Source organism: Cuculus canorus, chromosome W (assembly GCF_017976375.1).
Source record: "Cuculus canorus isolate bCucCan1 chromosome W, bCucCan1.pri, whole genome shotgun sequence".
Lineage (NCBI taxonomy): Eukaryota > Metazoa > Chordata > Aves > Cuculiformes > Cuculidae > Cuculus > Cuculus canorus.
In genome coordinates this window covers 7,701,748-7,839,778 of record NC_071440.1, presented here as the reverse complement: position 1 = coordinate 7,839,778, position 138,031 = coordinate 7,701,748, and the positions used below count along the sequence as shown (strand labels likewise).

General features: G+C 42.7%; 1 protein-coding gene and 1 long non-coding RNA gene across 3 annotated transcripts; both read right to left on the bottom strand.

The window, feature by feature from the left end:
- Positions 1-39,397: 39,397 nt before the first annotated feature.
- LOC128850207 (DDB1- and CUL4-associated factor 12-like) lies at positions 39,398-89,844 on the bottom strand. Its single transcript, XM_054053191.1, has 7 exons — positions 89,393-89,844; positions 86,891-86,978; positions 85,932-86,186; positions 64,926-65,132; positions 63,610-63,659; positions 53,784-53,794; positions 39,398-39,627 (listed from the first exon to the last, which is right to left on the bottom strand). Exons 1-7 carry the CDS (start codon positions 89,842-89,844, stop codon positions 39,398-39,400), a joined length of 1,293 nt encoding a protein of 430 aa, XP_053909166.1.
- On the bottom strand, positions 39,968-44,003 carry LOC128850252 (uncharacterized). 2 transcript variants are annotated; one of them, XR_008447599.1, is made up of 2 exons: positions 43,444-44,003; positions 39,968-40,685 (listed from the first exon to the last, which is right to left on the bottom strand). It is a non-coding gene; the product is annotated as an uncharacterized LOC128850252 (long non-coding RNA). The 2 variants fall into 2 exon arrangements; XR_008447600.1 differs by having other exon boundaries at positions 39,968-40,664.
- Positions 89,845-138,031: the final 48,187 nt, after the last annotated feature.

The following is a 138,031-nucleotide window of genomic DNA, read 5'->3' as shown; positions in this document are numbered from 1 at the left end:
CCTTTCGCGTACTTGAGAGCATTTAACCAATTATGTAACAGCACAAGGCACGTGAACAGTAGGACATAACCAATTATGATTTGTTATCTTAGCGCGTGCCTTATTAGGATAAGTATATAAGGAGTGTTAAGTGTGTGAATAAACGAGAACGATCATACTCATATTGAGACTCCGTCGTTACTCCGGGTCCGTCTCCCACTCCGACATGCCATTCTCAAAGACAAAAAAGGAATTAAGAAAGTTTTTAGGTCTGACTGGATATAGTCACCTATGGATTGAAGGCTATGCACAAAAGACTAAAGGATTGTACTTTAAATTATTAGATTAGGAGCCTGAAGTTCTCACCTGGACAGAGGACAAAGAAAAACTGGTCAAAGAATTGAACCAAAGTTTAATAACGCACCAGTCCTGGACCTACCGTCCTTAGATAAACCCTTTTGTTTATTCACCACAGTAGATAAGGGAGCAGCCTTAGGAGATTTGACTCAAGAGTGAGGGGGGAAGCAACAACCCACAGCATACTTATCTAAGCTTTTAGACCCAGTATCTCGGGGCTGGCCAGAATGCATATAGGCTGTAGCAGCAACTGCTTTGCTGGTAGAAGAAAGCAGAAAATTAACCTTTGGAGGAATGTTAGTTGTAAGTACCCCATACCAAGTAAAAGCAATTTTAACCCAAAAGGCTGGGAGATGGTTAACAGACTCCAGAATTTTGAATTATGAAGCTGTGTTAATTGAGAAAGACGACCTGATCTTAACAACAGAGCCATGTTTGAACTCTGCTGCCTTCTTATGGAAGGGGGATAGTGGAAATCAAGTTTTAGAACATAATTGTTTAGAGTTAGTTGAATATCAGAAAAACATATGACTTGATTTAAAAGATATACCCCTGCATGCAGGATTGAGTCTATTTATAGATGGGTCTTCCAGGGTCATTCAAGGGAAAAGGCATAATGGATATGCTGCCATCGAGGGACTGAGTAAGGAAAATAAGAGAAATAGGCTGGTTGCCTAATAATTGGTCAGCTCAAACATGCAAGTTGTACGCACTCAATCAAGCATTGCAGATGTTAAAAGATACAGAAGGAACTATTTACACCGATTCTACATCGATTCTATTTACACCCATTGGGGTGGTGCACACATTTGGAAAAGATTGTGAAGAACGGGAGTTAATTAACAGTAAAGGGAAAGAATTAGTTCATGGAGAACTTATTAAACAAGTACTGCACAACCTAATGTTGCCCGCAGAAGTGGCGGTGGTACATATTAATGGACACCAGAAAGGAAATGCTTTTTGAACCAAGGGAAACCAACTAGCAGATGAAGTAGCCTGAGAGGCAGCTTTGCAACCAGAAATAACTACTATGAATTATCTCACACCTGAGGTACTGGTCCCAAGGGAAAGCCCAGTCTTTGAGGAAAAAGAGAAATGGGCCCTTAAAGAACTAGGGGCCAAAGAACAGAATGGAAAATGGAAAATGGTTACTCCCAGATGGTAGGGAAATGCTGAATAAACCAACTATGAGGGAAATATTAGCTATCTTGCATCAAGGAAGTAATTGGGGAACACAAGCCATGTGTGACCTAGTGTTACAAAAATGTGGGTGTACTGGCATCTATAGTATAGCCAAGAAAATTTGTGAGAGGTGTGCAGTTTGTCAAAAAATAAACAAAGGAGCACTAAAAATACAACCAGCAGAGGGGTGAAACCCAGGTCTAAGGCCCTTTCAGAGCATTCAAGTTGATTTTACAGAATTACCTAGAGTAGGTCAAATTAAATATTTACTAGTGTTAGAAGATCATCTCACAAGACGGGTCAAAGCCTTTCCCCCAGGCACAGCCACAGCAGTTATAGTAGCAAAACCAATTTTAGGACAAATTATCCCTCAATATGGGATAGTAGAAAACAGATTCAGATCAAGGAAGTCATTTCACCTCTAAGATGCTACAGAATTTGATGGGCAACCTAGATATATCTTGGGACCTCCATACCCTGTGGCACCCTCACTCATCTGGAAGGGTAGAGAGGATGAATCAGATGTTGAAGAAGCAGTTATCAAAACTAGTGTTAAAAACCAAATTACCTCAGACCAAATGTCTGCCCATAGCCTTGTTAAGAATTAGGACTGCTCCTCACAAAGATGTAGGAGTCTCGCCTTATAAGATGCTTTTTGGTCTACCATATCAGCAGGAACAATGGACCTCCACAATTCGAAACTAAGAATGTGTTTTTCAAAAACTATATACTCGGGTTGTCCTCTTCCTTATCTTCCCTTCCCTCAGGCGCCAAGGACTACTAGCACAGACTCTACCACTAGAGTTCACAGTCCACAAGTTTCAGCCTGGAGACTGGGTCCTGGTCAAATCCTGGAAAGAAACCAAACTACAGCCACATTGGGAAGGACCCTTTCAAGTCCTACTGACCACAGAAACGGCTGTACGAATGGCTGAGAAAGGGTGGACGCATTATACACAACTCAAAGGGCCAATGGATCCCCCTTCATGACTGAACAGTGGAACACACATCCTACTGATAAGCCATTACGTTTCACATTGAAAAGAGCATTGGAATCCAAATGATAAATCCAAATGATCAAAGGACCTTTAGGAGTTGGAGTGGTAACCATTGCTATTTGTGTGGGATTAATATTAATCTGCTGTTTTGAAAAATGTAGGTTTTGGGGAAATTATAAGGTTAGTTATGATGATAATGACAATGTTCCTTTATCACTCAGTGATAGGTCAGCAGAATTACCCAGTAAATTTAGTGAATGAAGATAAGCTATATCGACAAGTTGGATATCCAACCAAAATATGGATAAATGTCACCGAAGAAAATACCCCTCAGACTATACAGATCAATGCATTCCAAATATTAGATTGTGGAGATGTAGAGGATCAGAGGCAGTTGAGTAGCGCAGATAAGCATCTATGTCCCAAAAACGGTTCATCACCAATTAGAGGAGGACCTCCATATTTTGGATGGAGTAATGTATGCTTTACAACTGCTTTCCAGGGATGGATGGCCCCTTATAGTCGCAATCAACCTTTAAAAAGTAAGCTTAGTATATTTAAGGGAACTCACCAATCAGATTGTCAACGTTTGCAGTGTAATCCCATAGTGTTGGAGAATGGATGCATGAATGGCTAACTGAACAAGGCCATGGATCTATGGAGAAACTGTGCGAGACACAGTTATCATGAGGCTTTTGTTTAGCATGAGTATCTCAGTGGAAACTTATCAGCTGCAATGAAGATGTACCAGAGGTATGTTAAAACATACTGATAAGGAAGTGAGTAAAGGTCAGGCGGACCTAGAAGATATGCCGAACAAACAACTTCAAGGAAGCAGGAGAGTATCGTGGGCCCCCCGCTGTATCCGCAAGTTAGAGAGAATAAGATTAAATGAATGTAGTAGTAGCCAATGATTGTTTGACAAATGTGTAACCAAACCAATCAAGTTTAGGGAATGACTAAGCAAAATGTAGTAAAAGGTATATAAACTGCAACTGTAATCAATAAAGTTGAAGTTTGCTTTATCACTCACATTGAGTCGTCTGCTTGCTTCCCTCGCCCGTCGCAAGTGGCGCCCGAACAGGGACACCCAATCCCTGTTTCCACCGGACAGCGAGCTCGGCAAAGCACTGGTAGCAGCGACCAGAGGGCGGAAGATCGGCAACACTGAATCAGTACTTACGATCTGCGCCTGAACCCGGATAAGAAAAGAAGGGGTTCGCCGGCCGAGTAAGAAGACTACCCAGACACACAGAGTGAAAGGCTGCATCTTATATGACCGGATAACGAAAGAGGGTCACGGAGAAGTGCACAATGGAAAGAGAGGTAGCATTTGAAATTTTACAACGCTTTTTAGAAAAGCGGGGAGTAGGTCCGATTAAGGACTTAATAGATGAGTAGAGAAATTATGGAGATTGTTTGTAAGAGTCGGGAAAAGCGCCGGGATGCAGCGACCGGAGGGCGAAGATTAAGAGCTTATGATTTCATTAGGGATCGTCGCGCTCTAGTCCCAACGCCAGGATCGTCCAAAAGGGATCCGCCACCCGACATCATAAGGCTTTGGAGAGAAAAGACGGAACAGGGCTGCACGTAAGACTTTATAAATTTATAAGGGTTTTTTTCTCTGACCAGAAATGGATAAAGAAGTGGCTTATGAAATATTACAAAGCTTTTTAGAGAAGCGAGGACTTGACTCACAATATCTCAAACAACTTGCGGGCCTCATTGCCTTAGGAAAAACTAAGGGATGTTTTAAGGATCCGGATGAGATATTTGAGGAAAGTGAATGGTGCAAATTTGGGAACATCCCGTGGGAGGCACTTATAGATGATGATAAAACTGCAAAGAAACTAACGAAAGCTTGGAGAGAGATTACAAATTGTATAAAATGTTACAAGGTAGAAAAACAGTTAGATGTTGAAATCCAACACCAGAAAAAAGCGAGGAAACAGAGGAGGAAGAAGATGCCACGAAAATGCTGTAACAACCAAGGACTGTTACCTGTTAAACAATTGATACAAACCTTATCTTATAATATATGAGCATATTGTAAGTGTTGTATGTGTTCGGTACCATGTATAGTTTAAATATTCATACCATCGTGCTATTCTTATTGGTCGTAAACAATGTTGTATAGGTATACTAATCCAGTTCTCAAAAGAGTGGTTCTGCGTGTGTGTATGCGTGTGTGTGTTTAAAGCGCTTTAAACGTTTGTAAGACTTGCAAATTGGGTTTTGGTTATATTGAGCCTCTGTTTTGATTAATCTTTAAAATGCAACTCTGAAACCTTTCAATCTCAAACGTCCATTAAGCCGGCAAACAGGTAGATTTACCTGGGACCTTTGAAGTGAAAGGCTGCAGAGGACAAGATTTTAAAATAAATAGAAAAAAAAAATAGAAAAAAGAAAGAAAATATGAAATACAGAAAGAAAAACAGAAAAGAAAACGGAAAAAGAAAAAAAATAGAAAAAAAACCCATAGAAAATAGAAGAAGAAAATGAAAAAAAAAAAAAACAACCAAAAAAAACCAGCCCTGTGGCTGTGTGTGAGTTGTTCCCCCCCCCCCATCTCCCCCCTCTTACTCCTGTAAGGTTTTTTGTTTTGTTTCAGCTTGGGAGTCCTTATCTCTCTAAGGGATTAACAATTTATGAAGAACACTCTGCATTCCAGTGCCCCTTATCAGATCAGCAACTGCTGGGTCCTAGTGCAGACAATTGTAAAGGGAATTTTAGCCAGATACTAATGAAGACATGATTTAAGAGTCCAAAAGGAGTATCCTCTGAGAGTAAAAAACTGCAAAGGAATAGAAAAGTTAATGCATTTGCACCCTTGAGAACTCCCATACAGGTAAAAACAGACAAAAGAAGCCAGGGGTAAACCGTTAACATTAAAGAACCAAGGAAACCAGCGCTCCAAGCTTTTGGTCCTATTGGTAAAGGTTTAAGTGTTTTGGTTAGTAGGTCATTCGAGTGTCACTTTGCAAAGTCTTTTTGTGTAACCTGGTGTTATTAATTCTGATTTTACTGGACAAATACAAGCTATGGTTTATATTCCTTTCCCACCTGTGTATATCACCCAAAGCAGTTGTGTTACTCAATTAATACCATTTCAAAGATTGTATTAGAGAAAATAGGCCTTCAAGTCGCACCTGGAAAAAATTCAAACCTGGAAATATTTTGAGTGGAAAATTTTGAACGCCACAATTGAACCCCAGCAAGCCAAATTGCAAATAGTAGTTAAAACAATTTACAAAAGCTCCTAGGAACAATCAGTCGAGTTAAACCTTATTTGGGTATAACTAATGCAGAACTAAGTCCATTATTTGATCTTCTTAAGGGAGGACGTGGCTTTAACAGCACCTCCTACTTTTAGGAGTGATGCACAACAAACTTTGGGCAAAATTGAAAAAGCCATTACTCAGAGAAAAGCCCATAGACGACTTGATGATCATCCAATATGTATGTTTTTGTTATTCTGTGTCAAGCATTTGGTCTAATAGCACAATTAGTACCTTTTAAAAGTAAAGCTCCTCAAACTGAAAAAAAAAAAAAAAAAAAAAAAAAAAAAAAAAAAAGGGAGAAATGTTACCTCCTAGTGAAAGAATTGCAAAGGCGACTTATGTGTTGAACTTTTGAACTTTTTACATTTAACTGCAAGTAGAACTAGTCCTCCTACTGCAATCCATCACAGTTGAATCATTAAAATCGCCTGTATTGAAATGGATAAGCAATAATAATTGGGTGGAACACCCGAAACGTAGCAAACGACCCTTGGAACATGCAATTACTGTTTATACTGATGCAGGAAAGAAGTCAGGATGAGCTGCAATCACTTGGTATGAGGGAAAGACATGGAAGCATAAAATATTGACTGCAGTTCCAGAGGATTCCTTACAGACGCTTGAATTGACAGCTGTTGTCTGGACCTTTTCTCAGTGGATGCATCATGATCTGAATGTAGTAACGGACTCCATGTATGTTGCCAATATAGTAAATCATGTAGAAGATGCTCGGATAAAAGAAATACACAACCAACCGCTGTTTGATTTAATTCGACAACTACAATCAGCTATTCGACAATGAACGTGCCCTTTTTGCATAGTACATACTAGAAGTCATATGTAGGCAGAAGGACTTGGAGAAGGAAATTATAGAGCAGATCAACTTGTATCTTTGCCCGCACCACTGAGCGATTTTGTGAAGGCACGAGAAGTGCATAATGCTTTTCACCAAAATGCACGAGGACTACATCGACAATTCAACATTACAATGGAGGAAGCAAAAGGAATTGTCCGCGCTTGCCCCACATGCAGTCATCATGGACCTGGTTTAGGGTTAGGTATAAATCCAAGAGGTCTCAGATCTCAAGAATTATGGCAAATGGACGTGACCATTTTGCTGCATTCGGCAGATGGAAATATGTACATGTCACCATAGACACTTATAGCAAATATATATGGGCCTCTGCGCGAACAGGTGAAAAGGCACTCCATGTTATAAGACATTTAACACAATGTTTTGCCATTATGGGAGTGCCTCCGGTGATAAAAACGGATAATGGCCCAGCATATACTAGCATGAGGGTTCGACGATTTTTACAAACATGGGGAGTACGGCATACTACTGGTATTCCACACTCCCCCACAGGTCAAGCTATTATTGAAAGGGCTCATCAAACCCTAAAGCAATATCTTCAAAAATTTATGGATCTATCTGATGTTCAAGAACAATTAGCAAAGACTCTCTTTGTTTTAAACCATTTATGTATATTTGGAGATCAGAAAGAACCAGCAGCATGGATCCATAGTCATGATAGTGATGAGCAAAAGAATCCACCAATGTTTGTTATGTACAGAGATCTAACAACGGGAACCTGGATGGGGCCAGCAGAAGTTAGATATATGGGAAGGGGTTATATGTGTGTGCTTACCCCCACAGGACCAAAATGGATTCCCAGTTGTTGGACTAAAGCTTCTATAACTCCTGATACCCCATCTGGCCCCGGCATTGATAATACTGTTGATCAGCAGGAAACCGCTCGAGAGTAAGCAGAAATTTGAATAAATATCTATGCAACGGTTGCACAACATCCTGACAGAGGAAGACAAGAGAAGAATAGAAGAAAAGCTGCCGCTGATTCTGCGACCGTTGCTGGCACAATTGAAAGGATACTCAAAAGTTATCGACAGGACGTTAAAGCACTGCCAGACTTCTGAGGGACTAACATCCTGACAAAGAATTGGATCAGTGTTTAAGCAAATTGCAGGAGTTAAAACTGCAACGATTAGGAACAGTAAGATTTAAAAGAAATAAGAGAAGAAAGAGAGGGGAAGAAAAATGAGGTTTAGTTGTATTATATTGCTTGGTGCTGTGATAGCCAGCACAGTAGGAATCACACACTTTAATCAGCCAAGAGATAACATCTGGGTAACATTAGCAAGCCAAACTAATCAATCGTTGCTTTGCCTTAGCTTAGGAGGGGTTACTAATCCTTTTCGAACTTGTTTGGTAGGTTTGCCTGTTTGGTCTCCAGGGGAATTTTGTAGTCTTATAAGTAATAGTACCCTATGTGGACAGTGAATAAGTTGTAACATGTCAATGTATGGAAGCACACCATCACAGGACGATGGCTGCCACCAATGTAATATCATATTGTCCTTGAATACCACTCTGAATTCTCCCCCAGAGGAATTAGATCTCTTTGGAAGTGCAAATGCCAGTTTATCCAATGCCAGACAGGGGGGTTGGCTCAGTTTTGAGCCACTGAACCTAAATGACTTTAACAAGAATCGCAAATATTGGGCCACCCTAGACTCATCCCTGGAATCAGGAACAGTGTATCGCCAGCTTTACTCCAAATGTAACGGTGCCAACATTACGGCCCCAAAGAAATTGCCCCCTGGTATATTTTTAATTTGCGGGGATAGAGCTTGGAATGGTATACCGGCAAAACCACAGGGAGGACCTTGTTATTTGGGAAAGTTATCATTATTTCACCCCAATATATCCCTACTGATGCAATGGAGTCAAAATGAAAATGCAAGCAGAGTAAAACACAGTGTACATGAACTAGACTGCGATCAGATAGGAGACCCTACATTTTGGAGTAAATTCAAACAGGTAGCAATTGCGACCGTCCTCCCTGGAGCTGCAGCTAATAAGGCAATGAATTTAGCAAAACAATTGGGGTGTTGGGCAAAGGACGAATTAAATAAGACATCAGATATTTTAGATATGCTTACTACAGATGTGCAAAGTGTTCATCACGCGGATGCTTCAAAATAGAGCTGCTATAGACTTTTTGCTCTTAGCGCAAGGACAGGGGTGTGAGGAATTTGAAGGTATGTGTTGCATGAACTTTTCCGATCATTCTACATCCATCCATGCTAAAATAAAAGAATTGCAACGAGGCCTTCACCGCCTTACGCAAGAAGAAGGATGGGGAATCGATCGCTGGCTGCAATCAATCTTTGGATCCCTATCCCCTTGGCTCCTATCGATAATTAAGGAAGCATTGCGCTGGTTTGGGGTGATATTATTGCTCGTAGTTGTATGTAAGATAGGTTACAATTGTATTATGCACAATATAATGAAAAATCAAAATGCTTTGCTTGCTCAAAAAGAAAAAGGGGGAACTGTTGGAGAATGGATGCATGAATGGCTAACTGAACAAGGCCATGGATCTATGGAGAAACTGTGCGAGACACAGTTATCATGAGGCTTTTGTTTAGCATGAGTATCTCAGTGGAAACTTATCAGCTGCAATGAAGATGTACCAGAGGTATGTTAAAACATACTGATAAGGAAGTGAGTAAAGGTCAGGCGGACCTAGAAGATATGCCGAACAAACAACTTCAAGGAAGCAGGAGAGTATCGTGGGCCCCCCACTGTATCCGCAAGTTAGAGAGAATAAGATTAAATGAATGTAGTAGTAGCCAATGATTGTTTGACAAATGTGTAACCAAACCAATCAAGTTTAGGGAATGACTAAGCAAAATGTAGTAAAAGGTATATAAACTGCAACTGTAATCAATAAAGTTGAAGTTTGCTTTATCACTCACATTGAGTCGTCTGCTTGCTTCCCTCGCCCGTCGCACCATAGTAATCACTATCAAGAAAGCAGACAATGAAGTTAACCGTACTGCAGAAAGAAAATTCTCTGTTCCACTCTACCTCCCAAATGGGAAGGTATCTGTGTATATATATATATATAATTTGGCTATATATGTTAGTTAAAGTATTGCACACTCGAATCTTAAAGCAGTGAATTAGCTTAAGCAACAATTCTTAGCCAGCTTGCGGTGAGAAAGTATGTGACCATTTGTACTTAACTAGACAGACAGCAGGCAGGGAATTGGATAAGAAAGTAGAAAAGTGGTTGGAACTGCCTGGTATTTACAAGACCTTGAAGCAGAGGCCAAGGAGCACAAGTAGCCAGGAAAGGTGCCATGAGAACAGGACCTGGTGTCAAAATCGCTGTTAGCGTGGGACAAATAACAAGTTGGCACTCAGCCCACTCACATGCTGGCCACACAAGGGGCGGGTGATGCTGCTAACCCTTTTTGCAGTCCCCGAGAGGAGGATAAAAGGAGCTGGGCTGGACGGGTCCGGTCGAGAAGGAATCGTGCACATCTTATTACCAAGGAGACGCCCTGGCAGGTGCAGTACCTATCGACTCTGACCGTCCGAGCACAGTACTCCACCTCCATCTGGCAGGTCAGTAAGTTTATAAGCTTTAATGTAGGTGTAATAGGTTGAGGTATAATAGCGTGTTTGAATAATAAAGCATTTTTGATTTAACCATGATTTAGTGATCCTGTCTTTGCACACTGGTATCTATAAACAAGCCTAATACATAATTGGCGACAAGGATGAAGCGCCAGGAGTGCAGAGCAACACCACCCATGTAAACAGAAGGAAGGGATAGGGGCTTGATCAGTCGAGCACGTAGCTGAATCAAGAGATGCTGTCCGGTGTGTGAGTAGTCCGAGCAGAATCAGAGCGTTCTCCGCGGCTGGAAGCCTCCGTGTTGTTGTGTTTTAGTATTCTTTGTGCTGTTGGTGTTATATATATATGTTTGTCATCGATGAGCGTGGAAGGAACCTGCTCCCACACGATATTTATTTGTCATAGACGTTTAGCTGGTTGTTACAGCTGTAAAGAGGTCTGGTAGTAGGTAGTTAATATGTTTAAAAAAAAAGAAAAGGCTGTTGCTCCCCCCGTGGAGCAGCCAGGCTGGACTACTGAGCCATGGAACACTTTATGGGACAAGCTGGAAATGCGTGCAGGTATTGGTCCCGAACCATGGGGGGCTCAGGAGCCCACAGAAGTATTGCAGTATTGGGGGGAATTTATACAGAACCCACCCCTCACCTGCTTGTGAGAGTGCTTGGGGCACACAGGGAGGACGGCTGGCTGCCTGCTGTTCACTTGTAAGATTATGGTGGACAGAAACACAGAATGGCAGTGAAAATATGATGATGTTTTGAGGGTGGAAAATGAGGGGTTGCAGGTTTATCTCCTGCGGCAATGACAGGCTTGTCTGACCCCTGTAAAGGAGGGGGAGCAGTGGGGAAAGAAATGTGCACCGCTGGCAGAGAAGAATGTAGTGTGGTTGGCCAGGAAATGTGGCAAGAAGCAGAGAGAAGAAAGATCTGAAGTTAATTCCTTTATTCCGTGTTCCCCCACCCTTCGGAGACACTCAGAGCCTGGGGTTTAGCCCAAATGGGACCCTAGAAATAACATCTCTGAAACCTTTCAGCTCAAATGTCCACTAAGCCAGCAAACTGGTGAATTCACCTGGGACCTTTGGACTGAAAGGCTGCAGAAAGGAAGAAAAAAAAAAAAACCAAACAAAAAAAAAAACCCAAACGAGCATAAAGGGGATGCCCTTTAGCTGAGGTACTGGAAAATTTACAAAGTGTGCAGTTAAATTATGTTAAGAAGTTTGGCTAATTCTGACCCAAAAGACCGTGGCCACCACAAAAAGTTTTAATATCGATAACAACTGGCAAATGCAAAAGCCTCAAGGAAAAAAACCCACGGGGTGTGTGGGGGGGGGTGTTAGAAATAAAAGGTATGCTAAGTGCATACCAGTGTGTGCCTACTTGGTGGAACACCCATTCCTGCATGAATGTGAATAAAGTGTGCTTCACTAAGGAATCTAGCTGAGCCTGTTTCCCTTCGTTTTGCAAACTTTCAAAGGGGAAAGTAGGAAAAATCCAGACAGGCTTGTTGAGGGTTCAATGACTTGCAAGTTCTTCAGAAGGCTCCCTCCTCGAGGAAAAAAAAAAAAAACCACAAAAACAAGACAAAGCCCTTGTAGACTATAATAATTTGCACAAAGAAAAAAAAAGAATATTTAAGTACTTAAAGCGTTTTTTGAGAAGACTGAAGTACACCACTAAAGCTGAACAAGACTTATGATCTACCTGTATTAAACTGTGAACAACTTGACTGAAAACCACTATTCCCCATAGCTTTAGTGACAATGTCAGCAGGACACTTTCAAAACAGTTTAAGCTTATCATATGTACTGACATAGCCCATGAGCTACAAGCATACATCAAGGACATTTAAGACACTCCAGGCTTCAACATCCTTCTTGGAGCGAGGGGCCAGAACTGAACACAGTATTTGAAACGCGGTCTCACCAGTGCCGAGTACAGAGGGAAAATAACCTCCCTGGACCTGCTGGTCATGCTGTTTCTGATACAAGCCAAGATGCCATTGGCTTTCTTGGCCACCTGGGCATACTGCTGGCTCATGTTCAGACGGCTGTCAACCAAGACCCCCCAGGTCTTTCTCCTCCATGCAGCTTTCTAGCCTCTCTTCCCCTAGTCTGTAGCACTCCACAGAGTTGTTGTGCCCCAAGTGCAGGACCTGGCATTTGGCCTTGTTAAACCTCATGCCATTGGCCTCAGCCCAGCAGTCCAGCCTGTTCAGGTCCCTTTGCAGAGCCTCCCTACCCTCCAGCAGATCCACACTTCCTCCCAGCTTAGTGTCATCTGCAAACTTGCTGAGGGTGCACTCAATGACTTCATCCAGGTCATTGATAAAGACATTGAACAGGGCTGGACCCAGCACTGAACCCTGGGGGACACCACTTATGACTGGCCTCCAGCTGGAGTTAACTCCATTGACCACCACTCTCTGGGCCCGGCCATCCAACCAGTTTTCCACCCAAGAGAGCGTGCGCCTGTCCAGGCCAGAGGCAGACAGTTTCCTAAGCAGAATGCTATGAGAAACTGTGTCAAAGGCTTTACTAAAGTCCAAGAAGACTACATCCACAGTCTTTCCCTCATCCAGTAGTCGAGTCACTTTGTCATAGAAGGTGATCAGGTTAGTTTGGCAAGATCTGCCTTTTGTGAACCCATGTTGACTGGGCCTGATCACCCAGTTATCTTGCATGTGCTTCATGATAGCACTCAAGATCACCTGTTCCATGGCTTTCCCCAGCACTGAGGTCAGACTGACAGGCCTGGAGTTTCCTGGATCCTCCCTCTGATCCTTCTTGTAAATGGGTGTAACATCAGCCAGCCTCCAGTCCAGTGGAACTTCCCCATCAGCCAGGACTGCTGGAAGATGATGGAGAGGGGTTTGGCAAGCACATCCGCCAGCTCCCTCAATACGCTTGGGTGGATCCCATCCGGCCCCATAGACTTGTGAGCGTCTAATTGGGCAAGTAAGTCTCTAACCACTTCCTCTTGGAACATAGGAGCTTTGTTCTGCTCCTCTAGCTCCTAGGGATGTACACACCAACTTTCCTTACTACTAAAGACTGAGGCAAAGAAGGCATTAAGTACCTCAGCCTTGTCCTCATCCTTTGTCACAGTTGTTCCCTTTGCATCCAATAAGGAATGAATATTCTTCCTGGTCCTCCTTTTATTGCTAATGTATTTATAGAAAGATTTTTTGTTATCTTTCACCGACTTGGCCAATCTGAGCTCTAGTTGGTCTTTAGCCCTCCTGATTTTCCCTCTGCACAATCTCACTTGCTCCCTGTAGTCTACTCAAGACTCCTGTCCCTTCTTCCAAAGTTCATAGACATTCCTCTTCTTTTTGATGTCCACCCAGATCTTCCTGCTCAACCAAGCTGGTTTTTTTCCCCACCGGCTCATTTTCCGGAACATGGGGACAGCTTGCTCCTGAGCTGCTAGGATTTCCTTCTTGAAGAGTACCCAGCCCTTGTGGGGTCCCCTGCCCTTAAGGACTGTCTCCCATGTGACTTTATCAACTAGCCTTCTGAACAGTCTAAAGTCTGACCTCTGGAAGTTCAATGTGGCTGTTCTGCTACCCCTGCTCCTCACCTCATCTAGAACTGAGAATTCTATCATCTCATGATCACTTTGCCCCAGGCATCCTCCAACCATCACATCCCCTACAAGGCCTTCTCTGTTTACAAACAGTAGGTCCAGGAGGGCGCCTTCCCTTGTCCCCAACAAAAAGAAATAGCTACCACAAACTTGGGAGCGAAGCCAGGGCAATACCCAGAAAGGGGAATTCGGTTTGAACGGAGTTCTTGTAAACACGGTGGCACACATGAAGCAGCACTCGCTCTCGGACATCTCAGACATCTCGCAGACAGCACTTGTGCTCTCCCTGCCCCCTCCCACATCCCTGAATTGGGCTCTCCTCCTGGAACAGCTTCTAAAGGAATTCTTTGAATAACAATGGATACAAGAAACGGGACTAAAAATAGCCAAGCAAGAACAGAGACATTTGTGCCGTTTTCACATTGGTGGAAACAGACTCAACTGTATTACAAAAAAGGGCGCCTAGTTAATTCACATTGGAATTGCCAACAAGGAACAAAGTGTCACCATAAAAAAAGGTTTGAAAGGGAGGATTAATTCAGACTTGCAACACTCATCAGGTCACATTACAACACTCACAACAGAAAACAACGATTAAATTATAAGCCACAAGTGACATAAAAGCAAATGCACTAAGTAATCAGTAAGGCTACATCTATAAAATGTGCTAAAAACCTCATGATACCAGATTTTTTTATTCTAGCTTCAGAGATTTGATAGCAACACCAAAGAGCTCAAGTATCATTCCTGCACCTGTACAGAGCCCTACTCCTTGAATTAGATACAGGGGGAAGAAGACCAGTACAGATCACTGCTTGTGATATACTCACATACTCCGAAAATCAAAGAAAAACAGGAGTCTTGCTGAAAAACACTTTTAAATAAAGCAAGATATTCTAGAGTATCTTTCTGTAATCTTACCCCAGATGATAATACTTCTCAAGGTTCCTCTTAGGCAAAAGGAGAAGCTACCAAAACTAAAACCTTTTTTTTTCTCACAGTGACATATACAACTGTGAATATAAAGGTCCAGAAGAAGGAAAAGAAGGAGGAAAAGGCAGTACTAAAGGTTTCCTTCCTTCACAATCCTATGCTTTTAACTGTGCATAAAATCCTGATGAAAACTCACCGCCATTTGGGTCCACTTAGCTTTCCAAAGTGAAACAGATGTGGGAGCAACACCAAGTATATGGAAGATTAAGGATCGTACTGCAATGGGACAAACACTTTCACAAGATATATTTGAAAGTACTCCAACAAGTATTGCATACTACTGGCTATAGAGAAGCTGAAAAACATTTAACACAATTATCACTACTGGTAAAATACCTTGTTCTGTTTTTGTGATATGGTGATTCTTATACTCTGCATTAGCACAGCTCAAATCATCAGAGGCTATTGTTAAAAAAGATAGAGATGAAAGCCAAAATATACACGACCAGTTTAAAAAAAGCTCCAAATAGCTCAGAGACTGAAGACCCTTTTAGTCCTGGGCCAGTTAATTCACAGAATGACTCAGACTTATACTGTTTATTATCCCCTTCTGCTTTGTCGAAAACCTAGCCTCCACAGCCGTTAACTCCTACACTGACCACAGCTCCTACTAATCCCTTTACAGAGGAGTCGACAGAGATAAAATCAGTAATGCAAAAGTGTAAAGAAGAAGCTATTAAACAGGGTGATTTTAGTTTTGCCTTCCCTGTTATACATGATCCAAACCGGCCTCAAATTTATGAACTTTGCCCTACCAAGTTTTCAAAGAGCTTAAAAAATCAATTACGGACAATGGAGTACAAAATGCATTCACGGTAGGAATAATAGAGGCAATAGCTACAGCACGTATAATGACACTATGGGATTGGAAAATATTAATGAAAACAGTATTATCCTCAACACAATATGTCGATTAGCAATTAGAATATAATGATTTAGTAACAGAGCAAGCGATGGACAATTTGATTGTGGGAATACCAATTCATCAGGGTATGCTGGCAGGTACAGGACAATACATAACTATACAAGCACAAATAGACCTTGATAGATGAGTTTTTGAACAAGTCTCACGTATTGCTGTAGCTGCATGGAAACGAGTGCCTGACTCTCAACAACCTACAGGATCTTTTGCAACAATAAGACAAGGTTCTCAGGAGCCCTATATGACCTTTATAGATAGATTGCAAGGGGCAATTACAAGTCAAGTAGATAACCCTGAAGTCACTAAAACCTTGTTATTTCAATTAGCTTTTGAAAACGCAAACACTAACTGTCAAACAGCACTATTACCGCTGAAAGAAAAAGTGACTGACCTGGGAGAATATATTAAAGTATGTCAACATGTTGGAACTGAAACTCACAGAGCATCAGTTCTCACTGCTGCATTAGTGTGGGGGCAGTTGGCGATTTGTTAACCGAAAACAGTAAAGACATTATTGCCTTAGTGGGCAAGAAACCGTGGGATCAATGAGCAGAAGCAAGGACACAAAAGGGAGGAAACCACGGGATGAAGATTGTTGCTAAGAATTGTAGATATTTGTGCTAAAACCAGACTATGCAAGGTTGGGAAACAAGAAAGCATAACTGAGCTATTTGAGCAAGTAGAAAAGTACTGCCTTGATGAGGCAGGGATATAAACAGGATTGCTTTTGCTTAATAAAGGTCTTCAATCATCACTCTGAGCCCGTGCCTCAATATGCCACAAATGGCATCCTGAATCAGGGACTTGAAGTGGCTTAGTTGGCCGACCAGTGGTGTAGCTCCGCTGAACTTCAAACTGCTGAAAGGAAGTAGAAGCTGTGCAGCGACAATCACCTTCTCCAGAGCAAGGGAAGGTGAGCAGCAGGGAATGATGGGAAGTGGTATTTCCCAGGAACAAAGAACAGTACTGAATTTGATGACCAAAATCCTGGCAAGAAATAACGCCAAGATCAAAACAGACAATTTAAAGCGTCTTTTGATTTGGGCATCTAAAGAATGCCCTACAATGACATCTATCATGGTCTATGACCCTGGAAAGTGGGATGATGTGGGCGTTACATCGTGGGATGCTGCCACTCATTACCATGAACTCACGGCTGGTCTTTTGGGACCGTGGTGAACGCTGTTTAAGACTTTGAAAATCCACACAGGTAGTAAAAGAGCGACTGCCGACAACCCCTGTGATCTGGGTCCGATAGACTCCGAGAAGGAGCCTTATTTATTTCCACCCTGTTCCTCAGACAGATGGGCACAAGTCAGGAGGGAAGCGCAGCGGCAGGGGGACCTTGAACTGTTACAAATTTTTCCCGTGATTTATTCACGGGACACCGGTCCCTGCTGGGAATCAATTAGTTACGAAGCAATAAAGGAGATTCGAAAAGCTGTAAAAGAGAAGGTACTAACTGCTCCGCGGCCAAGCCGCCTGCCCCGGGCCGCCAGGCAGACAGGGAGCCGCCACCACAGCTCTCAGGAAGCCGCCGGCCCTGCCCGGAGCGCAGCTATAGCAGCCCTGGATCATTTACAACGCTCACAGGAAAGGGCTGCAACAACTAAAGACTATTGTATTGAAGGCATTTAGAAATGTCCCTGACGCTGGGGCTCATGTACTGCCTCTTTCGTTAGTATTCGATAAGGAGCTAAAGAACCACATGTAAGTTTTTTAGACAAACTGCAAGAAGCCTTAAATATGCAGGTAGACAATATTGCCACTAGAGAAGCTTTGCTTAAACAATTAGCCTTAGAGAAGGCAAATACAGACTGTCAGAAAGTTTTACTGCCTTTAAAGAATAGAAACCTGTCACACTGCAGTTCAGCTCATCCCTTCGGCAGTTAAGGGCCTCTTAGGAAATGGACTTAATGCACTGTTAATTGGACTGGGATGGGATTGATTGCTGCAGAACAAAGGGAAACATGAGAAGGAACACGAGGGGGGCACGATGACACAAAACACCCCCTCAGTGGCCCCAGCGATGCCACGAAACTTTACGGCTGAACAAGTGGCAGTGCCCGAGTAGATCAGGTCACCTCCAAATCAGTAACGTTGGACTCAATTGCTGTAAAAGCAGTGGCCACCGGTATTTTCGGGCCACTGGGGGGTGGGATGAGCGCTTTACTCTTGGGGCGCTCATTGACTACTTTACAAGGAGTTTCGTACTCCCTGGAGTGATAGATGCGGACTATCAGGGAGAAATCAAAATCATTGTGTGGACTCCTTCGCCTCCCTGCTATGTCCCATCTGGCTCATCTAAAGACATTTGACAGAGGTATTATGTAGAACACTGACTTAGTGGAGACCCTTGAACTACAAACCCTGATGCTTTGTGCTCTATAATGCGTGCGGCCATTTATGTCATCATTGGAGGGATCCAGATAGCTGTGGACAACGCTGTCTGGATTCCGTCACAACCAAAAACCAATGTCTGGATCACGTTGGCAAATATGATGGGCCTGGACTCCTTTTATCTCGCAACTGCATCACTGGAGAACCTGTTTTCAACCTGCCTGGTCGGCCTCCCATTGGAAGATTATGCACCTGTTTATAATACTGTCAACAAAACACTAGCGTCCGGCCACTGAGTAATGAATGGCTCACAGACAATGGCCCTTTGGGTCACCGCATTACCAGAGACAGAGCTGGAACCTCAAGAGTTGAATTTATTTGGATCAGTATCTATGGACTATTGTATACTTTTTGTAAATGCAAACCCCATAAATGGTTGGATTAGACTACAGACATACATCTAAGCTTGCATTTAATATACAAATGGCACAGAATGGTGTAACAAATCTAGAAAAGTATTGATAGGAGTTGTAAATAATATAGGTGTTAGACCATGAATATTACCTTATGGTGTTTTTTTAATATGATCGATAAATCACTTAAAATAATCATTGTTGTAAACAAAGAAGGGGGAGATGTGGGGCCAGTTGGCGATTTGTTAACCAAAAACAGTAAAGACATTATTGCTTTAGTGGGCAAGAAACCGTGGGATCAGTGAGCAGAAGCAAGGACACAAAAGGGAGGAAACCACGGGCTGAAGATTATTGCTAAGAATTGTAGATATTTGTGCTAAAAACAGACTATGCAAGGCTGAGAAACAAGAAAGTGTAACTGAGCTATTTGGGCAGGTCAAAAGTACTGCCTTAATGAGGCAGGGGTATAAAAGGGATGGCTTTTGCTTAATAAAGGTCTTCGATCCTGACTTGGAGCCCGTACCTCAATACATCACACATTAGCTCAATTGCAAATTAATCAGGACACTATTAAGTGTTTTAATTGTGGAACACAAGGACACATAAGCAGAGTCCTGAAAAATGGCAGATGCCTAAATACAGAAAACCTAAACAGATATGTCCCCGATGTCAGAAAGGATATCATTGGGCTAATCAATGCAAATCTATATGTGACAAAAATGGGCACCCTCTCTCAGGAAACAGGAAGAGGGGCCCACCGCTGGGTGCCCTCAAACCAACAGGGTATGGAATGCTTCTGAACAATAGACCCATGCCCCACCTCTAATAGATGCTTAATCTCCAACCTTTCACCCGCTACAACAGGCGGTGCCAATTGGATCTGGCAACTGTCTCAGAAGAAATTATTTTACAACCACATAAATTTCAAACTGTAGGAACTAATATGTGTGGACCTTTACCAACAGGATATGTAGGACTGATTGTAGGATGTTCAAGTATTTCAAATCAACCTCCATATGTATTATGGAGAATAATTGACTCATACTATATAGGTCAGATTCAGATAATGCTAGCTGCCTTCCAAACCCTGTGCTGCATACCAATAAATCAGAAGGTTTACACAAATTATTTTGTTACCCTCTTCCATTCCTCAAAGTCCCCCTCAGATTCAAGAGCAGGGATGATTTGACAGTACTAATTCTGCCCAGGTATCTTGGGCTCAGCAAGTCACAACAAAACAACCTACACTTACAATTAACATACAGGGGACAACATTTACAGGATTGTCGGATACTGGAGCTGATGTTTCTATAATTTCTCAAACTGAATAGACCATTCAGTGGACTCCTGATGTAGCATTCACTACCGTTACAGGCATAGGTGGGATACAAATTCCTATGAAGAGTGCCAAACTATTACCAGTGACAGGTCCAGAAAATTCACGAGCATGGATTCAACCATATGTAATGCCAACACCAATAAATTTATGGGGAAGAGACTTACTATAGCAATGGAATGTATCTGTCACTACTACAGAAACAAATTTATCCTTAAAGGTCACTGATCTAAAGCCCCTGCTCAAACTCTCTTGGTTAACAGAGAAACCTGTTTGGGTTGATCAGTGGCCTCTTAAAGGGGAAAAACTTGTTCAACTGCAACGTTTAGTAGCAGAACAATTAGAAGGTGGATGTATCGTTCAATCTAATAGTCCATAGAATACTCCCATATTCGTCATTCCTAAAAAGCCTGGGAAATGTTGATTACTGCATGATTTAAGAGCTATAAATGCAGTAATGCAGCCGATGGGTGCCTTACAGCCCTGACTACTGAATCCAACTACGTTACCTGCCGATTGGTGCCTTTTTATAATAGATCTAAAAGACTGTTTCTTTACAATCCCCCTACATGCAGATGACTGTAAGTATTTTGCTTTCTCAGTACTTGCTGTAAATAATCTGGAACCCATGGAAAGATATCACTGGACAATATTACCACAGGGCATGATGAACAGACTATTTGTCAAATTGTGGTCACAGCTGCTCTGCAATCTACAAGACAATATTTTTCATCCAGTATATTATTATATGGATGACTTCTCCATCTACTTCTCTTTTTTGCAACAATGGGGCATTGAACACATTACAGGTATACCCCACAACCCTACTGGTCAAGCCATTCTTGAGCGTAGCAATTCAACTTTGAAAAATATGTTATTAAAACAAATAAGGGGGAATATGCCTCCCCAGGAGCAATTGGACAATGCTATCTATACCCTCAATTTTTTAAATGCCAATTTGGTTTCTGGTAGAAATATGACTGCTGTAGAAAGGCATTTTTCAGTTTTTGAGAAATTATCACATCGTCCAAGGGTTATGTACAGGGACCCTGTGGCAAACAATCATTGGAATGAACCTGCTGAACTAATAATGTGGGGGAGAGGGTATGCCTGTGTTCTTCTTCCCTCAGGACCTCAATGGTTTCTGGCACGATATATTAAGCCCCGCCATGAGCTGGAAAAACATGACCCAGAAACAGATGCCTCAGATGGAGAAGTTGAACCTGAATGATGATAAAAGACCATGGAAACAAAAGAGAACAACACAAGATGATCCTATCACTTGGGGAAAACCGAAACAATTATAACAAAGCACAAGTACCATGATGGTAGCTGCAGGTGTGCCAGCAAACACCTTTCTGGCATACTTAGCTATTGTCATCAACTACAGTACAGTAAGAATGTTAAAATGCTAAGGCAGAAGCTAAAAAGATCTTAATAACTGTACATTATGACAGAAAAGTTATAAAATGGGTAATGGAATGAATTAAGAGAGTGGGAGAACACCACTGGTGGGAAACTTTCTTTAGTTGGTGCCCCACAGCCAATGACATCTTAAGTGCGTTTCTGCACCCTGTGGTAGTTGTTCTGCTAATGCCGATCTGCTTGTGCTTTGCCATGGTAGCGATTTGTTACAGGATGAGGCAAGCAAAATGCTGCATTGACAGCCAGGTGAAAGGACTGGGGGGCTGGCCAAGCACCTCCTACCATAGTCAAGGGCAAGACTGGGTTGGCCTCTGTGTTTGCCACCAAGAAGAACTTTTAGCTCCGCTACTGGCTGCAACCCAGTAGGTGTTGAGCAGTGGAGACATATGCCATACCAGACCCTGATGTGAGGGATAGCCTTCTCTGTTATAAGAGGGGAGGGCAGGTCAAGCAGCCTGTGGTTCACAATAAAAAAGAGCAAGAGTTAGCATAAGTAACCTGTCTTTGAACCTCCCATCCCCAAATGCTGTGTGAAGAAACTGATTTCGTATGATTTAAACCTCCTTAAGCAGAGGAGAATAGGACAAAGAAAGCCAAGGACGGTGTCTCTGAAGAAAAGAGATGAGAACACAATGCCTGAGTGTTGAAAAGCACCCACTGAATATTGCAGACATGTTACCAGCCTCAAAGACTTTGGAAAGATGATAAAAGATGAGCCCTGCAAGGACAATTAGCAGTGCTGTAAAAAAAAAAAAAAAAAAAAGTCCTGTAAACCAGATTAAATTTATGAATTTGGACATTTGATGGTCTCTGTTGCACTTGTGTTGATTTCATATTTGCAGTGCTCAGAATCGTCTGTGAAATCAAACAAGATCTCAAATAACAGAACTCAAGATCCTCTCTACCCTTGCTGTGAATTCAATCTTCTAAAAGAGAAAAGGGGGAGATGGGGGAGCAATGCCCAGTATATGGAAGGTTAATTGGGACTAAGATAAAGCATGAAGCTGTTATCAAGCATATCAGAATAAACATGATTAAAGAGACCAGGTGCTCTGAGCTAGACACACAGGATGACGAATCTTGAATGTGAGAGAGGGCCAGGCTGGAAAAAAAACACCTAGGAATAAGTGGATTGGAGATATGACTGAGAACAGTCACAAGAGTGTGGAATAGACAAAACCAAAACCATCCTGTTTTGTTTGAATGTCAGAAAACCAATGAGTTGTATAAAGATCTGCCTGAATGAGAGATGCCAGAGTAGTAGTGGCAGTAGTAGTACTTTCCTAATGTGACTTCTGTATGCCGTGCTGATTAAAAGAGTATAAAGAAATCTGCGAGGTCTGCATCTCCTTCATTGCAGCAAAACACTGCAAAAAGCTGAGTCCTTTTCCAAACTTACTGTCAGGCACTCAGATATGAGTAGCCACAGAAACAGCACCAAGAACTGAAAGCCATAAGAAATAATTTTTATTTCTCTGGCACCTTTGGATTGCTCCTTCTACGGTCACCACCACTGTCAGCATTTTGTCTAGCTTTAAACAAGGTGAGGTGTATTAATTTCCTTTGATTCTAATTCTCATCTTGGCCTCCTTCAGCCAGAAAACTTAGTTTTACCCCAAGCTTTCCCACTTGATTTTGAGCATTATTCTCCTCACTATCACAACTTCTCAAATTGGTGTCAGGTGTAAATTCATTTACTCTTGTTTTGTCATTCTAGAAGTTTATGTGAGGTCAAGTCTATCTGATCTGCACCAAAATGATACCAAACTGCCCAAAGAGATGAAGGATTAAGAATCTTTACAATTTCAAATGTACGAGTATACGCTAGAAAAAAAACAGGTAAATTAAGTGTCTTCCACACAGAACTCAAATCTAGAAGCAGTAATAAAGTCATCCAGCCTGTTCTTGTGTGTTTAATATTAAAGAAGCAAAATCTCCCACTTCTTAGTGAGTTTGTTAACCTTTTTAAAGAAGATACACCAAAAAGACAAACTGCTCACGTATAATGTCAAATTGCCCAAAATTTTATTGCACTTAATTCAGTATTTATTTTCTCTTCAACATAAGTGGGGGGAACCACTCAAAGGCTTCTTCTGAGACCCAAAGTCACTGCCCCACCCCCCTCATCTTTACCTTTTTCTGCAAGTCTGGAGTGACTTAAATGTGCCGCCATGTGTTTTCTCTCTCTGGTAGGATCCAAGCCAGATTAGCTTATATTAAAACTGAATTGCAAAGCATGACTTTTTTTTTTTTTTTTATATTTTAAGTTCACAAAATCTGAACGACCCTTTTAAACATTTTTGTATTCTGCTTGGTTATTCATTACTATGCTGCACTAAACTAACAGCCCCTGATTCCACAGAAGCATGCCAGGTTTATATACTGCGTAAGGCAATATCAAAATGTCTACGCAGAAAAATATGTTTTCTAAAACATCCCAAGAAGATATTACTCACCCATCTATTTTACCATCAATTTAAAATACTAAGTACTCTGCTGCAAGATGAAGAGACTGACACTCTCATATCTTAGTTATTAAACAGTTTATTTATATTATTTGCAGCACCTCACAGTACGCTTGTGAATTCTATGATTGCACCTGGAATTCACATTTTGCTAACTGCAGCATTCAACTCTAGCAACAGTATTATCTGGTGGAGTTCAAGGTCCAGAGGGATATGGGACAGGCAAGGAGTATAGTCAGGACACTAAATTTCAGGAAAGCAGACTTCCAGATCATCAGGGAGTTACTCAGTAGAACCTCCTGAGACATGGCCCTCGGAGACACGGGAGGAGAACAGAGCCAGCAAATATTTAAGGATGCTTTCTATAAAGCACAAGAGTGCTCAGTCCCCGTATGTAGAAAATCAGGCAGGAAAGGGAAGAGACCAGTATTGCTGAGTCGAGACCTGCTGGTCAAACTCAAGAGCAAGAGGGAACTGCACAGGCAGTGCAAGCAGGGACAGGGAGTCTGGGAAGTGTATAGAGAAGCTGCCCGGTTGTGTAGGGATGAAGTCAGGAAGGCCAAGGCACAGCTGGAGCTGAACTTGGCAAGGGAAGTGAAGACCAACAAGAAGGGCTTCTACAAGTATGTCAATCAGAAGAGGAAGGTTAAAGATAATGTACCCCCACTGATGGTTGGGAATGGTGACCTCATATCAACAGACAAGGAGAAGGCTGAGGTACTTAACAACTTTTTTGCCTCAGTCCTCACTGATAACCTCTCTCCTCACCCCTCCTGGGTCATGGAGGGGTGAACATATACAAGTCTATGGGACCTGATGAGATGCATCCCAGAGTCCTGAGGGAATTAGCTGATGTGGTGGCCAAGCCACTCTCCATGATATCTGAAAAGACATGGCAGTCAGGAGAAGTCCCTGGTGACTGGAAGAAGGGTAACGTTGTGCCCATTATTAAAAAGGGTAGAAAAGATGACCCTGGGAACTACTGACCCGTCAGCCTCACCTCTGTGCCTGGGAAGATCATGGAACAGATCCTCCTAGAAGCTATGCTAAAGCACATGGAGGGCAGGGAGGTGATTAATGGCAGCCAGCATGGCTTCACCAGGGGCAAGCCCTGTCTGACCAACTTGGTGGCTTTCTATGATGGAGTAACTGCAGAAGTGGACACGGGCAAACCGGCAGATGTGATCTATCTAGACTTCTGTAAAGCCTTTGACATGGTCCCACACAACATCTTTCTCTCTAAATTGAAGAGATATGGATTTGATGGGTGGACAGTACGGTGGATAAGAAACTGGTTGGATGGTCATATTCAGAGAGTAGTGGTCAATGGCTCAAAGTCCAGATGGAGATCCATGATGAGTGGTGTCCCTCAGGGGTCCTTACTGGGACCGGTGCTGTTTAATATCTTCATCAATTATATTGACAGCGAGATTGAGTGCATCCTCAGCAAGTTTGCAGATGACACCAAGCTGAGTGGTGCAGTTGCCACACTGGAAGGACGGGATGTCATCCACAGGGACCTGGACAAGCTGGAGAAGTGGGCATGTGAGAACCTCATGACATTCAACAAGGCCAAGTGCAAGGTCCTACACCTGGGTCTGGGCTATCCGCAGTTTCAGTACAGACTGGGGGATGACATGGTTGAGAGCAGCCCTGCAGAGAAAGACTTGGGGGTGCTGGTCGATGAGAAGCTTGACACAAGCTGGCATTGTGTGCCCGCAGCCCAGAAGGCCAACCATATCCTGGGCTGCATCAAAAGAAGCGCAGTCAGCAGGGCAAGGGAGGTGATTCTACCCCTCTGCTCTTCTCTTGTGAGACCTCATCTCGAGTATTGTGTCCAGTTCTGGAATCCTCAACATAAGAAGGATATGGAGCTGTTGGAACAGGTCCAGAGGAGGGCCATGAAGATGATCAGAGGGCTGGAGCACCTCTGCTATGAGGACAGGCTGAGAGAATTGGGGGTTGTTCAGCCTGGAGAAGAGAAGGCTCTGAGGAGATCTTATAGCAACCTTCCTGTACCTGTAGGGGGCCTACAATAAAGCTGGGGAGGGACTGTTCACAAAGGCTTGTAGTGATAGGATGAGGTGGAATGACTAAATTGGAGGGGGGTAGATTCAGACTAGATGTTAGGAAGAATTTCTTCACCCCGAGAGTGGTGAGGCACTGGCACAGGTTGCCCGGGGAAGTTGTGGCTGCCCTATCCCTGGAGGTGTTCAAGGCCAGGTTGGATGGGGCCTTGGGCACCCTGATCTAGTGGGAGACGTCCCTGCCTATAGCAGAGGGGTTGGAACTAGATGATCTTTAAGGTCGCTTCCAACCCAAACTATTCTATGATTGTATTATTATAGCTATAAGCTTTATATAAAAAAAATGCATTGATAAAAACTTCACTGAACAAATGGTTTGGCAATGACAATCTTTAAAAGCATTTCAGCAGAAGACGTGTTGTAAATATTAATTTTCTCAAAGCAAACCAGAAAGCTGTATGTACATAGAAGCCAAGCAAAGGATGAGCAAGGGATAACCAAGATAAAACATTACAATTTTAAAAAATTGCATTACAAACTTAAGCAACAGCTTTTTAATCACAATAATAATTTTCAGTCATTTATAGAACGTTATGCAAAAATTCTAGTACAACAGGGGATCATTAAGCACACTTGCTGTAAAAGTCAAGATGACACTGTAATATATTGAGAAACAAATGGTAGGAAAGTTTAAAATTGAGAATGGTATAATGTACATTTTAACGTGCTCCTAATTTAACACATGAAGACTGTTTTCAAGGTCAATCAGTATACTGCCCGAAACATGGCTTTTTCAGAACTAGTAAGAAGGATCTGATTCACTAGAATAAAGTAAAAATAAAAACTTTAAAAGGAGAAACGACACTTGTCATTCTGCATGCCTCCTCTAACAAGAGAAAAAAAGTCCAAGGCGCACACATGGTGAAGAGGGCAGTATTTAGCCAAAGCCGTAATCAGTAGAAAGCGCTAAAAGGCTGCTCACTGTCTCACCTTCAGGACACTGAAACTTGTAGTTCTGCAGGGGTTTAGAGTGTTCGTTTGTTTTTTTTTTGGAAGTGTAAGAGTCTCATCTAAGTAGGTTTTGTCCTTTTGATCTCTCCATTTTCTCATGTCTAAAATTTGAAAAGCAATACTCGCCACCCCCGTTGCTGTGCTCTAAAACTCTAAGGCAGAAGGCATTAGCATGACCTTAGTTTTGATATTCCAAAAGAACCTTGCCACAAAGTCCGAGTTTGAGATTTGTTATCATTGAAGAATTTACAGTGAGATCACAACTACATCACAGGAATTTCTTTGCTGGATCAAATTCAAGATACTGATAAGAATGGAATAAAACAAGTCTCAATACACCGCATTTAAACATCGCTGAGTATACATGCAACTGCTGACAACAGCAAATTTAAGGAGTAGAATTTTTATTTCTACTTAATTAATGAAAGCCCATTTGAAGAGTTTTGATCTCTTTTCAGATTTTTTTTTGCCAGAAGAAGAAAGGGAAGGCAAATAAATAGAAGGAAATTAAATAGATTATCTAGCTCCCAAAGCCAGAGACATAACTTCCCTTAAAACCATTCTAAGTTCTCAAACGTTATATACACAATGACTAAAACTCAGAAAATTCTCAGAACACAAAGCACTAAGGCCTTCCATATCAGATATCAGCTAGACCTTTGTATATTCTAATATACGAGCACATTTGAGAACAAAATCTTTGTTCAACAGAATTATCACAATTCCCATCAAATTAAAAAAAAAAAAAAAAAGGAATAAAACAGAGTCCAAGGAATGCAATGACATTAAGTGAGAAGGAAAAACTAGGATTAAATCTGGTGAGTCAAAAAAAACCCAAAAAACCCAAAAACTTATCAACCTTATCCACTAATGTAAATCCATAATAGGCTGTTATTTTTATGTGCCTCTGAAGCAACATATGTTTATCTGGAACTCACTTGTTAGCAGAGATTTTTAACATGACTGAAATGCAAGTTGTTCAAGAGTTAGAAGTACACTAATGTCAATGTAAAATTCTTAGTCTGTAAACAAGTACTTCTTTGTCTCAACTCTTCCAGAGCTTTAGTTAGATATCCAATTGCTGTAAAAGACTTGAAAGTTCCAGAAACATATGATAATGTTTTCGTTAATCTTAATACTCTTGGAGCTATGATGGTTTGGATTTAAATACAATTGGAAAATATTCGAAGTATCTTCTTTAAGATGGACTTCTGGGGAGCTTTTTTTTTTTTTTTAACTTATCTGAAGCCTAATAAAGTCTTAATTTTATACAGTTTTTGGAAAAGTAAATTGAGGCCATCTTCCCACTTCTGAAAAACGGGCATGGAAGCTAAATACTGTAGGTCAGGATTTCAAGCTTTGATACATCCTAGAAGCTGAACTGCTGGGAAAGCCAATTCACAAGTCCTGGAAGAGCTAAGCATACCACTTCTTCCAAGCTGGCCTTTAAGATTTCAAGAAAGCAGAGCTCCACACCTCTCTAGCCATAAATATCATACTAGTATAAAATACGATAGTCATAATACCCATTAATTATCCAATACATTTGGATAACCCAAGCTAGTGTGAAGCTCTATTTTCAGTCTCTTGCATGCTGTCTTCAGATGAATGCTTTTAGGCTTTAACTATAATAAGTAGAGTTTAGATATACATTTTAGCAATGTTCAGCACAGTGTTTGAGCTATGCCTATGTGAGGTCACTTCACCTGGCAGAGAAATTGAGTCTCATTTTATTCAACAGAAGGACTAAGTGAATCTCTAAACAGAGCTAACTTTCTCCCCAGTAGAGTGCCAGAAGAGACAGCTTATCCCCCTCGCTCTTCAACATTTCTCCCTTAAGGAAAAAAAAAAAAAAAAGATTATCTTAAAAATTTTCACGGTATAAATGAACAGGCATGCTGTGAAATAAACTTCGGGGAAAAAAAAGGCAACTCATCAGTGCTGCACTACTCATACCCATAAATGCAGAACAAAAAAAAGTTTATAGGAATACCAGAGAAGCAAAACAATCTCACAACTTGCCAGTTCACACTACTGAAGAGCCAGCTGCTATACACTTACAAAGCAACACTGTTTTAAAAGACAAACACAGTGGCCAAGAAGGCCAATAGTATCCTTAAGTGCATCAAGAAGAGTGTGGCTAGCAGGTTGAGGGAGGTTATCCTCCTCCTCTACTCTGCCCTAGCGAGGCTGCATCTGGAGTCCTGCATCCAGTTCTGAGCTCTCCAGCTCAAGAAAGACAAGGAACTACCGGAGAGAGTCCGCTGGAAAGCCATGAAGATGATTAGGGGACTGAAGCATCTCTTTTATGAAGAAAGGCTGAGAGACCTGGGTCCGTTTAGCCTGGAGAAGAGAAGACTGAGAAGGAACCTTATATCAATGCTTATAAATATCTAAGGAGCAGGTGTCAAGAGGATGGAACCAGACTCTTTTCAATGTTGCCCAGCAACAGGACAAGGAGCAACGGGTACAAACTGGAGCACAGGAAGTTCCACCTGAACACGAGGAAAAATTTCTTCACTGTGAGGGTGATGGAGCACTGGAATAGGCTGCCCAGAGAATCTCCTTCTCTGGAAATATTCAAAATGCACCTGGATGTGTTCCTGTGCAGCCTATTGTAGATAAACCTGCTTTAGCAGAGGGGTTGGACTCGACCTCCAGAGGTCCCTTCCAACCCCTAGTATTCTGTGATTCTGTGACTCCAGTTGCTGAACTCTTTCATTTGTTCTCTCCTACATTCACATTTGGCTCCAATCCCAAAGAACTACTTGGGTTTTTTTTCCACTAGGTAGAAAAGGTTTTAGTTACTACAGTCTGACTCAATGCTCAAAACCTGCTTGTTCTGGCCTGCAAAGTAAGATGCACCACTCAATGTTTTTGCACTCAATTTTTGCTTAAATATTAAAATCAACTGAAAAGGGATGGGTCTGCAGTTTCTTGCCCTATGTTTTATCATATTTTATAATATGATAGGTGTCACAGTTTATTCCCGGCCTAGTCTGATCAGCAGCTAAATGCAAGCAGTTGTGATCCCAATCCACCCCTTCCACAGGGAAAGGGAAATTAGTGAGACTTGCGGGTTGGAAACTAAAACAGCTTTAATGAAACAATAATAATAAAAGGAAAACAATATTAATAAGAAAATAATGTAATATATACAAAATTGAACTCCCCGATGGCTATAAGTCACCACTGATGCTGCAGAGCAGGCACAGGAAAAGGTCCAGGACCAGACTCGGCAGCACGTGGCTGCTAGATTCAGAATCACATGGATCTTGGATCAGGGGGCAGAAAGAAAGACTGAGTTCTTACTGGATGTTGGCCATCAAAAAAAAGGAGCTTGACCCTCATGATCCCTCAGTTTTATACCAAATATGATGTATATGGGATGGAATACTCTGTTGGTCAGTTTAGGGTCACCTGTCCTGTCCGCTCCTCCCTGCAGTTGCAACCCTTTTTTGCCCCTTTCACTTACAGTATTCCACCAACTTGAGGATGACCTTTGCCTCCATAGGGTTTGATGCAATCACTGGCCCTTCTGCATACCAATGCCCTGTTACTTCGGTGATAATCATAAATTAGGCATTATCACTTCTAGAGACAGACACTGTCTGAAAAACATGCAGTTAACTTTCAGAAAATGAAGTTACTTAGATGAGACTTAGCTGAAATTAGAAAACCGATTCCACTTTTGCTCAAACCAGAATAGTAGGACATTTCATAACTAGAGAAATACTTAAGATGCCTTCTATTGATCAGTTATTTTAATGGATTTGTTTATTGAGAAGAAATATGTGTTATACATTTTTACTTCCCTGTCTCCCATGACTCAAGTACTCAAAAGCAACCCCTATAAATCAACAGAATCAGCAAGGAAGACAAGTCATAAACATTTGAGGTAGATTTCCTAGCAGAAACTAAATCTCACTCATGTTTCTTTTCAGAGGACTGCACTAAAAGAGGTGTCCCAGCACCTCTCAGATTCAATATACCTAACTATGAAGTAAATTTAACCATCTAACTTTATTTTAACCTTTGTCTACAGTTGTGGGGTTACCACGGATTATAGGGGAAGAGAACTGGATTTGCAAGAATAGGAAAAATGGGCCGATCCAGGTAATTTCTCATTTACCAATACTCATGTAATTCTGCAAAAGTTTTGGCTTTATTCTCATTTAAAAAGTACTTTTAAAAACTATTTTTATGCGCATAGCTTCAGAAAATGTACTGCTCAATACGCAGAAGTACAATAAGAACTCAGCCTAACCTCTCCTAAACACTGTATGTACTTTAAACCACCCTTTAAAATCCACACAACTCCTAGAGAGAACATATACAGGACTTGGGCAATTTTATCAGTATCAGACAAACATTTGACCTGTTTCATAGAACTGCTGAATTATAGTCTTCAGTTCAGACAGAGCAGAGACAGCCAATTAGTCAGTATTTGCAAGCACAGAAATTTGGATTTGCAATATGCATCTCATCGCATTTCCACAACACTTTACCTACATATCCCAAACCCACCCACCTATCCACCTATCAAGAGTCATGAATTACTGTCACCACCACCCCTACTAAATTCAGTCCTTAATATGCCTCCTTCTCAAAGGTATGTAAGAAGGTATGGCCCTGAGTGTGCCTGAAGGACTACAGATTTGACTATGTCAAGTAGTTTAACCTAGAGAAGAAGGTAGCTTTGGGGAGGATGTCTCATCAACATATACAAATACCTGAATGGAAGGTACAAAGTCAGGCTCTTTCCAGTTGTGCCCAGTGACAGGACCAAAGGCAATGTGCACAAAGTGAAACATAGGAGGTTCTATCTGAACATCAGGAAACAATTTTTTTACTGTGAGAGTGACCTAGCACTGGCACAGGTTGTCCATTGAGATGGCGTGAGTCTCCATCCTTGGAGATATTCAAAAAACGTCCACAGTCCTGGGCTACCAGTTCTAGGTGACTGTGCTTGAGCAGGGGGAGACAAGATGACCTCCAGAGGTCCCTGTCAACCTCAGCCAGTCTGCGATTCAGTGAAGTAAAAAGAGAAGGAAGTCCTATACCAGAAAAGCCGTTATTAAAAACGCCCCACAAGCTTCATTAGAGACAACTCTTAAGCTCTAGCATTTCTGCTCAGTCAAATGAATATCTACCTTAAATTAAATCAGGTAGGGCAAAAGTCACTGGGACTTTAAATCCAACAACATACACTATTACATCATCAGATAAAATGGTAAACAATGAAAACTGGAGTATGTGTATAAAGTTGCAAGGAGTTTTATGCTTGCAGTCATAACAGAGAATATTCAAGAAAGGCAATAAGTGTCTTTTCCCAAGACATGGCTGCTATCTGGACATCAAGAAGCAGCAGAGAAACCAAACAGGTTGAGGACATATCAAAAGACACAAGGTTTTCTCAAACACTGAAAACCCCACATTTGCATACTCATTAACTTGCCTTCACCAAGCTCATAACACTATTTCAATCCTTCTCTAAACTGAGTTTCAGATAGCTAACACTTGGCACTTAATCCATGTTCAGAATACTCAGGAATTCATTCAGTGACTAATAAAAGAAAGTGAAGCACAAGATCAGGAAGTGCAGTACTGCTCCCCCTCATCACATTTAGTCACTTAAAGTTAACATCAGTATCTTAGGTCAGTCTCAAAACGGATCACAATTCAGTGATCTGAAGAACATGTGACTGAAAGCTGAAATAAAAGCCCAATAACAGAAGACATCTGTCCCTTGGGATATAAACCATCAAAAGCATGGACCAGAATTTCTCAACTACAGTATATTATGTACAGCTTGACAGCAGAGCAGAGCTTGGCACCAGGATTCCTTTCAGATTCATGTTATTCATCCAAGATAGCATGCAAGTTTGATAAATCAAGGAAGAACTTAAATGCCAAAAGAAGGGAAAAAAAGAAAGTCAGCAATAGCCTTCAAACACAGGGAAACATGGACAATCACAGAATCACAAGGTTGGAAAGGACCCATTGGATCATCAAGTCCAACCATTCCTAACACTCCCTAAACCATGTCCCTAAGCACTTCATCCACCCGTTCCTTAAACACCTCCAGGGAAGGCGACTCGACCACCTCCCTGGGCAGCCTGTTCCAGTACCCAATGACTCTTACTGTGAAGAATTTTTTTCTGATATCCAACCTGAACCTCCCCTGATGGAGCTTCAGGCCATTCCCTCTTGTCCTGTCCCCTGTCACTTGGGAGAAGAGGCCAGCTCTCTCCTCTCCACAACCTCCTTTCAGGTAGTTGTAGAGAGTAATAAGGTCTCCCCTCAGCCTCCTCTTCTCCAGGCTAAACAACCCCAGCTCTCTCAGCCGCTCCTCGTACGACTTGTTCTCCAGCCCCTTCGTTGCTCTTCTCTGGACACGCTCCAGAGCCTCAACATCCTTCTTGTGGTGAGGGGTCCAGAACTGAACACAGTACTCGAGGTGCGGTCTCACCAGTGCCGAGTACAGAGGGAGAATAACCTCCCTGGACCTGCTGGTGACAATGTGATAATAGAAGATATCAGTCAAGTATTTACCATTAAATAGCCATGATTCAGTTAACATTTAAAACCAAACAGAAAGAGGAAACAACAAAAAAAAAAGCTTTCAGGAGCCATAGGCTTCATTCTATATTATATCCACCATCCTCAAAACACCTAACAAAACAAATACAGTAGATAAAAATATTAATTTGCTTTGCTCAAAAGCAATCTCAACATGGTCTCTAAAGCATCATCCTACTTCCAGGAATAGTATTTAGGTCATAAGAAATATAACTGAAGTGTTCTAGATAAAACCCATGTCACACAGTAAAACTGCAAGAAGACTTCAGCTAATCATTAAAAATACTTAGGAATATCATCACAGCTACTGAATTCAAATTTTACACCTTCAACCACAGGGCTGCCTAACAGACTTTTTTTTCCTCCCATTAAACTATGCTAAAAAAGTGCAACCTGATGATTCAAATCTGGAAGTTGAGAAAGAATTTGCATTTTGTTCATTTAACTTTGGATTCAAATACTAAATGATTATGTAACACAAATTCCATTGAACATGCATCCTCTGAAGATATGGAATAAACTGTGTTTCCTGAATGACAAGGCAAAAATACCCAAACCCATGAAGTTCACCATAGGAGTACTAGTTCAGGCAAACTAAGTCTTGAGAAAGATCAAAGCTCTCTCAATATGGGAAACATGTCATTGTTTTTAATGCAAAATGCTACACTCAGCCAGGTTAAGGTCTCCAAGCTCATCTGTTTGAAGACTGATTTAAGAAGCTGGGGAAGGAGAGGAACAAAGCTTGACAAGTTTACCTTCAAAAGAAGCCACAGTATATTGCAGCTTTCACAAAGACAGATAGACACAAAAAAAGAAGATAATTTCAAGAGAACAGAGTAGAAACAACTCCATCCAAGGGAAATGCAGAGTTATTCGCATAACCTATAAATTTTACAATCTAGAGAGAATATAAATAAAACAATATACTCTGCAAAATAGTTATGTTGTAACAAATGCAAGCTGAGCAAACCACAAGACCTTCTTAGGCATCAGACTGCATCACATCTAATCTATCTGCCTTTAGTTACTATTTACTCTTTGCAGCATTGAGAAGTAGTGAAGGGAAATGGACTGCAGGAGCCCCAGGTGGGCAGGGAGTTCCAACAAACCGCCTGTTTAGACAGCCAAAATTAAAGAGCTTGGACTTTTATGTTAGAGCAAAATGAAAAAACCCTTTGTACAAATTTTGCAAAATATGAACCTTAAAGTAATTGCAAAGGAACTACTTCACAACCTTTCATGCTGGCTCTCACTTAAATGAGCTTAACCTGTTTAGGGAAGTTATATGAAAAACAGTACAAGTCCAAACTAGGTCTTATCTGAAAATCAGAGGACACGATGGGTCAATTGTTACTTACATGAGGCCAATTGGTGCCTGGTAGCTAGAAACAAAGCGGCCTGGCCCTCCTGAGCTTCCTTTTACATAGCTCCACACCAAACTCAAAGTTTCTGTTCCACACAACTGTGTGTTCCTTTGAACACAACTCTGCACACCCATGCTCCTGATGTTAATAGACCTACAAGAGAGAAGCTTCAAACCAAGTTCACCCTGAGTGGCTCCCAAGCAGCACTCAACAGCATTGCAGACATTTCAGCACATATTTTTAAATTTATTTCACATCATAGAGTTCAGATCCTTGCCATCAAGCTCAAAGGTGCACCAGATCCCTTTCTACATCCAGTTTCTTGCAGAAGGGTTTCTAGCAGTTCACTTTCCTGCTGTAATTTTCTTCAGCAACAGTAGCAAACACAGAAGAGCCTTTTCTTTTTTTGTTTTTAAGTGCAACATAAACCAGCCCAATAACAAAGCCCTGCTTTGACTTCCAATTCTCAGCGAGAACACATAATTGGAGGCGAGGAAGGACTAGGTAGAGAAGGTTAACAGATAGAACAGTTCATTCATCACCATATCCTCAAGTAACCTACTATTGCTGCCAAGATGTTACTATCAGTGAATTCTGTAGCTCTGACCATGACACAGGTGCCCTACCCCCCCAGCGATAATACACCCAAGAAGGAGAAGGGGAAAGATAACATGGAAGTAAAGCCCTACACGAAGCACAAATCAATAGTTATTCACCCACTTGTTACCTTCACTTCCTACCAGCCCTCCTTGGCCCGACTTGAAATTAGGAAGGGGCCCAAAGGCACGCACTCCTGCACCAGCCCTGCTTCTCCTCTGAGGGGTTCAGCTGCACCCCCATTTCCTCTCAGCCCCCAGAACCAGAAAAAACAGGAACCCGTTAGAAGGGAAACTCCCAGCTGTAAGGAGATGAGAAACAAGGGGGATCGGGCACAGGATCCCCTTCCCCAAAGTAAGAGGCTGGAAAGCCAACCCACCTCTCCCGGCACCCACCAGAAGTCGGGTGGGCTCTCCCCTCCCCACACAACCTCAGGCTGGAGCAGGGTGGGAGCTGCCCACATCTGCAGTCTATTCAGCGGCCCCTACCCGCACCCCCTGGGGAAGGGAGGCGACAATCTAGGGCAGGGTGAAGCTTCCCCCAGGCAGCCGCCAGGGCAAATAGAGCAGAGCCGCTTCTCCTCACACGCCGCCACCCCCACCACCACCCCCCCTCCACGACCGGGAAGGGGCAGCTCTGGCAGACACTCGCCACCGGACAAAAGCTCCCATCGAGACGGATCTGTCCCGGGGCCTGAGACCGCTAAGGAAGCAACGGCCACCCCTAGACCGTTGGGTGGGGGAGGGGCACCAGGCCTCTCCCAGGCGCGCGGGCCCAACACCCCCCACCATAGCCGCGCACGCGAGGCTGATCTTGAAGGAGGAGGACGCGCTCCCCTACTCCCTTTACAACCCACACGTTACTTGCCCAATGCGCTCACGCGGCGGCGGCGTCCACCACCGTCACGTGACCGCCTCGCTTGCTCGACGTTGCTCTCGCTGTTCTTCTTCTTGTTCTTCTTGTTCTCCTCCTCCTCCACGCGCAACACCGCTCCCCCGTGACGTGACACAGCGCAGCGCGCTCGCCTACCGTCCTCTTCTAACTCACGTGACCAGGACCCCACCCAACGCGCGCGCGCGTGACGGAAAAGGAGGACTGGTCCCGCCCATAGCGGTGCTAAGGGGAGGTGGCACGGGGAGTGTTTCTATGAGGGACTGTGGGGCTATCCCGCCCCTGGTGGGTATTAGGCTTGGCTTGTTACCGCGGGAGGCTCCGGGAGAAGGCCGCAGTCTTACCTGGGGTCGTTTCGTCGGGGTTTGACGCGCTGGCAGAGCCCGACTGGGAGAGCACGGCCCTACCTCAGTGCCTCTGTCAGGCCTGGGCCCTGGTGGAGTGGGATTAGGGACAGAGTGAACGTTCAGAATCATGCCTCAGTTCCTCTCTCGTTGGCTGAAGGAGTGGTTTGGACTAGGAACTCTGTTCTTTTAGATTTTACTTCTTATTTTAGGTTGGCTTTTCTGCCCTACAGGATTTTGTCAAATTAAAGTCTGTTCAGGCTGCCAGGTTATGTTCATTACGTTTGGTGCCTTGGTCCCAGACAACGCTTAAATTGAGCTGGGTTCTGCACTTTTTAGAACTCTCTTGTTCCTTCTCAAGTTACTGTTCTCCTGAGGGCTTCATTCCAGACCTATTTGATATCCCAAACAATCTGCATGACTAGAGAATCAAAAGGCTTCTTCATGTTTTCTCTCCACAGTTGCTGAGAACAATGCCTGAGTAGTCAAGAAACTGGAACAATTCTATGCTTAATTTCTTCTAAGTGTTACAGACTCTTGCCAGGCTGGACACAGGGAGACACCTCATTGACATGGAGGAATCCCAAGGTAAAGGATAGCTGTACCCCAGGAGGAAAATGGCAAGGAGAGTGTGCAAGGGACAGAGAACAGCACAGCAGGGGTATATCAGAGCACTCTGTGCAGCTTCTGACAACCCAAACTGAAGAGCGACAGGACAGATGAAAAGAAAGGAAGGTTGCTTGGCTCCCCAAAAAGAGGTGTTTCAGGTTGTAAGCCAGGAAAGAAAAAATAACTTTTTCCTTTTAGGCTTTTTCCTCACTGTGCATTTTTACCATTCTGTACAGCACCTCTGTTTGCCCACAATGTAGCAGTTGTACCCTTCTGGCATCCTTCTTTGTAAAGCCTGGCATTTTAAGGCAGGGCTCGCTTAACCTATGTGGAAATTGATTTCTGCTTGGCGCTCTGCTGAGCAGGCAGAATTGGTGAAGGTGACGGGGGCATCAGGTACCACTATTCAGCCCCTGGTGCCTCCGGTGCTACATCCCATGTTTTTTTTACCTTTTCTGTGGTCTTATTTCCTTTACTGCTGTTTGCTTGTCCTCTGTCCCTTGACCCCATACTCTCCACGTAAGTAGAGAGGGCATTAAATCTCATTTTACCCTAAGCAATATCTGAAAATTAATAAGTACTGTTCATGCTTTCCCGCGATTGAGAGACGGGACACAGCCTGATGCAAGCAAGATGTCGATTTTATTGTATTCTTAACATATATTTATACTAGTTATAAGTGACTTACAAGCGACGCATTTCACGCTGATTGGTTATAGTCCATTGCTGTATGAGCTAATATTTGGCATTGCTGCATAGCTACAGATATCTACTCTTTTTGCAGGTCATTAGCTTCTTTAGACAGTAACAATGTTTCCTCCTGTCTAGATGGTTGCTATGCCATTTGCACATAGCCCACGTAGCTGTTACTCCTTGCTCTTCTTTTCTTGAGGGGAGTTCTTGTTTTTAGCTTATCCAAGGTCTGTGGCCGAGTTTATCCAACACATCCCCCTTAAACAATCGTTCTGTACTTTGGGTTTTTCCACTGCCTGTCAGACCTTGTCCTACACCCCACAATCTTTCATTGCCGTCAACAATTTACAGTTCAATGCATATATTCATCCACTTACATTTCTTACGAGACTCATAATCATTTCTTAAAGCAAAGAACAACTCAACATACATCACCTCATCTCCTTTTTCCTGTCTTTGACAGAACAACATCAATTTCAAAATAGTATTATATTTTAAAAACCCAAACTCAGGCCATTTTTCTTCATCATTTAATTTATATATTGGCCACCAGTGAGTACAGTACTCTTAATTTTCTTTTAATGAGAGGATCCCCCTCAATTTTATCCCAGTACTCAAGACTGAACTCATCAATAACCCCATGTACATGCTTATCAAGATCAATTTCCATTTTATATTGATCTTGATAGAACGCAATACAACACAAAGGTGCCAGGTAGAATGAGAATTAATAAAGCCGTAAACAACCAAAACAAAACTTTCTAAAGCATAGATCTTGTTAGACAACCAAATAATTAATTATTAGACAGTACAAGCTAGAGTTGGCAATTCTTTTCAGCAGCTCTCACTCTGATTCTGTCCCTGAAGCAAACTTGTCTCCAGGCACTACTCTACTGAAAAAGCTATTTAAAGTCTCCATCACAAAGGAGTAATTAACAGCTATAGTGAAAAATAAAGCCCACAGGAGAACTGTGCTTCTGAGAGTACACTTACCTTTGCTTCAGATACAGATTCTCTGTTCTTTGAGGGCAGAATGAGAACTAGTAGAGGATGAATTCCTAGTCCCACTAGTAATAACAAGAGATCCATATAGGAGAGGTTAACATTTACTGTTTGTCAAACACCAACAAAATAACACCAAAGCAAGCACTGATGTCTGTCCAGTGTGTCAGTCACCTCAGTTGCTGAGCAATCCAGTAACTGCCTGAATGTTAGTTGGTCTTCATGAAAGGGGAACGAAAGCAGCAAGAGCACTCAAGAGTGGGATTCAAGCTGCAAGAGGTGTTTTGGTGCTCTGCTTCTTGTAAACTACCCCCTCCTCCTCCTTAGGGTGCAAGTCCAAAATCAAACCCAAAGGAAAATTGTTCCTTCTGAAAACATGATTTTTTTTCTACTGGACATCTCCATTCACTTGGAACAGAAGAGGACATAGCAGATGAAGATGACCATCCCATATGAGAAGGATGCAAAAGGATGAGGGAAAAAATATTAGGTTGCTTCTCCAATATTTCTCATTTAATTATTTTTTTCTTTTTCTAATACATATGGACACTTTTAGGACTTCTCAACTGTCTTGCTTATTTTACCGACCTTGTTCTTATTGTTGAAAGCCAGTACTCGGACTTTACAGTTGTCAGGATTGGTGTTCTCCTTGGGAATATCCTTCAAAGCCCTGTGTGTTATGTGGGCATAGACAGGAACTTGAGAGAGATTATGCCTGGCATTGCTTTTGGACAACACATCCTCTGTAACTTCCCAGAGACCCATCGAACCATCCCGGGAACCTGAATAAACAGTCCATAAATAAATAGTCCATTTTACATATACGTAACTCCTCTTTTAGAAAAAGGAATAAACAACAGTGTCTGAAAGAAAGGAAGGATACTATTAATCTAACTGAACACACTGTTGGTGGTTCTATATTGATTATTATTAACAAAACCAAGATTTTACTGAGGTGTAAAGTTCACAGCCTTGCGAACTCACTGTTAACTGGTTTGTCCACATGGTTTCCAAGCAGCTAGATCAACTCATCTGTTTTCAAACTGATCAGGATGAATCAAAAACTACAATCCTGTACAGCAATCAGCATTAAAGATTCACATGTAGAATAAACTCAAGAGGCTGTCACTGTTGAGTCACGACACGGTGATGTGGAAGCAAGTTTCTTTATCGAAGTTACAGGGCTGGCCGGCCGGTGCTTGATCTTACGCGCGCTTCTTATACCCTTGATTAACACACGCGTCTCCGCATGATTGGATTAGCTTATACACAAACAATCTGTGAATGGATAGTGCTACTTTCATGCATGGTCCTATATTGTCTGCCCACTTCCCGTCCCATGATCTCCTTCTGGGTGCATTAATCAGGGGTCCTCAGCCTGCTGTGGACCCCACAATTCCCCCTTTTTGTATTTGTGCTGAAGAAAATTGCCCGTTAAAGATTGCCTGTGTCGGCTGCTGCGGGGCCCTTCGCAGCAGACACACAATGCAGGGCAACATCGACAGCACAACTACAAACATACCCATTCTTGAAACAGGGAAGCAAAGCAGCATCAATATTTGACCACGCTGAGTAATATCGTAGGTGCATCTGAAAAGTATACAAACAGTGACTTATACTCCGTCTCTACTGATCCTAACAGCTCTAGTCTGTGGTTCCGATATACGACTTATACTCCAGTTGTTATGGCAGTTCTTTGATGTTAGCAAGGGCTATCCATCACACTCGTCTCCAGCTGTTTGATTCTCCACACGTGGCCTCCGTGGCTTATCCACAGCAGGGCGAACACAACGAGCAGGGTACCACCAAGGTCCTTCATCTGTGGAAACACAAGCATACCCTTGACCCCAAGTTAATAGCTTGCATGGGCCTGACCACTGACCACTTTGAAGATCCTTCACTTGAACCTTCACTCCATCAGAGATAGCTGTGGTAGACTTCAAGGATTCAAAATGTCGAATCATTGGGGGATTCTGATGTTCCTCATTGATAGTTAAGAAATTTAATACATACATCACCTTGTTCAGCCGTGCTTCAGGTGATTCCCCAGACATTCCCGCCTTTTGTTTTTGTAAAAGGCACTTAAGTGTACCATGGGCACGTTCTACAAGTGCCTGACTGGTGGGGGAATGAGGAATACCTGTAACATGGCTGACACCCCAAGATTGTAAAAATGATTTCACTCGCCCAGAAACATACCATTGTCAGTTTTAATAGGGTAGGCTGCGTTCTTGTACAGTTTCCCACAGGAGCTTCATAACTCCAAACAACAGGTGGTTTGTCACTTGTCCAAGACTGCTCGTAATTCCACCACTTGTGGGGAGCCTTGTTGATGGTCAATTAAATATTGCCGATTTTGTCCATCAGACCATGTAACAGCAGCTTTCCCTGTTTTCCCAGACCCATCTGTGAAAACTGTGGGCCCATCAACAGGTGCTGTTTGGCTTAACAATTTCTGTGCGATAGAAATTTGAGTTCCCAGTTTACAAAGTGGATGGGAAGGAAAATGATACGATATCTGGCCTGTAAAATTAAGTAGCGCTGCTTGAAGTGCAGAACTATTGGCAAGACACCATTCAAAATATTGAACTTGTAAAGGAATAACAATACATTCCGGATCTCGTGCCAATAGTTCCACACATCGTGTTCGAATTTTTATAATGAGTTGAGCTAACAGCTCATCTAATCCTGGAGCAGCCTTTTTTGTTCGAAATGGTAAGAAGATCCACTCCAATATATGGAGGGGGTCTTCCCACCCCTGATCCCACTGCACGAGCGCAGCATAGGGCATCAAGTCTTCCACAAAGACCAATGCCTGCACAATTACAGTCAGGTCAATGCGCCAGACATGCTTTTCCTGAATGGCTTTGCTCTACAAGTGTCAGAACATTTCTGGCTTCCTTATTTAGAACCCTGGGTGCTGCAATATCTGTGTCCCCTTTTAACAGATCAATAGGGGTTGTATTTGTGATGATGTAAGGCCCAGATAGGGTCTCAGCCAATTTATAATTCCAACTATTTTCTGAACATCATTTAAAGTCCTGATTTCAGTTACTATTTTAATTGCCTGAGGTTCCACTGTTTTGGCCAGTACTTTCATGCCCAAATACAACCACGGTTTAACACGTTGTACCTTTTCGGGGGCAATGATAACATTCCAACATTTGTCTAGTGTCCCTTTCCAATTCTCCTAATTGTTCTGACATTGCAGCAGCCAGTAAGATGTCATCCATATAATGATAGCAATAGCATTCAGGATATTTCTGCCGTACAACACTCAGTGCCTGGGCTACAAAACCCTTTTCTCTTTTATTTTTTTTTTTTGGCTGAAAACCTTCCAATGATATCTTGCATGATTAGTCGGAGGAACTGCAAAAGTAAATTTTTCGGCAATATTTCAAAAAACTGTGCACTGAACAGGCTGAAACATAATTTGTGCAATTTGGGCAAAGTCATATGGTGTCATTTCTTCCATAGTTAATAGTCGAAGCAATTGCATTGTTGCAGGGGAGCTGGGACTATACTGTGTAACAGTTTTTTGAAGTTCCTGTACTACTTTCCAGGTGTATGGTCTGTGCTCATCCATAATTCCCTGTCCTGGATCCCCCCGGACCACCGGGAATGCCATAGCTGTCATAGGACTCGGGTCACGTTCCTTTAAGGGTGTAGTTATTGCCTCAGACAATGTCCACTGTCCTTCTAGCACAGCCTGTTGTTTTACCTTTTGCCAAAATACACATGGATCATACGGTCTCACAGTAACCTGTGCCGAGGGTGGATCCCACGCCTGAGGGGTTTTAGGTTTACCGGAGGAACCCCTAAAGGGTGGCTCGACGCTAGCCTTGGTCTTTCTGTTTTTTAATGCAGCCGCCTCAGTGCCCCCCACCGCCACCGCGGGATTGTCCCAATCATCCGGCTCATCTGGCAAAGGCAGGAGTACCAGTGGATTGTATGGTTCGGGTGCCTCTCGCTCTTCAGGGGGCAGTGGAGGGGCGGATGGCATTACGGGGTTAACCCGCCGTCGACTTTGTTTATATATCGGACAAACCGAGTCTGTTTCATTGTCTGACTCATCAACAAGAAAACGTTTTCGCGCTAACCGAGATGGTTTATTCTCTTGGTGCGTTACCGGATTTCTTGAATTTAGATGTTGAGACTCAGATAGAGATGCAGAGTCTGGGTCGGCAGTTAATGTAGAAAATTCCTCTTGCTCCGTTAACAGATCCTCAGCAGATGGAGGCTCGTTTCGGGAGGCAAGGGGTGAAAGATCTTGCTCTGCCTGATCCCTCTGGTTTTTTTTTAAAGTCTTTCAAAGTATCAAACAAAAGGCACCATGTGGTTAACAAAGATACTGACTCTTTGTCTCCACGTGAAGCACTATCAAACAGCCTGTCCCCTATTTCTTTCCAATTCGAAACAGTAAATGATGTCATTATATCTGGTGTATAACCCTGTCTCTTACTCCATAAAAGCATCTTTTGTAACATGAATCCCTCTAGCTTTTACCCCCTTCTTTTCTAGTATTTGCTTCCACATGCTTATAATCATTTCCTCCTCTTTTGTTAGTGAGGCTCCCATCTTTTTCCCCAGCAGCTCACCTGCACTCGGTGGCTTCTTAAAAGTCCCGGATCCGGAATTAAGCAGCTTCTCTCGCCGCTCCTCTTGGCTACTTTTGCCGAAAACTCTTTGAGCAGCTTCTCTCGCCGCTCCTCTTGGCTATTTTTGCCGAAAACTCTTTGAGCAGCTTCTCTCGCCGCTCCTCTTGGCTATTTTTGCCGAAAACTCTTTGAGCAGCTTCTCTCGCCGCTCCTCTTGGCTATTTTTGCCGAAAACTCTTTTATAGTGGCTATGCCACCTCGGGGAACCCCAAAATTAAAACTCTCATAAAATCGCTCGCTATATCACGTCGCGGTCACCAGATGTCGCTGTTGAGTCACGACACGGTGATGTGGAAGCAAGTTTCTTTATTGAAGTTACAGGGCTGGCCGGCCGGTGCTTGATCTTACGCGCGCTTCTTATACCCTTGATTAACACACGCGTCTCCGCATGATTGGATTAGCTTATACACAAACAATCTGTGAATGGATAGTGCTACTTTCATGCATGGTCCTATATTGTCTGCCCACTTCCCGTCCCATGATCTCCTTCCGGGTGCATTAATCAGGGGTCCTCAGCCTGCTGTGGACCCCACAAGAGGCGACTGAATAGCCTACATGTTCAGCCTGGCTTACCAAGGCTGAGATTGACAGTCTGTTAAGCCAATAAAAAAAACTCCAAGAAAACTCAGTTGTGTTTATGACAGTTTGGGTTCACTTGATTTCTGCCAGTATGCTTACGGATACATACACATACATTTGTGAACTGAACAGAACTATTTCAAACCACAATTTGTACCAACTCATATCAAATCTATTTTAAAAATTATTTTTCTTAAACCCATGCAACCTTTCATTTAAAGAATGTAACACAGGAACAGAGGCTGAAAAAGCAAGAACTCATTTTTTTCTACTGAATTTGAAGATATTAATCCAAAATATGAATCTATAGGAGTAACAATAATGGATGAAGAAAACTGAATGTCTATGATTTGTAGATAGACACAGGTTTAATCCAAGGCCCTATACCCATCTCTTCTGTTGTTTAGGAAACTCACTTCCATCTAAGCCAGCTCTGACAGATTTGACACGTACCTCAATTTCTTCCCTACAAAATGTGATACATACATCCCTCCTTCTCTCACAGGGAACGCATAAGAAATATTTAATATCTTGAAGATGCCATAAAAAAACTAAATGACTACATCAGTCTATTAAATTTATAGGCTTTGGTACACCATAGGGAACAAGCTGCAAAGACAGTCAAGCAAAACATCTCACAATACAGGTGGTCCAGCACAGCAGAGATAGCTTTGCTCCCTCACAGAGGGATTCAGCGATTTGCCACTATTACCTACTACAGTCAAATGCAAAAGGAGCTTCCTAATGGCAGTGCATAAAAGACATCACATTACACTAAATCCTGCCAGTCAATTCACATTTGTTTTTTAATGGCACCTAATCTTGCCTGTTATGGAGGCTGAATACTCAGCAGCAGAATTTCTAAACATCTGGACATACTTCAGGAGGAAGCTCCCCCTTTTAATCATATAATCATAGAATCATATAATCATAGAATCATTAAGGTTGGAAAAGACCTCTAAGATCACCCAGTACAACTCAGACCAACACCACCATGCCTACTAAGCCATGTCACAAAGTGCCACATCTACACACTTTCTGAACAACTCCAGGGATGGAGACTCCATCACTTCCCCAGGCAGCCTGTTCCAATGCTTCACCACTCTTTCAGGAAAGAAATTTTTCCTTATATCCCAACAAAATCTCCCCTGGTGCAACTTGAGGCCATTTCTTCTCATCCTATCACTTGTTACTTGGGAGAAGAGACCAGCAATCACCTCACTAGAACCTCTTTTCAGTTAGTTGTGAAGAGCAACGAAGTCTCCCCTCAGCCTCCTCTTCTCCAGGCCAAACAACCCCAGTTCCCTCAGCCACTCCTCATAAGACTTGTGCTTCAGCCCCTTCACCAGATTTGTTGCCCTCCTCTGGACACGCTCCAGCAACTCTAGAGCTTCTGGTACTTCTGATACTGAGGGGCCCAAAACTGAATGCAGAATTCAAGGTGCAGCCTCACTAGCACTGAGTACAGGGGACAATCCCTTCCCTGCTCCTGCTGGCCACACCATTTTTTATACAAGCCAGGATGCTATTGGCTTTCTTGGCCACTTGGGCACACTGCTGCTGGCTCATGTTCAGCCGGCTGTTGACCAACACCCCCAGGAATTAGCTTAAGCAACAATTCTTAGCCAGCTTACAGTGAGAAAGTATGTGACTGTTCTTAACTAGGCAGACAGCAGGCAGGGAATCGGATAAGAAAGTAGAAAAGCGGTTGGAACTGCCTGGTATTTACAAGACCCTGAAGCAGAGGCCAAGGAGCACGAGTAGCCAGGAAAGGTGTTATGAGAATAGGGCCTGGTGTTGTAATTGCTATTAGTGTGGGACAAACAGCAAGTTGGCACTCAGCCTGCTCACACGCTGGCCACACGAGGGGCAGGTGATTTTGCTAACCCTTTTTGCGGTCCCTGAGAGGAGGATAAAAGGAGCCGGGCTGGACGGGTAGGAGTGGAGAAGGTGCAGTACCTATCAACTCTGACCATCTGAGCACCATGTTCCATCTCCTTCTTCTGCTCAGTGGGATGACACCAATCCATGGGTTGGTAAGCTGATGAGTTTTTATGTAGCCAGATGTAATAGGTTATTTGAACAGTAAAACATATTTGACTGAACTTTGATTTGGTGGTCTTGTCTTTGCACACTGGGATCTATAGATGAACCTAATACACCTGTCTAAACCACGAGCCGCTGGCTTCTCTAGGAGAATGCTGTGGGAGACAGTGTCAAAGGCTTTCCTGAAGTCCAGGTAGATAACATCTGCAGCCTTTCCCTCATCCACCAGGCGGGTCACCTGGTAATAGAAGCAGATCAGATTGGTGTTTTACCACAAAGGGGGCTTTTAGCAAAATTATCATAAAAGCCCCCAAACTCTCAAATACTCAAATACATGTGAAATCATGAAATCTTAAAAACATATACCAAAGCATAAACCATCTCGGTTAGCACGAAAAAGTTTTCTTGTTGATGAGTCAGACGATGAAACAGACTCGGCTTGTCCAATATATAAACAAAGCCAACGGCGGGTTAACCCCGTAACGCCGTCTGCTCCTCCACTGCCCCCTGAAGAGCGAGGGGCACCCGAAGTGTACAATCCCTTGGTGCTCCTGTCTTTGCCAGATGAGCCAGGTGATTGGGACAATTCCGTGGCGGAAGGGGGGGGCACTGAGGTGGCTGCTTCAAAAAACAGAAAGATCGAGGCTAAAGCCAAGCCAACCTTTGGGGGTTCCTCCGGTAAACCTCAAGCCCCTCAGGCGTGGGATTTACCCTCGGCACAGGTTACTGTGAGACCGTATGATCCCTGTTTATTTTGGCAAAAGGTAAAACAACAGGCTATGCTAGAAGGACGTTGGACATTGTCCGAGGCAATAACTACACCCTTAAAGGAACGTGACCCAAGTCCTGTGACAGCTATGGCATTCCCGGTGGTCCGGGGGGATCCAGGACAGGGAATTATGGATGAGCACAGACCGTACACCTGGAAAGTAATACAGGAACTTCAGAAAACTGTTACGCAGTATGGTCCCAGCTCCCCTGCAACAATGCAATTGCTTCGATTATTAACTATGGAAGAAATGACACCATATGACTTTGCCCAAACTGCACAAATTATGTTTCAGCCTGTTCAGTGCACAGTTTTTCGAAATATTTGGACTCAAAGGGCAGAAGCACAGGCAATACGGAACCTGCAGCTCGCCGAGTCAGACCTCTGATATGGGAACGGTGTAGATGTTTTAACAGGAACTGGGCAGTTTAGTAATCCGCAGCATCAAGCTCAGTGGCACCCTTTAGTGCTTGAACAGGTAAAAGCAGTAGGGCTTGAAGCACTGATGAGAACAGCCGTGATCACTGAACCGAAGGATAAATATACAACAATTAGGGAGTTCGAGAGCCATTTTTACAATTACATTTTTACAATTACATTTTTACAATATTTACAAAACACTGTTGATCACACAGCTGGCGTGAGATAATGCTAATGCAGATTGTCAAAAAATAATACGTGCCTTGCCAGGTGAACCGACTCTTGAAACTATGATCGTGGCTTGTGCCCAGATGGGGTCAGCTGACCAAAAAATGGCTGCTCTCGCTGCTGCTATGGCAGCCATGGGAACACCTGACAAAGGATGTTGTAAATGTAACCAGACTGGACATCTCAAAACTGCCTGTTCAAATAGACGAAAAAAGAATAATGGCACTGCTAGATCAGTGATTACATCAGCTGTTAGCAGATGTCTCAGGTGTGGGAAAGCTGGACACTTTGCTAAGCAATGCCAGTCCAAATATCACATAAATGGAGAGTTGCTACAGCCGGGAAACAGGAGACAGAGCGGGGGGGGAGGGCGGGCACGCCCAGACACAAATACTCGTGCCCATGAAGAACGCTTGGTCTCCTGCAATGCGGCCCCAGGCCTTTGCGACCTCTTATCAGGAAAAAACAGCAGAGCAGCAGGGATGGATGTATCCACCGCCCACACAGTAACTATAAATACACAGGGAGTACACAAGGTCCCTCTGAAAGCGTGGGGGCCCATCGGTTATGGACTCAGTGCCTTACTTATCGGACGTTCCAGTGCTATCTTACAAAACATTCTAGTTCATGTGGGAGTAATTGACGAGGATTTGTGCAATGGTTTCTACTATCACCCCCCCGCCCCGTTACAATACAAGAGGGAACTTGCATTGCGCAATTGGTGCCTTTCAAAAGCAGTGTTCTTAAAAAAGAACAAGTCATCCGTGGATATGGGGGATTTGGATCCACTGGACCACCTCAAATTTGTTGGTCACAACCTCTCTCAGACACAAGGCCACAAATGAAATGTATCCTTGTTATGAACACTCCTTTTCCACATTCCATTCAAATATCTGGACTGCTTGACACAGGGGCTGACGTTACTATCATTGCTCGAAGGGACTGGCCTGATTCCTGGCCCGTGGTACCTGCAACTTCAGGAGTAATTGGACTAGGAGGTATGGCTACTAGTCTCATTGCAGCAAAACCTGTAATTATTACGAACCCTGAAGGGCAAAATGCCACTATACGACCTTATATTACTCCAGCCCCCTTAAACCTCTGGGGAAGAGACTGTTTGGGACAATGGGGAGTCCGTATCACAACGGATTTTCCATAGGGGTCACTATCCTGCAGGGCACTAAAAAACCCACTTTAAGGTTGTGATGGCTCACAGATAAGCCAGTGTGGGTGGATCAGTGGCCCCTTAACAAAGAGAAACTCACAGCCCTGCACGCATTAGTGGTAGAACAGTTAGCTGCAGGCCATACTGAGGAGTCACACAGTCCTTGGAACACACCGGTTTTTGTGATCAAAAAGAAATCAGGAAAATGGCAATTATTACATGACCTGCAAAAAATCAATGAAGTGCTTGCAACCATGGGGGCACTTACAGCTGGGACTACCTTCCCCAACAATGATTCCGATGCAATGGGACATATTGGTCATGGACTTAAAAGATTGTTTCTTTACAATTCCTTTAGATGAAAATGATGTTGAAAAATTTGCTTTTACAGTTCCTTTGACTAATCATGCGGAACCCACAAACAGATATCATTGGAAGGTTTTACCCCAAGGGATGAAAAACTCACCTACCATCTGTCAATGGTTTGTAGCCCAGGCACTGAGTGTTGTGTGGCAGAAATATCCTGAATGCTATTGCTATCATTATATGGATGACATCTTATTGGCTGCTGCAATGTCAGAACAATTAGGAGAATTGGAAAGGGACACTAGACAAATGTTGGAAGGTTATGGCCTGGTCATTGCCCCTGAAAAGGTACAATGTGTTCAACTGTGGTTGTATTTGGGCATGAAAGTGCTGGCCAAAACAGTCCAACCTCAGGCAATTGAGATGATAGTAACTGAAATCAAGACTATAAATGATGTTCAAAAAATAGTTGGAATTATAAATTGGCTGAGACCCTATTTGGGCCTTACATCATCACAAATACAACCCCTAGTTGATCTGTTAAAAGGTGACACAGATATTGCAGCACCCAGGATTCTAAATAAGGAAGCCAGAAATGTTCTGACACTTGTAGAGCAAGCCATTCAGGAAAAGCATGTCTGGCACATTGACCTGACTGTAATTGTGCAGACATTGGTCTTTGTAGAAGGCACAATGCCCTATGCTGCACTCGTGCAGTGGGATCAGGGGTGGGAAGACCCCCTCCATATATTGGAGTGGATATTCTTACCATTTCGAACAAAAAAGGCTGCTCCAGGATTATATGAGCTGTTAGCTCAACTCATTATAAAAATTTGAACACGATGTGTGGAACTATTGGCACGAGATCCAGAATGTATTGTTATTCCTCTACAAGTTCAATATTTTGAATGGTGTCTTGCCAATAGTTCTGCACTTCAAGCTGCGCTCCTCAATTTTACAGGCCGGATATCGTATCATTTTCCTTCCCATCCACTTTGTAAACTGGGAACTCAAATCTCTATCGCACAGAAATTGTTAAGGCAAAACAGCACCTGTTGATGGACCCACAGTTTTCACAGATGGGTCTGGGAAAACAGGAAAAGCTGCTGTTACATGGTTTGATGGACAAAATTGGCAACATTTAATTGAGCATCAACAAGGCTCCCCACAAGTGGTGGAATTACGAGCAGTCACATTGGCATTTCAACAGTTCCCACAAGCCATAAATGTGGTAACCGACTCTGCTTATGTTGCAGGCCTAGTGCAGAGATTGGATAAAACAGTTCTTGGACAAGTGATAAATCACCTGTTGTTTGGAGTTATGAAGCTCCTGTGGGAAACTGTACAAAAACGCAGCCTACCCTATTATATTCTACACATAAAAAGCCATACTGACTTACCTGGTTTTATAGCAGAAGGAAATGCCCGGGCTGACCAATTAGTATCTGCGGTAGCATTAGGACCAGTACCAAACATTATGCAACAAGCAATTGCTTCTCATCAATTTTTTCACCAAGGTCACAGAGCACTCAAGAGACAGTTTCAACTTTCTACTACTGAAGCTCGATCTATCGTTGCCTCATGTCCCGATTGTCAAGGCCAACATTTTCCAACAGTCTATGGAGTAAATCCTAGAGGCTTACAGGCCCTACAAATTTGGCAAACTGATATAACTCACATTACGGAATTTGGCCGACAAAAGTATGTACTCGTATCAATTGATACCTTTTCTTCTGTCATTATTGCTACTGCACATACTGGAGAAACAGCAAAAGATGTTATTAGGCATTGGCAAAAAGCCTTCACCACTTGTGGTGTTCCTAAACAAATTAAAACTGACAATGGTCCCACTTATGTTTCTGGGCGAGTGAAAGCATTTTTACAGTCTTGGGGTGTCAGCCATGCTACATGTATTCCTTACTCCCCCACTAGTCAGGCACTTGTAGAAAGTGCCCATGGTACACTTAAGTGCCTTTTACAAAAACAAAAGGCGGGAATGTCTGGGGAATCACCTGAAGCAAGGCTGTACATGGTGATGTATGTATTAAATTTCTTAACTATCAATGAGGAACATCAGAATCCCCCAATGATTCGACATTTTGAATCCTTGAAGGCTACCACAGCTATCTCTGATGGAGTGAAGGTTCAAGTGAAGGACCTTCAAAGTGGTCAGTGGTCAGGCCCATGCAAGCTATCAACTTGGGGTCAAGGGTATGCTTGTGTTTCCACAGATGAAGGACCTCGGTGGTACCCTGCTCATTGTGTTCGCCCTGCTGTGGATAAGCCACGGAGGCCACGTGTGGAGAATCAAACAGCTGGAGATGAGTGTGGTGGATAGCCCTTGCTAACATCAAAGAACTGCCATAACAACTGGAGTATAAATCATATACCAGAACCACAAGTTAGAGGTTTTAGGATCAGTAGAAATAGAGTATAAGTCATGTACTGGAACTACAAGTTAGAGCTGTTAGGATCAGTAGAAATGGAGTATAAATCAATGTTTGTATACTTCTCAGATGCACCTACGATATTACTCAGTGAGGTCAAGTGTTGATGCTGCTTTACTTGCCTGTTTCAAGAGTGGGTATGTTTGTAGTTGTGCTGTCGATGTTGCCCTGCATTGTGTGTCTGCTGCGAAGGGCCCTGCAGTGGACGACACAGGCAATCTTTAACAGGCAATTTTCTTTAGCACAAATACAAAAAGGGGGAATTGTGGGGGTCCACAGTGGGCTGGGGACCCCTGCTTACTGCACCCAGAAGGAGATCATGGGACGGGAAGTGGGCAGATAATGTAGGACCGTGCACAAAAGTAGTACCATCCATTCACAGATTGTTTATGTATAAGCTAATCCGATCATGCGGAGACGCGTGTGTTAATAAAGGGTGTAAGAGGCACATGTAAGATCAAGCGCGCGCTGGCCAGCCATGTAACTTCAATAAAGAAACTTGCTTCCACATCACCGTGTCGTGTCTCAACAGCGACAGACAAATATTTAGGTAGTGATTGATCACAAGTTAACAGTAACAGCTTGTAAAGGCAATGCATCTAATCATTACCATAAGAGAATAAGTACAGTGATTAAGAAAGATACATCATCAATTGCTTTATCATCATCCAAATCCGCAGTCACTGGGGGGCTTAGCCTTTATACTACAAAAAGCGGAGTCTGGCTCTAGCTGCTTACCTCCCCCTCCCAAATGTGGCCAAGAGGAGAGGAGAGAGCAGCCGGATACTTCTTATCTTTACGCTAAGGGGCTGTAGAAATACAACATTCCTGCCCAGCTCCTCTCTCACACAGCACAATTCTACTGATAATGAAACACTTTCTCACACTCATTTGTATTAGAAATAGCACAGTACAACTCTATTGATGATAGCAATGGGGAAAGTTACTAACTGAACAGTACAAATAGCAATGTAATATGAATCATCCATGGGTCATCCATATCATTTCAGGCTTGTCAGTCGGGCCCTGCTACTTCAGATGGTCAAGCTCCTTGGGTCTTTTTGTTCTTGATGTACTTGTAGAAACATTTTTTGTTGTCTCTTACAACAGTGGCCAGATTGAGCTCCAGCTGGTCTCTTGCCTTTCTAATTCTCCCTCTGCATGACCTAATGAAATGCCTGTATTCTTTTTGAGTTACCTGTCCTTTCTTTCAAAGATGATAAACTCTCTTTCTTCTTGAGTCCCAGCAAAAGCTCCCTGATCAGCCAGGCCAGTTGTCTTCCCGGATGGTTTGTCTTGCAGCGCATGGGGACAGCCTGCTCCTGCACCTTTAAGATTTCCTTCTTGAAGAATGTCCAGCCTTCCTGGACCCCTTTGCCCTTCAGGACTGTTTCCCAAGGGACTCTCTCAACCAGTGACCTGGACAGGCCAAAGTCTGCCCTTCAGAAGTCCATGGTAGTGGTTTTGCTGACCCCCCTCCTCACTTCATCAAGGACTGAAAACTTTATCATTTCCCACATCTCCCACCAGTCCTTCCCTGTTTGTAAACAGCAGGCCAAGTGGTGCACTTCCCCTGGTAGGCTTGCTTACCAGCTGTGTCAGGAAGTTATCATCTTCCACGCACTCCAGGAACCTCCTAGACTGTTTCCTCTCTGCTGTGTTGTATTTCCAGCAGATGTCCAGTAAGTTGAAGTCTCCCATGAGAACAAGGGGTAGCGATTGCAAGACTTTTGCGAGCCACTTCCCCCTTCCCCCTCATCCTTACCCATAGGCACTCAACCTTATCATCACTATCATTGAGCTCTGTACAATCGAACCCCTCCCTAACATACAAAGCCATACCACCACCTGTCCTTCATTTCCTATCCCTTCTGAAGAGCTTATAGCCATCCATTGCAGTATTCCAGTCATGAGAGTCATGTTTATGTAATGATGTCTAAGTCATAGCTATCCTGCTGCACAATGGCTTCCAGCTCCTCCTGTTTGTTGCCCACGCTGTGTGCATTGGTGTAGATGCACTTGAGCCGGGCTGTGGGTTCCACCTCCAACACTGGCATGATACCTCTAGACTCATCTCTAGTGTCCTGTCCCCTTCCCCCTTCAGACCTAGTTTAAAGCCCTCTCAATGAGCCCCACCAACTCAGGAGTGAGAATCCTTTCCCCCCTTTGAGACAGCTGAACTCTATCTGTTACCAGCAGGCCTGATGCCGTGTAAACCTCCCTATGATCAAAAAAACCAAAATTCCACCAGTGACACCAGCCTCTGAGCAATGTGTTAAATCACATGAGTTTTCCTGTTCCTTTTGGTGTTCTTCCCTGCCACTAATAGCCCTAACAGGGGAAAAAGTCAATGTATGTTGTACAACTGGTTAGCCCTGAAGCCAAGTACAGTATCATTTGTACCCTAGACTCATGCCATCCTGGAAATTATTTATTCCATCTGAAGCTTTTGCCATAGAAAGCTCTTTGTCCAGCCAGTATAACTGGTACAGTACAATGACTGATGCATTTTGCCTCAGCTAAGGCTGCTCAATCAGGAGCTTAATTTTATGCTTATGGAACACTGAAATACATTGCTGAAGTTTTTACAAGGCGAGCCCTGCCTTGTCCTTGTTGAAGTTAACACAGGCAAGAGGAATAATCAAGCCCCTGGTCCTCTTTGTATTCTGCCAGTTTTGACAGCAGTGATAAAATATACTGCCAAATCTCAATTCTAATGCTGTGATTGGCCATGGGGCCAAATGCTCTGTTTTCATCCTGAAGCATTTAACCTGTCCCAAGAAAGTCACAAAAAATTTGCATTTAGTTTCTTACTTCAGATAAAGATATCTTCTATATCCCCGGTGTTTGGAGTTCTAATATTTTTGCTTTGCACTTTCAGGTACACATGCAATTGATAACTGTAAGATTAAAACAATGTCAGGATGTGTGTCCAGAGAAGGGCAATGAAGCTGGTGAGGGGTCTGGAGCAGAAGTTTTACGAGGAGCGGCTGAGGGAACTAGGATTGCTTAATCTGGAGAAGAGGAGGCTCAGGAGAGATCTTATTGCCCTCTAGAACTACCTGAAAGGAGGTTGTAGCAAGGTGAGTGTTGGTCTCCTCTCCCAGGAGGAAGACAAAGTTCTCAGGAAAGTGGTGGAGTCACCAGCCCTGGAGGTATTTAAAAGACTGGTGGACGTGGTGCTTAGGGATGTGGTTTGGTGGTGGACTTGGCAATGTTAGGTTAAGGGTTGGACTTGATGATCTTAAAGTTCTTTTCCAACCTAAACAATTCTATGAGTCGATGATTCTAATTTAGTTGTCTTTGTTTTTTCCTGATTAGGATCATCAGCAACATTCTGAAGAAGTCAGTTTTGTAATCAGACTTGCCAATTGCTTTAAACAAGTTTTCCCTGGTGTCTCAGGTCTGGAGACTAGAACCTATATCCTGCTGTAAGCATCATACAGCAGAGGACATGGCAGTCTTCTACTCACACTTCCACTCTTAAGTGCACAGAAAACATTGACAGCAACGCAGTTCAACCTCACATGCCATGCCTCTCTATTCCATTGGGTACTTACCTTTACCTTAGATATCTAATCAACTCTGGTGTTCTCTTGAAACTTGCTAGCTGACAATGTTTTTTAATGCAGATATTTGGGCTGGAGACCTGCAAGGATCAAGTTTTATATTAAGTTCAAAATCAATTTCCAGAATAAGGACTTTCTTTTTTGAAAAAAAAAAAAAAAAAAAAAAAAAAGTCTTACTGACCTAACAACTCAAGTATTTGATGTTAATGAGACTGTTACAATTTTGTCACCTGCAGTTTGACACCTTCCTGTACAGAACACTAGATCCTGTCAACACAGAAAGGCAGTAAACTACTAAATGCAACAGCATATTAGTATTGCTGCCTTTACCTATGGAATACTTTATGAAGTTACACTGATGATCCAACTAGTTACTAAAACATCGATAACTGATCTTTTCTATTACAGACTTCTGTAATAGAATAGCCTATACTACACCATAGTATATGTGCATTTACATATATATATGCTTTAAACTAGACTTGAAAGGGGAGGAGGATAATACCAGGCTTGCCCATGACAAGATGTGCTAGGTACACTGCAGCACATGAAATCTTATGGAGATGAGACAGGGGCTCGTGGGGTAATCGCTAGCCAAAAGAGAAACACCAGTGAAATACCTCAAAAGAAAACACCAGTGAAATACCTCAAAGGAATTGAGGAGTGCTCCTTTAAGAAGGTGACACGGCCGACAGCCCAGCTGATGTCTCTATACCAATGCACGCAGCCTGGGCAGCAAACAGTTGGAAGCCACCATGCTGCTGGAAAGCTATGATCTGATTGCTATTACTGACACTTGGTGAGATGAATCCCATGACTGGACTGTGGCTATCGATGGCTACAGGTTGTTCAGAAGAGAGAGGCGAGGAAGGAGGAGCAGAGGGGTTTCCCTCTATATCAAGAAAGGGATAGAATGTGAAGAACTGTCCTGTCTCTGAAGAACAACCACAAACAGGTTGAAAGCTTGTGGGTGAGAATCAGAGACCAAAGCAACAAAGAGAACTTTCTGACTGGTGTTTACCACAGGTCACCTGATCAAGGGGAGCCTATTGACAAAGCCTTTTTCCTCCAGCTACAGGAGGCATTGCACTCATAGGCTCTGGTCCTGCTGGGGGACTTCAACTACCCCAACATCTGCTGGAAAAGTAGCACAGTGAGCTGTAGGCAATCCAGGAGACTCCTGGAGGGCATTGAAGACAATTTCTTGACCCAGATAACAGACAGCTCTATCAGAGGGTATGTGATACTGCACCCGATGGTCACCAACACGAGTGAGCTCATCAGTGATGTCAAGATCAGGTCCTGAGGGATGTGGGACAGGTGAGGAGTATAGTCAGGACCCTAAATTTCAGGAAAGCAAACTTCCAGCTCTTCAAGGAGTCAGTCAATAGGACATCCTGGGATATGGTCCTCGGGGTCAAGGGAGCGAAACAGAGCTGGCAAATATTTAAGGATGCTTTCCATAGAGCGCAAGAGCGCTCAGTCCCCAGATATAGGAAATCAGGCAGGGAAGGGAAGAGACCAGTGTGGCTGAGTCGAGACCTGATGGTCAAACCCAAGAACAAGCGGGAACTGCACAGGCAGTGCAAGCAGGGAGAGGGAGCCTGGGAAGAGTATAGGGACACTGCCTGGTTGTGTAGGGGTGGAGTCAGGAAGGCCAAAGTGCAGCTGGAGCTGAACTTGGCAAGGGATGTAAGAATAACAGGAAGAGCTTTTACAGATATGTCAGCCGGAAGATAAAGGTTAAAGAAAACATACACTCCCACCCCCCCAATGAACACAACTGGCAAACTGGTAACAACAGGCAAAGAGAAGGCTGAGTTACTCAACTTTTTTGCCTCAGTCTTCACTGGCAACCGCTCTGACCATGCTTCTTGTGTGGATGGACCTCAAGGCAGGGACTGTGGGAACAAAGTCCCTCCCAGTGTAGGAGAAGATCACATTCCTGAACACCTGAGGAGCCTGAACATATACAAGTCTATGGGACCTGACAAGATGCATCCCAGAGTCCTGAGGGAATCGACAGATGTGGTTGCCAAGCCCCTCTCCATGATATTTGAAAAGTCATGGCAGTCAGAAGTCCCCGGTGACTGGAAGAAGGATAACATTGTCCCCATTTTAAAAAAGGGTGGAAAGGAGGACTCTGGGAACTACTGACCTGTCAGCCTCACTTCTGTGCTTGGGAAGATCATGGAACAGATCCTCCTAGAAGCTATGCTAAAGCACATGGAGGACATGGAGGTGACTAATGGCAGCCAGCATGGCTTCACCAGGGGCAAGTCCTGCCTGACCAACCTAGTGGCTTTCTATGATGGGGTGACCACATCAGTGGACCTGGGAAAACCAACAGATATGATCTATCTGGAGTTCGGTAAAGCCTTTGACACAGTGTGTCTGCCCCCAACTCAGTCCAAAGAACAAGGTGGCAGCAAAGGTAAGTTCTGTGGCTGATCGCTAAACTTAGTCTGAGAGGGGATTCCCAGTGCCAGGGGAACCTGAGCATGAGCAGAGAGACCGAGCAGGAGCCGGCAGGTTTCACGTACAGGGCTGAGAGGCTGACATGGCTGGGGGATTGTTGGGGCAACCAAGAGAGATTTAAATGTGGCAAAACCGGAAGCTCCACTCAGTCTGAAGAACGAGGCAGCCAGCCTTTCTGCAGGGAAGCGCACAGCTCCACAGCACAGAGAAGCGCACCAGAGAGCTGCAGGGAGGGTGTACACGTAGGGCATAGAGACCCTGCCAGCTTGAGAGGTGAGTCCACTTGATAGTCATTGCCATCTCAGAAGCAGCCCAGCTATGGTATCTACTCTAAGGAAAGCTTTGCCCTCTGTACTTGCCAGAATAGACATGGCAGCCCAGACAGAGGTCCCACGTAAACATGCAGCCATCCAAGTCTCAGGCTGCAGAGAGTTTCTGAACCCCTCACTGATACCAGAGCAGACAGCAGGCTGTAATGAGTGCCCAGCCCCTTCTCCCGGGGAAAAGGTAAGTACCTGTACAAGATGTGCATGGGTGGATGACCTGTTGCATCAGGTAGCTGAGTTACAGGAAACAGTAACCAGGCTGCGCAACATTAGAGAAGTCGAGGTAAAGATTGACAGGTTGCTTCAGAACAATGTTCCAGTAACAGACAATACTGAGGATAAAGCACCCTGGATCCTGGTGTCCCACAAACGCAATCTCCGCCATAGTCCCCACCCTCCAGCATCACAACTAAAATCAGATTTGACATTTTAACAACAGTAGACAGCCATGAGCAAGACCCACAAGTTGCAAATGAACCAACAGCAGATGGCAAATATCGCAAAAAGGAACAATGTGTGCTCATTATGGGGGACTCAGGCTGGACATCAGAAAAAAAAAATTCACAGAAAGGGTCATTGGGCACTGGAACAGGCTGCCCAGGGAGGTGGTGGAGTCACCATCCCTGGAGGTATTTAAAAGACAGGTGGATGAGATGCTCAGGGGCATGGTTTAGTGGTTTATAGGAATGGTTGGACTCAATGATCCTGGAGGTCTTTTCCAACCTGGTGATTCTGTGAAAGGGCACTGAGGCACCCATCTGCTGACCCGACAGGGAGTCACATGAGGCACGCTGCCTTCCTGGAGCTAAGATCTGGGATATTACCGAGAAGGCGCCACAACTTGTCAAGAGCACGGACTACTATCCACTAATACTCTTTCACGTGGGCATGAATGACACTGTAAGCCCTAACCTAGGCAGAATCAAGAAAGACTACAAAGGCCCTAGGGGAGAAAGTGAAGAACCTTGATGCCCAAGTCATCTTTTCTTCCATACTGTTAGTTCAAGGAATGGGGGCAGACAGGAATAGATGCATAATACAGATCAACTTCCGGATACGTGGCTGGTGTTGCCGCAAGGGTTTTGGCTTTTATGACAATGGAACCTTCTACGAGAACTACAACCTGCTAAGATGGGATGAGATCCACCTGTCTAGAAGAGGCAGGGGAATCTTTCACAGTAGGCTGGCCGACTTGGTAAGTCAGGCTTTAAACTGAAGGAGTTGGGTGGAGGGACTCAGTATGGCAATGCCCATACCACCATCACCACCACAACCAATTGGGGAAAAAAAAACAGGCCAACCGGAGCAATGTATAATGTGCCTTACCTGTCTCCCTAAATGAGAATCAAAAGATCAACTGCCTGAAGTGCATGTATACTAATGCATGCAGTCTGGGAAACAAATAGGAGGAACTAGAGCTCTGTGCCCAATCAGAAAGCTATGATATCATAGGAATAAATGAAACATGGTGGGACCACTCACATGACTGGAAGATCGTGATGGATGGTTATAGGCTGTTTTGTAAAGACAGGCAAGGAAGAAGAGATGGAGGAATCGCACTGTATATTAAGGAGAACTGAGGAGAACCATTATACATTCTGAGGGCCTGAAAGGGTCAAAAGCAGAATGATGAAGCCAGAGGCCTTGAGAGCAGTGTTCTGTGGGGCCTGAAAGGGTCGATAACAGAAAACTGTGCTGATATTAAAAGCCGCTCCTCCTGGAAGGGAGGATGCGGACACAGAGGTTCTTGGCAGTATAATGTGTTTCTCCCCATTCCAGGGCCCAAGCTAAATGTATACACTCCAGGAACACCTGCAGATTTAGTTAAGGATGTTATGTGAACTCTGGACAGACACGTAGACCCTTGTTTTGTAGAACTTGTAGAGCCTGCTTTCTCACGACAAGAATAGTAATAAAGTATGTAAACAGTGCATACAAGTACGATGTTATCTCAACCAGAAGAGTATAAAAACTCCGTTTGGAGAATAAAATGTTGCTACTTGCCACCAGAGCGGTAGTCCGTCTGTCGATTTAGGCGTCCCTGTGAGCTGGTCTCCGTCAGAGAACCTTGAATGTATGGAAGTCAACAGTGGTATTTGTGGAAGCCCTATCAAATACCTCTGGGTCAAAATCAGAGAGGTCGTCTCCAAGGGAGACCTTACAGTAGGCATCTGCTACCAACCCCCAAACCAAGATGACAAGGCCAACGAAGCAATACTCAAGTCACCTAAGCAAGCTTCTGGTCAACAAAACCTGGTTCTCATAGGTGACTTTAACTACCCAGACATTTGATGGAAGAACAACACAGCAGTTCATGTATCATCCATTAAGTTCCTGGAATAAGTTCCTTGGGCAGCCTGATCTAGTGGGACGTATCCCTGCCCATGGTAGAGGGATTGGAACTAGATGATCTTTAAGGTCCCTTCCAACCCAAACTATTCTATGATAATGGATAGAGGACTGCTTTCTCATACAAATGGCAGATGTGCCAACCAGGAATGTGGCACTGCTGGACTTGCTACCCACAAACCAAGAAAACCTGCTTTATAATATCTCGGTTAGTGACAGCCTTGGCTGCAGTGATCACAATGTTGTGGAGTTTGAAATACTGCTGAGCACGCTGAAGGTCAGTTCCAAGACCAAGGCTTTAGATTTTAGAAGAGCAGACTTCAGCTCACTCAGGGCTCGGTTGGAAGGGATCCCGTAGGAAGCTTCCATGAAGGAAAACGGAGCTAGTGTGTGCTGGGAGTTTTTCAAGAACACTCTCCTAGATACACAAAACAGTTTAGATCCCCTCTAAAGGCAAGGGAAGTAGGCGTTAGCAAGAGACCCCCGTGGCTTAGCTGCAAGCTTCTGGGTCTGCTCAGAACCAAAAGGGAAATGTACCAGAGATGGAAAAGTGGAACATTACCCCTTGAAAATTACAAGGGCATTAGCAAGGTATGCAGAGATGCAGTTAGGAAAGCAAAAGTTCAGCTTGAACTACGATTGGCCAGAGATGCCACAAAATTCAAGAAAGGGTTCTTCAATTATGTTAATAACAAGCAGAAACAGGAGAATATTGTGCCACTGTTAAACAGGGGAGATGAACTAGTCACCAACAGTGCCGAAAAGGCAGAGGTTCTCAATATCCTCTTCACCACTGTCTTTACCAATGCTGTTAGCCCCCAGGTCACAGGAACAAACACCCAGGCTGATGCAGACACAGACCCACCATCAGTGAATGAAGAGGTGGTGCGTGAACTATTACAGGAGCTTGACCCATACAGCCATGGGACCCAGGGACATTGAGAGAGCTGGCTGATGTCATTGCGAGGTCATAATCTTTGAGAATTCATGGAGATAAGGAGACATCCCCAAAGACTGGAAGAAGGCTAATGTCGCCCCCATCCACGAGAAATGCTCCAAGGAGGACACGGCTAATTATAGACCCATCAGCCCCACTTAAATCCCAGGGAAAGTTACAGAGAGAATACTCCTGGCGACTGTCACAAGTCAACTGAAGCATGTGATTGGGAAAAGCCAACATGGATTCTAGGGGGCAGATTGTGCTTGACAAACCTGATAGCCTTCTACAACAAAATGACTCAGTCAGTTGATGCTGGGTGAGTGGTGGACATTGTCTACCTGGACTTCTCCAAAGATTTTGACATAGTTCCACAGCCTCCTCCCAGAGAAACTGAAGTGCTACAGCCTAGACAAATGGTCTGTGTGGTGGGTGAGGAACTACACCACTCAGCTTGGTGTCATCTGCAAACTTGCTGAGGGTGCACTCAATCTCGCTGTCAATATCATTATTAAGATATTAAACAGCACCAGTCCCAGTAAGGACCCCTGAGGGACACCACTCATCATGGATCTCCATCTGGACTTTGAGCCATTGACCACTACTCTCTGAATATGACCATCCAACCAGTTTCTTATCCACCGTATTGTCCGCCCATCAAATCCATATCTCTACAATTTAGAGAGAAAGATGTTGCGAGGGAACTGTGTCAAAGGCTTTACAGAAGTCTAGATAGATCACATCCGCCAGATTATCCATGTCCACTTCTGCGGTTACCCCATCATAGAAAGCCACCAAGTTGGTCAGACAGGATTTGCCCCTGGTGAAGCCATGCTGGCTGCCATTAATCACCTCCCTGCCCTCCATGTGCTTTAGCATAGCTTCTAGGAGGATCTGTTCCATGATCTTCCCAGGCACAGAGTGAGGCTGACAGGTCGGTAGTTCTCAGGGTCGTCTTTTCTACCCTTTTTAAAAATGAGGACAATGTTACCCTTCTTCCAGTCACCAGGGACTTCTCCTGACTGCCATGACTTCTCAAATATCATGGAGAGGGGCTTGGCAACCACATCTGCCGATTCCCTCAGGACTCCGGGATGCATCTCATCAGGTCCCATAGACTTATATATGTTCAGGTTCCTCAGGTGTTTGCGAACCTGATCCTCCTCTACTGTGGGAGGGGGTCTACCCCCCTCGTCACCATCTTGCTGTCCCATGACCCAGGAGTGGCAAGGAGAGCAGTTATTGGTGAAGACTGAGGCAAAAAATTTGGTGAGTACCTCAGCCTTCTCCTCATCTGTTGATACGTGATCCCCATTTCCAGTCATCGGTGGGGGTATGTTCTCTTTGATCTTCCTCTTTTGATTGATGTACCTGTAAAAGCCCTTCTTGTTGGTCTTTACCTCCCTTGCCAAGTTCAGCTCCAGCTGCGCCTTGGCCTTCCTGACTTCATCCCTACACAACCGGGCAGCGTCTCCATACACGTCTCAGGTTCCCTGTCCCTGCTTGCACTGCCTGTGCAGTTCCTTCTTCTTTTTTAGTTTAACCAGCAGGTCTCAACTCAGCCATGCTGGTCTCTTCTGTTTCTTCCCTGTAATACATTGTACTTCGAGATTCTCTGAGGGGGAACACCTACTGGACAGACAGTAATATTCTATCTGATACTAGAAAAATCAAATCTAGACCAGGGCCCTACAAAGAAAAAGTGAAGCACTGTATTAAGACCAAGAAGGTTTTAAATAGCCAAAGTAGTTCCAAGTGGTTTCAAATGTTTCAAATGTCCTGATAAAGGACTTCCCTGTCCTGTACTTCCCTGTCCCAGTTTAGCAGCAGCACCCCACACACCTCCAACCCCACCCACCCATCCCAGGTCAGTAGCTAAACTGGGCAGCTTTTAGTCCCAGCCCCATCCCGCCACAGGAAAGGGAAAAGGGAAATGAGAGACTTGCAGGTTGGAAACTAACACTAAAACAGTTTTAATGCAACAATAGTTAAAGGAAGATAATAATATAAATAGGAAAATAATACAAGTATACAAAACCCAATTAAAACTTCCTGGATAACCATATGTCACCACTGACACTGCAGGACAGGCATGGGGAAGGTCCCAGACTGGACTCAGCAGCAGACAGGAGCTGGACTCAGGAACACATGGATGAGTTCAGGGGCAGACAGAGGTCCTTCATGAATGTCAGTCATCAAAGAATGTCAGCCATCCCAGGTTCCCTGTCCCTGCTTGCACTGCCTGTGCAGTTTTCTCTTCTTCTTTAGTTTAACCAGCTCGTCTCGACTCAGCCACGCAGTTCTCTTCCCTTTCCTGCCCGATTTTCTACATATGGGGCCTGAGCGCTTTATGGAAAGCACATGAATAAGAATATGTTCTGCTTTAGCCCAGACCAGAACATTCCCCAAGACCCATAAAGTACTGTACATCAGTATAAAATTCTGGAAAGGCAAAAAAAAAAGATGAAAAATTATTTTACCAGAAACATAGTATCACTGATCCATGCAATTGAAAATATCCAATCTTTATGTCCATCCTAAAAGAAAAAAAAAACAAAAAAAAGACAGATTTTTCTGTGTCATTTACTCTATATTAGTCTGAAAGCAGAGGCAAGTATTCTTCATTGATTTTAGTACAAAGTCAGAAGGACAGACCTACATTAAAACATACAGATAAGATTCCAGTATCAAGCTGGAGCAGTTTAAGTACATAACAGTAACTTTTTTATTATTATTATTTTGAAGTGTATAATTATTAGAGAGCAATTATGTGATAAGAAAAACAGGTCCCTGACCAAGGACAATATGATCTCAATTCTAAGAATTTAGATCTGCCATTTTGAAAGCAGCAGTCTACTTCTGTGAAGTAGCTACATGCTTTTATTTCCTCAAATGCACATACTTACTATAAAAAGAGCAATGAAAACCTTATGTTTACAATATATGACCTACAGATTAATTTTTCAGGACTGTTACTTCAAGAATCTTTTCTTTAGCACGAGAAACATGTGGGGTAAAAAAAAGACCATAAGGCTCTAGGCTCCAGGTCTGTTTGAAAAGCTGCAAAGTCACAGCATGATGCAAATCAATAGCAAGTCATACAAATCTTCAGAGTGGAGTCTTTCTGCAGCTGATTATCTGCTACTGCAGAAACTCTGACCTGACCTCTGCTGTTATAGTTAATGTCTATGTAAGTCCTAAATAAAAAGGAGAAATGAGAGAGAAGTGCTTATAGGACATCATTATACTCATTTCAGCCTTCTTCCTTTAAGACTGGCTATTTTAAAAAGGTCTCATGTTGTTTCAGAAACATAAACAGTACCAGAGTCTATCAAACAGCCATAAGCCACTGGGTTAGAACTAATGCTCAAAGCCAAGTTCCACCTCTGGAATAAAACATACATAAACTGCACTGGAGAAGGGGAAAATGTGAACAACTTGTATCATCTTTTGAATTTCTGAAGAGAGCTTTTTCACTAAAACTAGTTTCAGGGGTCATCATCACAGTTAGACTTTAAGATTTTGTTATATTTTCAACGCCTGAAAGTAATCTGAAGTAGACCTGAATGAGGGTGTGGAAGAAATCAGACTCAGAACCCTGAGATTCATCTCACATGTTTGTGTACTTACTCATACTTAAGATATATTGTCAAAAAAGACAACTTAATCAGGAATGTTTTCAATTTCAGAAATCTACTCTCCACTACAATCCTCCCAAATCTTAACCTTGCTCTGACATTAGGCATTTCCAAGTAGTAATTCTTGTAAGTGACAATAAACTTTCCCCTAATATTCCCACTTACATCTCCCACACAGACAGAATCAAGTGTAGGCAGACGATAAATTGCAAGACTGTTGGGGTTGTCTCCACCTGTGGCCAGAAGGGTCCTTGAGGGGTTGAGCTCAATGGCATGAATACCACATCCCTGCTCATTCATCATGCCAGGTTCACGATCTTTCAGAATAGGAATCTTCATAATTTGACCAGTCTGGACATCTACTACAAATAACTGGGGAAAAAAACCCAGGAGACTTAAGTCATCATCAAACAGATAAGAAAAACAAAACAATCAAACACCCTCCCTACTTTGAATTGACATCCTTTTCAAGTTGGAATCCACAAATGCTGCAAGTATGGCTGAAACATACATCAATTCCTTCTTAAAACAATTAAATTAACTTAATTACAATGGGTTTTATTTCAGTCATCCCATTCGGTTCTCACAGCGATGGAAGAGAGGAGAGAAATTTGTCATGGGAGGTTTCCCATTTAACAAAATTCTTGAATCCAAAACACTTTTCCCTCTTCAATACCATGACAAAACAATATTGTTTTCCAGTTTCCCTGTACAATAGTGAGGAAGAGGCCCACCCCAAAACAGCCAGTAAGCTCCAGGTGGCTACTACAGGTCTTCTGCCTCCCAGATAAGGTACTCAACTGTCAAGTTTTGGCTTTGACAAACTGACACTTTATAAGTTTATATAATTTCTTTTCTGGAGAATAGTAACTATAGTACTGCCAGTGTAAACATCTAAAAAAGATGTCTGGCTACATACCTCATCCTGCAAAAAGACTAGAAGTTTGAGCTCTATATCACAGTCCCCTTGGCAGAAAATTCAGTTATAAAGCCTTACAACTCTTCAAAGACATCATCATAACCAGAGTTATGTCAGTTCAAACATATACAACAATAGTGTTACAACCTAAACCAAAACAAAGGTTTACATCGCCTGCTGAAATGCACTTCCATTTTGGAGGTTCTTGTGCTGGATCATTTCACAGATGTTCAGAAGGCAGCTGCACTACAAACAGGTATAATGCAGGGGACAAAGCCACATGAGGGAACATGAAAGAGAAGCAAGGAAATGGAGGATCTGAAGCTGACTTAGCACTAAAGTGATGTAGAATCACAGCCCAGGATTATATTATAATTAAATTCCACTCCCTCTCCCCTGCTGAAATTTGTCCCTTCTATAAACAAAGAACATTGTCTCAAGGCCTCTGGAACTAAACTGAAGATAGAGAAGACAACAAAACACAAGAAAATTCAATGTAATTTTAAAAATACACACCTCAAGGAAATTGTTCTGAAATCCTTTGTCAGGCATATCTAGAAGGACAGAAAAGAAATCTAGAGGTTCTCAGAGAGGAGTTATACATACAAGTTCATGTTGGTGAACTCTCATAGACTATAGATCTGTTCCTTAATAATCATCAAAACCCCAAGAAAATTTAGCAGTGTATCTATTATTATTGCCATATTAATGGCAAATATTACCTGATAAAGTATGGTATGTTAAACCCATTCGGCAGAGAAAGTTGAAATCCATTAATCATTGTGTTTAGAATTATGCACCATCATCAACTTGCAATTGATATTCCTCTATAGGCAGCAGTCTTGCATACACAGACGACTCTTCCTACAGGGACTGAATTTTCATGTTTAGTTCTCTATTTTGCATGCAGGTGGGGGGTCAAGCAACAGTTGAAGTACAACTGAGTAGGAGGGAGACACTCCTCACTTCTACCAAGTTTTACAATGCAGTCCACTGCCTGAGACAACTGGTAAAAACAGGACACACAGAGCAGCTCCTCTGCCCTAACCACATCCCTGAAAATTAACACCTGTACTGCAGGATCAGGACCAGTAATTCCCTCTCCTCTCATCTTCCATTGTCCTTCCCCTATGAGTGCATGTTCTCTTTTCCTCATCAGTACTTTCCTTCCAGCAGAAACACCCAATTCCCTCCCCTATCCTCCTTCAACTACTGAAAAAAAAAAACCAACAAAAAAAACCCCACAAAACCAACAGTTAGGTACCCAAGATTAAGGCTTGCAGGTGTCATAAGCAGATCCTAAAGCTGGAACCAGAAGTGCTAATTAGGAAAACACATCCACACCTCAGGATGTCCACTGACTCAGGAAAATTGTGCTTCAGCTGTAAGAGACTCACACTTCAAAGAGCATCAACAGGTATGAGGACTGAAATTAAACCCCTTCACATTCTCCAGTCTGACACCGCTGCCATACATCTCTTTGATAAAATGTTAATAAATACTTGCTCTAATGCAAAATCCCTTTAGCTAAATTCTAATCAGGCTGAAAAGGTAAAGAACTTGAAAACACATAATGCTGAAGCATTAGACCCTCACATTTCTGGTCCTGGATCTTCAACCTCAACATCATTTTCCTGTAACAAGTTTCCAAATTAAGATACTCTCAGGAGCAGCAACAAGACATATTTCTTGCAGCACTTTCATTTGCTTGTATCAATTTTCAACCCTTGAATTGCTTTATCATTTCCTCACTTTTCTCAGTTGCACAGTATAACTGTAACCAGAACAGCAACTGCTCTTAGGGCAAGAAACTTTGCACAAATAAGGGACTGGCTTTGTAGTTTCAGCTGTAAAGTTTTAAGCAGTAACTCCTCTCCTTGCTTGGTAAGGAACTTAGCACACTGTGCATAGCTGAATAACAACCACCACCACCCTAGAATAAAAAAAGCAAGCACTGTGTAAGTATGTAAGGAGTCTTGCATCACCTGGGGCAGCACAGGAAGCCAGAAGCTCACACTTGCATGCTGCACCACTGATTGCCAAGAAATCATCCCTATAAATCCAGCAAATGGAAGCCAAGAGAAGGCAAACGGTTGTTAGGCACTTCTAAAGCCTAAATGGGAGAAGAGTTAAGAAACAAGATAGGCACCCAATTAAGATTGCAGAAAATTTGAATACCCTTTTAAGAAAAATTGGCGTACTTCTTCCAAGCCAACTGGTACCTTCACTACATCTGCAAATAGAAGCCAGGCTGCTTTGTACAGGAATGAAGGATGAGATGGACTCCAGTGAGGTGGTAAATGGAGACCTTTACTGCTCTTCGCGAGCTCCTTATATACACAATGTTATGTTGCATCTAAAACTTGGCATCATTTGATTGGTTACAAACAACTGTTCACGCGTATAAGTTTATACTACCATTGGTTAGTTGCTACTGTCCACACGCCTAGATCAGATGCTTACTTGGTTAATTAGCTTTGCATATTTTACATGCTTTTCCCCTAAGTTATCATGATTTCTGCTTTTCTAACTTACACCTCTCTCTCAGCTTCTGGGCATACAGCCATAGCTTACTGTTGCTATCTGTTTCCTCTTACTGCACTGTTCATGGTCTTTCAAGGGCATAGCGGCCTTTGTTAATATAAAATGTTTCTACATTTCCCCCTTTTTTTTATTTTCTTCCACAACTAAAGCATGTAGTTGTTGATATCATTTTTTTATCATTCCTTGCACACATTGTAGTATGCCAACCTCCGATGTCCCATCCAGACAACAACTGCCTTAACCAATCTGGACCATTGTTATGTTATAATTGTTTCGACAAATCCTTCAACTGTTTCAATTGATGATGTATTGATTCAGGATGATCCGACAAATTCATACAACACATTCCTTCAAATTCTTCACACTCGTGTCCTTGTGCTAATACTAAAAATCTATTGCAGCTCTATTTTGTAATGTAGCATGTCTAACACTATCAACATCAGCTAACAAGCCACTCAAAGCAATTGAAGTAGCATTAGTCTGCTTACTCAACCAACATCCCAAATTTGTCAGCTTTGTCAAGGCTGCTGCAGTTGATACCCCAGGAGTCAATGCTGAGGCAGCTACAATTTCTCCAGGTTCCCAAAAAGGTGACTGTACTCTCACAGTCAGCTCCAAATTGATGGATAGATCGTTTATCTCGTTTACTTTGTTTCTTGTTATAAATCATAGTGAAATTAGGAGTTAGTAGCGTTAATCCATCCAAGGCTACATGGCCCACCATTAAATTTCGAGAGAATTCCTCCTCACACTCTATCTCCACAAATCAGAAAAATTCCTACAGACAAAGCAACTGGAAAAGAAAAAGAACGTGATGCTTTAGGAGAGGTATAACTGTACCAGGCTGTAGCATTTCTATACACAGGTAAAGTAGCATTTACATTCTGACCTTTTCGAGTGATGTTATAGGTAAAACTGTTAGTGTAGAGACAAACACATAACCATTCCAGGAGGGTTATATGTGGTGCTTTATTTCAAGGCCCCGGGAACCAGGGGTATGCACCCAAATCTGGTACCAAAGACGATCATAGCGCGTCTGCAATTTAACCCTTAAGTGTTTCGCAATCTAATGTATATTCAACAGATTACATAATTTCCTCATGATGAGACAATTTAGGATTGTCTCATCAATCAATTACAACACTAGTAATTTAGAAATCTGCGCCTGCGTAGCCCCCTCTGGTGGTCGTCCTGATGAAGTAAGGAGTCATCCTCAGATGAAGTAAGAGTCTTCCTCACCATGTCCTTTTCACCTCTTTAGTCTTGGACCCGTTACAACTGCTTTTGGTATGCTTCCATCCTTTGTGTGGACACCAGCATTTCCTTATCTTCACTTGACTGCCCTTGGTATGCTTCTGGCCTTCACAAACGTAGGCTGTACTCAGATAAGGTTGTTACTAAAAGCGTAGGCTCTGCTTGGATAAGGTTGTTAGTACATACTTTCTAAGCACTCCCTAATACCATGTACTTATGTGAAGGTTATATGTGCTTTGTTAGAAAACCATTACTGTCTGCAGAGACAGACACAAAGCCTGTGTCGGAGTGGGAGGCGGACCCGGAGTAACGATGGAGTCTCAATATGAGTATGATGGTTCTCATTTATTCATACACCTTACACTTCTTATATACTTATCCCAATAGTGCACGCGCTAACAAACAAATCCTAATTGGTTATGTCCCGCTGTTCACGCGCCTTATGCTGTCACGCAACTGGCCAGACGCCCTTGAGCACGCGAAAGGGGCAGATACAAGGTTCTCATCACAACTCTTCGGGACTTTCCCGCGCTGGATTCCACATTCTTGTATTCTACTCCCTTTTATCTTATCTCAAGGTCAGGCCTAGCTACAGACAGCAAACCCTGGATTGTTCACTGCTATTAAATCATGAGCCATCCTTCTGCAAGCCTGCACATACTAAACTATAAAGATCAACAAAATTAAATGCTAAACACAATATATATCAAATGCTAAATACAATATATATAACCTATGATTTTAATATTATTTTAATTGAGCCCTGATTCTTCAGCTAAATCAATGTATTTCCAACATAATTATACATTACACAAGCATCCATTATTACCGACCCATTTCACTGGAATCCATCTTGGACTGCTGTCTGTAATGACACAAGCATATCCTCGTCCCCAGGTTAACAATGGAAATGGACCTTCCTAATTTCCTTCCCAAGTTCTTACCATTTCACTTGATTTTTATGTTCAGTCATTCCTGTTGACGTGGTTTGCATATGTTTCACTGTTGGAGGGATTAAAGTATCTCCCGGCAACCATAAAAAATTGATAACATATTGTACCTTAGCTAACCTATTTGCTGGTGTTTCTCTCCGTTCCCCCTGTTTTTGTTTTTGTAAAAGAGTTTTGATGGTGCAATGAGTTCATTCTACAATTGCCTGTCCAGTTGAGGAATGTGGAATGCCAATAGGGTGTTGCACTCCCATCTGTAAAAACTGATACCGGTGTGGTACTACACTTAGATTTTTCCTCTAGACATTCTTGTTGCAAAAAGGTTATCAACCGATGGCCTGGATGATGAATTTTAATCTTTCCACTAAAGTTCGCCAAGGCCACTTGTAATCCTAAACTGTTCTGCATACTCCATTGTAAATATTGTTCTGTCATTGGAATGACTATTATTTCAGGCTCTTTCCCATTCAATTCCTCTATGCGATCTCGACCTTTCATGATTAACTGTGCAAACATTTCTACTTTTGTTACAATTGTCTTTGATGGCTGATTGGATAAGAATTGCCATTCTATAATTTTTAATTTGTCCAAATCGGTTTCAACTCATTGCATTATTAACCCAACAGGCTGATAAGTGTTATTGATGATCAAAAAATCAACAAACCACCCATATACTACACAAAGTGCTTGCCTGTTGCTTACTGCATTTTCTAATTTTTTCCAACGCTTGTTCTGCTTCCTTTGTTAGTTTCCTTGGTGCTAATATATCCATATCTCCATTTAACAACTCAAAGGTAACGTTTGATTATCTACTCCTATCAAATTCCTGATCCAATTGATATTACCCAGCAAGAGCTGCACATTGTTAAGAGTTTGGATGTTAATTCTAAATTATACCCTTTGAGGTTTGATGGTTTTATCTAAAATTTTTCACCCCAAATACATCCATGGTGCAACACTCTGCACCTTTTCTGGTGCGATTTGCAACTGATGTTTTTGCAACATGTCACATAATTCCTGTTTATACCTTTCTAAATTATCTTTCCCCACCGCTAGTATATTATCTATATAATGATACACTAATAGCTGTGGATATTTTTTCCGAAAACCTTGTAAGGCTTGGTCAACATAAAGTGGACACATTGTTGGTGCATTTTTCATCCCTTGAGGTAACGCCACCCATTGATATCTCTACACTGCTCCGTGTCTGTTTGTTGTTGGAACCAAAAAGGCAAATTTTTCACTACTGCTGGGGTCAATAGGTATGGTAAAAAAACCAGTCCTTTAAGCCAATAATTAAAATGTTCCAGTCTCTATAAATCTTTGAGGACTGACCAACTACCATCCTTCAGGCTTTCTTTTTCCGCCATGTCGGTGACATCCGCACCAGTATCCACCAACATAGTTATATGAATTGTTTGATTTTCTAATATCAATGTCACCTTTAATTGTGGTTTTGATTTTTGAATTTCTAATGCCCATGTTATCTGTTTATCTTGTCCTGTAGATCCAAAGCCTCCACTTGCCCTTTCTTTGTTTTCAGTTCGGGGAGCTTTACTTTTAAAAGGTACTAATTGTGCTATTAGACCGAATGCCTGACACAGAGTAACAAAAACAAACAAACATGTTGGATGACCATCAAGTCGTGTATGGGCTTTTCTCTGAGTAATGGCTTTTTCAGTTTTGCCCAAAGTCTTTTGTGTGTCACTGTCACTCCTAAGAGCAAAGAAGAAGATGAAATAATGGACTTAGTTCTGCATTAGTAATACCCAAATAAGGTTTAACTCGATTGTTTATTCCTATGAGCTTTTGTAAATCGTTTTAACTACTATTTGCAATTTGACTTGCTGAGGTTCAATTGTGGCATTCAAAATTTTCCACTCAAGATATTTCCAGGTTTGAAATTTTTCAGGTGTGACTTGAAGGTCTATTTTCTCTATACAATCTTTGAAATGGTATTAATTGAGCAACATAACTGCTTTGAGTGATATACACAGGTAGGAAAGGAATATAAACCATAGCTTGTATTTGTCCAGTAAAATCAGAATTAACACCAGGTTACACAAAAAGACTTTGCAAAGTAACACTCGAATGACCCACTAACCAAGCACTTAAACCATTACCGACAGGACCAAAAGCTTGGAGCGATACCTTGTGAGCATTTCAATCCCTTATTATCGAGGAGGCTGTGGAGAAGATCCAAGCAGGAGCATTTACTGTTGTCACACGTCTCCGCTGCATGCGGTTACTGATTTCCTTGGTTCTTTAATGTTAATGGCTTACCCCCAATATCGTATTTGAAATGGCCTTGATTTGTAAAGTGACCTTTTTGACATTTATGGTAATAGTCCAGGCGTTGTCGAATTCCTGGCTCCTTCTGTCTGTTTTTACCTGTATGGGAATTTTCAAGGCTGCAAATGCATTAACTTTTCTATTCCTTTGCAGTTTTTTAATCTCAGAGGATACTCCTTTTGGACTCTTAAATCATGTTCTCATTAATGTCTGGCTAAAATCCCCTTTACGGTTGTCTGCACTAGGACCCAGCAGTTGCTGATCTGAGAAGGGACACTGGAATGCAGAGTGTTCTTCATAAATTGTTACTCCCCTAGAGAGATAAGGACTCCCAAGCTGAAAGAAAAAAAAATTCACATTCAAAAAAAAAAAAAAATCGTGAGAAAGGGAGGGGGGAGGAAAAGGGAGGGGGAACTCACAGACAGCCACAGGGTTGGTTTTTTTCCATTTTCTTTTTCTATTTTCTATGTTCTATTTTCTATTTTTTCTTTTTCCATTTTCTTTTCTGTTTTTCTTTCTGTTTTTTTCTATTTTTATTTTTCCATTTTCTTTTCTCTCTCTCTCTCTCTCCTTTTTTTCTAGGTATTTTAAAATCTTGTCCTCTGCAGCCTTTCACTTCAAAGGTTCCAGGTAAATCTACCTGTTTGCCGGCTTAGTGGACGTTTAAGATTGAAAGGTCCCAGAGTTGCATTTTTAAGATTAATCAAAACAAACAGAGGCTCCAACTCCTATAACCAAAACCCAATTTGCAAATCTTACAAACGTTTAAAATGCTTTAAACACACACACACACAGAGAACCACTCTTTTGAGAGCTGGCTTAATATACCCATTCAATGTCGTTTGCGACCAGTCAATAAGAATAGCACGATGGTATGAATATTTAAACTATACACGGTACAGAACACATACAACACTTAAAATATGCACATTTATTATAAAATAAGGTTTGTATCGATTGTTTAACAGGTAATGGTCTTTGGTTGTTACAGCATTTTCGTGGCAAAGGACTATCCTGTGGCAGCTGTGAATTATTCAGGCACGCGATGGAGCCAGCGGCTGCTTCAGGCACTGGTGCAGTGGGCAGCTTGGCAGAGAAACAGTCAGTACTTTCTCTTTTTACAGCTTTTCGAATTTCTTTTATCGCTTCATAACTAACTGATTCCCAGCGAAGATCTGCATCTCGTGATAAATCATGGGAAAAATTTGCAACAGTTCAACCTGTTCCCTCAGCTGCGCTTCCCTCCTCAAGGAGGAGGACTTGTGCCCATCTGAATTATTTTCATCCTCAGAAGTTTCACTTGGTAGTGGAGGACAGAGGAGCAGATTAGTGGTACTCAGTGGAGATCCTACTTCGAAAAGAGTTGGGGCAGAGGACTGTACTACAGTTAATCATTCACATTTACATTGTGGCTTGGATTCGCTCACAACTTCAGCAGGCATCTTATAAGTTCTGTCTTTATTTGGATATGATTGTTTCTTAACAGATTCCTCATCCTCAGAATCACTCCACAACGGTGATTGCTTTTTCATTTTCCTTAAAGTCCTTTTAGAAGTCACCTTTAGGTCCTTCACTACCGGACCAGGAGGGTCAGGATTATTTAAGGCATTAGCATCTGCTACATCTTGTTATGCTTTAAAATCTTTCAGTGTTTCATATAGCAATCGCCATGTTGTTAACACACGGGAAGCATTTAAATCTCCCTTTGTGGCATGTTCAAACAGTAATTCACCAGCCTCCTTCCCAGTCCCAATGTCAAAAACACGCGGTGATTCCGCAGGCACATTCTTACTCCTTAACCATGCTAATAACAATTCCAGTTTATGTTCTTCATAATGAAATACTTTCCTTTTCAAAATATGCTTAAACATCTTTACTATTGCCTTAATGCGCACTTTAGTCCCATCATATTTGACTCCTCTCTTTAGGAGGAGTTGGAGCAGGAGTTTTGCTATTGCTTCATGTTCCGAGGATACTCCCTGCCCCATGTCTGCCCGACTCCTCACCTTTTATGATAGGTGATGTCTTGGGGTTTGCGAAGAAACGCAGTCCAGATGACGATTCTGAGTTGAGTCGGGCTTCCTGCCGGCTGCTCGGAGCAGTTGTAGACCTCAATAGCCACATGATGACGCTATCGCATTGGGGTCACCATTTGCAGGAATTAAGGACGAGGCGATTCCAGTGAGGTGGTAAATGGAGACCTTTATTGCTCTTCGCGAGCTCCTTATATACACAATGTTATGTTGCATCTAAAACTTGGCATCATTTGATTGGTTACAAACAACTGTTCATGCATATAAGTTTATACTGCTATTGGTTAGTTGCTACTGTCCACGTGCCTAGATCAAATGCTTACTTGGTTAATTATCTTTGCATATTTTACATGCCTTTCCCCCAAGTTATCATGATTTCTACTTTTCTAGCTTACACCTCCCTCTCAGCTTCTGGGCATACAGCCATAGCTTACTGTTGCTATCCGTTGTTTCCTCTTACTGCACTGTTCATGGTCCTTCAAGAGCATCGTGGCCTTCGTTAATATGTTTCTACAACTTTGTAGTTAAGAGTCTTGACAAAGTCCTGATAGCTGATCTATACATTCTTTTTTTTTTCTTTGTCAAGCAGGAATAAGAATTTTTTTCCAGCTACTCATTATAAAGAAACTAAAAACCAGCCACAAAATCTTTTCCTGGATGCAGTAAACCCCCACCAACCTCCAGCGAACTATGCATTATGTGTTCCTTGATTTTAAGCTTTGCACATAATTCAGTTCTTCCTGCTAGTAGAACATATGCATGTCAGCCATTAGTGTGCCAAATAACGTCCAGGATTTACCAAGCCAGGATTGCTTTGGTCATCTGCCAGAAGTCCAAGGACCACACTTCCTCTGTGAGAAGCAGAGCAGACTCAGACTACTGCGTTCTCTGCAGGACAACCTTGACATAATAAGGAAACAGGCTGGATGACACGACAGAGAAATCCATCTTCCCTCTATTTTTGTTTTAAAGCAATTCAGATGCACAGTTTGCAACAATGCTATCTCTCAAGGATCAAGACAGACAGGCGTGGCCAGGTACTACAGTTGTCACAACCATGAATCTTTATGATCTGACCCTATTTTTTCACTCCATGAGATTACTAGCTGTATGCTTCTTTTTCTTTTGGTTTGCAGAAGCGGTAAGAAGTAATTTTGGCGAATTGCTCCCACACAATTACTATGTGGCAGCTTCTTATGATCAAGTTAATCAAGAAACTGCCCCACTTCATCGACTATGGAATTTCATTAATCAATTTGCCAAAAGTAAATACTGTGGCAAGGAATCGAGCATCTGAGGACCAGAGTCTGAGCTGCAAAACCCATTCTTCTCTCACATGCAATACTGAGAGCAGAACAGCTTGCCAGGCTCTTCCATCAAGTCTACTTCCATTTTTTTACCTGCCTTTCAGAGACAACAGTTTATGCGGGGGGACTCCTAGATTTAATGAACTGGTAACTTCAGTGCCCTTCCCATGCACCTTTAACTGAAAGCATTCAGCAAAATTATAAAACAGGCCCATGAAATGCCATTTCAAGGTAGCACTTAAGACTCTCGTGTCCTCCGCTGCTACCCCTGCACAGAGAACAGTAGATGAACAGGCAGCCCTATCTTTTAGTTGATTGTACAAATCAATTTTAACAACAAAAGGCATCACCCTGAGCTACAGCATGTTTTTATTACACAAGCAGAATAGACGTAGATTTACAAGGCAGAACAGTCATGCATGAGAGACTGTCTATTCTTCATACAAAAAGTGTTCACAATACACTCTGCACCCCAACTCTTCACATATTGCTCTCAGAAATCACAAGAACATTCTTGTCATTTGTACTAACATTTGAAAGAAACTGAAGATAAACACATTGCCTTGCTAAAAATACAGTCACTAAGAGACAGTCATGATGAAGTTTCACAATTTGCTCAAGCCAATCTTTGAGAATCTATGTGCTTCCTTCCTCACCCACCCAAACAGTCTCACCGTCCTTGTGACAGCAATTAGTGCTTAGGTAGCTGCAAGGTCAGTTGGATCACACCTCTGCCTTTGGTGAAAGCTAACCCTAGAAGAAAACCCACCTGAACACAAAGCAGCAAGCTGATCTAGTAGACTCCCCAGTAATGCACGCATCAGTGCCAGCAAGAAAAAGCAGGTGGGAACATTCCATTCTGCAACAGCAGAACTCCAGACCAGCTGAAGCTGGTCACAAAAATTTCACCCTAAGCTAAGCTGGAAAATGGCATTATTCTCCTTTGAATTTATTTTATGCTAATAAAAAACCAAAAGCAATACGATGCTTACAGTATCATTTCACTGATACCACTGCTGGTCACACCGAGTAGTGCTGTTCGATTTTTCCCAGTTCAGTCTTGCCTTTTATTCAGATCATAAACATCTCTTTTCCACATTCATAAAAAGCTTGGCATAAGGTTCTTCCATTCTATGGCAATAAAGATTTACTAATATATGCCAAGCCCCAAAGAAACGTGGACTCCTTAAAGCCTAAGCTATCAAATTGGTATATCTCCTTTCCAGTGGAGATCAGAACATGCACTAATCTCAGCACAAAACCTACTCACAGGTTTGTGCAATACAGGCAATGCAAATGGGTAACAGCCTTACACATCCTCCTTGAAAGGGTCCAAAAAGAAACAATCCAGAATATAAAGAAACCACCTGAGAAGCAAGCAGCAGTAAAAGCAGCCAGCAAGTTGACTGACTGAATTCACATTTTCAGAGACAAGATCATGCAATCAGGCACTCCACCTTGCTGTGAAACTCTGAAGCACTACTAGCTAATGGACACACACTTTGATGTCATTTCACTGCCAAAAATCACATTTGACAGTTTGTGTGTGTCTTGCTTTCTGTGTTCAATTTCAGGAGGCTGGCAGACACGTTAACACATGTTGATAGATGGCAAAGGGTGGAGAAGCAAGAGACTTTGCCAGCTAAAGAGCATCTCTAATCACCCACACCATACCCACCACAGAGACTACCAGACTCTGAAGACAGACACAGGTATCGCATGCAGTTGACAGAAAACCAAAGACTCCCGAGACAAGAAACAACATGTGGCTATTTAATCACAAGCCACTGACAAAAAGGTGAACGGAAGCATCAGTTACAGGCATCAGAGATTTATTTACACTGAGTTTTGGTCACTGTTCAGTGAACTTAGAGTTAAACTGCAGGAGCATGACTTCTCATTCTCTACCTGGGATCAGAAACGAGCAGTCTTCTTGATTTGTCAAGATGTGTGCAAAGCCAGAAGATATGTTAACTTGCAAAGAAAGTGGAAATAGTTTTCCCCATAGAGAGTCCATATTCACAGATGAAAGACTAATCACATTTTATTCTCACCACTACAACCCCAGGACTACAAGACTAAGTTATAATTGCATGAGATGAATAGAACAGACATGGGAAATGCATGAAGTGTTTTTGTTTGCCATACACTTGTCTCCTACATAACTCTCAAAGTTTCTCTAGGAAGCTTGAACAGAAGACATTGATTACAGACAGTATCTTCTTCTGAGATTTCTCAGTATCAACCTTTGGTAATTTAGATGCCATTGTGACACACCCTAGACATCTGCACCTCTCAGAAGTCTTTCTGCTCATTCAGTTGAACTTGAAAAGCATTAAGCAGCCCACTGCATACAAGATCAAGGAGATTCTTGCAAAGACTAATCCTGCCTCAGAAAAGCCCAAGCAATTGTGTTTGAATTTTCAGACACTTGAACGCTTGCACAGGTTCCATAATTCTAAATCTATCAGAAAAAGCATGCACCTTTAAGAAACTCAAATATTTGATTTGCAGCTGGCCAATTGTGAGCACCAGGATCCAATGCAGAACAACAGTTATTTCATATCCCTAGGCATGATTGTGTATATTTAAGGATAAAAAGTTACTCCAAATAATTAAACAAGTTATAATCCTCATTATAAATGAATAATTGACAGAGAGCTCCTTATTTTCTTCAGTGTTTATAAGTGACTAGTACTGTCAAGTGACTAAAAGCTACATCTCTACAACAGGAGCAGATTTTTTTTTTGTTATTAAAAATAGTGAATCCTTCTGACACAGCATAGCAAGGGCAATTTATAAATTAAATGCTAAAAGCTCTCAGTGACACATTCAAGCTTTGATTAAAATAACTGCTGTGGTTTACATTTTTCCATTGCAATAACTTTAATTATGTGCAACTCCAATGCAATAAATCCCATTGAAGTCAACCAAGTTGTTTTAGATTTACTCCTAACTTAAGTACCACAACTTCAGTATATGAACATCAGCAAAGCTGTTGTTCTTCATTAGGTCACTTACTCAGGAGATGAGAGAGAAAAATCTTATAATTCAAGCGTAGAGTTTAACAGTCTGCTTGTTCAAATGTGAACACGAAGCAACCAAGCTAAAGCTATTACAGTATTCATAATTAATATACAATCTTTCGCAATGCTGAAGCGACTTCTTTTGTAATCGTTATATTTTTGTCTAATAAAAGACAAAGTCCATTTGTAATGTTAAGTCTAGCTGTGGAAGCACACGCTTCATTGCAGCTTATACAGTGGGAACAACAATATGGTTGAATCCCTCTTCAGTTCTGCAATTGCTTGGTCACAAATAATTTTCTGCAAGGTTGCCTTAACAATGCACTTGCCCATTTATCTTCATTGCAGCAGCACTGGAACTACACAAGTTAGTCATCTTGCTAAGGTTAGTAAGATGTTTGAGAGCTTGCATTTCAGCAGGAGTTTGTCTCCTGTAAGCTATTCCATGAACAGTACTGGCTGCTGACTGGCTGAGGTGACGAATACATGGAGAAAGAAGGTAGGGAGATTCTATTTCAGACTTGTTCCTGTTAAAAGACTGTTTTGTTTATACAGCTAGGCCTTCTTTATTAAGGGCTACTGCATGAAGGCCTCCTGCTGTGTAACTATGAATAATAACAGAACATCTGAAATGAAAAAAAAAAACAAAACCAAAAAAACCCACAGTCCCTTTCAAGTCAGATCACTGAGCACAGCTTCCACGAAAAAAATCTCAAGGCAAAGAAACAATCACAACTGATATACTTGGAGGTTTAAAAACTGCTTGATCTATACATTCCTTACAATGCTCAACTCATTTTCATGGCACTAACGAACTTGCATTGGGATTTCACACTAACTCAATCAGAACTTCACATATGAAGCTGCAACCTCAGCCAATGAAGTTGGGTTACTAACTCTGACAGAGAGAACACGACCCAAGAAGTACGATCTCCTCCATTTATTAATCACATAGGACATAATTTTAATATTCCCCTACAACGTTTCAAATCCAAAGCATTACTTAAGGAGTCCAAAGAAGTTTCAATTTTTGCTGAAGGACATAAAAGGGGGGGATAACACCAAGCTAGCCCTTAACAAAAGGTGGAAGGATGGGGGTCAGGGGTCAGGTGTTAGGGAGGAGACTTCTCCAAAACACCTTATAGGCAAAAGAAGGTCCAATGGGAAGGTGATGCAACCAGCAGCCCCAGCTGAAGTGCTTTTACACTAACGCACGAAGCTTGGGCAACAAGCAGGAGATGGAAGCTACTGCGCTACTTGGAAGCTATGATCTGGTTGCCATCACAGAAACGTGGTGGGACAAATCCCATGACTGGAATGCGGCTATGAACGGCTACAGGCTGTTCAGGAGAGACAGACCAGGAAGGAGGGGTGGAGGTATTGCCCTATATCTCAGGAAAGTAATATAATGTGAAGAGCTGTCATTGAAGAATAGCCATGAACAGGTTGAAAGCTTGTGGGTCAAAATTAAAGATGGAAGAACCAACGGGAACCTTGTGGTTGGTGTATACTACAGGCCACCTGATCAAGGTCAAACAACTGATGAAGCCTTCTTCCTCCAGCTACAGGAGGCTTCACAATCGCAAGTCTCTCAGGGACTTCAACCACCCAGACATATGCTGGAGAAGTAGCACAACAAGCTGTAGGCAATCCAGGAGACTCCTGGAGTGCATTAAGCGATCATGAGATGATAGGGTTTTCAGTTCTAGGTGGGATTAAGAAGGGGGTTAGCAAAACAGTCACATTAAACTTCCAGAGGGCAGACTTTGGCCTGTTCAGAAGGTTGATTAGCAAAGTCCCGTGGGAAACAGTCCTTCAGGGCAAGGGAGCCCATGAGGGTTGGGCGCTCTTGAAAAATGAAATCCTAGCAGCTCAAGAGCAGGCCATCCCTGTGTTCCGGAAAAGGAGCCGGCGGGGGGAAAAGCCAGCTTGGTGGAGCAGGGAGATCTCAAGATGCGTCAATAAGAAGAAGAAGCTCTATGTGCTCTGGAGGAAAGGACAGGCATCTTGGGTGGACTACAGGGATGAAGTGAGATCGTGCAGGGAAAAAATCAGGAGGGCCAAGGCCCAACTAGAATTAAAACTCGCTAAGTCTGTGAAAGACAACAAAAAGTCTTTCTACAAGTACATTAACAGGAAAAGGAGGACGAGGGAGAATATCCAGTCTCTAGTGGATGCAGAAGGAATAACAGTGACAGGGGATAAGGACAAGGCTGAGGTACTTAATGCCTTCTTCGCCTCAGTCTTTAATAGCAAAGAAAGTTGTTCCTTCTGTTTACAAATCCAAGAGTTAGAGGGGCAGATTGAGGCTCCCGTGATCCAAGAGGAGGCGGTTAGAGACTTGCTTGCCCAGCTAGACGCCCACAAGTCTATGGGGCCGGATGGGATCCACCCAAGAGTATTGAAGGAGCTGGCGGATGTCCTTTCCAAACCCCTATCCATCATCTTCCAGAGGTCCTGGCTGACTGGGGAAGTTCCACTAGACTGGAGGCTGGCTGATGTTGTGCCCATATACAAGAAGGGTTGCAGAGAGGATCCGGGGAACTACAGGCCTGTCAGTCTCACCTCAGTGCCAAAGAAAGTCATGGAACAGGTAATCTTGAGTGCTATCATGAAGCACATGCAAGATAACTGGGTGATCAGGCCCAGTCAACATGGGTTTACAAAAGGCAGATCTTGCCAAACTAACCTGATCACCTTCTATGACAAAATCACTCGACTACTGGATGGGGGAAAGGCTGTGGATGTAGTCTTCTTGGACTTCAGTAAAGCCTTTGACACAGTTTCTCACAGCATTCTGCTGCAGAAACTGTCAGCCTCTGGCCTGGACAGGCGCACACTCTCCTGGGTTGAAAACTGGTTGGATGGCCGGGCCCAGAGAGTGGTGGTCAACGGAGTTAACTCCAGCTGGAGGCCAGTCACAAGTGGAGTTCCTCAGGGCTCAGTACTGGGTCCAGCTCTGTTCAATGTCTTTATCAATGACCTGGATGAAGGCATCGAGTGCACCCTTAGCAAGTTTGCAGATGACACTAAGCTGGGAGGAAGTGTCGATCTGCTGGAGGGTAGGGAGGCTCTGCAAAGGGACCTGAACAGGCTGGACTGCTGGGCCGAGACCAATGGGATGAGGTTTAACAAGGCCAAATGCCGGGTCCTGCACTTGGGGCACAACAACCCTATGCAGCGCTACAGACTGGGGGAAGAATGGCTGGAGAGCTGCACGGAAGAGAAGGACCTGGGGGTGCTGGTTGACAGCCGACTGAACATGAGCCAGCAGTGTGCCCAGGTGGCCAAGAAGGCCAACGGCATCTTGGCTTGTATCAGAAATGGGGTCACCAGCAGGTCCAGGGAGGTGATTCTCCCTCTGTACTCAGCACTGGTGAGACCGCACCTTGAGTACTGTGTTCAGTTCTGGACCCCTCACCACAAGAAGGATGTTGAGGCTCTGGAGCGTGTCCAGAGAAGAGCAACGAAGCTGGTGAGGGGGCTGGAGAACAAGTCGTACGAGGAGCGGCTGAGAGAGCTGGGGTTGTTTAGCCTGGAGAAGAGGAGGCTGAGGGGAGACCTTATTACTCTCTACAACTACCTGAAAGGAGGTTGTGGAGAGGAGGGAGCTGGCCTCTTCTCCCAGGTGACAGGGGACAGGACAAGAGGGAATGGCCTGAAGCTCCGTCAGGGGAGGTTCAGGTTGGATATCAGAAAAAAATTCTTCACAGTAAGAGTCATTGGGTACTGGAACAGGCTGCCCAGGGAGGTGGTCGAGTCGCCTTCCCTGGAGGTGTTTAAGGAACGGGTGGATGAAGTGCTTAGGGACATGGTTTAGGGAGTGTTAGGAATGGTTGGACTCGATGATCCAATGGGTCCTTTCCAACCTTGTGATTCTGTGATTCTGTGAAGATAATTTCTTAGTCCAGCTGATAGAGACCCCCAACCAAGGAGAAGCAAAACTGGACCTTATGGTCACCAATACAAGCGAACTCATCAGTGACGTTAGGATCGATGGCAGCCTGGGCTGCAGTGATCATGCACTGGTGGAGTTCAAGGTCCAGAGGGATATGGGACAGGTGAGGAGTATAGTCAGGACACTAAATTTCAGGAAAGCAGACTTCCAGCTCTTCAATGAATAACTCGGTATGAACCCCTAGGACATGGTCGTCCGAGACAAGGAAGCGGAACAGAGCTGGAAAATATTTAAGGAAGCTTTCCATAAAGCGCAAGAGCGCTCAGTCCCCAGATGTAGAAAATCAGGCAGGAAAGAGAAGAGACCAGCATGGCTGAGTTGATACCTGCTGGTTAAACTAAAAAAGAAGGAACTGCACAGGCAGTGCAAGCAGGGACAGGGAACCTGAGACGTGTATGGAGACGCTGCCCGGTTGTGTAGGGATGAAGTCAGAAAGGCCAAGGCGCAGCTGGAGCTGAACTTGGCAAGGGAGGTAAAGACCAACAAGAAGGGCTTTTACAGGTACATCAATCAAAAGAGGAAGATCAAAGAGAACTTACCCCCACCGATGACTGCAAATGGGGATCACGTATCAACAGATGAGAAGGCTGAGGTACTCACCAAATTTTTTGCCTCAGTCTTCACCAATAACTGCTCTCCTTGCCACTCCTGGGTCATGGGACAGCAAGATGGTGACCAGGGCAGTAGACCCCCTCCCACAGTAGGGGAGGATCAGGTTCGCAAACACCTGAGGAACCTGAACATATATAAGTCCATGGGACCTGATGAGATGCATCCCAGAGTCCTGAGGGAATCGGCAGATGTGGTTGCCAAGCCTCTCTCCATGATATTTGAGAAGTCATGGCAGTCAGGAGAAGTCCCTGGTGACTGGAAGAAGGGTAACATTGTCCTCATTTTTAAAAAGGGTAGAAAAGACGACCCTGAGAACTACCGACCTGTCAGCCTCACTCTGTGCCCGGGAAGATCGTGGAACAGATCCTCCTAGAAGCTATGCTAAAGCACACGGAGGGCAGGGAGGTGATTAATAGCAGCCAGCATGGCTTCACCAGAGGCAAGTCTTGTCTGACCAACTTGGTGGCTTTCTATGATGGGATAACTGCAGCAGTGGACACGGGTAAACCGACGGATGTGACCTATCTAGACTTCTGTAAAGCCTTTGACACAGTTCCCTCACAACATCTTTCTCTCTAAATTGGATAGATATGGATTTGATGGGTGGACAGTATGTTGGATAAGAAACTGGTTGGATGGTCATATTCAGAGAGTAGTGGTCAATGGCTCAAAGTCCAGATGGAGATCCGTGACAAGTGGTGTCTCTCAGGGGTCTGTACCGGGACTGGTGCTGTTAAATATCTTTATTAACGATACTGACAGCGAGAATGAGTGCACCCTCAGCAAGTTTGCAGATGACACCAAGCTGAGTGGTGTAGTTGCCACACCAGAAGGACGGGATGTCATCCAGAGGGACCTGGACAGGCTGGAGAAGTGGGCCTGTGAGAACTTCTTGAGGCTCAAAAAGGCCAAGTGTAAGGTCCTGCACCTGGGTCGGGGCAATCCCCATTTTCAGTATATGATGGGAGATGATGTGATTGAGAGCAGCCCTGCAGAGAAGAACTTGGGGGTGCTGGTCGATGAGAAGCTCAACATGAGCCAGCAATGTGCGCTCACAGCCCAGAAGGCCAACCGTATCCTGGGCTGCATCAAAAGGAGCGTGGCCAGCAGGTCGAGGGAAGTGATTCTGCCCCTCTATTCCTCTCTTGTGAGACCTCATCTGGAATAGTGTGTCCAGTTCTGGAATCCTCAACATAAGAAGGATGTGGAGCTGTTGGAACGGGTCCAGAGGAGGGCTACAAAGATGATCGGAGGGCTGGAGCACCTTCCATACAAGGACAGGCTGAGAGAGTTGGGCTTGTTCAGCCTGGAGAAAAGAAGGCTCAGAGGAGATCTTATAGTGACCTTCCAGTACCTGAAGGGGGCCTACAGGAAAGCTGGAGACTGACTATTCGTAAAGGCTTGTGGTGATAGGACCAGGGGGAACGGGTGTAAACTGGAGAGGGCAGATTTAGACTAGAAATTATGAAGAATTTCTTCACCATGAGAGTGGTGAGACACTGGAACAGGTTGCCCAGGGAGGTTGTGGCTCCCCATCCCTGGAGGTGTTCAAGGCCAGGTTGGATGGGGACTTGGGCAGCCTGATTTAGTGGGATGTGTCCCTGCCCATGGCAGGGGGGTTGGACGATCTAGATGATCTTTAAGGTCCCTTCTAATCCTAACTATACTATGGTACTACGATACATAAAACAAGAACAAGTGAAAGATAATCCCGAAGATCTGAAATTCATTTTTTAAGCTTGGAACATTTCTAGCTACTCCAACGGGTATCTGGAGTTTAACCATAGTTTTTAGCTTTGTAGCAACTTTTCACAGTTTTCAGCAGAGGACTATATGTATAATCAAATTACTTAAGACTAAGCATAATGAAAAAAGTCTCACTAGTAACTTCTGCCAGGCACGTTAGCTACCATTTAGCAAAGCTAACATTGTTTGTTAGCTTTCCATTTGCAGGATAAGAAGAAAAATCCAACTCCACTGTTGCTCTCCATGCCGCAAACAGATGTAAATCACTCTGTGTGGATTAGACATATGTTGTATTCACACACAGGCCTCACATTCAGGTTCATGGCCATATGTGCCTTATTTTCAGATGAGTGGGTCATTGTTCAGCATAACCTTGATTCAAAATTAATTGTGGGCAATCTTGACTCCACTTCTAATTACTTCCTAATATTTTCCTTGGCGGTCTACATACTTTGATTATGGTAAGCATCATTTGGGGGTGGGGTTAGAATAATTAACAGAGAGAAGATAAACAGAGAGGTGGCACTTACCGTGTTGCATTTTGTTCCACACACCACTTGTCGGTAGTTCAACCACTGGGAGGCAAACACTTTATTGAGGGTTCCAAGGTGAAACTGTTTCTCCTTCAGGAGGCTAGGAAGCTGCTGGGCTGCATAGCCTTGCAGCAAGTGGTGATAGCTAGACTCATTCTGCATCTTGACCTCTCTACCTTTCAGGTAGCGCACCAGAGACCTTTTCACTGGGAGGAGTCCTTTCCTTTTGTGAACTGAGTGATCCCACACATACTGTAGAAAAGAAGGATGGAAATTAGATAAAGCAACTAGAACAAGCTTAAGACATAATCCTTATAAATTCAAAGATAATCTCAGCAAAATATTTAAGACTTCCAAACTATCCATGGAATACCAGACACAAAGATTAACTTGTAAATGCTGATACAGCCTTCAGAAACATAAAATTAAATATAAATATTTGCTAAACAAGTAACACTGTGATGGTATCAGAACCAGGCCCCACACTAGCTGGGCATCGCTGAGACACTAGATGCTTATAGACACAGGGAAAACCAAGGAGCACTTTCAAGAGGGCAGCCCCGGGCCCCACCGTGAGCACAGCAACTTCGGGGTGACCATGCGGGGCCGCGGGGACCTACCACGGCGTCCATGGGCCACCACCGGCCGGCTCGGGGGCAACGGGAAGCAGGAAAACCGGGAGAGGCAGTGGGACGGGGAAGTGAGAGAGCTGCCTGCTGTATCACACCGAGACACTACCCGCCACCGGGTCAGGGCTACTACTCCCCACCTCTCCAGGGATGCATCCTCCAGGCACTAAGACTCCCCTACCCTTCTTCCCCACCAGGACACGGCCACTCCCAGTCAGGGTTACCTCTACCCCCGGGCACCAGTACGTTCGACCCCACTGGAGACAAGGGCTTCACCACCACCACCCCCTCCCCGCCATACACCCGTTCCCGCTCCCACCAGCCTACCTGCTCCCCCTGGAGCCCCCTGGGCCCCGGAACAGAAGCCGCCGCTGCTTTTCGCTTCCTGCTAACTGTTTTCCGTGACACAGTAGAAGGAAACAGAAAAATAAGAGAAAAAAAGAGAAAGAGGTAAAAAAAGAGACCGAGAGCCCGGACAGGGCCCCACATGGAGCAAGAGACAGCCGCCCAAGGAACACATAAGCGCAGGAGAGCCGGGCCGGGCTGAGCCTGGCCACTCTTTCTGTCACAAGCCCCGCCGACCGCGCGTCACGACATTTTCCCCAGGCTTGTTTGGGTTGTTTTACGACAATCACGTCGCACCTTTGGGGCGGCTTCCCGGACCCGCCCAAGAGCCTCGTTTCCTAGCAACCGGCGGAGGCAGGGCAGCGAGCTTGCCTGCCCCCTCGGCGGTTGTCAAACCAACGGGCCCTGCCCCCCGTTCCATAGGCTTCACAACTGCGCTCTTTCCCTTGTGCCCTCGTCGCTCGTTTGCGGTTCCGTGTCTCACAGTGGCAAAAATTGGGGTAACCCAACCCCAGTGATGGCCGTTTTGCAAGCGACATGGCAGAAGAAAGAAAAAGATCGAAGAGAAGAGAGGCAGACTACAAAGAAAAAGCCAGCACCTGAAACCCTTGGGTGCCTCCAGTCACACAAAATCAGTAAATGTGCTGTTTTCCTAATAATGAAAAAACATTATTTTGTGTACCTCACAGTCCTTCCAGTTTCCCCAAAGGGTGAAAAGCCCATGGGGTAATTGTAGTTTGGCTATTTTCAGCTATGATTTACATCTCCACATCCTCCCTCACGCACACCTGCCACCTGCATTTTGGATAAAACTCCTCCATTTTGGACCAAAGGCTTCTCCAAGGGCCAAAACCTTGTGCCAAAGCTGCTCTTGAGGGTCAGTGCCATGCTCCAGAAAATCCATCCCAGTGGGAGGGCCCCCTCCACTATGCCCTAGCCCTGTCAAGGTGGTAGCTAAGGGAAGGGGCCAAGGTGCTCAAGGTTAAACTGCCACCTTCACTCAGCGCCAGGACAGCCTGTGGCTGTACCAAGGGGGGAGAGGGGCAGGAGGTGGCTTTACTGGCTTTCTATCATGGGGTAACCACATCAGTGGACACAGAAAACGCAATGGATGTCATTGATATGGACCTCGGCAAAGCCTTTGACACAGTCCCCCACAACATCCTTCTCTTTGGAGATATGCATTTGATGGGTGGACTGTTTGGTGAATAAGAAGTTGTTTGGATGGTCTTATTCACAGAGTAGTGGTCAATGGCTCAAAGTCCAGATGGAGATCCGTGACAAGTGGTGTCCCTCAGGGGTCTGTACTGGGACCAGTGCTGTTTAATATCTTCATCAATGATATAGACAGTTAGACTGAGTGCACTCTCAGCAAGTTTGCAGAGGGCACCAAGCTGAGTGGTGCAGTTGCCACACCAGAAGGACAGGTTGTCATCCAGAGGGACCTGGACAAGCTGGAGAAGTGGGCCTGTGAGAACCTCATGAGGTTCAAAAAGGCCAAGTGTAAGGTCCTGCACCTGGGTTGGGGCAATCCCCGTTTTCAGAATATGATGGGGGATGACATGCTTGAGAGCAGCCCTGCAGAGAAGGACTTGGGGGTGCTGGTCGATGAGAAGCTTGACATGAGCTGGCAATGTGCACTCACAGTCCAGAAGGCCAACCGTATCCTGGGCTGCATCAAAAGAAGCGTGGCCAGCAGGGCAAGGGAGGTGATTCTGCCCCTCTATTCCTCTCTTGTGAGACCTCACCTGGAATACCGCATCCAGCTCTGGAGCCCTCAGCACAAGACAGATAAAGATCTGTTAGAGCAGATCCAGAGGAGGGCCACAAAGATGATCAGAGAGTACTTTGTCCAGTTCTGGAATCTTCAACATAAGAAGAATATGGAGCTGTTAAAACAGGTCCAGTAGAAGGCCATGAAGATGATCAGAGGGCTGGAGCACCTCCCATATGAGGACAGACTGAGAGAGTTTGGCTTATTCAGCCTGGAGAAGAGAAGGCTCTGAGGACACCTTAACCGACCTTCCTGTACCTGAAGGAGGCCTACAAGAAAGCTGGGGAGGGACTTTTTACAAGGGCATGTAGTGATAGGATGAGGGGGAATGGCTTCAGACTGGAGAGGGGTAGATTTAGACAAGACATAAGGAGGAATTACTTCACAATGAGAGTGGTGAGGCACTGGCCCAGGTTGCCCAGGGAAGTTGTGGCTGCCCCATCCCTGGAGGTGTTCAAGGCCAGGTTGGATGGGGCTTTGAGCAGCCTGATCTAGTGGGAGATGTCCCTACCCATGGCAGGGGGGTTGGAACTGTATGATCTTTAAGGTCCCTTCCAACCCAAACCATTCTATGATACTATGACGGGAGCTGGGAGAAGGACAAGGGCAGGCCCCGCCCCCTCCGTCCTTCACCCCTCGAGGGAAGAAGCCCGGCTGCCCTCCCTATTGCGCTGCCCCTCTCCCCGCCGAGGTGACATCACTGCAAGCACCTTCCGATTGGGCCAGTGGGGGCAAGTGACTTCCTGGCGTGACGCCAGTGCGTCGCCTGGCGAGGTGGAGGGCGGGTAGACAAGATGGCGTTGCCCGGTGGCGGGGCGGCGCCGGTTTCGTAGGGGTGCGCGGTAGGCAGTGACCGCAGGAACAGCCGGTGCCACCGCGCAGGTAACGAGTGGGCCGGGATGGGCTGGGGGCTTTTGGTCCCCATGGTAGCGGGGTCTATGCAGGAGGGCACATCCGGCCGCTTTCCGGGCCCTCTTCGCTGCGGCCGGGCCCAAACCTCGCCGCCGCTTCCCCTCGTCTTGTGCGAGGGGCCCTTCGCAGCCCCGTGGTGATTCACAGTAGGTCTGAGGTGCCGGCGGGGCGGCTGCGGGGCCGCTGGCCTCCCCGGAGGGGAGCTCCGCCGGCTGCGGAGGGGGCGAGCCTGCAGGCCTTGCCTCGGCATGCGGCCTTGCTCCGCCCTGATGGCGTTTCGCTGTTGCTGGTGAGGATGCGTTTAATGGAGGTGAGAACCTACACCAAAAGCTCGGACGGAAGAGTCCCTGAACTCGCGGAACAGAGGGAGATCAGGCAGGAAAGGTGATGCTCCTTTCTCGATGTTCTGCTTTCTGGCGGCTTTAGGGACTGCCTGTGAGAAACGCTGACGATTCAAATAGGTAAACCGAGGCACGCATCTTGTGAAGCATTCCTTCCTTCCTTCCTTCCTTCCTTCCTTCCTTCCTTCCTTCCTTCCTTCCTTCCTTCCTTCCTTCCTTCCTCCCTCCCTCCCTCCCTCCCTCCCTCCCTCCCTCCACCCCCCCTTCTGGCAAGAAGGAAAGTTCTCAACCTTTGCCGAAAACTATAGAAGTTTATATACTGTTTCTTTTCAATGCAAGACCACCCTCTCCCCAAACTTACAACCCATCGCAAAGCTATTATAAGGCAGTTACTAGGCTACTTTTTACATATTAGATTTCTTTACCCAATGTGTTGTTTACAAGTTCTCACATTCCTGAGCATATCTTGTACTGTACCAGAAAGGTACCAGGCGATAACACTTCTCCAAATTACTTGTTCAGCCATTTCTTAGTGAAAAACAGCTTATGCAATCATATTTTGCAAGATTTATAAGTTCAGTTCAGCAAGGCCCTCCATCTTAATGCTAAAACTTCCATTTTGTAAAATCACTCTCACCATTCCCCCTCTTTTTCTTTCTACTTTCTGTGTTTTTACACATGAATTAACATCATTTTCTATTAGAACTAAGATGTTAATATTATTTCTTTTGCAATTTTCCAAATCCAAATATATAGGATTATTATCAAAATCAGGCAGATTATATTAAAAAACATGCTGATTACAATAGGATGGAGCATCTAATTGAAGAGCCCTACAGCAGTGGGCAACCATCCAAAAAGAGTATCCCACCACCGGTGTTCTCCATCTTTCTTCATCCACTCCAAAACATGATGTATTTCTTCTGCATTGTGATGTACAGTTATCAGAGTTCTTTGTCCATTTTCTCTGTCCTTCTTCAGCAACTGCTCCAAATCCTTGTGTTGTAATAATTTCTTCACCAGCATAAGATTCATTCCGACATGCAGAGGTAATAAATTTTGAATTAGTGTGTAATTAGATCGTAGTAGCTGATATGATGTGACAGGAGCCGCATAAGTAAAGTCACATCCTACTATGTTAGTGAAACTGTAAATACAAAGATTAGCATGATTAGTAGTATTCACAGCAACGTCATCTACAATAATGAAATCATGAAGTGTTCTCATACAAGCTCAACCCTTGCCTGTATAAACCAGCACAGTTTCAGGATGTTCATTAGGGTATATTTTGAAGTGACACACCTTTCATTCAGTGTCAAGACAGATGTCTTAAGCTTTGATGGTGTTACTTTCGCAAAGGAATCCTTGCTGCTCTCTTACTGTGCAAGCACTTACGTCAATTGTCTGCCATTTCATTGCCTCACGATTGATCCATGCTCAATGTTCAGTTGGATAAAGAACAGATCCGTTATGGTTTAGGCCTAAAGCAATTATCGGATATATTGTATACCCCAAGGCTTGGGTTATGGTCATCACAAAGGCGGTGATTACATCATTAACTGAATCATAGGTGAAATTAACCAATTTCCACCAAGACTGGAATTTTCTTTCAAAATCATTTGCATTATCCCAGATGATTTTTCAAATTTCTTTGGGTAGGGTGCCTCTATTCCCTTCCCTTATTATTGCCAATTTCATAGTCTGCATCCGTAATTGAGCCTGTACACAATTTGGAGCCATAGAAACGTTAGTCTGGAGTGTGTCAAGTGCATTTGCCAGTAACTGATGATCCTTTTCATGAAATTCCTCCCATTGAGGTAATATATCTGAAAATAGCCATTGGTTATTCCCCAACGTTAAAAGAGAAGAGCGTAAGGGATATTCTAACTCGTTCAAGTCTGTAGTTATTGTGGACATCTTATTCATCAGTAGTTCAGAGTCAGTGCTGTTTAGGACACCCAGTCCTGTTCCTAAAATACCAGCAGCACCCCTCTTTCTTCAACTTCTTGGAGAAAGAGTTTGTTTGTGTAACCAGGCCATCCACCTTTATTAGGTTCATCTATAGATACCAGTATGCAAAGACAGGACCACTAAATCAAAGTTCAGTCAAATAGGTTATTTGAACAATAAAACATATTACACCTGGCTACATAAAAACTCATCAGCTTACCGACCCATGGATTGGTGTCATCCCACCGAGCAGAAGAAGGAGATGGAGCATGGTGCTCGGATGGTCAGAGTTCATAGGTACTGCACCTTCAGGGTGTCCCCTGATAAAAGGTGTGCATGTAGTCCTTCTCCACTCCTACCCATCCAGCCCAGCTCCTTTTGTCTTCCTCTCAGGGACTGCAAAAAGGGTTAGCAGCATCACCCGCCCCTCACGTGGCCAGCGCGTGAACAGGCTTAGTGCCAACTTGCTGTTTGTCCCATACTAACAGCAATTACAACACCAGGCCCTATTCTCATAACACCTTTCCTGGCTACTCATGCTCCTTGGGCTCTGCTTCAAGGCAGTCCCAACCACTTTTCTACTTTCTTATCCGATTCCCTGCCTGCTGTCTGCCTAGTTAAGTACAGTCACATACTTTCTCACCATAAGCTGGCTAAGAATTGTTGCTTAAGCTAGTTCACTACTTTAGGATTCAAGTGCACAATACTTTACCTAATATATATAGACAAATTTTATATATATATATAATCTCGTCCAACAGTGGACCATTATTTATTATCTCTGATACAACATCCTATACAGGAAGTTTTCAGGAATGGTGTACAAGCAGGGTGAGTTGCAGAAGTATTACTGTTCATTAATAATTCTGTTTGCTTAAGAGACCATACGGGGTTAAACGACATCTGTTGTTACCCTTTATTCTTGACTATGTAAAGACCTGTGTTAGACACATGCAGAGTCAATTGAATAGGAGGTTGAGTGGGTGCGAATAGTTGCTCAACTTTGATTTCCAGGCGGGAATGGATGTTAGAATTGGTGCAGAAGGAAGTTATAATAATAAGTGTAATAAGATAAAAGTATACCAACATTCATGTCCAAAAGGACAAGCCTGTACTTGATCCTTTAACTCGCTCCCAACATACTTTACAGTAATCTGGGAGGCTGCTGCACATTCAGTGTGGTTTTTAATCTCACATCCTATTGAAATAATGTCCCCATTGTTCCCTGTTAAAGAGGGAATTTGTTGGCCTTCATCCTCTTCTTCTATGTCCCATTCCTGTCTAGGAAAAGTGATGTTATTTCTCAATGCCACTATAGAAAGACTTGGCACGTACCCAGTACAAGCAATATAATCATGGGTCCACAGCCATCCTGTAATACACGTATCTCATATACTCCGTGTGTCAATCATAAATTCAAATATCAACTCTGTACCTTTATAACTCTAACTGCAATATACAAATATAGGTTTTGTGAAAGTGAAATTGTACCAGCAGTCCAGTTTTGATTCAGTTAATTTATAGCAATCAATATTAGGATTTTCCAATTTATCACCCATAATATATATAGTTTTAATTTCTGTGGGTCTGTGGTAAGCGAACCCATTAACTACTTGGTGTCCAGCTTGTATTTTCTCTCCTGGCACAGCACAGAGTTTAGCTGTTTGATAAGAGTTGTCCCACCCCCACTCCTGTTCAGTATACGTTTCAGTCCCGTAAATAACTGTGGTATCCAATTCACATCTTTGTACCCCAAATGCCTGGTATGACTAATGTGAGCTTGGGACCGTGGCCATTGAACTATCTCTTCAATTATATGTGTTCTGCTTCCTGACAGTTGCAGAGTGAGAGTATTCTCCGGAATAGAGGTTGGTTCAGAAAGAGAAGGCACTGTGGTGGGGACAGATGTGTTTATGATTGTGTATGTTCTAATCATAAATGAAAGCCCAAAGTTTTGGTGGAACCAATGACAAATTACAAGAACAGGACTTGTTAGTGTAAAATTATGCCAACAATCCAGTTCTTGATTGGCACAAAATACCTTGTGCCTATTCATAAGTTCTTTTTCAGGTGTAATGGATATCCGAGATGCCTTTCTGTGGATTGTTCCTTTTTTCATTCTGCAACTTACTTGGATTTCCTCTCCAATTTTCCCCACTAGGGAGAATACTCTATTAAGTCCATCCCAGACCCACTCTTGTTTAGAGTATGCCTCATCTCCATGCATAACCACAGTAATTGAATTCAAGTTCCAATATCCAGTATCAGCTGGACTAATCCCTGTAATTACAATGTATTGAGCATGTGCATGCAGCCATGGCCACCTCAGGTCTTCAGACTACAGGCTTTCCCTATTATGATCAACAGAAATATTATCTCCTTCATTATAAATTTTGTTTACCTAATTAAAATATATTTCTTAGTGCTGAGTCCAACTAGCACTTTGTCCTTCAATTTGGACTATAATAATTTGGACTCGTTTGCCAAATGGCTGATTCAATCTATAAACAATAGATTGGTTTACAATTTTAGCTCATTTAAGAAAACAAAAGCCACAAACCAACAAAATCTTTTAACTGGTATTTCCTCATAAAAGCATTCGTATCCCTTTACTGGTCCCCTTGGCCAATTCCCAGTTTTCCAGAATTGGATTTACTGATTCACACTTTCCCTTAGCGATAGATCCACCCAAATTTCCCTATGGCATCTTAATACTACCCCTAGGGGGCAGTATACTGCCGGAGAAGCCTTTGAATTCCCCAGCTATACCGAAAACCTGTGAATTTAGGTTTGCAGATTATTATTCCAGGTACAACCATGCAATTAAGAACACCAACAGTGCCCCTTGGGGACACTCCAAGTGTATATATGCTAGTCCTTCTTTCCAGTCACAGGTTATATTCATTCTCCCCAGTTCTCCAGTGTGAAGGCTATTGATCTTTTTCCTCCTGTGGATCTTCTGTTCCCCAAGTACTGGGATCTCTCGAGGCTTTTACTTGTGTGTAGCGAGTCCACCCTTTTTCTGCAGTTCTCACGGCCATTTCAGTGGTTAACAGTACCTGAAATGGTCCTTCCCACTCAGGTTGAAGCTTTGACTCCTTTCAGGTGTGTATCAGAACCCAGTTTCCTGCCTGGAATGAGTGTACTGGAAATTTCAAAGGTGGGGTTTGGGCCATCAGTCCGTGAACCTTAAGAGATGATAAGGAAGAAGACAACCCAAGTATATAGTTCTTAAGAAGCTTATCTTTGGTATCGAGAGTAGGCACCTCACCACTCCCCTCTAGGTATAGTGATCCAAACAGCATTTCATACGGTGATACTTCTAGGTCCTTCCTAGGAGCAGTCCAAATCCTGAGGAGAACTAAAGGCAAACATTTTGTCCATGGTAATTTGGTTTCTAGTACCAATTTTGACAGGTGTTTTTTTAATCTCCAATTCATTCATTCTACTTTTCCTGAGGAGGGAGGATGCCATGGTCTATGAAACTCCCATTTTGTCCCTAAAATTGTCATTAATTCCTGTAGGATATGCGAAGTAAAGTGACTTCCCCTGCCTGAATTTATATTCTCCACAATCCCATATCTAGGGATTATTTTTTCTAGAATTGTTTATGTCATTACACTGGCTGGTGCTGATACTGAAGGAAAAGCTTCCACCCATCCTGACAAATGATCTACTAATGCTAACAGATATTTAAATCTTCCTATTTAAGGCAATTCAGTAAAATCTACTTGAATGCTCTGAAACGGTCCAAGTCCTGGTTCTTGTCCACCCGAAGGTTATTTTCTCATAGCTTTCTTATTTACGCACTGACATTTTACATAACTGTTACGTATTTGCTTAGCTATTGTATACAATCCTATACAGGCATATTTTCTCAATACAGCATCACACATTGCCTGAACTCCCCAGTGACTTCCTTGATGCAGAATAGTTAAAATTTCTCTCATCACTGGTTTGTTTACCAGTTCTCTTCCATTGGGGGAATCCACTGTTCTTCCGACTCCTCTGCCCCTAACTCCTTGAAAGCTGTTATCTCCTTTTCACTAAATATTTGTTTTTCAGGCAGAGAATTTATTTCCAGCACTAGAGACAACTTCATTATCGTTTCAGAGTACAAAGCAGCCTCCTTTGCTTTCTCATCGGCAATTCTATTTCCTTGTTCTACTAAAGAGTTTCCTCTTTGATCTCCCTTTACATGCAAATTTCATCAGGTAGTAATAAGTTTTCTAAAACCTGTCTGATTAATTCCTCATAAGCCAATCCCTTTCCTCTGCTATTTATTAACCCCCTTTCTTCCCAAATTTTTCCAAATGTGCGTACCACCCCATATGCATATCGTGAATCTGTATACGTTGTCCCCTGTCTTCCTTGTAATAATTTCAACACTTGATTCAAGGCATACAGTTCATAAATTTGAACTCACCAGTTACTGGGTCAACTTCCCATTTCTTCCACTTTCCTGTCTGTCCCATTGATAACTGCATAACCATTACATCTTTTTCCGCTTATGACTCTGGATGATCCATCTAAAAACAATATTTCCCCTTCATCTAAAGGTACGTCTTGCAGATCTAACCTTATTTTTGTTTGGCCATTTATTATGTCTAAACAGTTATGCTCCACATCGACTGTATTTTCAGTCCCCCTCATTAAAAAAGAGGCAGGATTCAAGACAGTGATTATAGTTAAATCCTCTTTTTCAGTCAATATTGCCTCATATTTAAGTATTCTAGAATCTGTTAGCCACCTCCTGGCTGTCTGAGCGAGGATTGTTTTTACTTGGTGAGGGGTAACAACAATTAATTTCCCCCCAAAGGTTAGTTTCCTGCTTTCTTTCTTCTACTAGTAAAGCTGTTGCTGCCATGGCCTGCACACATTCTGGCCATCCCGGAGACACAGGATCTAACAACTTAGATAAGTATGCTAGGGTTTTCTTTTGTCTCCCCATTCTTGGGCTAAAACTCCTAAGGCAGCTCCCTCACTGATAGGGATAAAAAGATGAAATGTTTTTTCCAGGGCAGGCAGAGCCAAAACTGGTGCTGCAATCAGATCTTGCTTCAGTTTTTCTATCATTTCTTTTTCTTCTTCTGTCCAATTCAATATACTAGGTTCTTCCTCTGATAATTTGAGATATAATTTCTTTGTTTTCTGTGCATATACTTCTATCCATAATCTACAGTATCCGATCAAACCTAAAAATTTCCTTAACTCCTTTTTTGTTCTGGGAAAAGGGAGTTGTACAATTTCCTGAATTCTTTCAGGGTTAATTCTCCGTTTACCCTCAGAGATTAGGTATCCCAGATATCTGACTTCTTTTCCCACATACTGTAATTTATTTTTGGACACCTGTAACCCATTTTCTCCCAGAAAATCCAGGAGTCTGCTTGTGGTTTATTTTACTTTCGACTTTTCTATTCCAGCAATTACCAGATCATCTACATATTGTAATAACATTTCCCCTTCTTGAGTCTGAAATGCTTCCAAAAGTTTTTCCAGCACTGGTCCAAACAAGTTAGGTGATTCTGTAAATCCTTGGGGCAAATCAGTCCATCTCTATCGCTGTTTACGTCCTATTTCTGGGTCTTCCCATTCAAATGCAAAAAGATCCCTGCTATCTGGATCCAGGGGGCAAGTCCAAAAGGCATCTTTAAAATATATTACGCTGAACCATTTATGTTCATGTGAAATTTTACTCATAAGAGTATAAGGGTTAGGAACTACAGGGTGACACTTTATCACTATTTCATTAATCTTTCTCAGACCTTGCACTAACTGTACGAGCCATCTGATTGCCGTACCGGAAAAATCAGGGTATTGGATGGCAACATACACGGTTCTAAAAGACCATCCTTAATCAGTGTTCGTACCACAGGCTTTAAACTCATTTTTCCTTCTAAAGGGATGGGATATTGTTACTGTTTCACTATTTCACTGCCCTCTTGAACAGTTATTTTTAAGGAAGTAACATTGAGAACTCCTCTATTTCCTTCCCTCGTCCACACTTTTGGATTTATTTCTTTTTCATCATCCCCTGTCAATAAGTTCATTGACACTTTTATTCCCTTTTCACAAGTTCTCAATTGGAATCCTAATTTGACTATTAAATTTCTCCCTAAGATATTGGTCCCTGCCTCAGGCACATATAACAAATGTCCGGTAACAGTTTTAGTTTCCCATTTTAATTCAGCCATTTCATAAAGTGATGCAACCATTCCTGATCCTTCTACCCCAGTTATTTTTAGAGTATCGCTAGTCAAATTAAGTCCAGGTATTTTATAAGCTAAGGACGGTCTAGCTGCTCCTGTGTCCATTAAAAACACAATAACTTCCCCATAAGGCCCCACCTTCAAATGTATCAAGGGCTCTTGGTGGGACCGATCCTCAGAGAACCCCTGACCCCCCCTATTCGGAATCTATAATCATGAGCAGCCAGTCTTCCCTTTTTAACTTGGGGCATTCTCTTTTAAGGTGGCCCACTTGTCTGCATTGATAACATTTTTCCTGTATCTGGTTTTGTGGTGGTCCGGGAAAGGACCACCTATTCTCATTCCTTACATTCCTATCATTTCTATTCACTCTTCCTTGGTTCCACTCCCCACCTTGCTTCCCTTGAATACCCTTTTTCTGCTGGGGTTCTATTCCTTGTTTCACTATGTGATTTATGGTAGAAATCATCATTTTTGCCTTCTGCTTTTGCTTTTCCTCTTCCCTTCTAACACACACTTTTTGCGTTTCCCGCAAAATATTTTCCAGTGATTGCTCATTCCACTCTTCTGTTTTCCAAAGCTTTTTCTGTATATCTGGCCAGGATTTTGTAACAAAGTTAACTTTCAACAGTCCTTGAGCGACTGGTTTGTTAGCATCTAGCGTTGAATACTTTTGCATTCTATCTTTAAGCCTCCCCAAGAATTCAGTGGGAGTTTCATCCTCGCCTTGTGTGACATATTGAGGCACGGACTCTGAGTCAGGACCTTTATTAAGCAAAAGCAATCCCTTTTATACCCCTGACTCGTTGAGGTAGTGCTTTTCCACTTGCCCAAATAGCTCAGTTACGCTTTCTTGTTTCCCGACCTTGCATAGTCTGTTTTTAGCACAAATATCTACAGCTCTTAGCAACAATCTTCAGCCTGTGGTTTCCTCCCTTTTGCATCCTTGCTTCTGCTCACTAATCTCACGGTTTCTTGCTCACTAAGGCAATAATATCTTTATTGGTTTTGGTTAACAAATCACCACCTGGCCCCACATCTCCCCCTTCTTTGTTTACCACCATGGTTGCTTTAAGTGATTTATCAATTGATTTTTGCACACACTGCATAAAACATTGTAAGCAAATAATAATACAGAAAAATATCCCAATACAGGCCAATCCTGTCTTAACTAACAATTTGATCCATCCAGTAAACCACCTATTCAACAGTTCTTCAAACCAGTCCCATCCATCATCCACTTGTAATTTTTTAACCTCAGCTTTCAAATCCTGAATACTCTTATGAATCGATTCTGAGTGATCTGACAATTTCATACAGCACTTCAAAGTCCTCACACCCATGGCCTTGGGCTAATAACAAAAGAATCTCTTGCTGCTCTATTTTGAAGCGTTGCGTGTCTAATAGAATTAACATCTAATAATAATCTGCTTAAAGCCAGTGAAGTAGCATTGCTTTGTTTTGCTAACCAACATCCTAACTTATTTAGCGTTGCCAGGGCTTTGGCCGCAGATGTACCAGGTAAAAACAAAGAGGCGGCGAATATTTCACCTCTGTTCCAAAACTCTACCTTATCATCACACTGTGGTGTGTATGCTTCGTGTCCTTCGCCGTGAATGTCGCAGGTCTAAAATCATGGATGTGTTTGGAGTCAGCAGGGTTAATCGACCCAAACTGCAGGGACCACCTATCGCATTAGAGGGGATCCCTGGCCAAGCCCTGTCTCCACATATTAAAAAGATGCCATAAGGTAATTTTCGTGGTCTAACACCTATATTATTTACAACTCCTATTGGCATTTTTCTGTATTCATTACACCATGCTGTGCCATTTCTTTATACTTCTAAGCTTGTGTTTAATGTCTGTACTCTAATCCAACCACTTTTTGGGGTTGCATTTACAAAATATATACACCAGTCCATAGATATCGATCCAAATAAATCCAACTCTTGAGGTTCCAGCTCTGCGTCTGGTAAGGCGTTGACCCAAAGGGCCATTGTCTGTGAGCCATTCATTACTCGGTGGCCAGACACTCGTGTTTTGTCGACAGTATCATAAACAGGTGCATAATCTTCCAACGGGAGGCCGACCAGGCAGGTTGAAAACAAGTTCTCCAGTGTTCAGTGTTCCACACAATACCTCTGTCAAATGTCTTTAGATGAGCCAGATGGGACATAGCAGGGAGGTGAAGGAGTCCATACCATGGTTTTGATTTCTCCCTGATAGTCTGCATCTATCCATCTAGGGAGTACAAAAACTCCTTGTAAAGTAGTCAATGAGCGCCCCAAGAGTAAAGCACTCATCCCACCCCTCAGCAGCCCGAAAGTACCGGTGGCCACCGCTTCTACACCAATTGAATCCAACGTTACAATTTCGGAGGTGACCAGGTCCACTCCGGCACTGCCACTTATTCAGCCATAAAGTTTTGTGGTATAGCTGGAGGCACTGGGGGGGTGCTTTGTGTCATCGTGTGAGCCCCCCTCGTGTTCCTTCTCAGGTTTCCCTTTGTTCTGCAGCAATCAATCCCAGTAAAAAAACAGTCCTTGCTTTGTCATGATGTCCAATTAACAGTGCACTAGGTCCATTTCCTAAGAGGCCCTTAACTGCCAAAGGGATGAGCTGAACTGCAGTGTGACAGGTTTCTATTCTTTAAAGGCAGTAAAACTTTCTGACAGTCTGTATTTGCATTCTCTAAAGCTAATTGTTTAAGAAAATTTCTCTAGCGGTGGTATGGTCTACCTGCTCATTTAGAGCTTCTTGTAGTTTGTCTACAAAACTCACATATGGTTCTGTAGCTCCGTGTTGAATATTAATGAAAGACTGTACATGAGCCCCAGCGTCAGGGACATTTCTAAATGCCTTCAATACAATAGTCTTTAGTTGTTGCAGCCCTTTCGTCGCAAAGGACTATCCTGTGAGCATTGCAAATGATCCAGGGCTGCTGTATCTGTGCTCCAGGTAGGGCTGTCGGCTGCTGCGGGAGCTGCAGCGGCTGCCCCCCCTTGGCCGGGCAGCCCAGGGAAGACACGGGCGGCAGAGCAGTTAGTACCTTCTCTTTTACAGCTTTTCAAAGCTCCTTTATTGCTTCGTAACTAATTGATTCCCAGTGGGGACCGGTGTCCCATGAATAAATCACAGGAAAAGTTTTTAACAGTTCAAGGTCCCCTGCGGCTGCGCTTCCCTCCTGACTTGTGCCCATCTGTCTGAGGGACAGGGTGGAAATAAATAAGGCTCCTTCTTGGGGTCTATAGGACCCAGATCACAGGAGTTGTCGGCAGTCGCTCTTTTACTACCCACGTGGGTTTTCAAAGTCTCAAACAGCGTTTGCCACGGTCCCAAAAGACCAGCCGTGAGTTCATGGTAATGAGTGGCAACATCCCACGATGTAACGCCCACATCATCCCACTTTCCAGGGTCATAGACCATGATAGATGTCATTGTAGGGCATTCTTTAGATGCCCAAATCAAAAGACGCTTTAAATTGTCTGTTTTGATCTTGGCGTTATTTCTTGCCAGGATTTTGGTCATCAAATTCAGTACTGTTCTTTGTTCCTGGGAAATACCACTTCCCATCATTCCCTGCTGCTCACCTTCCCTTGCTCTGGAGAAGATATTGTCGCTGCGCAGCTTCTGCTTCCTTTCAGCAGTTTGAAGTTCAGTGGAGCTACGCCACCAGTGGGCCAATTAGGCCGCTTCATGTCCCTGATTCAGGATGCCATTTGTGGTGTATTGAGGCACGGGCTCCGAGTGATGATCGAAGACCTTTATTAAGCAAAAGCCATCCCGTTTCTATCCCTGCCTCATTGAGGCAGTGATTTTCCACTTGCCCAAATAGCTCAGTTACGCTTTCTTGTTTCTCAACCTTGCATAGTCTGTTTTTAGCACAAATATCTACAGCTCTTAGCAACAATCTTCAGCTTGCAGTTTCTTCCCTTTTGCGTTCTTGCTTCTGCTCACTGATCCCACGGTTTCTTGCCCACTAAGGCAATAATGTCTTTATTGTTTTCGGTTAACAAATCGCCACCTGGCCTCACAGCCTTGCTGAATTTTAAAGGCTTTACTAAAGTTCTGGGACTGAGGTGTTGCCACCTTGATTCCTGCAATAATTCTCTCTTGTAAATCCTTCATATGTTGTCTGTGTGCTGGATTGTTTTTGTTCCAGTGTGGGTCTGCTATGGGATACTTGTTTTCTGCTGGAATAGCCCCTTGTCCCGATGGATGCAGTTTCTCCCACTCCTGCATAACAGCTCACTTTATCATCCCTTGTTCCTCTGTTAAACAAAATGCTCAGAATGGACATCATTTCAGCTCAGAAGTAAAAACTGGGTCCCAGGAATTGATCAAATTGCTCAGCTAACCCAATGGGATCTTCCATCAGGGATTTCGTTTCCTTTTTAAAATTTCTCACCTCCCCTCTAGTTAGGGGAGCATTCACATGCCCTATATTGCTGTTGGGACTTCTGTAAGGGGTACATGGAGGTGTTAGCAGGGTTAGAGGTGTTAGCAGGGTCAGTATGTCCGCAGTTAGTTTCTGAGAAGGGAACATTAACAATATCTCTCTGGCACTGCTCCAGTTCTCTCCTAAGTCTAGTATATTTTCTCCCTTCAGCAGTGGCACCAGGTCCTTGCTTAGTTCGGCTAGTAAAGGGGGACACAGAACTCGCCTCCCCTGTCTCCTCGGCAACCTCTGGTTCTTCTTCAGGAATGAGTATTGAGACTGCCTCAGGTTCTGAGACTGCTGCTAGTGTCGAAGTTGCCACAGGTGGTGTCAGTAAAATTGAAGGTTTATAAGGGGGGGGGGGGGGGGGATAGTTAAGGAGGATTGAGTGCATAGGTAGGTAAATTATCTAAGGGATCCCATTTATACTTTCTCTGCTCCTCTACTTCTGTAGCATTCTGGTGAGTTGAGAAGCTGTTTAATCTCATATATCCAACAAGCTGCGTAAGCTGATTCTTCTTCTGAAGGAGGGGTTTTACGGTTTACATAGAGATTTAAAGCCTGACATATCCAATCTTCATCAGACCTGTATTTTGGCCATAATACTGATGGTACTTTTATTGTTTCTTTGGACCACATATGTACACAATACCGAATAATTTTCTTCTTATCCTTATCTTTTGGTTTTGGTTTCCTTTTCCAATTTTTCAACATTCTTTCTGAAGGGCTATCTGCAGGCACTGCCCTAGGGACCTTCTCCCCATCCCTGTTTCCCCTGGAACTCTTATTCCTCATTTCTTTTAGCAACTTTTAGTCATGCTGCTACAGAAATCTACCCCTCTGTAGAGTACCACGTACCAAATTCTCAGTCCTAGCCAATGGGTTGCACTGTCAAGCTCTGTCCCCACACAAGACAATACTGTGCAGCATAAGAGCCCCGATCCTGAGACTCTCTTTCACTCTTTATCATGCACTTCATCCATCTCCAGCCTTACCCCTCACGGGACTAAGGAACCGCGGATCCGGACTCCGCACTCGCTTTGTACTACAGTACGTCTCAGCCACACAACTTTACACAAGTCTCAACCCAACCCCCAAGGTAGTACGTCATCATGTTTGATTTTTCTTACCTTGGTCTGTGCACAGTTACCGGGTCAATGTGAAAAACCAGAGTGCATACCACCACCCTTCTCTTCCCCAGCTGTTCACAGATCTTACCTCTTTAAACAGCCTCGGGTCCTTCGTCAGCTCTCCACAGGGCCACCACCACCAGCCTACAGGACCGCTGAATCTGAGCGGTGGTGCACCTTCCTATTCCACTGTGATGAGGGCCCTCTGCAAGTGACTTCGGTTCCCAGATTTTGACACCAAATTATGAGAAACGCTCACGATTCAAATAGGTGGACTGAGGCACGCATCTTGTGAAGCAGCATTATTTATTATTATTCGTGATTGCAGTCGCAGGAGCGCCTCCTTCTGGCAAGAAGGAAAGTGCTCGACCTTTGTCAAAAACCAAAGTTTATATACTGTTTCTTTTCAATGCAAGACCACCCTCTCCCAACATTTACAACCTATCCCAAAGCTATTACAAGGTGGTTACTAGACTAAGTTTTACATATTAAATTTCTTACCGAATCTGTTGTTTAGAAGTTCTTACATTCCTGAGCATATCTTGTACTGTACCAGAAGGGTACCCAAAGATAACCAGGAGGTAATATTTATCTATTTTTTTCTACAAACTACTTGCTCGGCCATTTCTTAGTGAAAAACAGCTTATGCAATCATATTTTACAAGAGGGTTATAAGTTCAGTTCAGCAAGGCCATGCATCTTAATGCTAAAACTTCCATTTTGTAAAAACACAAGTAGCCTAACTCTCACATGCCTGAGTCAGGGAAGTGCCTTTCTGCTTCATAACCCTTGGTGAATTTCCCTTCTAAGAGCTGATTGCTACTGAAATCTGAGTAAGCAGTTAGTGTCCATAGTATTTGGAATTAAGTTCCTCCCCATGGTAACTAAATCTGTGAAGAATTGAAACGCCTAGTTTTGTTCTGGGGGTGCATGTGTGTTTTTTTCTCAAGTCTGCCTTCAGGTAATTTGTTAATTTTTTGTTCTTGTGTGTTCACTCCTTGGTTGCATCTTGTTGTAGGCTGAAGAGCCGTAACCTTGTTTACTTTGTGGGTCGTAGCCCTCCACATCTATGTTTATGCTTATTGCCTATTTCTGGATCTTTTCCAGTTAGCCATTCATCTTTTCAGTGGGGAAGAAGATCATATCTTTCTCTGCATTTGAGATGCAGACATATCACAGATGTAAGAATGCTCCAGTCTTGTAGTTTCTAACTTCCTGATAATGCCTTGTGTTCTCTTTAACTCAGTGCTTACTAAAAGGAAAACGTTTAACGCTATTAAGTGTGAAGCTATTTAGTATAATACAAGAACTAGCTTTTTGAGTTTTGATAGCTCAAAATCTGTCATTTTAAAGGGAAAATTAAGATTACTTTGTTTTTTTATTAGAAAAAGAAATTACAATAGACGGAAATGAGCAATCACCTTATCAAGTGTTTTTATTCCTCACATAATTTAAAAATTCTGAAGAAGCAAATTAGAATATCTCATTAGAATAGAGATAAGTAGGTGGACTCTGGCACTTGGCTGTACAACTAATATAGCTGCCATCCTGGACTCAGTAAAAATCTATTCATGATGAATTTAAGCACTTTGAGGTGGATATTCTTAAATGGAGTGTTGCCAAATTAAGGAGCAACTGAGTTGTGACAGGTGATGTAACTTCAGTGGCTGTGCTACTGATTGAGGGAATACTGCATCTCGCTGACTGTTATGGGATTAAGAGGCTTTTGTGGGAGCATTGTGAGGGAAATCTTGTTTCAACTGTGACTTAAGGTGTTAAGGAAAAAGAGGAAGTGGTGGTACTGCAAGTAGCCAGACCTCTTACTTGCATTCCTTCCCTAGTCCTTGGAGTATGGGACTTTGTGCCCCTGTGCAGGCACTCCTACAACTAATGGTTTTCTAGGGCTGACCCTGCATACCTGTTATCTCTGCTCTGCAACAGCATTTTTCAGGGGAGAGGGAACCTGTTTAGGCCACCTCTTCTTTTCTCCATGCAGAACAGATCTTCATGTGTAGCACTGTATTAGCCATGGGGGGAGGAATGGAGCTGAGACTTTACCTGTGGTAGCAGCATAGCAGAGTGTGACTGATTTATTCAAGGCCACGTGCAGGATGGTGTTAGGTTGCAGTACCACAGTAGTACTGCTACTTAATGATTTTAGTTTTCTAAAACTAAAATTTAGTTTTCTTAGGTTTTTTTATGTACAGAACCGTTATTCAAAAGTGCAGTGATGCAGTAGATGACCATTGCAGTTGAGTGGCTTAAACCTTTTAGGCAAAACCTTAATTCTAATGATAGGGGGAGAGAAAACATGTAGTTTTAAACTTAATGGATTTAGTCTCAGAAACAAAACTGAAAGTTGAAATAGTAATTTGTAAATGGTGGGATGGAATGTCAACTGCAATGTGTTAAAAAAACAAGATTAACAACTAAGATAACGATAACTACCCTTATCTTCTCGTCACTCAGAGTCATAGTATCATAGTATCATAGTATCATAGTATCACAGTATAGTTAGGGTTGGAAGGGACCTTAAAGATCATCTAGTTCCAACCCCCCTGCCATGGGTAGGGACATCCCACTAAAGCAGGCTGCCCAAGGCCCTATCAACCTGGCCTTGAACACCTTCAGGGATGGGGCATCCACAACTCCCTGGGCAACCTGTTCCACTGAGATTGACCACTCAGATATGGCTACACCTTAACGACTCTGGGTGGGATTGATCTCATCCCCCCTGGATATGCAATGAGGTTCCAGGAATGAAGTGTGCTTGTCATTTCAAGGAGAAAAAAATATGAATATGAAAATAATTCTGTGTATATAAAGTTCTCTGAAATCACTGTTGGGTAGAAGCACTCTGAGGACAAATCCCGGGTCTTCTCCAACGCTGTATAAAGTGTACCTGCCTTAATGGTTAAATTAAACTATTAAGCATAAGTTTCTTTGTTTCAGATTTGGCACCCCACATGGGACACCTCTCTGCCCAGCTGCAGGACCCATTTGAGATCGGGACTCTCTTGGGTACCCCCAGGGATTTCCCCCAAGACTCCTGTTCTCAATTGGATCTCTGCGGGGACAGACAAGGACCATCTGATTAAAAGGTACACTTTAGAAACTTTACTTTTGGGTTTGGGGACTGGTCCGTTTGGTTTGGCTCCTCATAAGTCATTACTGTATGATGCAGGGTGAGCATATGCCGGACTGCTAGCATCTCATAGGCATACAGTGAAGTTGTTTGGGTCTTGTTTGTAAAAGAGAATATTTGGCTTCTGTGGGGAGGTCTTGGTTGTAAAGGTGATATTAACTGAAGATTCGTGTGAATATCTGGTTTCTGTTGGCTTGGTTAGGTCTCAGTTGTAAAGGTGATATTAACCAAAGAAACTGGAGTGGAAGCTTGAATATTTGGTTTCTATGTGCCAGTTCAAATTGTTCAAGTTAATGTTGTTGTGTTGTGTGTGTTATTTTTTTGGTGATGCTGTGAAAAAGCCAAACTCAATAATCAATGCCAATTTTAATCAACAACGCTGGGCTACACATGGGGTAATCCACCTAATGTGTCTCACTAATAAGTCCCCTATTGGTTTCATGACTTTTATACTGGTTAAACAGACATGTTCATGTGGATTCCGGGAAATACTGGTTAAACAGTTATATGTTGCATGTCCATTATTTTTCCAGGAACTTATTAGAATACCCACTCTTGTATGCATATCACAGTTTCTTTGTGTCTTGTATCTCACTCCTCCTTGTGTCTTCTTGACAAGTTCAGGTCTGTCCTTTGTTACTGCTGCAGGACCATCCTTGTTTCAATTAGTAAACAAGCTAAACTCCTGTTACATTCCTTTTAACTGCAAGCTGGCCAAGATTTGATTCGTATTATTCTTATTATTGCTTAAGCTAATTCATTCCCTTAACATAATTAATTCCTAATATATTTCCTAATATAATAATTTATTCCTTCCTTTAGTGGAATGGGGTATTTGTATGAAACTGAATTTGTTTTGTTGTAGAAATAATGTTAAGTTTTGTCTAGATTGTATATGGATGACTGATGGGTGTCTATTATATCCTGATAATCTGTGTACACCTTTATTTGTGTTATAATGCATGTGGTGTAACAAGAAATTGTGGGTAACATATGGCTGGGATTTGAGTTGTCCTGAATTTAAGGATTGGGACAAGTAAAGATCCACCTATACAGTGCAAGTGATTTGCAGTTGGGGAGACAGAATACAGAAGAACCCATAAGATGGGAGGCTGGCAGAGTGGCTGCACTTCAAAGAAAAGCCATCTGGAATGTATTTTTAGATCATTATAAGGGGATTAGTGGTCCACCAGGTGGTACGACAAACAGAAAAACCCTGATAAAAATTTTTTGGTAATCAGCAGTGGCTGGTGTATATAATCTTCATTATGGGGAAAAGTGGCCATAACACCTTGTTGCAATTAATGTTGTTCTTGAGGCATGAGGAGAAGCGGGTGAAGTAATGTGTGCAGATATCTTTTTCAGTTTGCAAAATCACCTGGAGTAGAAAGAGAATATGGCAAGAGAATGTGGCAAGAGAATGGAGCCTGGGATTAAGAAATAATTGGTGTGCATACTGTAGAATAATCAGGACATGGTCCCCCAGGACCGGGTGTTGTAGCTGAGTTTGAATGACAGGGACCTGGGGAATTTACCCTAGAGGATCCACTGGTTTAAATAAAGCTAGGAAATAGGGGTTAAGAGGTTATATTTTTGATACAGGAGCCTCTGTGTAAACCAGCAACTGATTCCCATAGATAAAAATAAAATTTTGTGATTGTAATAGGAGCTACTGGCCAAACTGAAAAAGCATTCTTTATGCAGTGAAAACAAGTGGGTACGCATGAATTTGCTTGCTAGGAGCCCCTAGACCATTATTGAGAGGAGATTTATTAAAGTAGTCAGAGACAGAAATAATATTTGGAGCAGGATGTACACAATTCAAAGTGAGAGATCATCAACTAATCAAAGTATTGAGTTTGTCTTTAAAACAGGCGGAAAAAGAAACAGCAGTAACAGCAGAGATTTTTGGAACAGGTTTATCCAGGCATGTGGGCTTCTGAGATACCTGGCAAGGCCAGAAACGTGGAGTATGTGAAGGTAATATTGGCCCCTGTGAACATCAGGTAATACCCTCTGCAATTAGAAGATTGCAAGGGGATAAAAATGATTATTGAAAAATTTCTGCAATATGGGTTATTAAAAGAATGTGAATCAGAATATAATACTCCACTACTGCCTGTAAAGAAACAAGGTGGAAAAAGCTATAGATTACTGCAAGATTTAAGGGCCATAAATAAAATTGTTGAAGATCTACATCCAGTAGTAGCAAAGCCCTATACCTTGCTGACCAAATTAAAAGATCAATTGTGGTTTACTGTACTGTACTGGATTTAAAGGATGCTTCTTCTGCTTGATATTAGCTGAAGAAAGCAAAAAAGTGATTTGCCTTTGAATGGGAAACCCTGAAACTGGTAGAAAAACACAACTAACCTGAACAGTATTACCTCAAGATATTAAGAACAGCCCATCTATTTTTGGGAACCAGCTGCCTCAAGACCTGGAAACCCGGCACTGGAACCCTGCTGCAGTATGTGGATGACCTCCTGATAGTTACACAAACTAAGGAGGACTCTGTACAAAGGACCTTAAGTCTATTAAACTTTTGGGGACTGAGTGGCCCAGCCTATGCAACGACTAGTTACTTACCTTGGATTCGAGATCTCTGGAGGACAGAGGGAGCTCGGGACAGCCTGGAAGGAAGCTATTTGCTGCACACCCATACCGGGAATGGTAAAGAAGCTCAGAACCTTTCTGGGAATGACAGGTTGGTGTCATTTATGGATATATAACTATGGACTCTTAGTGGAATCATTGTATGAACTACTGAAAAAAATATCCAATGGGATCATGAAAATTGGCATGGACCGGGGATGCAAGAAGGGCAGGTGAATAATTAAAGAAGGAATTGATGAAGGTCCCAGCTTTAGGTCTCCCCGATTGTTTCAAAGCTATTCTGGTTATTTTCACAACTAACATTGTGAATCCAGCATCTTTCCTTAGTGGAGTCACTTTGGAACCAGTGATACATGACTGCCTGAAGATGATGGAGAGTACATTCCAGCCATCCAGATCTAAAAGAAGAACTGCTTATGGATGTGAAAGATTCCTGGTACACCAATGGAAGCAGCTTTGTGAAGCAAGGACATCGCAAGGCTGAGTACGCTGTGACCACCACCAGAGAAGTGATCAAGGCCAAACCATTACCCCCGGGAACATCAGCCCAGAAAGCTGTAATAATCACACTCACTCGAGCATTGGAATGGACTCCTTACCAGCCATGGAAAACACATTATACATGCAGAAGTCTTAAGACTGCTGGAAGCTGTAAATCTTCACCAGAGAGGTAATACTGCCCAGGAAATTGGTAACAAATTGGCAGGGAATTTTGAGGCCAGGAAGGCCGCAGAAAAAGACAGAAGTAATATCTGCTTTGATGCCAGACAGTAAACTTCAAATCCTTAGTATTCAAAGGAAGATAGAAACCCGATTAGCAATATGGCAGGAAGGGAAGTAGATAATGGGTGGTTTTACAGGAGTGCTGTGGAAATTAGTCTTAGACGAATTACAAAAAGAAAAACACAAAAACACCCAAAAGAAAACCAAAACAAATCAAACCCATTGGGGCACGGATGTTCTGTATAACTAATAGGAATGCAAATAGGTTTCTCTGAACAAGAGGAGGTACTGGTATTTATTAGTATTAACAGATACTTTCTCAGGTTGGGCAGAAGCTTTTCCTTGCAGGACAAATAAAGAAGGAAAAATCACGAGTATTGCTGAATAAAATTATACCTCGTTTTGGAGTGCCTGCAGTAATATCGTCAAGTAGAGGTACACATTTGTGATAAAGTGCTAATAAGGTTAGTGACATTTTAAGAATTGATTGGCAGTTACATACTCTATACTGACCACAGGCTAGTGGCTAGGTAGAGAAAATGAATTATCAGATTGTTGCTGATAAAACAGCAATTAGCTAAAATTTGTCAAGAAGCCAATTTATGTTGGTATCAAGCACTTCCTTTGGCCTTGCTTAGGATTCGAACCAACTCAAGGTCCAAGGAAGGCATTAGCCCTGTATATCAATTGCAGTATACAGGAGGAGATCTTACACAATTAGGTGAGAAACATTTACAAGGGTGTTTAATCAGCTAACAAAACTAAACAAACAAAAAACCCCTAAAAATCCAAGTAGTATTAGCTGCATGGGCTAGAGGTTTAGATCAACCTGTACATCCTTTTACACTTGGGGATAAGGTTTATTTTAAAGATTTTATAGGAAAACCGCTGGGAGAAAAGTGGAATGGACCGTACCAAGTATTGTTAACAACCTTCACAGCAAATCGAGACTAAAGAAGTTGGATCGAGTGAAGAAATCACCTACAAGCCAGTGGACAACAGAACGCTTAACACCTTTAAAAAACATTAAGGCTAACTAGCATAAAGTAAACCATAAAGATGGAAAATTGTTAATATTATTGTTAATGTATCCATTAAGAGAAGCTTTATTTTCCCGTAAGTGGGATACCTCTATTAAACATTTGGGAAGAACTGGCTTGTACAATATACAGTAGCATGGCCTTTTGTTTAAATGCTAATTCTTTGGTACAAGATGTATTTACTTCATGTGCTTTGGGAAGCATTCAAACCTTGTATGAACCTATGTATGTTTAAACATACATAGAATCATTATCATATCTTATCATCCACTCTGGAATGTAAATCACAGTTCCTTTGTGTCTTCAGAATCCTCTGATGCTCATTATCTTATCTCCTTCCTCATTGTGTCCTCTTGGTGAGCTCAGGTCTGTCCTTTGTTCCTGCTGAGAGACTGTCCTCGTTTCAACTAGTAAACAACCTAAACTCCTGTTACAATCACATTATTTCTTACTGCAAGCTGGCCAAAAGACTATTACTCACTTCTTGTATCAATCACAGATAATATTGTAATTCCTTGGGATCAAAATATATAACAATACCAGCTATTAGGATCAATACTTTTGGATTCTTCATCCTATTGTTGTTGTAGTCTCAGTTTTAAAAGCCCTATATTTTCAGAAGTCCAATGTTTTGCCGAGGCCTCCTTCAATCGGGCATAGTAGATCTAAGTGAGTTGTTCTTCAATCTTGATCGTGATCAATAATACTGGATATCTACTTCTCCTCAAGCGGATCACCTATAAAATTCTTAATATAAACCCAGTCCCCAGGTTTAAAAGGATGTACAGGTTGATCTAAACCTCTAGCCCATGCATCTAATACAGGTTGTGTTCGTCTTTTTTTTTTTTTTAACAAGTTCAGCTTTTTTTGCAAGCCAATTACAAATCGTTGTAGATGGTTCTCACCTAATTGTGTAAGATCTCCTCCTGTATACTGCAATTGATATAAAGGGCTAATACCTTCCTTGGACCTTGGCTTGGTTCAAATCCAAGGCCAAAGGAAGTGCTTGATACCAATACAAATTGGCTTCTTGACAAATTTTAGCTAATTGCTGTTTTATCGGCAACAATCAGATGATTCATTTTCTCCACCTGGCCACTAGTCCGTGGTCAGTGCAGAGTGTGCAATTGCCAATCGATCCCTAGTGTTCTATTAACCTATTGTACTACTTGTGCACTAGAATGAGTGACTCTGTTACCCGAATCAGGGTATTTCATTCAACAAAGCCTTTGTCCTGCAAGGAAAGGCCTCTGGCCAACCTGAAAATGTATCTGTGAATACCAACAAGTATCTGTACCCCCCTTTTCTTGGGACTTCAGAAAAATAAATTTGCCAACACCCTCTGGACACGTTTCCTTTCCTACTTATTACTAATTGTATCCAATTTCCTGTATTAGGATTATTCTTTAAACATATTTCACACTATTGAGTCACTTGCCAAACAGTGGTATATAAATTCCTCCCTATCCATTTCTAACTTAAGAATTTATGTAAGGGGTCTGGTCCCCAGTGGGTTTTATAATGTTCCCTCTTGACAAGTTCCCAAACCAAGCTGGCAGGTACAATAGTTCTGCTGTCTTTTAATTGTGCCCACTTCTGGGAAGGGACCTGTCCTCCAAGTTCTTGTATTAATTCCCAATCGGACTTGCTAATATCTTCCTTATTTTCTAAGTTTTCATCTCTATTATCTAGGATTAGAGCTAAAATTTGCCCTTCTTGCATTCTTTCTGCTGCCCGTTTAGCCTCATAATCAGCCAATCTGTTACCTGTTTCCTGGTCAGTGTTACCTCTCAGGTGCCCTCAGTGCATGATGGTGACTTTAGTTGGTAATTATATTGCCTCCAATAGGCAAAGTATTTCTTCAGGATGTTTGATCTGTTTTCTTTGTGCCGTCAATAACCCTTGGTCCTTTCCAAATCACTTTGTGAGTTAGAATTCGTCCATATACTTATCTGTGTCTTTTCACCAGTTCTAAGGCTCTGGTCAAGGCATCAATTTCAGCCTCTTGAGCCGAAGTCCCACCAGGTAATAGTTTGGATTCAATTACCTTGTCCCTAGTAGTTACTGCAAAACTAGCTTTATGGGTACTATGTCAGACAAAGCTACTTCCATCTGAAAACCAGCAATCTTGTGCATCCCCCAGAGGTTCTTTCTTCAAACCTGGTCTGCTGGAATACACAGCTTCTATTGTTTCAAGACAGTCACGTGTCAGCGGTTCAGTTGTCGTTCCACTGAAAAAAGAAGCTGGGTTCACAATGTTAGTTATATCATCTAACTTGACCAGGATGGCTTGGTATTTCAAAAACCTAGATGAGGCATCTTCTGGTCCGAAGTGCCTTTTTAAGTGTCTCAAATGCATTTTTAGCCTCCTTAGACCATGCCAGTTGGGGAGAGTTGGTTTTAAAAGTTAAGCGGCACCAACTTGTCATTCCCAAGAAGGTTCCGAGTTCTTTTACTGTCTGTGAGAGTGTAGTCTGACAGATGGCCTCCTTTCATTCAGTTCCCAGTTCTCGTTGTTCCTTGGACAGTCCATATCCCAAGTTTGTCATTCGTTCTTGCACCATTTGAGCTTTCTGTTGAGAGACGCAATATCCATTTAATCCAAGAAAAGTAAACAAACTTACAGTCCACTGAATGCGTTCAGGTCTTGCTTCAGTTGCTATTAACAAATCATCCATATACTGTAGAAGGTTTTTATGTCTAGAGGGGGAATCCCATGCTTCAATTTCTCGTGGTAACTGATTACCAAACTTTGTTGGGCTATTCTTAAAACCTTGGGGTAACACCGTCCAAGTAAGCTGGATTTTCCTACCAGAGGTAGGACTTTCCCCTTCAAATGCAAATATCTTTTGACTTTCTTTGGCTTATAGCAGACAGAAAAATGCATCTTTTAAATCTAACACTGTAAACCATATCTGGTTATTTTTGATTTAGTAACATACCGGGATTAGCCACTGCAGGATGCAAATCCCTGACAGTTTTAGGTCCTGTGTTATTCAATAAGTTCCATCAAGCTTTTTCACTAGTAGTATGGGGTAATATATTCAGATTTGCATTCCACTAATAGTTCCATGTCTTAAAAAGTTATTAATTGAGCTTTCTATTCCTTTGCAGTCTTTTAATCTCAAAGGGTATTGTCTCTGTCCCATTCACTATTGTCTGTGCCAGAGCCCAGCAGTTGCTGATCTGATAAGGGACAAAAAAAAAAAAAAAAAAAAACAAAAAAAAAACCACCCAAACCCTTTCCTTGTAAGTTCTCACATCTATTTTAAAACAACTTTCTCAAAAATATTCAGAGGTTTTTCCCCAGGTTGAGGTCGACCAAACAGTCCAGCTCCTCACACACACCAACTGTTGAACAATGAACAATCTTCCATGAGTTTCTTGAAAAATAAACCAGGTGTTAATTTTATAGTTCTCATATCACTGCTTGGATGGTTCAAGCTAGAAAATAAATAATGAAAGCAATTAAATTACCAGAGGAACAGCTATTAAATTTATTGCAGCTGGATACTAGTCTGTTGCATTTCAGCAATGTTCTAAAAAGATGATCTGAGTTTTAAAAGGTTTACAAATCAGAAGCAGTTGCCTTTGTTGCTTAAACCTTTTACACACTTGGTACAAACATGTTAACTTTAAATCTTTTTATTTTTCTCCTTTTTACATACATTTTAAATCTTTTCTTCTCTTCACATACATTTTCGACCACTGATCAAGCTTCCTATTAAATTTAGCTTCCTATTAGCTTCCTATTAAATTTAATGTAATGTAATTAAATGTAATGTAATGTAATGTAATTTAACTTAATGTAGTTTTGTCTCTGCCAATTACGCAGGTGTTCAACATTTCTTACATTATTGATGCACATAACACACACACACTTAGCCTGTGTGTACTGTTCCCCAATTACACATACATGACAATAAAAGTGCCTCCAGAAATAACCACACAACAAATTTTTGAATAAATTGATAGTTGGTGATCTAAATAAAACTGCTGGTAACTTGGCATGCCCCTACAGAGACAACAGGGTTATTCCTGCGGATTAGAGGAGAAAAAAAAAAAAAGGTTCACCTTCAGGCAGAAGGGAGGGGGCATTCACACACGCAGCAGTTTTTCATTTGCTTTTTCTTTTTTTCTTCTTCTTGCTCAAGATTTGTGGTGGCCACAGTCTTTTGTCAGAATAGCCAAACTTGACATAGTTTACCAGTTTCTGTTCTTCACACGCTGTCCATGCAACAGCTCTTAGGTTAACAACAAAATCATAAAAATTTTAAGACAAAACTTACACTCCATTCGTCTCTGGCCTCACCCCTAACAAGACCATGAATCAAAACTCTACACTCGCTCCGTAACCATGTCTCAGGTACGCGCGCGCGCGCACACACAGAGTTATAAAGTATACCAAAGTTAAAATCAGTTATTATCAATATTCAGCTCCTTATTATACTTTTTGAGTTCAAGACCAAAACAGCACACAATTCCTATACCAATTATCAGTGGGGACCCAGACACCCGTACCAAATCATGACGGTGGGAACTTTAACCCCTGTCACCAAAACCTAGGCTTCCACAAGAATTCAAGTGCAATTGTACATAACTACCACAAGAATACACAAAGGGGACTGCAACCAGTTGTACAGGGCTCTGCATGGGACGTCTCACCATGACTTTTAAAGTCTTCCCCATTACTGCTCCAAGAACAAGAACTTAAAGAATACCTTTTCAGGAGATGGTGCTTGCTCCTGCAGTGATCCGGTCAGAGGAAGGAGCCCCTCCGAGAAAAGATCCTGGGAGTATCCAAGGGGATCCTATACTCACTGGGTTGCGCAGCCGAGCAGAGGTTGTCCCACCTGGGTCGCCAAAACTGATGCCGTGAAAAAAGGCCAAACTCAATAATCAATGCAAATTTGATTGTTAAGCACGTATTGCTTTAATAAATAACGACGCTGGACACACAGGGAGTCATTCCGCCTAATGTGTGTGCCAGTTGAGGCTGGTTACAGAACTTTTATACTGGTTAAACATACATATTCATATAGATTCTGAGAAACACTGGTTACATATTCTAGAAATATTGGTTAAACATACATAGAACTCATTATCATATCTTATCATCCCCTCTATATGTACATCACAGTTCCTTTGTGTCTTCATAATCCTCTGATACTCTTTATCTTCTCTCCTCATTGTGCCTTCTTGGTGAGCTGAAGTCTGTCCTTTGTTCCCAGTGGGGGACTGTCTTTGTTTCAACTAGTAAACAAGCTAAACTCCTGTTACAATCACATTCTTAATTACTGCAAGCTGGCCAAGATTTGATTCTTATTATTCTTAATGTTTTATTCCTTCCTTCACCAACAAGGTCACTCTCAGGGCGAAAATCAAAAGCAATATTTATTCTGACTCTGGCGAACATAAAACCAGACCAAAATACTCAGGTGCACAGCCGAAATATGGGGGTGCGACTTCACAAAGTTACAGAAACAAATCCCAACCTGTTCAGATCACAATCTGATCCCTGAACACAACCAAGGTCACTCGGATTCGATCTGACACGCGCAAGGTAAAGTAACAGGAGGGAGACAGAGAGAGAGAGAGGAGAAAGGAAAGAAATCACCACATCAATGGACAGCGGCAGTTCCCTGGGAACACGTGATCACAGCAGCAGCTTCTTCTAGGCTGCGTGATCCAGGCTGGTCCCATCGAAGTGGTGGGCGAGAGAGAGCACGAGAGCGTGGGAATGAGAGCCAAGTCCCGTGGCTCCTTGGGAGTTCTTTTATAAGGCCTGTCCAACCCCCATCAGCATGTGTTGAGGGGGTCTTGACACGTGTCTTTCGGGAGGGTCTGGCCCGGGCAGTCCAGCGGGTGGAGGAAGACGGGAGTGGGGGGCAGCTGCAGCCACTGCATCACCTCCCCCTGCAGCAGCCAGCTCAGGACCTTGAGTTCAGCCAGGCGAGGGAGAGCAGTGCTTACTCCTGCACCTCCCCTCCATTGAAACTGGCCACAGACGAGGCCCTCAGGCGATATCTCAAGCTCCGTTCTTGGGGAGATCTGCTGTTGCACCACCTCCACTATTCGTTGCTGGCACCAAAAAACAAACACACAAATGGTCAGCCTTCAGACAAAAATGTTTAAGGCAAAGAAAGAAGTATAGTCGGGCTTTACACGCAGAGGATATTACCTGACACAGGGGTCAATTTTATCTTCACATGCTACACATTTCTGGCCTTGCCAGATATTTCAAAAGCCCCCACACCTGGATAAATGTGTTCAAAAACTCTGCTGATGACTTGCAGAGTGACGACACCAAATGCAGAGTTAGATGCAGGTATGTGGCTGTGCACAGGGTGCAAGGGGGATCTTTCCTCCAAGCTTGCACACACCATATGTCAAAGCTGGTACATCTTTATTGTGCCATATTATGCATATGCATTAAGGTAACATACACAGTCATGTCTTTTCCAAGAAGTGGGTAGGGTTAGTAAGATTATTCACTGGAACTCATTATCATAGTAAGATTAATTCCGGGAACTCATTATCATAGGTCTCCTCCTCTTAGCGCTTGCACGTTTTCTCGTGGTAATGGTCGATGGAGTCTTTGGGGATGAAGATAGGCAGTCTTCCTCGCGTTGAACTTTTCACCTTCCCTCCTTGCACATGCTCTTAGAGAACCTAGGCCGTCTTCAGGCCTTATGTGGCCCAGCTGGTGGTCCTTCCCATGTCCATTGTAGCAGTCCTTGTTATCTGGCTTCAACCAGATACAGTCACCACCCCAGTAAAAAACTTATGTCAGAATTCTTTATTTTAATTAATTCAAACTTATAACTTTTAACAAATAATTTCTTCTTTCAATTCCCCCCTTTCCTCTATCCTAAGCAAATTCTTTTGCCTACATGCACCATTTCCTCAAGTGTTCGAACAAAATGCTTAAAACATTGCAACACAAGACAGATTAGAATTCCTAAGATGATCATAACTATCATAGCAACAAATAATTGTTTCAGCCAGGTAAAATTAGGTAACCAAGAAGTTAGTTTAACCCACAGTTCTGAAAACCCATATAAGGTATCATCTAAGGTTACACTATGCAAGACTTTGGCCTGTTTCCAAATTTCATCTATATCTTTTATCACTCTTCCTGACTGATTAATATAAGTGCAACAACTTGTATTTATCAAGGTACATACCCCTCCTAGTTGTACGGTTAGCATATCCAGAACCATTCGGTTTTGTTGCACAACTTTACTCAAGGAGGTCACCTCAGTCTGGAGAACTGTAAGGGCATCTGCAGTGTGGTTGGTTATAACTTCCATTTCTGCCGAGAAGTTTACTATTGCTTTTTCGAGTTCGCTAACTCCAAGCCAGGGGAGGAACCACCTTGCAAAGCTATGAAAAACGGTTGGCCTTTGTGCTAGAGGGTTAGTTCCTCGTCTTATTCTTTTCCATGATGGCTTTATTATACCACTAGGAATCTCTGATCGATTGAATATTTTACTCTGGGTCATCAGGAATCCTCCCGCACATGTTCCTATCCAATTAATAGATAGACTCTTTCTGGCCCATCCATCCCCACAAAGCCACCAAAATCCAGGGCCCAGCTTACATTGCTCAGTTCTCTTACTTAGATAGAATAACATGCCTTTGCCTTTCTTCTTAATCTCTTTGAGGGTTACATTTAGATTTAAGTGATTCAAATGTCCCCACATTTTGGCCTCCTGTTTGGTTGTTTAGGTATATTATATTTTTCTGGTTCCACACTTGTAAATCAAATTTGGGCCCCTTCTTTTTCTGCACATCCTTTCCACAGGTGCAGTGGGTCTTATTCCAGGCATCCAAAGTAAAATTTGTAGATAATATTCCAAACAAAGGCAATCCTGGACTTCCTCTGGGAAGAGCTGTACACACCCAACAATCTGAACGATTAAGATGGCTTGCTATGAATTTAGTCATCTTTACATATGAGTTCTGTTCCCAAGCGATCACTATTTCTACTGATAATTCCAGTATGACTAACACAATTATTTTCCATCCTTTCGCTGGATTCGGAGCTTTAGGGGTCCAGTTGGTGTTGATTCCCATCATGGCATAGGAGCTTTCTTGATTCTGGTATGATGTATCCACGATGCTTGTTCCTTAATCCTGACTGTGGTATGAGATGTTAGTAGAACTTGAAAGGGTCCTTCCCACTTTCGTCCTAAAGATGAGTTTGAAATAGATCTGACATATACATAATCACCTGGTGCAATATCATGAATTGGTCCATCAAGACCTCTCGCTCGAGTTCCCAAAACCTGTCTTTCAACCTTTTGGAGTTGTTTTTGTAAACTCATCACATATTCAGACAATATATCATTTCCGATTTGTGTTGTTGTACCCATTTGTATATCATAAGGTCTGCCGTATAATATTTCAAAGGGACTCAATCCTTCCTTGTCCCTTGGCTTCGTTCTGATTCTCAGTAGGGCCAAAGGTAACGACTGAGGCCAGGGCAATCCAGCTTCTTGCCCCAATTTTACAATTTGCAACTTAACCAAATGCTTCATCTTTACCACCTGGCCACTTGCTTGTGGCCTGTAAGGCCTATGTAATTGTCAATCTATTCCCAATACTTTACTAACTTGCTGAACAGTTTTTGCAATGAAATCAAGCCCTTGATCCGAAGATACTATTGCTGGGACCCCAAACCTTGGTATTATTTCTTGTAACAATACTTTAGTTACCTCTCTAGATTTATTAGTTTGGCAAGGGAAAGCTTCTTGCCATCCTGAAAAGATATCCATTAAAACCAATAAATACCTATGCCCTCCTTTCCTTGGCAATTCCGTGAAATCAATTTGCCAATGCTGTCCCGGGTGATTTCCTTTTCCTATTTGTCCTAACTTAGTCTTCCAGTTTACTGGAGGATTTGTTTTTAGACATATTTCACACTGTTGAGTTATCTGCTTAATGGTGGCATATAGGTTACGAGCAATTATATTTTGACTGAAATATTTATACAGGGCCTCTGTTCCCCAATGCATCTTTCCATGCTCTGCCATAATTACGGCCCATAATATTGTAGACGGTATTATTATTTTCCCTTGTGGAGTCTTTGCCCACTGCCCTTCTTCTACCTTTCCCCCTAAATCTTCAATTAATTTTTGATCTTCTCTGGAATATTTAGGATCACGGTTATCGATTTCTATTTTACCATCAGGGACCAGGGATTGCACTTCTGTTTGTGGTGGGCTAAACTCAGCCACTTTTTAGCTTCGCGGTCTGCCATAGAGTTTCCCAGCTCTTGACTAGTTGTTCCTTTTTGATGAGCTTTGCAGTACATGATAGCCACCTTTTCTGGCAATTGGACTGCCTCCAATAACTTAAGAATTTCTTCAGCATGTTTTATCTGTTTTCCTTGGGTAGACAAAAGTCCTCTCTCTTTCCAGATTGCCCCATGGGCATGAACTACCCCGAAGGCATATTTGGAATCTGTCCAAATATTGATTCTTTTCCCTTTTGCCAGTTCCAATGCCCGAGTCAGGGCTATAATCTCTGCCTTTTACGCTGAGGTATTTGGTGAAAAGGCCTTGGATTCTATCACGTGATCTGTGGTGGTTACCGCATATCCAGCCTTACGAATGCCTTGTTGAACAAAGCTACTCCCATCTGTGTACCAGGAGCTTTCAGCATCTTCCAGTGGTTCTTCTTTCAGGTCCGGGTGGCTGGAGTATACGGCTTCGATTGTTTCCAAACAGTCGTGAGATATTGGATCTCCCGTAGTTCCACTAAGAAAAGGTGCTGAGTTGACAATGTTAGTAACCACTATTTCCACATCATCTTGCTCTACCATAATGGCTTGGTACTTTAGGAATCTCTGTGGTGATAACCAGTGTCCCCCTTTTACTTCTAATACTGCAGACACAGTATGTGATCCAAATACTGTGATTTTCTGGCCTAGTGTGAATTTTTGGGCCTCCTGTATGTTGAGTATAACCGCTGCTACTGCTCTCAGGCAGCTCGGCCATCCTCTGCTCGCTTCATCGAGTTGCTTTGAAAAATATGTCACTGCTTTTCTATATGGCCCTAAATTTTTGGCCAAAATCCCTAAGGCTATTCCTTGTCTTTCATAAGAGAATAACCAGAAGGGTTTTGTTGTGTCCAGTAAGCCTAGGGCTGGTGCTCTCATCAGTTCTTGTTTTAATTGGTGGAAGGCCTTGTTAGCCTCTCTGCCCCAGACAAAATCCTTCGAGTTTGTTTTCAAAAGTTCATATAAAGGTCTTACCAAAAGTCCATAGTTATGGATACATAAACGGCACCATCCTGTCGTTCCTAGGAAGGTGTGGAGTTCCTTAACTGTTTGTGATCTGGGAGTTTGACAGATGGCTTCCTTTCTTGCTGCTCCAAGTGTCCGTTGTCCCGCGGTAATCTCATATCCTAGGTATATTACTTGATGTTGAACCATTTGGGCTTTCTGTGGAGAGACTCGATACCCAGTTAGTCCAAGGAAGTTTAGCAAACTAATTGTCCATGTCATAGATAGTTCCTTCGTTTTGGTGGTCATCTACATATTGCAGTACTACTCCTGCCCCAGATGGCCATTCCCATTGTTCCAGATCCATGGCTAATTGATTTCCAAAAAGAGTAGGACTTGTTTTGCGGAATCAAACCCTATAACCTAAAATGAGTTATAAAGCAAGTATGTTTATTTCCAGCGCTGGGGTGCCAGGGGGTTCTCCTCCTAGCTTGCACACCGTATAACTTAACAAGCAGCTACTTATAGTGTAAAGACATGCATAGGTATAAGTGCCTACTACATATTCATACCCTATCCCTGCTTCGTATTATAATTAGATCTGGAAAGTTCGCTCCAATCTTGCGCCTGCGTAGTGCCTCCTGATGGTCATTGGCCGGGGTCTTAGGGATGAAGTAGGAAGTCTTCCTCAGGATGAATATATTTCTTTTTGAACTTTGCGCAGACTCAGTCTCCTCTGGCTGTTTTCAAACTCCTGAACCAAATGCAGCCAGCTTTCTGCATTCCAATGCCTACTTATCAGTAAACTGCTGCTAGCTGGCTCCTTCATTATCAACTTCCAAGGTCTTCAAGGCGAACAACGCCAAACTCTAACGAACGCTCCCAACCCCCCTTGTCTGCTTTCGCACATCAGACTGTTTTTAAATCTTGAGGTAACACTGTCCATGTAAATTGAGTTCGTCTCCCAGTCTGGATTTTCCCACTGGAAAGCAAACAATGTCTGGCTTTCAGACTGGCTTTATGACTCAAAGGCAGACAAAAGAAGGCATCCTTCAGGTCCAGTATGGTAAACCAAGTTAATTCAGATACTAAATTGGTTAATAATGTATAAGGATTAGCCACCACAGGGTGTAAGTCCTCAGTTATTTTATTAATAGCCCTAAGATCTTGTACTGTCCTGTATTTCCCATATGGTTTCTTTACTGGTAAAATAGGGGTGTTATATTCTGACTCACATTCTATCAATAGCCCATATTTAATAAACTGATCTATTATCGCTTGGATACCTTTCCGATCTTCCATTCTTAGTGGATATTGTTTGATTCTTGCAGGATTTGCCCCTTGCTTTACCTTAACTGCTATCGGGGAGGCAGTTTTTGCTTTCCCCACTGCCTCCGATGCCCATACCCCTGGATATACCTGATTTCGGACTTCTTCAGGTATCTCAGTTTTGATGGGACTATTGATGAGAGCTAAGCTTAAAACTTCAATCAGTTGTTGATCTCTTACCTTAAATTCTGGTTTTCCTTTTTCAATTTTATTTCTGCTTCCAATTGTTCCAACAAGTCCCTCCCTAACAGAGGTTTTGGCGAATTTGGCTTATACAAAAACTTATGTTGCTTTCCCAGTTTAAAACCAAGGGGTTTCAAAAAGTATGCCTTTTCCTTCTGGCCAGTAGCTCCTCTTACCGTTACAAAATCATCATCAATAGGTGTTAAAGCTTGGTTTAAAACTGAAAATGTTGCTCCTGTATCAACCAAAAACTCTCACTCCTGCAGACTGAAAGAAAAACAAAGAAAAAAACCAACTTCACATTCTGGGAGGAGGCTAGGGGGCGGGGGCGGGGAAGGATAGCCACAAGGTTGGGCTTTTCCCGTTTTTCTTTTTTTTTCTTCTATGCTAGATATTTTAAAATTTCACCCTCTGCAGCCTTCCACTGCAAAGGTCCCAGGTAAATCTACCTGTTTGCCAACTTAATGGACATTTGAGATTGAAAGGTCTCAGAGATGTATTTCTAGGATTAACCAAGACAGAGGGGGCTCAAGCCCCTATAACAAAACCATTTTGTAAGTTTTACAAACGTTTTAAGCCCTTTGTCTCTGGCTGCACCCCTCGTGGGGTCACGGAACTGCAGATCAGGGCTCCCACTCGCTTCGCAGCGATGCTGTGTCTCAAACACATGCACACACACACACAACCACTCATTTCAAAGCTAGCTCAATACAATATTGGTTAATACCAGTCAATGATAACAGCCTGTATTGTTCACTATTGGATCCACAATTTTCCAATGTTATGGATATTTCAACTATACACGGTACCGGGCACACTGTACAACACTTAACAGTATGCACATACAATAATTATTACTCTAAGGAGTGCAACTCCAGGAGTCCAGTACCACAGCCCATAGTACACACATGCAATAATTATTACTCCAAGGAGTGCAACTGCAGGAGTGCAATACCACAGACCATCAAAACACTGTTGGAAATTGAGCTTTTAACTGAAACGGACCGGAACAAACCAAACCTCCCGGGAGTCCTTGAGAGTAAGTCACACAGACTTTTCTTTAGCCACACGTGAGACATCTCTTCACAATTTATTTGCCCCCCCTTTACCTTACCTCACATACCTTGTCCGCTCAAAGATGGTCCTTGTCTGTCCCTGCGGTGATCTGGGTGAGTGAAGGGAGTCCTCCTGAGAAATCCTGGGGGCGTCCAGAGAAGTCCCCGTCCTCAGCAGGTCCCCCAGCCAGACAGAGAGTGTCTCATCTGGGGTGCCAAAATTGACTTGCAGAGTGACGACACCAAACGCAGAGTTAGATGCAGGTATGCGGCTCTGCACAGGGTGCAAGAGGGATCTTTCCTCCAAGCTTGCACACCATGTGTCAAAGCTGTTACATCTTTATTGTGCCATGTTATAGATATGCATTAAGGTAACGTACATAGTCATGTCTTTTCCAAGAAGTGGGTAGGGTTAGTAAGATTATTCACTGGAACTCATTATCATATTAAGATTAATTCCGGGAACTCATTATCATAGGTCTCCTCCTCTTAGCGCTTGCACATTTTCTTGTGGTGGTCGATGGGGTCTTTGGGGATGAAGATAGGCAGTCTTCCTCACGTTGAACTTTTCACTTTTCTTGTACATGCTCTTAGAGAACCTAGGCCGTCTTTGGGCCTTATCTGAATTTTAATTAATTCAAACTTATAACTTTTAACAAATGATTTCTTCTTTCACTGGTACTGTCAATTCTTTTTTCACCTGTATTAAAGACAAACTCAATACTTTGATTAGTTGATGGCCTGTCACTTTAATTTTTACTCCTCCTGATCCAAATATTGTTTCTGCCTCTGACTGCTTTAATAAATCTCTCAGTAATGGTCTTGGGGCTCCGAGCAAACATAAATTCTTGTGTACCCACTTGTTTTCCCAATTCATATTTAGCAGACTGCATAAAGAACACTTTTTCGGTTTGGCCAGTAGCTCTTATTACAATCACAAAATTTTATTTTTATCTATGGGAATCAGTTGGTTCACACAGAGGCTCCCGTATCTATCATAAATGCAACCTCTTTACCCCTATTCCCTAACTTTATTTTAACCAGTGGATCCTCTAGGGTAAATTCCCCAGGTCCCCGTCATTTAAACTCAGCTACAACACCCAGTCCTGGGGGACCATGTCCTGGTGCCTCTACAGTATGCACACCAATTGTCTCAATCCCAGACCACATTTTTTTGCCACTCCAGGTGATTTTGCAAAGTGAAAAACATATCTGCATACATTACTTCACCCACTTCTCCTCACACTTCAAAAACAACATTAATTGCAACAAGATGTTAATGTGCCATCAAATGGCCACTTTTCCCTATAATCAAGTTTGTACACCAGCCATCACTGATTAGAAAATTTTTTTATCAGGGTTTTTCTGTTTGTTGCACCAACTGATGGACCACCAATCCCCTTATAATGGTCGAAAATACATTCCAGATGGCTTTTCTTTAAAGTGGGACCACTCTTCCAGCCTCCCATCTTATGGGTTCTGTATTCTGTCTCCCCAACTGCAAATCACTTGCACTGTATAGGTGGATCTTTCCTTGTTGTCCCAGTCCTTACATTCAGGACAACTCAAATCCCAGCCATATGTTACCCACAATTTCTTGTTACACCACATGCATTATAACACAAATATAGGTGTACACAGATTATCAGGATGTAATAGACACCAATTGGTCATCCATATACAGTCTGGACAAAACTCACCATTATTTCTACAACAAAATTTCTACAACACTTTTATACAAATATCCAATCCCACAAAACTAACACACAACACAGCAACATTAACTTGAACAATTTGAACTGCCACATAGAAACCAAATATTCATTCAAGCTTCCACACGACTTCAGTTTCTTTGGTTAATATCGCCTTTACAGCCAAGACCTCCTGACCGAACCGACAGAAACCAGATATTCACACAAATCTTCACAGTTAATATCGGCTTCACAAACAAGATCTCCACAGAGAAACCAAATATTAGCTTTTACAACCAAGACCTAAGCAACTTCAATGTATGCGTTATGCAGTAACGACTTATGAGGAGCCAAACCAAACGGACTGGTCCACAAACCCCAAAAGTAAAATTTCTAAAGCATACCTTTTAATCAGATGGTCCTTGTCTGTCCCCATGGAGATCCGATTGAGGAAAGGAGTCTCTGGAGAAATCCCTGGGGATACCCAAGAGACTCCCATACTCAATGGGTCCTGCAGCTGGGCAGAGAGAGGTTCCATGTGGGGTGCCAAATCTGAAACAAAGAAACTTATGCTTAATAGTTTAATTTAACCATTAAGGCAGGTACACTTTATACAGTGCTGGAGAAGACCCGGGATTTGTCCTCAGAGTGCTTCTACCCAACAGTGATTTCAGAGAACTTTATATACACAGAATTGTTTTCATATTCATATTTTTCCCTGAAATGACAAGCACACTTCATTCCTGGAACGTCATTGCATATGCAGGGGGGATGAAATCAATCCCACCTAGAGTTGTTAAGGTATGGCCATATCTGAGTGGTCCATCTCAATGACCCTGGATGACAAGAAGATGTTATCTTAGTTGTTAATGTTTTTTAACACACTGCAGTTGACATTCCATCTCACTATTTACAAATCACCATTTCACCATCTCATCTAATTCGGGTCACACTGGCAGACAGAGCTATTTTAGCTGGTGCTGCTGGCAAAAGGGCTATAATGCCGCAGAAGGCATCACTTTACTCATCCTGCTCTTTTTTTATTTATATGGCTTCCTGGTGCTTCCACAAACTTCAGGGATTGAAAATTCAGGGCATTCAACATTGTTGTCTATGTCCAGTGTCTATATCATAAGTTTTTTATATCAGCTTGTTCCTGTATTTTACAATTGATTTTGGCTGGAATGTTTTGATAAACTGTTTTGTGAGAAATTTAGTTTTACTTGTTATAGAGAACTTTTATCCAGCCTTCTTTTGTTAGCGTAGAGACAAACACATAACCATTCCAGGAAGGTTATATCTGGTGCTTTATTTCGAGGCCCCGGGAACCAGGGGTATGCACACCCAAATCAGGTTCCAAGACGATTCCAGCGCGTCTGCAATTTAACCCTTAAGTGTTTCGCAATCTAATGTATATTCAACAGATTACATCATTTCTTCATGCATATGTATTTGAGGATTGTCTCATCATTTGTGTGGACACCAGCATTTCCTTATCTTCACTTGACTGCCCTTGGTATGCTTCTGGCCTTCACAAATGTAGGCTGTGTTCAGATAAGGTTGTTAGTAAAAGCGTAGGCTCTGCTCGGATAAGGTTGTTAGTACATTCTTTCTAAGCACTCCCTAATACCATACTTGTGAAGGTTATATGTGGTTTGTGAGAAAACCGTCACTGTCTGCAGAGACAGACACAAAGTCTGCACATACTTACCTATAAAGATCAACAAAATTAAATGCTAAACACAATATATATCAAATGCTAAATACAATATACATAACCTATAATTTTAATCTTATTTTAATTAAGCCCTAATTCTTCAGCTAAATCAACGTTTTCCAACATTTCCCCCCTTTGAAAATATTTCATTTTTCTGCAAGTATTTTCATTTACATAACTGTTTCCTGGTAAATCGGTGGGGGTGTTGGATGTTGTGGGTATTCTCGTGTGATGGCTCCAATGATTCTGTGCGTCCAATTGATTTTATGAACAATTTCCTTTCGGATACACAGGTATACCAGACAAATTGCAAGAAAGATAAGCAAGAAGGTGAATAGTGTTTCAGCCAGGGATTGAATCCAGCCAGTAAGATGGATTCCTAATCCATTAAACAGTTCCCCGATCCAATTGTGACCAATTATCTCCTTTCCTCTTTCAGCTTCCCTTTCTATTTTCCCGAGTTGTGAGATATCATATTCTATCTCTGCAGTTACATTTGGTATATGTACACAGCAATTATTGGTCCCGCCTTTAAGGTACCCACATACCCCATGTTCTTTTAATAGCAATATGTCTAATGCCATTCTGTTCTGCAAGGTCATTTTTGTTGTTGCCTGCAATTGCAAATTTAGATCTCTGAATCCCTTCTTGGTTACTCTAGCTAACCTTTCAGTTTGTCCAATTAAATTGTAAATCATTTCCCTATTACAATATGCAGCTACTTGAGCAAAAAGAGATTCCAATGCCCAGCCTATTTTAACCCCAGTTGAAGGTTCTTGCCAAGTGTCATCTATATCTTTAATATCATCGTTTATATCTCTCCTAGTTCGAATCTGTAAGGCTTCCAATTTACCTTTGAAAGGGGATCGCTTCCAAATCGGGCATAGGGTAGGTAAGCCCAAAGTTATTTCCCGCACTGGTCCTGTCATTGGGAGGTGAGTGGTCCAGGTTCCATCGTTAGCTGCCCACACAAAGTTGCCCATACTATGTATTGTCAAATATCTACAATCAGTACTATTAGCAGGAATCACCTTTCCTCCTACTCTATATCCTCGACAAGCACATCCCATTACTAATGCTACCCTGACTGGGGGCATTGTAATTTCCTCGGGATTCAGATTACAATGTAGGGCTTTGGAACAATTCCACCAGGGGACACTCTTACAGAATCTCTACTAACTCGGTTAGCTGCTAATATTTTCATATCTTGTGTTGCATTTTGTTTTTCTGTCCATTTAAAGCACCAGGGTGTTTCACCTCCGTATTGAAATTTCTGTAAAATACTTGTTGACCAGATTGTTTCCCACTCCGGTGGTTTTGTTCCACTTTCCCCTTTACATACCCATTCTATCTCAATTTCATCTTTGACTTTATCATATGAGCACCATCCTATCTTGCCTCCTGAAAACAGTCCTTTTGGCTCAAAAGAATGATTTGCTAATTTTTGACAAGTATTCTCTGCTACCCACTGTTCTCTCACCCTGGATTGCTGCGTTCTTCGAATGGTCTTTTGTCCACATTCTGTTTTATTACCCTCTGTCTTCGGAAAGGGGAAAGTTATTATTCCCCAGTTTATAGGTTCTCCAGCTGTTTTCGGTAAGGGTAAGCATGCTGTAATTTTACTTGTATTCTGCACCTTTGCAAAATCTTTAATTAGGCCAACTATCAGGTTTTCTTCAGGATCACCCTGAGGTATATTTATTACCTGGGGCAGTCGGATTGATTCTATTGCTCGTTTTACTCTAATTCTAGTAATGTTTATTTCACTGTATCCGGAAGCAGTTTCATTCTGGTATTGGCATCTGTATGTTCCCATATCTTATTCATCTATTCGTCTAATAATCTGAACTAACATTCCTCCTAATCTTAATTCTGTTAAATGCCTGCCATCATTTGGGATTTTCTTCCCATTCCTTGTCCATCCAAACTCCCTAGGTCGTGGATCATCTAATAGGCAGTAGATAAGTATATCACTGTCTAGAGGAATCTGATAGTATGCATGTCCTGCCTTTATCCCATGATCCTGAAGGGGGTTTCGTAAACAGAATTTATTTGACACCTTGCCTCTAGATTTCCATTTTCCCTGCAATTCCCATCCATACCTGTTTGATTCCAAGTTCCTCAGGACAGTGTTTCTGAACTTGCCAAACAGAGTGGCATTTTGTCCAGTAACATATTTCATCACTTCCTTTTTCTGTGGAACCTCTACAAAAGTAATAACCGTTAGGGCTGTCAAGAACCAGATTGCAATTAAGGTATTATATACAAAATTTGACATTTATCTGCTTTTCAGTCTCAGTTTTGTTGGTCCAAGAGCTTCTACTTGCCAATTTCTAGGAACCTATTTCACTCGGGTATAATGAATCCAAGTCTATTCCTTCTACTTTTACTGCAGTAAATGTTGTTAGTAGCACCAAGTACGGTCCATTCCACCGTTCCTTCAGTGGTTCTTCATTCCAATCTCGAACGTAGACCTGGTCTCCTGGCTCAATTTCGTGTACTGGATTTTCTAATGATAATGGACGGTTCCAGATCAGGGCATTTCGTAGCTGCGTCAGAGTTCTACTGAGAGACAGTACATAGTTATATACATCTTGATTCCCTTTGATATGCACATTTGGATTTGGTTGCGGCGCCTCATATGACTTCCCAAAAAGGATTTCATAAGGGCTTACTGTCATCCCACTCCTTGGCTTAATTCTTATCCTTAGAAGTGCTATTGGTAACGCTTGTGGCCATTGAATTTTAGCCTCCTGACATATTTTACTGATTTACCACTTAATTGTCTGATTCATCTTTTCTACTTGTCCGCTTGACTGTGGTCTCCACGGTGTGTGGAGATTCCAAGAGATTCCTAACATCTTGCTTACCTCTTGAACTATAGCTGCTACGAAGTGTGGTCCCCAATCTGACGATAGGCCTAGGGGTATCCCAAATCTTGGAATAATCTCTTGCAGCAGCCATTTCACTGTTTCCTTAGCTTGGTTGGTGCAACAAGGAAAGGCTTCCGGCCATCCAGAAAAAGTGTCAACCCCGACTAACAAATACCTGTATCCTTGACTTTTAGGCAATTCTACAAAATCAATCTGCCAATAATCACCCGGTTCCATACCTACTCTGATATGTCCCATTTCTATTCTTTTTCTAACCACCGGATTGTTCTTCAAACAGATTTCACATTTCGAATTTATTGACTTAACCATTGTTAACATCTGTGTCGAGATTATGCTGTGCTTTAAATACGCCACTAAAGCTTCTGCTCCCCAGTGACATTTCTGATGTTCTGTCTGTAAAACTGTCCGCATGATGGTAGGTGGTGCAATCACTTGTCCAGTTGCAGTTAGGTACCATCCATCTGAACCCACTGGGCCTTCATTAGTCTAGCTAATTTCTCGTCTTCCTCCGAGTACTTCGGCTTCTGCGTTAAATAATTTTGTAAAGGGCTTACCTTTGTGGGTATTAAGGCCGTCATATTTGATACCTGTCGTGCAATCCGTCGAGCTGTCCAGTCCGCCAACGTGTTCCCCTCAGCTATTTTGGAATCTCCTCCTTGATGTGCTTTACAGTGTATGATCGCCACCTGTTTGGGTAACTGTACAGCAGTTATCAAATTCAGAATTTCTTTTTGGTATTTTATATTCATACCTTGCGAAGATAAGAGTCCTCGTTCTTTCCATAGTGCTCCATGTATATGAACCACTCCAAATGGATATTTTGAGTCCGTCCATATATTTACTCGTTGATCCCTGCTCAGTTCCAAGGCTCTCGTGAGAGCTATTATTTCTGCTCGCTGTGCTGAAGTTCCTACAGGAAGAGCCTCTGCTTTTATTACCCTATTCTGTGTGGTTACCGCATACCCGGCATATCGTGTCCCATTTTCTACATAACTACTTCCATCTGTAAAAAGTTCTTGATCAGGCTGTTCAAGTGGGGTGTCCTTCAGGTCAGCCCTTGTTGCATGAGTGTGTTCAATAACTTCCACACAATCATGTTCCAAAGGGCCGTCTTCCACAGGTGCTCCTAAGAAGGCTGCTGGGCTTAACAGATTAGTTGTTTTTAAGCATACATCATCTTGTTTGGTCAGTACCACCTGGAATTTCATCATCCTGCTGGGGAAAGCCAATGCCCCCCTTTTTGTTCTAAGACAGTTAACACCATATGAGGTACATATACCTCAATACGCTTTCCCAGAGTCAATTTTCTGGCTTCTTGTATCAAAATCACCGTCGCTGTTACCGCTCTCAAACATGATGGCCAGCCAGCACTCATAGGGTCTAGGTGTTTAGAAAAGTATCCTACTGGTCGTTTCCAGCTTCCTAACTTCTGCGTTAAGACCCCTAGTGCCAACCATTGCCTTTCATGGACAAACAATTGGAAGTCCTTAGTCAAATCCCGCAGGCCTAATGCTGGTGCCTTAGTCAGGGCTTCTTTTAATTTCTTAAAGGCCTCCCTCTGAGGTCCTTCCCAGATGAAAGTTGGTGACTTCTGTGCCTCATATAGAGGTTTTGCTATGAGCCCATAATCCAATATCCACAACCTACACCAGCCTGCCATTCCCAAAAATGTCCTTAATTCATGTAAGTTTTGAGGCTCTGGAATCGCACAGATTGCTCTAATATGATCCATTCCTAGTCGTCGTTGTCCCTGTGTTATTTCGCAACCCAAATATAATACAGTTGTGCAGGCAATTTGAGCTTTCTCTTTCGAGACTTTGTACCCATTGAGGCCTAATTGGTTTAAAATTTCAATTGTCACTTGGATACATACTGATTTGTGCTCTGTTGCAATGAAAATATCATCCACATATTGTAGCAGAAGATATTGTGATCGCGGTACCTGAACTTTCTCCTGCATTGTCCATGATTCCAGTTCTTTTGCCAGCTGGTTCCCAAAAAGCGTTGGACTGTTCTTGAATCCCTGTGGAGGCCTTGTCCATGTCAACTGCATTTTCGTCCATTGTGTGGGTTCTCCCATTCAAAAGTGAAGAATTTCCTACTATCTTTGTTAAGGGGAATACAGAAGAAGGCATCTTTTAAATCAATTACTGTAAACCATTTGTATTTCTCCTTCACAGATGTTAACAATGTGTATGGATTAGCTACTACTGGATGTATATCTTTCGTGATTTCATTAATAGCCCTTAAGTCCTGTACCAATCTATATTCTCCATTTGGTTTCTTTACTGGAAAAATTGGGGTATTATATTCTGATTCACATTCTTCTAATATTCCAAACTTTAAGAACTTTTCAATAATTTTCACTATTCCATATCGGGCCTCTAATTTGATGGGATATTGTTTTATCCGTACTGGTTTCGTTCCTTCCTTCAGTTCTACTACTACCGGTTGAGCCATTTTCAATTTCCCTGGTATATCAGTTTCCCATACTGTAGGGATCACTGCCTCTTCTACCTCTCTGGGTACTTGAACTTTTGGATTTTCCTTCAACACTAGTATCTGTCCTGACTTTGTTTCTGGAACTTGCATAATTAATTCTCCATCCTCAAAGACAATTCTTGCATTTAATTTAGATAACAAATCCCGTCCCAACAGGGAGATTGGACAATCAGGCATATACAAGAATTCATGCCATATTTCCTTTCCTCCAAATCGTAGTTCCAGGGGTCGCATGAATGGCCGGGTTTCCTCTTTCCCTGTGGCTCCCACTATTGTGGTTGTCCTTTTCCCTATCTGTCCACATAAATCATTTAGAGCTGAGTATGTTGCACCAGTATCTATTAAAAATTGCACTTCTTTCCCCCCTAGCCTTACTTTCACTAGGGGTTCATTCTTTCCTGATTCTAGTCAGCTCCGATTCCCATACTGTCCCAAAACCATTGCCTTGGCCACCTCGGTGTTTCCAAATGGGATTCCTGGCTGCAAATTCTGCCTTGTTCTCTGTGGGCACACATTCTTCCAATGTCCTTCCTGCTTGCAATATGCACATTGGTTAATACCTAATTTATTCAACCTTGATCCTAACTCATTAGACAAGTAATTAAATCCAAACCCCCTTCCTCGTCCACGTATCAAGCCTCTTCCTCTATCTGGACCTGCAGGATTGTTCTGGCCTCTGCCCTGCATCACTGCCAGCAGATGTCGCTGTTGCCTTTGAGAACTCTCCCTCTCACGGTTATTGTATACTTTCCAAGCAGTCTCTAATAGCCTATCCAGATTACGCAGCTCTGCGCCCTCCAGTTTCTGCAGTTTCTTTCTAATATTATCCTGCGACTGCCCTAAGAAAATCAGGGCCAGCTGCACCTTAGCTTGCTCTGTTTCTACGTCTAAATCTGTGTATTTCCTAGCCACCTCTTTAAGCCGCTCCAAAAATGCAGACGGGGATTCTGTTTTCTCTTGCCTGACATTATACAGTTTTGACCAATTGATTGGTTTTGGCACAGCATTTTGTACTCCAACAACTATCCACTCCTGGTATCTCCTCAGATTTCCCATTCCTCTTGCAGTATTATAATCCCACATGGGATCTTCAGCCGGAAAATTCTCATCAACTGTCCCTGTGACAATCCCCTGCCTAATGTCTTCTCTAACTCGCTCACGCGCAGTTCTCAACACCATTTCCTTCTCTGTAGAGTCCATTAGGGTGTCCAGTAACACCTGTATATCATCCCAATCAGGATTCTGAGTTTTCAGAATCATCTTTACAACTCGTGCCACTTTACTCGGGTTCTCCCCATAAGTTCCAGCAGATTGTTTCCAGAATATCAGATCTCCTGGAGTGAAAGGTACTTTAACATATACGGGTGCTTCTGCCCCAACCCCCTGCCGAAGCGGTGCTAATATTGCACTGGATGTCTGCTGTCTAACTTGAATATCCCGCTGCCGTGTTCGGTGGGATATTGGGGTAGTGGGATACTCCTGTTCCTCTTCTCACTCATATTTTCTATCTATTTCTACCTCATCCTCCCCATCACCTCTTACTCCAGTATCTCTGGGGGCTGGTGGGGCCAACGGAGCCACTAATAAATCAAAATCATCATCTTCCTTATGCTGCAAAGCATTTTCCACTGCCAGACATTTCATACATTTCTTCTCAGTCACACATCCCTCACATTGCTCATCTGATTTTGTGCTAACAACCATTATCCCACACGCCTTTTTCCATTCCTCTTTCCCTCTTAAAATAAAAAGCAGTTCTACATATGGTACTTCATCCCATTTGCCCTTGCGCTTACAAAATAACATCAATTGTAGGATGGTATTATAGTCTAAAGTTCCATTTTCTGGCCAATGAACTTGATCCTCTAAATTATACTGCGTCCACCATACATTACAATACTCAACCAATTTCTTTTTTTGCATGTCTTGCCCAAACCGCCCCTCTTTCCAATGCATCAAAATACACCCTAACGGTGATGACCTGGGTATCAGTGGCATTTTATAACAGTCCAGACCAACACCAAACAACAAAAACTAAACAAAATTTCACATAATGAATAGTACAGATTACTGAAAATACAAAACCAGACCACTGATGCCGAACCTGCAGAGCTTTCGCTACTGTCTTATGGACGGCGCCTAGGCTTCCCTCTGGAGCTCCATAGACCAACCAAGCGTAGCTTTCGTCGCATCTAACAGGCAGGCTTTTACCAGACCAGAAAATATGGTACCATTCCTGATTAGGCACAAGACCATAAAAAATTTGGTACTAATCCCGATTAGACACAAGACCAGAAAAAAAATATGGTACTATTCCCGATTAGGCACAAGACCAGAAAATATAGTACCATTCCTGATAAAGCACCATGTCTTACCAATATCCCTGGTCCGTCGGGGGCAGCGGAGGTCGGTTGCGGTCGATGGCTCCCCGAGAATCACTCGGTGCCAGCTGGAGCGAGATCGATGCACGAGCTGCCTCAGCAATGCTCGTGAGGTCCCACCTGGGTCGCCAAAACTGTTAGCGTAGAGACAAACACATAACCATTCCAGGAAGGTTATATCTGGTGCTTTATTTCGAGGCCCCGGGAACCAGGGGTATGCACACCCAAATCAGGTTCCAAGACGATTCCAGCGCGTCTGCAATTTAACCCTTAAGTGTTTCGCAATCTAATGTATATTCAACAGATTACATCATTTCTTCATGCATATGTATTTGAGGATTGTCTCATCATTTGTGTGGACACCTGCATTTCCTTATCTTCACTTGACTGCCCTTGGTATGCTTCTGGCCTTCACAAATGTAGACTGTGTTCAGATAAGGTTGCTAGTAAAAGCGTAGGCTCTGCTCAGATAAGGTTGTTAGTACGTTCTTTCTAAGCACTCCCTAATACCATACTTGTGAAGGTTATATGTGGTTTGTGAGAAAACCGTCACTGTCTGCAGAGACAGACACAAAGTCTGCACATACTTACCTATAAAGATCAACAAAATTAAATGCTAAACACAATATATATCAAATGCTAAATACAATATACATAACCTATAATTTTAATCTTATTTTAATTGAGCCCTGATTCTTCAGCTAAATTAACGTTTTCCAACACTTTGACACTTTGTTTCTCACATAAACATTTCCTGTCTTTTCAGTCATTCCAGAGCTTCAGCTGTCATTTTATGAGGATCTCTACCTAAAGGTGTTACTATCTATTTTAAATTTTTCGGTGTAATTCAGATCCGTGTCAATATAAAGAAGGTCTTGTGGAGCTGTAATTAAAAAGCTTCTTTAAGATGTTTTTTTAAACTACTGTTTGAAGGAAAAGTGGAAAAGGATTGTTTACAAATTATAAATAAGTTTATTTGAAAAAGTAATTCTTCTAGGGTATATCAGAGGTTGGTTTCTCTTCCCTGTATTGTGCCTGCTTGCTCTGATAACTAAGAAGTCAATGCTTTTGATCTTGCAGTGTGTACCACTCTACAATTGATCATTGGGATTGCAGTTGGTGGATATAAGCCTGAGCTCACAGTTTTTTCTGTGTTAATTACTTAGGTAGGTAGTCCTCTGTGGTGTGCAAGTGCATTGCTTAATGCTTTGACCTTTTGACTAGGTTTGAATAAGCTCATGTTCTGTGTCCCTAATGACCTTTTGCAGTCAATATTGTCTTGTATTCAGTTCTCTTAAGAGAAACTGTGCATTGGGATTTTTCCCTCTCAGGTGATTGGATTAATTCCAAATCCTTGCTTTTATGGGGAAGACATTTCCTTGAATGTTATGAAATACTCTTTCCTGTGGTTGGGAAATTTTGAAAGAACAGCTTGTATGTCTAGGCTTGGTTGTGGGGTTTTTTTCCCCTTTGAAAGGCTACAAGGTATTTTCAGAAAACTTTAAGCTTACAATGTACTTCCAACACAGAAGAATATCAAAGGGAGATCAGAATTTCATGGCTCTGACTTAGGTTTAAATCTCCTTTTCTAGAAGGGAAAGCAAAGTGGTTCAAAATGACATGTTGCATTAGTAGTATTACAGTTTCTAACTGACTGTGTTCAAATAGAAATTCTGAGCTTGTATTGTCTCGTCTGCATTTGTTGTTAGAAACTCTTACACCGTTACAAGGTTACATTTTAAGTGGGGAAATCAGAAGAATATGAGTCCTATCCAAGAAGCAGTCAGTTCTTCAGCTGGAAGCTGATCTGAATATGAATATACTAAGGCTACCAAGCTGTTGGTAGTTGGTATAATGGAAACTAGTAATAAAGAGTTGTGAGCTCCTAGTTGGTCTGGTCTATGTTGCTGAGATCAACACATTTATTTAAACACTTTATAGAATCGTAGAATAGAATTATAGAATCGTTTGATTGGAAAAAGCCTTCGAGATCATTGAGTCCAACTGTACCTGTCCACTACTAAACCATATCCCTGAGCACTTCATCTACGTGTCTTTCAAACACCTCCAGGGATGGTGACTCAACCAACTCCCTGGGCAGCCTGTTCCAGTGCCAGATAACCCTTCCAGTGAAGAAATTTTTTTCCTGATATCCAATCTGAACCTGCCTTGGTGCAACTTAAAGCCGTTTCCTCTTGTCCCATTACCTATCACTTGAGAGAAGAGGTCAACACCCACCTCTCTACAACCTCCTTTTCTCCAGGCTAAACAACCCCAGTTCCCTCAGCCACTCCTCATAAGACTTGTGCTCCAGCCCCTTCACCAGCTTTGTTGCCCTTCTCTGGACACGCTCCACTGCCTCAATATCCTTCTGGTACTGAGAGGCCCAAAACTGAACATAGGATTTGAGGTGTGACCTCACCAATTTTGAGTACAGGGGCAGAATCACTTGGGAATGCCTCTCAAAGAGACTTTACCAACCAGCCTTCTGAACAGACCAAAGTCTGCCCTCCAGAAGTCCAAGGTCGCCGTTCTGCTGACCCCTCTCCTTACTTGTCCAAGAACTGAGAATTCTATCATCTTGCGATTGCTATGTCCCAGGCATCCTCCAGCTGTCACATCTCCCACAAATCTTTCTCTGTTCACAAACAGCAGGTCCAGTGGGGCACCTTCCCTAGTCAGTTCAGTCACCAGTTGTGTCAGGGAGTTGTCGTCCACACACTCTGGGAACCTCCTAGACTATTTCCTCTCTGCTGTATTATACTTCCAGCAGACATCTGGTAAGTTGAAGTCTCCCACAAGGACAAGGGCTAGCGATCGTAAGACTTCTCCCAGTTGCTTGTAGAATATCTCAGCAGCCTC

Excerpts from the sequence above, each read along its gene's own strand:
- LOC128850207 (XM_054053191.1), bottom strand. The coding sequence starts at position 89,844 with ATGCCGAGGCAAGGCCTGCAGGCTCGCCCCCTCCGCAGCCGGCGGAGC. Across the intron at positions 65,133-85,931 it reads GTGGAACAAAATGCAACACG|TTATTTGTAGTAGATGTCCA; the intron begins GTAAGTGCCACC and ends TTTTTTCCCCAG. Across the intron at positions 63,660-64,925 it reads ATTCTGTCTGTGTGGGAGAT|GATGGACATAAAGATTGGAT; the intron begins GTAAGTGGGAAT and ends TTTTTCTTTTAG.